General features: G+C 37.3%; 1 protein-coding gene across 1 annotated transcript; it reads right to left on the reverse strand.

The window, feature by feature from the left end:
- Positions 1–18,197: 18,197 nt before the first annotated feature.
- PLEKHA5 (pleckstrin homology domain containing A5) lies at positions 18,198–84,931 on the reverse strand. Its single transcript, XM_082309231.1, has 26 exons — positions 84,811–84,931; positions 78,255–78,359; positions 75,979–76,051; positions 72,115–72,215; positions 71,071–71,186; positions 62,886–63,353; positions 58,045–58,513; positions 56,388–56,471; positions 53,537–53,656; positions 52,798–52,851; positions 46,104–46,184; positions 40,078–40,140; positions 38,740–38,820; positions 38,456–38,605; positions 36,940–37,041; positions 35,756–35,867; positions 35,452–35,498; positions 34,342–34,530; positions 33,660–33,777; positions 29,623–29,738; positions 28,082–28,291; positions 25,143–25,301; positions 23,756–23,883; positions 22,763–22,908; positions 21,514–21,618; positions 18,198–18,443 (listed from the first exon to the last, which is right to left on the reverse strand). Exons 1-25 carry the CDS (start codon positions 84,916–84,918, stop codon positions 21,524–21,526), a joined length of 3,495 nt encoding a protein of 1,164 aa, XP_082165357.1. The 5' UTR covers positions 84,919–84,931; the 3' UTR covers positions 18,198–18,443; positions 21,514–21,523.
- Between the last annotated feature and the right edge of the window lie 59,248 nt (positions 84,932–144,179).

Consider the following 144,179-nt stretch of genomic DNA (forward strand, 5'->3'; position numbering starts at 1 on the left):
AAACAGGGAGGGAAGCGGAATACAGAGCTTCCGAGAAAGGGAGAAACGAGGCTCCTCAGCAAAGAGAGCTACAGGGTGCAGGTCACGATGTGACATTACCCAGTGAGAACTGTCAAAAGACGAGCTGAACTGAGACACAAAGGAGCCAGGAAAAGGTTTTCAGCGATACTGACAAAAAAGAATGAAAAAGCAGTTGCGCTATGCAGTGAGGAGAGAGAGCAAAGAGAATAAACTAGATGTGGCCTTAAACCTCCATTTGCGGTAGAGAAGCATGTTGGCTACAGGGCAAAAGCAGTATGACTGAAGGGGAATGCAAAATATAGATTGCTGCATTTAAGTGGAAGTAAAACCAAAGAGTTTAATGTGCTAAAACTGGGGAGATTGGTTAATTTTTTTTTTCCTCATGAACGTAAATTCGGTTCTTGAAGGCATGGGGTTAGTAAACTTGTTGCGTTGGGAATTGTGCCATCTGAAAAAAAAACCCAGCTGTCTATGTTTGAAGGGGAAAGGTGAAAGATAGCTGAACACAACGATTGTCAATCATGTACAAGACTTAAGAACGAATTATGAAAATTAAAGTAATTTTAATATTAATGTAAAATGGGATAAAGTTTACTAAAGGTAGATCATGCCCGACTAACGTGACCGGCTTTTTGACAAGGGTCTTGTCTACATGGACATCAAGAAAGCGTTTGATAAATTGTCATGTGGAAGCGACTAGCAAAAGTTGATAGGATGGGCATTTGCAGTAGGACAGGAAGGTGGGTAGAATCTGAACACAGAGATGAAATCAGGTAGTTTGACAAATTATTGGAGGGAGGAAGAGGGTAATTGAAAGCATGAAATGTTATTCCACGTGAATTTTAAATGTCATTTATATATGTCAATCTTTACCCAACTCTCACAGAGCTTGCCACATTTAAAAAAAAATAATCGTGAAGCAGTGGTAGTTTAGTTTAAAAACAAACTACAAAACACGGAACCACAACTCAGTCCAGAAAAACATCGTGCATTCGGCACAATAGGAAGAACATCACCAATTCAAGTTACAGCAGGCGTAGCTGGCATATCCGCAGAGATCCTAGATTCCAGGAGAAGTTAACCGCGTAGGATTAAAATCTGGAAAGGGTGCTCCTAAGACCTGCGTTAGCATAGCTGGAGATGGCGCCCAGCCCATCAGCAAATGTAGTTGTTAGCAGCAACACCGGCAACCCGTGGTGCAGCAGCAGCAAAACAGAATGCCACAGTGCTGAAACAGCAACGCAGTATTGGAGCAAAGGGACGTGACACTGGATTAATCTTTGAAAACAAACCAATGACATCTTTAACCTGCAGAGGAGCATAAGCAAACTTTGGGAACCGGCAACAGCAAAAAAGTTATGATAGTTTCCCAGGTTTCTAGAAACCAGGCTCAGCTAGAAAGTGGAAGTGGTAAGAATGCTTACAAAAAAAGAAAAAAGACAAGGACAGCTGTCATGCTGTTTCATCTGTGTAATGTATGGATCGTTGCTCTACTAACTCCCCCAAAATAGTCAGCAGACCCTGCGCTTCTACATCCTCGTTCTGCCTTGCCCCCTCCCTCCCGCGACCAACGTGCTCTGGACTTCACTCTTCCCTTAGGGAGGTGCGGCACCCCCGGGTGGGTGTTGCTGCCACTGGTCTTACCAAACACGAGGCGTGAGGTTTCAAAACCAACCGACACCCTTTGATTCAGTCGCCAGACGGCAGGAGCTGAAGTAATTCCTATGCCTCTTCTACCCATTGATTCCCGTCTGGAGTTCTCTGCTGCAGCGAGCGTCAGAATCAGAGAGGTATCAAATCATGAGAAACCAAAAATATATAAAGGACCTAGGTAAAAGGCACCTTTCACAAGCTAAGAATATGGGAGGGAAAAAAAAAATCTCAGAGAACTCCATGTACCCTAACGTAAATTGTCCAAATCCACTCCGCTCTGTGTTCACAAGCCCTTTCCCCCCCCCCCCCCCCCAAGTCTCTCTGGGTTTCTTGGGGCCGTGTGTGCAGGCAGGGCTCCTTGTGTTTGTGTACCGAAAGCAAGCAGGGTGATTCAGACCTCCCACTTTCCACTTTCCTAAGTAGAGCGGTAGAGACGCCAGCTCATTAGGTAATTTGTGTATTCAAAGAGGGTCAGGGAAGGAAACCTCAGGACACAAATGAGTAGGAAGGACGGTGTGAACCTGCCTAATGGAAACCACTTAGCATTTAAGCAAGAGGTCCGTAGCAAAGGGGTCAGTACTGCAGCAGTCAGACATCAAAGAAACACTCTGTGGTCATCTCTTGGTGTCCTGCTTTCAGTTTGTCAGAACCACAAAATTCTGCGTCCAGGCTTGGTCCTTGAGCGCTATAATAAAGTCCTAATGGAGTGCAAGTAGCAACGATTACTTGAGTCTCTTGTTACTGAGCTTTCTCTGTACAAAAATATCCAGCTTAGCGAAGGCAAATCTCCTTTTTCTCCAGGGTTTTTGACCTTTCAAACCTCTTGAAAGAGGAGATCTGTCTGCGAACAGGTGAGCCTAGAACTTGCAAGGGCATCTAAATCACTTGCATTTGAATGGTCCGATAAAAGCTCAAAGCAGGAGACACGCTGTTAGGAAATCCTTTGGACAAAAGAACTTGCACATCCATTTACGCTCTGAGAGTGGATGTTACTCTGTCGTTCACACAAAGGGCTTTTGGTGCACTCAGTCCCGCTTGGTTCGACCATGTTACAACAGGCACAAGGCTTTACAGCTGAGATATTTATGTTGAGGCGCACTGAGCTGTGGTACTTGGAAGACATTCTCCACAAAGTACAAAATAAAAAAAAAAAAAAACGTCAGTAGACAAACTAGGAGAAGCTTGTTCACGGGCAAAGAGTCCAAGCAGCACCGTTCTCCACGAGTGCAAGAACAAACAACGTTGCAGACACAGCAGAGCAAGGAGAAGACAGTAAGATTTTTTTCTCTTACCTCAGGAACACCAGGGTGCGGGGCATTCACACTGACAGCAGAATCAATAATGAGCACACTCCAAAGAAGTAAGTTCTTCTTTTTTTTCTTGCGTCACAACAATTTTGCTGTTTTGTGGGGGTTTTTTTTTGAAGGGCAGTTAGGTGAAATCGTCAGACGATTGCGTACATGTAAGGCAGGTTTTTTGAGCTTTTTTTCCTGACGTTGATCAGCATCATAATGCTATGACGTATAGTATGTAAGCAAAACACTTCAGAACAGTAAGAAGGGCCTGTGAAGAGAGAGAAAAAATGCCATAGGCTTCAGATACAGGAGAAGTGGCACCCCGCCTTGCACTTGTTAGGATACCAGGGGAGGTTCTGCAAAACAAAACATTCGGTCACTGAGCTCCCTTCTCCTGCCCCTGCCTCCGCACGCACGTCTTGTGCACTGCAGGAAATTCCTGCTGCCTGAACCTCATGACTCACCTTGCTCACAATATTCTGCCTGCTCAGCAGCCTCTGGAAGCTGCACCCTTCCCTTCTTTCTGCCCCACCCTTCCCCATCCAGAGGCAAGGTCTGGAGGAAGAGGCCGCCATCTCCCATTGCTTCAAGTAAGCATCCAGCACCCGGTTCTCACCCTTCCCCTCAGACCGGACTGAAACTGCCTCCTTCTGCAATTCTGACCCCACCCTCTCCTGCAGCACCCAGCTAATTCTCCCTTTCAACTCGGCTTCCACGCTGTGTCGTTTTTAAAGCTGCCTTTAATCTTTCCCCAAATTGTTTGCTTAGAAACCATGACTGTAGGAAACTTCAAGCCTTGCTTAGGCTGGGTCAACCCAAGGAAGGCTGCTGGGAATGCAGGGTGGGCTGGGGTCCCTCTTCTCTTCCCGTTGGCGGTGAGCCCTCGCTGGCTTTGCAAAACACTTTACAGCAGTATGAGTTCTCGCGTCCTTCTTGCCCCTCTTCCCTGGCCGTGCTGGGTTACAGCTCTCACGGTGACACACTGCTGCTTCTGTTGTGCCAGCACAGCTGTCTCTGAAATTCATGCCGTGAGCTAGGCCAAGGATCTGCTTTTAGTGGTAACTAGGAGAAAAAAAAATAAAATGGCATTCTGCTGCTGTTAGGTCATGAAACTTCAGAAAACTCCAGACAGCTCAGTTAAATGTCACTGTGCCCACTTTGGGGATGGAGAAAAAAAGGAACAGAAAAATTAAGAAATTATTAAGGTGACACAAAGGACCAGGAGTTAATTCAGGAATGGAAAACCCGTTTCTGTCATTCTGGAGCTTATCCAAAAGCACATCCTAACATTCATTGTATTTGCATTTGTGTTATTGTAACAACTTGCAAGGCCAGTGGAGATGAGGGCATCTTTGCGTTAAGCCATCTATAAACACAAACAGCAAGAGGAAGCCCATGTTCCGTTGATGCTCTGATATAATTGAAAGGAATCGGATATTTTACGTGTGCATAAAACCTCTTCTCTAAAATGCATGCTAATTGATGTTAAATTTGCTGTCAAATGATACCGAAGGAAAACAGAAAAAGCAAAACAAGCAAGCATGAAGATTTCTTGTAAGTGAAAGATCTAAAGCTTTGAGTTCAAGGTATTAGAAGGCCTCATAATATGGTTCATTTATGAGCTTTACAGCTTGTTACAAAAAGGGAAGCGTAAGCACAGAATTTCAAATAGATACTATTTAGCGATGATAAGCTGTTAGTTATTATAGATACCACTGAGAACCAACTCAGAATTTGCTTCAAAAGCAGAAGCTACTTGCAATACTTCTGCACTGGTACATCTGTCTGAATATTAATCTTGTCACCCCATGTCTCTAAATTTTTGTGAGTTCCAGGGACTTGCATAAGTATATGCTAAAAATGTGTTGTGCTTTTCTTTGAAACTATTCAGAAAGTTTTCCAAATGCCACACTGAAAAATTTAAATAGCTGATGCAATACATCATATGAACAGGTAAACCAATAATATATGCAGCACTGTACAAGCAAATAGAGCATCTTTTCTCTGTCATGAATATTGTTAATGTTTTTATATTATGATTCAAAAAATATATAAATTATCAGAGACATTTTCTTTTCCTTCCAAAGTATCCTATACCTCCTTGTGTACATTTTTTACTTGGCACAGTTTGCTCTTTTTCAATAAAAGGCAGCCAAAATTCTTAAGTCTCAGAAGAATCAACATTCTTAAAGGGTGCAATTTAGATTAGTTTTAACCAGAGATAATTAACATATTTGCTTCCAGATTAAAGACTCTTTACACGCTGTTAATTTGGGGAATGCGTGTTTTCTACATTCTTATGCAAAACAGAGCTGGATTGAAGCTTTAAATGAAGGTGTGCGCCCGACCACAAATACAGGGTTGCCACCAGTCTGTCCGTGTATTTTCTGCAGGTCAGTTACTACAGAGCATTACAATAAAACCAGGGGGAGGTCATCCCAACAGAGGGGGCAATTCTGCACAAGCATGCTAGGCAGTAAATCCCCGCAGCTTTTTCCTAAAAATGTAGATGTGAAGTCAAAAGCAGAGTCTTTCTTTGCACACATGGTGATTCTTTTCAAAACCATAAAAGTAATCAAGATCTTGCATGTTGCAAAACCGGTGTGTAACCATTACAACCAAACAGAAATGCATAATGAATTGAATGCTAATTAAATACAAATCACAGCTTGGAAGGAGTACAAGTTTACAGCAGCTTTTCCATGTTCTTCTAGGATTAGTTTAAAACTCCTCTTCTTCAATTTGTGGTCATAACTAGAACATGCGTTTTTCATAGAACAGTCTTAAATTTTTTAAAAATTAATGTTTCATAAAATTTAAATGAAAATTCCCTTGCAGAAATCTAGTTATAATGTTTGTGCTTTTTTTTTTCCACCTTCTTTTTTTTTCTTGAAAGAGTCTCTTGCCTTTCCAAGATCAAGCTCTTGTGAACACATGTCCTTCCAACCACGGTTCTCAGCTTCCCAGAACATGCTGCGGTGGGCCCAGCAAGGGGCCCTGAAGATAATTAAGGGAGTGGAACATGTCAGATGAGGAGAGGCTGAGAGAGCTGGGACTGTTCAGCCCGGAGAAGTGAAGGCTCAGGGGGATCTTATCAAGGTGTATAAATATCTGAGGGAGGAAGTAAAGAAGATGGAGCCAGACTCTTCTCAGTGGTATCTGGTGAAGGGCAAGAGGCAATGGCCACAAACTGAGATACAGAAAATTCTATTTAAACATACAAAAAACCTGTTTCATAGCGAGGGCTGTCAAGCAGTGGAAGAGGTTGCCCGGATAGGTTGTGGCGTCACCATTCCTGAAGATATTCAAAACACACCTGGACAGGGTCCTGAGCAGCCTGTTCTAGCTGACGCTGCTTTGAGCAGGGTGGTTGGACTTGATGATCTCCAGAGGTGCCTTCCATCCTCAACTATTCTGTGATTCTGTAAAGTTGAGATATTATTCCCACGTTACACAAAGACACAGGCGTCGTCAAATCTGCAAACACAGTAAATATTTTTCTGAGTTCCCAGATATAACCATATACCCTGGCTTTGCCCCAGCTTCACATGGGGATAAAAACCATGTTCACACCGGTCATGCCTTGCGCCATGATTTCTGAAGATGGGAAGGGAGGCCTAGTCAGGAGCCACAGCAGCTGAGCTGAGCTGCATGACTGAGACCAAGCAGTGAGTCCCTGCAGGCAGGTTTAGATGCAGCCTGAAAGACTAATGACTGCAGTCAGAATTCCCGTGATAGCAAGTATGACAAATTTAGGGTCCTGCTAAATCCTGTGAGATAAAAAGTGACAAGAAACTAAGAGCGCATATTTTCCACGCTTGCCAGATCTTGGCATGCTAGAGAGTTAAGGGAGAGAGGTTATCCTTAAGAGAAGCATTTATCACACAGTCTGGTCAGCCTTGGGCAAGATACTGTCATGGAGAAGGTGTCAAAGTCCAGATTTCCCAAAACCTTAACAGCTGGATGATTCCTCTTCTCTCCCCACTGCTCTACTTACATTACAAGAAAAATGCAGGTCATGGAATGTTTATCAAACAGCTAGAGATATACAGAGATACAGAGATTAATGTATTTAAATAGAAATTATTATTTGGTAGGCTTGAGCATGAGCAAACACCTGACTTTCAGGAAAGCTCAGATTTGCATCCAGAAACTAGCCTTTCCATTATTATGGTATTCACTGAACAGCAGAAGTCATACTCAAACTAATCAAAACTAATTTAACAGTTACAAAACCAGCAGGAGGACTTTATTGTCATTTGCCACTAACGACAAATATTTATTACGGATAGTGTATTTGTCTTCTGAGCTATTAAAATGATGCTTCTAATTCATAACTTTTCAAACCTTCCCTGTAACATCAAGGATCCGTCATGCTCATGGAAAATAAACCAAGTCCGTAGAAGTACAGCGTCCCTCCCTATTCTCAATCAATCAAATCTAAGAGAGAGGGAGATTGTTGAGAACAACCTACTTTTCTCTGCATGGCATTCACTGAATGTGAAAAGGGGTTTCAGCAGGACCTAGAAAGTAGCTGTTGTCATGACAGCACTGGGAAGCCCAGGGACTGAAAAGATCTTCATCAGCTCACTGCAGCAATTCTGTGCCAAAGGAACTACGCTGCCTGTCTGCGTGCTGCCAACCAAGCCAGGGGAATGCCTGCTTGTCAAATCTCCCTGGTTTTCCTCTGCAAACTTCCCCACTCTCACCCTCTGAAGCTGGAATATAGTTGCAGTCTGGCACAAATGGACTCTCCCGCCCCCCTCCTCCCCCTTCAGTACCCCACACCCCTTCTGTTCATCTATCTGGTTTAATAGGGGCAGCACCCAGCCTTCCTGTACTCCCTTTTGCCCCTCCCTGGCAACGGAAGTGCCATGTAGAAGGCAGCAGCAACCTGTAGAAAACCTGTACAAATACCAGCACATTCTGCAATCCAACTCCATCGACGTAACAGCTGCCACCCCTGTTATCTCAGCGCTACGGGCCGGCATGTCTGTATGCTGTGATGTTTCCCTGGCAGCTCTGGGGCAAGAGGCTGAGAGGATTTCTGTGGCGGCATCAGCTGCTTGGGGTCATACTCTTGACAGCGGTGGGTTCTTATCTGGTCAACTCTGGCCATTCCATTTCAAGTAAATGCGTTGTCCTTCACGCTGCAGTTAGGCAACCTGCTGTCTGTGCCAACTGCCCCACTGTCATCACCACAAGCACCAGTTTTGGGGGACCTATGGGACTATTCCATTCACAGTGAAGCTTTTATTTTACCAAAATGACTGAAACTGGTTGCTGCATGGCTGAGATCCTCATAATGTAAAGAAGAAAGGAGAAAGTAAGGTCTTTTTGACTATCCACCTGTTGATCAAGTTCCAATATTGTTTATTTGAAGCACTGGGAAATATAAACATGAATATTTTGAAACTTGTATTATGCTCCTGCTGATGATCACTAATGGAACGGAAATGGAGATCGAGCGCTTTACACCCGATCTTGCGACAGCCACCTTTATTGCAAATTAAATGATCAGAGATGCGTGCTCTCAGATGAACTCTACAAGCCTTGTCTGAAACTTTGGCCTCTCTGGTATTGATTGCAAAATTCCTGTTGACCTCAGTGGGCCAGAATGCCAAACTCAGCCTGACAGCTGGGGAACTAAGGGGTTTTGAGGAACTCATAGCAAATCCTGATATTATTGGCCTGTGGAGGATGGCTGCTAGGAGGTGGGGACTCAGGAGAGGCTAACTTGCACCGTGACCCTTCCATAATTCAGAATTTAAATAGCTCAGAGGGTCCCTCTCTCAGGAAGCCTGGAACACGTTGCAGAATTGGGAGACCTAAATCCTAAATTAGCTTAATGCCCCAATGACGTGCCCTACAGATGCGCTGCATGTCTTCTAACAGGCAAAGCAGCGATTCCCCTCTCCTGAAGTCTATTCCCAGCTCAGTTGCTCACAGACTCTCCAAAGCAGCTGACTGTATAGGAGCGGGGAAACCGTTTCATCATTTCGTTATGCAGCAATTTAACCATGGTTAGGGTGTGCATAATAGAGTCTCTTTCCCAGGATTGCTCTGAGGTGTAGTCGTCTGTCTTTGAAGCCTTCCAGTGAAAGCTGTTGTTATACATGCACACGGAGTGTTCTCAATAGAGGTGGGCCTAGTTTTTAATCACATAACGCTTTTGATTCTATTTCAGTTCTTTTTTCAGTGAAGATGAACATTTATTATGTGCTTAATGATTTTTGCCTAGTGACACATTTAAACTGTGTTCAAGAAACAAATACTGTCCAGTAGTTTTCCTAGGCAGTTCAGTGCCCCAAAACAACCTACTATACTACCTAAAATATAGTAGGAAAATGCGGCACTATAGATTCTTAGCAAGCTGGTGCTATAGAGGCCCACTATCAGGACAAGTGGCAGCAGTTTGGCTTTATATTACATTTAACTAGATAATTTATCTGAACCATCATCTTTACGGTTGAATTTCTGGCTCGGTTTGGCAATGCTAAGTATATGTTTCATCTTGGTGAAAAGTGGATCCAGTCATTTAAAGCCTGGAAAAGATAGGAAACATTAGTATAACACTTTAGGGCAAGGTGAAAAAGATCTAATTTTAAATGTGGTGCATCTCAGAACAATTCATGACTACATGTCTTCACATAAAACTGGGGACTCTAAGTAGAGAAAACTATTTGATTTAGGTTGTGCTAGTGCATGAGAGGTACAACAGAGAGGCATGTATTCTAGAAGTGTAACTCAGGCACTGAAAAGTGTTAAGGTGTCAGCTCTGTAGAGAGCGATGACCTACTTCTGCCTTGTTTCTTCCAAGGAAAATCCTTTGGCACCACTTCAGGCCATGGTTTCTGTGCTCCCTGCTACCTTGAGGACTGATCTGAGACAAAGGTTCCTCAGGCACGTTCCCTTCCCAGTTTCACAACCACAAGTTCCATGTAAAGAGGTAGCAAAGCAGCCAGTTTAAAATGGACTTTACAGAAAACAAATATTGCCCCCACCATCCTTGATTATTTTCACATAAATTAAGTGCTGGGCCAACGGCCACGAACCACTTCTCTTTCAGTTTTGTTATACTAGCACGCATTTTGGAGGTCTTTTTCATACTAAAACAGTCGGATTTTGGACCTTTCTTTTATTGCACTAGGTGAGCTCAGTCCACCACCTGCACTGTACTGTGGCAACTTCCTTTGGCATATTGCATGTACATTCATTTCCACTATGTGCGACATGTTATCATCGGCTTATGCTCTACAGTAAAATATACGTGCAAACCTCAACAACCCAGTTTATATCATGCTTAACAAAGTATGACAAAATAAATGCTGGTTTAAAAGCTATACAAATATTAAAACATGAAATATTTGAGAGTTACTCCCCTCCTCCCTTATCTAATTATAGTATTAATAAGCAACACGCTGAATTTCGGCTGGGATGTAGTAACCACAAGAGATCAGACTCTGGCACAGATTCTCTCTCACATCGCAACGTTTGCAGTATGAGCGCATTTAACTTTTAAGCATAGAAGCTGCCCACCTGAAGCCAAAAGGGCTGCTCCCATCTGGGCTCAGGTCTGCTGCATGAACATGAACTCTGTTGCCCTGGTTGTATGCGACTCCAGGTTAGGCCAAGAACATACTTTCTCTGTTTTGCAGTAATTTGTCCTGTAGTTCCAGTTTAATATGATTGTCCATTTTTTATCTTTAATTGTTCCTGTGCATGACTAAGCAGCAATACCATGACACTTAAAAGACACTTTGTCTGTATGGCTGGTGAAGCAACCCCACTTTACGGGCAAAGGAAGGCTCTGAGATGTGGCTACAACCTTGCAAAGAAACCTATTTATGCAAAGTCACATCAAGAACTTCTTCCGTTTAGGTTAAAGGCTCAAGTCCTTCATCTCTGGAAAATACACAATAAACATACAACACCGGATCATTGAGCATGAAGGTTAATAAAAAAAGCAGCCTGGTATTAACATTACAAAGGCTCTAATTTTTTTTTCACAGGTAATTAGTTCACACAATGAAATAATCTCCTTTCTTATCCTGGAAACACATGCATAAAACCAGCTCAGATAACATCATTTACATACGGGCTGCTGCATCCGCATGTTAATGTCTGGCAGAGAAAAGTTCAGACAAGTTTGTAATCCCTGATTTCCTGCGCGTGCTCAGCACCCGGATTCCCAGAAAGTCAGAAGAGAACGGGATACTAAATATTACTAAGATGACAGGTCAGCTGCGGTCTGCGCCGCATCTGGACAGCTTGCAAGTTACCCAGCTTCCCAGACCACGGGATCTTCGGCAGTTCTGGCCATTTTAACATCAGGGGCTTTTTGAAGCACGTATCGGTATTTGTATATCGCAGTTTCTTTTGTCAGTCACTTATGGTTATGGCGATCACTCTAAGCCTATTGTGCTGCCGCCACTTGCTTTGTCCGCGTTACTATATTGCTTGGTATTGGAACCAAGCTGCATTCCCATTTAAAGCGCTATCATGTCACCCATCAGCAATCATTTGCTTTCATCCCTTAAAACTACTCTACAATGGCAGCCGCGCCACGCGGACAAAAGCACAGGCAGAGAGGAAAAAGGAGGAAAGCTAAAGTGGGAAAGCGGCGGCGGCAGCTGCAGCGAGGCTAACTTCGCTCTCCCAGGGTCCTTCCGGGTGAGCACTTGAACTTGGACTGATAACGTACGTGCCCTTCATCTTCTGCCTCCCCTGTTAGCACAACTTATCTTCCCCGCGCAGATGCTGGAAGGAAGCTTAGATTGGCTGCTTGTGCATCAAGGCCAACAGGTAACAACGCTTTTTACAGCACAAGCCAGTGAGCCTCTGCCTACTGACAGCTGCAGGGAAAAGGGAGGGCTGTGGGAGGGAAAGCCTCCTCTTGCAGGAATATTGATTGCTAGCAGCGCTTTTCAAAACACAAATCCAGCTTGCTGGGCATCTTTAAAATCAACAGCTCCTCAATGGTTGTTGGAGGCGGCCGTCTGACGAACTGAATAAAAATCCGGTTTGCTGCATTCACACAAAGACGCAGTTACAACATCCAAGGGTTTGGGAATCGCCTAGAAAATCCCAGTTAAAGCCCTAGCACTCGTCTGGAGTGCTTGGGCTTTAACTGGGATTCGCTCCTGTACGCAGTCATCCTCCTAATAGTTTAGAGCCATCAGCTGTAAAGAGATCTTGGACTTCACAGACTGCCTATGATTAATTGCCTGAAAACGTTGTAAAAGTTAGGGATTCTGTTCAAAGGTGAAATAACTGAAGTTAACCCGACAGACAGGGAAAGATGTTTGGTAATTCATGCAGAGCACTTCTCTGAAATAGGCATGGCTCAAAGCAAGGCTTTAGACTCCTGTCTTTTACAAACACGACCTAACTGTGCTCCTTGGGGTCCACAAGATTTTAATGAGGCAAAAATGATCAAAACGTCATGACCTCTGTTCTTCCTTGTCCTAAATTCTGGATAATAGAAATGAAGAGGAGCTTAGCTAGGTTATATTTAGCTGATCACAGAGAATGGAATAGCTTTAAGATCATGGAATAAAAGTTTTAAAATAAAATGCTGGGAGTTCAGAGTAGTTATCCCCCCCTATTCCAAAAAATGAGATTATATAAGCACGCATGGTTTTCCCAATGTTGCAATTCATTTGAGTATTAACCAATTCCTCTTCACTAACACAATCTCCTAAGTGGCTGAGAGGCTGGTTCTCTAATTAGTAACTGCTACCTCGTAAATAGCGATCAGGATCTCACACGTTATCCAGGCACTTTGTCTTTATTAAAAATATTTGTAGGCGCAATATACTAGAAACAGTAGTTACAAAATATTATAGGTATGTTGGCACAGGCTAAGAAAACAGTCAGAAATGTTATTCGAAGGTGCTTCAGATCAAACAATCCCTGGTTTCCAGGCCATCTCCTAGCTCACGAAGTGACACCTTCGGCGAGCCCGCACTCCCACACAAGCTGGCTTCCGGGCAGTACCAGCCCTCGCCGTGTAAACTCTCCGAGACCGTCTCCAGGCAGCCCGAAATCAAACGTGGAATAGCAGCAGTCACAAACACCACAAAACATTAATCGGAAAGTTCAGTTGGTTTTTTTTCTCTCTCTCTAGATATGACCATTTCAGCATATAAAAGGAATAAATGCAATAGCCACTAACGGCTGTTTCCAAGACTGGTGGATGAGCATGAGAATATTAAAAATAAAAATCATTCATCTTTAAAGCTAAAACATCTGAAACAGCCTCCGCGTTTTTGCTGACTTGGGATTTTACCAACAACAAAGCTGCACAATGCAGAGCAGTCGACTACACGTGTAATCAGTGTCAAGACTCAGCAGAAATGAATATTGTGAAGAGGTGATTTTTATGAGTTGAGAGTTGCTGAATTTTGCAGCTTTTTCTTCAGTCGCTTTGCAATGTACTCTTGTCAATTAATGACAACTTTCTCGAATTCTTATCTATTTGTTTGTACCTACTAATTATTTGATTTCTAGCAAGGTGACTAGTACTTTGAAAGAAAAAAATCTTTTTTCTTCTCAATAGAATCTACTGCTGAAAATAAGGGAGATTCATATGCAAGTTACTTGGAAATGTTGGGTGCCTCACATGATATGCACTGAGCTTCATCTTTCAAGATGCTAAGGGCCTGCAGGGTTTTGCGATTTCAAGCAAGAAACTGGTGGCCGGGACTCAGCTGCCTACGTAGGGACAGCTAGCTGTTGTATGCGTGAGGCATTTTTTCTCCATACAAGGAATGCAGAATATTTTACACATTGGGCTGGAGTGGATTTGAAGTTGCAGAAGAGAGTCTGGACAGTGCCAGTCACTGCCCTGGGGTTCAGGAAAACTACCGCATGACAACAGATGCGGATCAGGTATTTTTCTGACAGTTTTCGTTGACCAAACCTCTAGGCCGTCAGTAAGTCTTACTGCTTCTACGTACAAAGTTAAACCTGCGGGGTCGGCCTTTTTTTTTTTTTTTTTTTTTTTTTTTTTTTTTTTAACCAGTACTCATTTCACCTTCAAAAGAGGAAGCGGGTGTTTCCATTTTTAGTCTGAAATTCTTTGAAGTATTCCTGTGCCATAGAGCAGAGATCTGGATAGAATTTGACAAAAAATTAATTCCTTATTTTAGGTTTGGTTTCAGCAATAAAGAAGTTAATGAGATCACATCTGTTTTTGTCCTGCTATACTCTACAGCAGTCCACTGGAAACAGCACCATTTGCTCACAGCTTTTTCTTTTATTCCAAACAGAACCTAACCCAGCCTCGAGACGCGTTCTTAAACACATCCACAGGAAGGCTGCCGCGTGAGGCAATCAGCAACCACCGTGGCGATGTTACTTACCCATAGCTACAATGAAGAGTTGCCTGCAGTTTCACAACAGCAGCTAGATCATATTTAGACAGACCTTAAAAACATTTTCTTTGGCATACGACAGAATGAAGAAACATCACAAAAAAATACCAAGAACTTCATTCCACAAGGAACATTTGAATACTGACACATCTGGAGCAGCTGGGTAACAAGTTGTGTGTGTCAAGTTCAGAAAGCAGCTGCTTTTAGCCTCCATTTTGGGCCAGACGTTTGCTTTCAGTCACCGGTATATTCCATTTTATTTTGTAGCAGCTTCTTCAGTGTTCCCATATGGACAAGCTAAACAGCTCCGAGGATATAACAGCAAGTATATATAATGTTCTTTAGAAGAAATGAAGGCCAGATGTTGCTTTGTTATCTTCACGTGCATCCTTAAAAAAGTTAAATTAAGTCGTTTCAGATATGTTATTAATGCCAGGTATAGACAATTTGTTCATTGGCCGTTTAAATGTCAACTTTCCAAAGGATGGAAAATAACATTTTAACTGAGGATTCAAACTGAAATAAGATTAAACTACCCTAGAATAACTTAAGAAAATAAGTATAGCAAAATCCAGGATCACAGGGACAAAAAAGCATTGTGCAAAAAAGACATGATGGTCCACTTCTGAGATCTGAACGAGTACTATTTATGGTTTGTTTTATTTGAAAAGAAAAAAAAACCCACCTTCTTGTTACAATATAATGAAAAGTTTGGGGTAAGAGTTATCCAGCACCACCACTGATTAAAGATCTTCCACTCTGCTGCTTTACTCAACCCAGGATATAATTTAAGCCACCAGTCCAAGTACTAGAGAATTTAGTAGGTCTATTACTAACAGTGTAATCTATTAATGTTTTTCATGTACGTACTCCTGGTTACTACATCTAGTGGATCCAATAGGGTGGGTAATAATTCTTTCCCAGACTGTCCAATTAAAGTGACTTAGATAGAAATGAACTGTTGAAAATTTTTCTGATTTCCTGAAAGTAGAACCTTATTGGATTAATTTTATGACAGATATATTTATGAGGAAATATTAACTGAAGACCTCTTTTTCCCCCCTCAGTAATAATATAAACAAGGTTTAGGTTTCAACTGCCTGGTGAGGTCTTTCTCTTTGAGCCAGTCCACAACATACAAAAACTGCCAAGACACCAACTATAACTTTTTGAGTAATGTCACTTTATTAAGGGACTTAAAAGAATCACATTCTCTAGTAGTCTTGGAACAATGCAAATGGTGAACAAAAGACAAAAATAGATGTAATTGGTTCTGAAAAGCATGAACATCTGTAGAGAATGTGTTGCATTATTCCTAAGGACTCTTGCTTTTGAAAAAAAGCACATGTTCCGTATATACAAGTGTCAGTGCAATAGCCAATAAAGCAATCAGTCAGAAATATAAAAATATCCTACATACAAACTTAAAGTAGATGTTTGAAGGCTGACAATATCAGTATTCCGAGATTTCTGTGTCTCAGGCGTACGATCACTGGGATGAGTTATTCTGATGAGGTAAGAGACAGTAGATGCTCTGTGGTAACACAAAGCCGTACGTTTTTTTCCATAGGACACAAACAAATAGAGCACCCAAAGAAACGGCAAGTCTTTGCTGCAAGTGCCCACCGGAAGTGAAACTACAGCCTATGAGCATTAATACATTCCTGCATCATTGACGTTTGCTGGCCTTGCCAACGGTTATACCAGCAAAAAGGTGCTGATTCTCCCACCCTCCCCCAGCTTCAGTATGAACTGCACGTACTTCGCAGATACACCAAACTGACAACTGCTTTAAACACAGACAAAATCTATAAATGTCCAAAAACCACTTAGTCATTCTTTCCTTTATTGGTTGCAATTCTTTTCTTGGCAGCAAGGACGGAAAGAGACTGCAACGCTCGGCAGCTGAACAGCTCTCTCTCGAAGGGTTAGGGAGAGAACAGGGTGTGTCATGTTTGCTTTGCCCCAGGTGTTCCAGTGATGCCACTGAACTTAAACCTCAGATGGCTGAGCAATAAAAATCACGTTCCTCTTGTTCGCTCTGTGTTTTGGATGGGAGGATGTGCTAATTGGGGGCTACTGTTCCAAAAAAAGGAGGGCTATTTGGCCAAACTTTCGTCTGGATGCTGTCTGCCTGCATCATGATTCAGCCTCTTTCCTTCAGCCATCTCTTTCACTATGACCCTCCATGCTCTGCTGCTAAATTCTGCTTCCTATTTCTTCACTTTTCAAAGAAAACGGCAAAACGACAGGTAGACAGACAGCGTGCTCCATGTCTTTGTGGCAAAGAGCCCCAGCAAGAACTGGCAGCAGAGCTGGGAGTGGCAGAAGATTACAACGAACACAAACTCCTACTTAGGGGGGCAATGACAAAGTTAATTTCAAACTGTGTGTCAATCTCAGGCACTCCTCTATGGAAAAGCACAATGAATTATACAGTCTCTAGTACAGCAATATTAACTTGAACAGGATATGATTTGTATGATGAAAACGCACAACAGGAGCTGGCAGTCGTCTTCTTACGAAACTCGCCTTACCACTTATGGCACGCACATGCACTGAGGCACACAGCAGCTGCCTGAACCTTTAAAAGATTTCTTAGCTTTACATCCTAGATTCAAAAGCTTTCCCTTCAATCTTTCATCATTCTTTTCTAAACCTCTTTTGTCTCAGGCAAATTCAGACAGCTGTGTGAGATGGAATAGCGAAGCTAGTAACATCTGTAGTATCATGACACTTGACAAATTATTTCAGGTTTTCTTTCAGTTTCTGGAAGATGCTTTGCAGATGTCAAAGCCTCAAGGAATGACCATACTTCTCTCCTTAACCCCACTGAGCGTAGCATTCAACATTTGCAAATATTGAATTACTACTCACCACACCCCAGCAAGACAGGCTATTACCTCTCAAGTAAACAGGCAGGGAAAGGAGGCACAGAATGACTAAGTGATTATTCCAACATCACGATACAAGTCTGGGAGAGTCAGGAGCCGAAACTGCATTTCTTGCGTCTCAGTCTCAGGTTGTGTTTTTGTTCTGTCTTGCAGCCTTATTCTTTCCCGTAGAGGAAGACTGGAATCTCTTAAGAGTCTGTCACTGCTACTCTGGTTGACAGGTGATGTCGCCAACGAGATAAGAATTGTTGCATTCCCCACAGCAAAAGGTGGAACACAGTGTGACATCTGTTTGCTGGAAGAAATACTAACCATACAAGTCCTTAAGAACATCAACATTTATTTAATATGATATAAAAGAAATGGGATATGAACATTTGTATTTGAACAATAATAAGTGGCTTCTTATACTTACATCGTATGTGCTCATTGTATAATATATACACAATGAACATAATTACATTTGTACACAAACTAAGTACTGGATTGAAAACCTGCTTATTGCTGTACACACCCTAACCCAACGAAGGAAAAGCCCAGTACCTCAAAATACCTACACTCCATTTTATTTAAGAAAAAGTAACCACTAACATTAATGTATATGTTGACAGAAGTGTGGCAGTAACTGCTGACATTGCAACCTGACCGAGAAATAATTACAGCAGAAACAGGACATATTTTACTAAGCAATAATAAAAATGGCACATTTTAAATATATCTATATGCATATATATATAAAAAATTTACAAATAAAATGTTAAACCAATAAATTGTAGTGTTTAAAAAGTGTAAAACAAGGTTTAGTGGTGATATGTAAAATTAACCGAGTTATGCATCTAAAACAAGCAAAAAAGTAAACTTATATGATCCATAATTAAAAGAACATTAAATTCTGGAGAATATCAAAGTTCTGACTGTAGGTTGCACATGAAAAAGAGCCTTTATTTTATGTGCACAGAAATCATAGCAGCAAGCTGGTATCAGGAGAACAATCTGAAGGTTGTTGAGTGTACATGTGGGCCATTTAAAGCTCTCTTGGAATAAACATTTTCCAGGAAGTGATAAAATGATGCTCTGTGGCCAAAAGCATCAGAACTATGAATTTCATAGATTTAAAATATACTGTACAATATCTTCTCATCTTTTGATAGGTCAGGTCCATACATCTCAGCCATGAATTGTTTCAACAGAAGCCATTAGTGCTGAAAGACAGACATAGATTAAGTTACTCTACTTTAGCAACAACAGAATATTGTATAAAGCAACTCCTGGGATTAAACACAGCAAGGAATTTCTGACCTCATCCTAGCAGTAGTTATCAGTGGTGTAGAACATAAAGTATTTTAGAAATCAGTTGTTTCCAAAATCGATTTTCCTGATGAATAATACTGCTGTCAAGACACTTTGACAGCAAGAAGCAAAAGCAAGCTTTTTTCAAATTTACCCTTCGTATGAAAGCCTGTTTATTCTGAGCGTTTCATCCTGTTGTACACTGCCTTCTCCAAATGTTCTTCATATAAAACTGGTAAGAATAGCAAAGACCCTCATTGCTCTTACAAGTGACAGGCACAGTTTGAAGAGGGATGCAGTATTATTCAGCTGCTGCACCGTAATGGCAGCGTGGCTGTAAGGTGTTCTGAAGTTCAAGTGCTCCACCCAGAGCTCGCTGCATTTTGGTAATTGCTGAAAGGACTTTTATAAATAGCTTTTAACAGTTCGTTAGTAAAAATGTTTCTGAGCTTTGGATCCAGGTGCTGTATAAAATTTCATTATCCCTCCATTACTCAGTGTAAATGTAATGCTTAAAACATAACAGTGTTAGTGGTACACATCCAGATTTGTCTCTGCAAAGCAAGAGCCGTGACAAAGAAAGTAGCTTTGTGTTAATGGGTTTTTCCTTAGTCCTACAATACCCTGTGCCACCAATTTCCTATGCCAAATTCCCCTGGCACCGTGCCAAGAGTATCATTTTACTAATTGACCGTAAAAGCCAAATCTAGGTATTACCTCATTATTCTCTGAAATCTACCATACATTTTCCAGATGCTGCCTGAAAAATTTGGTTGCGTATGACCAGGGCTGATCCCACAGCTCTGAAGTTCCCTCTGCCACATAGGATTTCCTGCACCTGAGAGACACCGAGTTCTCGCACGCTAAAAGCCCTGTCTTTCCACAAAGCGCAAAACACTGGAACACCGGAACGGCAGCCCCAGAAGGCAAGGGGCAGTAAATACCGCAGGCAAGCAGACCATGCTTTATACATCTCCTACGTATACTAGGCCCAGCTCATGGCATGAATTTGTTTTGGAGCTCCTAGGAAACAACCAACGGAGGTATTAAGCGCAGCAAAGAAGTGTGGAATGTATATGCACATAGCTGAATACTTTTTCCAACTCAATTCAAATACTAAACAGCCAAAAGGGGTGTACTTTCAGTTCTGGAATCCTTGCTTCATTATAGCGAGGCATGTGTAAGCAGAGCATTAGTTTTACAAGTGCCACCCCAGATGCTCCATTTTATCATAAGCAATTAAGGCCTATTTGTAAAATTGTACTTAACACGGAAAAGTTACAGCTACAGTATTACTTAGGAGGATACACCACGCTGTGGGATGCCAAGGTTTAGGCATTAACTTACAAAGCAGATCGCTATACAAGTGCTTCACTTTCACTAATCTCACATTTGGCATAAATACTTAAAAAAAATGAATTTGCTGATCTGATCACTGGAGCTGATGACAAGAGCTGAAAGCAACTTAATGCAATTGGTAAAAAATTTCCGGTGAAGTTGAAGGTTGCTTCCCCTTTCAAGAGAGGCGTGCTGTAGTTACGGACAGAATTCAGCAGTGCAGTTTCAGTTTCACTACTGACCTGAAACTGAGTTGAGGGGGTAATGTTTGTCTTCTTTAAAAAGAAGATGCATGATAAATACATGTGTATTTATACAGTGAAACTGAAAAGCATTGACAGAAATCAGTATTTCCAGAAAAACTGATTAGTCCCACTCATCTTTTTTAAATAGTTCTCTAATAAAACTTCAATAAAAGTACAAAACTCCAGGCTAAATCTGATCATGACAGACCACATCCATCCAGAAGCCAGCAACACAGGTGTCAGTACTGAATATGAGGCATGCATTTTCCACTCTCTCAAAACAAGAAAAAGATGAAAATAATTTCCTTTTTTTTTTTTTTTAAAAAAGATTATAAATAGTCTTCTGGATGTAGTTCATACAACAAAGGTGTCTGTGATGAATAAGTCTAATTTTGCTAAGATTAAAGCTTGGCAATATGGACTGGGACAGCAAACAAACAAACAAAAAAGGCATTTTCAGATCTCATGCTGAATGACTGAAAACCTCTCAATTTTAATGTTTTCTTGATTTTAAAGTTTTCTTAAGTTACATTAGCTATGGCATTTAACATTACTATTGAAACAAAGTCCATTCTTTTAGTAGAAAGCTTATTTAAACAGGTACTGCCTGACAACAAAGAAATGTGGATTGGTTTAAATGCTGGTAAAGTGCTGACGCATTCACATTGGCATCCTATTAATTTCTTTAAACACTTGTATAAGCAAATATGCTTACTTACATTTCCATTCATTAAGTAGGTAACACTACAGGTAGGAGCATGTACATATAGCCTAACTCATGCTTTCTAACTTGATTCCTAGAAGAAATCACCTACTATAACAAGGGAAGAGAAGCTGTGTGGGGCTATCTCCATAGAAAAAAAAAAAAAAAGTTTTGTAATTGCTACATTTCTTCCACCCTCATTTTTTCCCTTCCTCTTTGTCATGCCTCAGTCATCTATGTCTTAAGGCACAGACTCTTTGGGCCATTAGACCATTCCCTCCTACGCATCACTAAGAGATCTAGCTCTAGTTGCCTATTACCACAACTGAAGCATCAAGATTCATTTGCACCTGAGTACTGACGCTCATTCATACCTTAACTGGCTATCCGTTTTGTAACGTTTTGTAACGGCTTAGGTCTCATGTAATTCAAAGGGCTATTATCTTGCCAGTTGTGGAGAATGTGCTTGATAAGCCAATTAGTCCTTTCTCTTTGTATGTGGATAGAGAATAAATTACTTGCAAGCAAATCAATACATGTATTTGTTTTGTGTTCTGGTTAGTTTATATTCACCATTGCAGACAACTTTGTCTTGCCAAGTATTGTCTACAGATGTTTCTCGGAAAAGTAACTAGAATACATATCCTTAGAAAAATATTAGGAAAATGGCAGGAGGGGTGGGAAAAAAAGACGTACTTCTCTGTAACTATACACACATGAAATGTGATCCTTCTGTGAGCTGTGCCTGTGTAGATGGAGCTGGTGACAATGACGATTCTGGTGAAGAAGGCAAACTTTTCACTGCGAGTCATACAGCAAGACAAATAAGAATACAAGTTACAGAAGGCATGATTTCAAGCCATAATAAATATAAGCAGAACCAAATGAAAGTTACATAAGTCAAGACTTAAAATCTGATCAGCACAATGAGCACGAGTTCAGGGGAGAGCATAGCTGTTCTCAAGAAAGATCATTACTCAGGCCTGTAAATGACAAGTAGTACACCTAAGGAACAAACAACAGACACATGAATGCTGATGTGTTATTTATGTTGCAAAGAGAGAGAGAAAAAAAAAAAGTAAAATTTAACTGGGCATACGCCCAGACCCACCTTTATACCCCAGCTCAGATTAACTAAGCATTTTTTATTCTGCTGAGCGCTACAAAATGTATTTACAAGTTCTGGTTTTGATTATCAAGTCACAGGAAGGATTGCTGACTGCACTACAAAGGCCCAGGTCACCTTTTATATCCATAAATTGAACCACTTGGCTTACTTAACTATTCCCATCACCAAATATCCTAATAATGTCTTAAATTTTATCGTCTTCCTTCCTCTTCCCCTACACACTCCCCCCTCCTTCTTTCTCTTTGCAAACAATTTTGCTTTACTCCAGCCTTTTCTTCTTGCAAAGTAGTACACCACCAGTCAGCTAGTGGTTTTTGTTTCTTCGTCTTTTCTTACTCCTGAAAACATGACCAAACTGGGGTCTTTCACTTGCTAGTTCAAAATCTACTAGATACATTTGAAACTCTCAAGGATCCCTCAGTCTTGGGCATACCTGAGGCCATCCATCAGCAAGGAGGTAAGGGTAAATAATCTATACATATCCAGGATTGAGATGCTGTTCTACAAGATGAATAGGGAAGGATTTGCTCCAAGCAACAACTATAGCATGACTTCATTTCTAGCAATAGTTATTTAAGTCCCTGAATTAAATGCAAGCATAAGACCTACATTAAAATCTCAGAAAAATGGAATTTCTGTAGTTGTCCACTGGGAAACTATTTTTCTCTACGTTATAAAACCATACACTTGACATCTAGACTAGCCCAGCACTTTCAATTCACAAGGATTTCAGAGCATCAAAAGACATGGTCAAAATAAAAGAGTTTTAACATATGTACTATGTAAGCTATGCTTCAGTCAGACTCTTTTCCATACCTGCTGTTGCTTGATTTCCTTTTGAAGACTGTGCTGCTAATTCAAATGAAGAAATAATTCCTCCTTGTTCTTGAACACTAACTGCTTCACTTTCTTTTGAGCTGGTTTTGGGTTTGTGGTTTGTAACTGTGGTCACACTCTGCAAGCTGGTTAAAAAAAGCACAGCGTTTAGAACTCACTCTAACTTAATTTCAGGTGCTAACCACTAAGTATAGGAGTTACAATTTAATTTTTTTCTGTTAATAGAAAAAAGTTGCAACTTGCAAGTTTGTGTAATATAAATTAAGCACATATTTTGAAACCCTTCTACCTTGTAAAGTTAAGACTTAAAAAAAAAAAAAAAGGCACTGGAAACTGAATTCCTTTCCTCTACATACTCATGCAGTTTCCTTCTGCGTGACACCTATTTTGCTGAAGGGTGCTGTAAGTTATGACCTAAAGTAAGAACTCACTTAGGATCTACATAACTTACAATAAAGTTATGAATCCTTAAAGAGGAATACCCAAGACACAATATTCCTCTAATTCTGCAATACTCCAAAATAGTGAAGAAACCATTAAAGCATATATATCTCCATATAGAATAAGCTGTTTAGTCAGCTCCTGAATGTGACGTTTTCCTAAGTATCAGTGGTAAAGAGCTTGCTATGGAAGCCCTGGCTGAAGCTTTCATAATAAACGGATAGAAAGCTTGAACTGACATTACTAAATACATTTTGTATCCCAAAGCAAGGATTATGAACATATTCTGTTTATAACTGGGGCAATACTTGAAAATAAACATTGCTCCTCCCACCAACTCATCACCTCTTACTGAACCCCTACAGTGGTTAGGTTTCTTACTAGATTTCTCTATATGTAAACCACTCAAAAACATATAAATATACCTTATAAGTATTTATGACAGTATTTCATTAGTTGCTTCATCCGTTCGGCTAATAAGTACAATCTGTAAGTTTAGAATGGCCTCTGAACATCTTGTTTTATTTTTACCTTATATCACCATCATGTGTTTCTTCCAATTTATTTTTCTTTTCCTTTTCTGCTTTCTCTTCATTACTCACGTCTTTTGAGTCAGATACAACATGTGCATCTGATAAAAGATCATCAGTTTTTGTCAGCTATAAAAAAATTGAAATCATGAAACAAAAAGCTGTAACACATACTAAGTGTTAGATAAGAAATACAGTTTCAGGAAACAGTTTTATTAACAGACAAATTTTGCCATCATGTATACTTAGTAACTCAGAATTACATAACTTAAGAAATTTTTATCAATACCATTCAGGTTAATAGAGTTATCCTGAAACTTATACCAGAGCCAATGGGCAGGGCTTGGCTTAATAACTTCCAGAAGTTATCTGAACTCTTTGGATTGCAGCCTGCCTATTTTTTCATGCTATCCCTTCTCTTCACAATGCCAACAGAGATTCCAGCTACTGGAATGTATTGCTGATGAGCCTGAACACTGCTCTTAAAGGTCTGATAAGATAGATATAACCAATATAAGTGTATCACATAGTTTTCCTTTAAAAGATTTGCATAACTTAACAAAGCAACAGACTCTCCATACAAAGTGTCTTTAAAGAATAACAACGGATGTTAATTATTTGATTTTATACCATTCTCCATCAGACATATGTTTAAAAAAGCAAAATATAAAATAGGAAAACAAAAGGAAAAATGAGTGAGGAAAAAAATATTCAACTATAAGTAGGATATTATTATGTAGAAATAACTCCAGTAATCTGTTCTTCACAGTCGGTCTGCTTCTGCTGAGTGTTCAGGGCACTATAGTACCAGAAACACCAAGGTAACTCACTGCCAAGTGAGTTTGAGACTATTTCAAGACAAATTAAATCCGATGACCAAATAGCACAAACTACAGTTACTGCCTACTTCCACGTATAAATTGTCATGTCAGCTTTATTCTGCTTCCTATAAACTATTTGCTGCACTAAAGCCAACCAAACAAAAAAGTCAGGTGTATTAAATGATTGTCAAAAACGAAACTGGGACATTCTAAGCAATGAACAGATCAATGATTATTATTTAAAGATACATTAGTATTGGTTTTGTTTCAAAAGAAGTAAAGACCATAATTTTGTAATTTTCCAATCAATCAAGATAGTAACAGATGAAGTTAAGTAAAATGAAATTTAGGAAGACTATATACAAGAAAATTCAATTTCCCGACTATAGACAGATCTGATTCAATTTTGCACTTCTCTATAGAATATTTGTTATGTCCAAAATGATATCTTAATCTTTCAAGCAAAAGGAACTGGCTCAATTTCCCATACTCTGCTGTCTGTGGCTCAAAATATTTTTCTACTGCAAGACAGGCTGATGAACAGTTCACTAAAGGATAGTTTAGTACCTCTTTCATAAAACCTGAATTATGTTCTTGTTCTCCATCATGTTTTAGTTCCGCTATTTCTTCTCCAGGACTTTCATTATTTTGTTTCAAATTATTTTCTTTACTGGTGCTCTCTAATTCCTTCATGTTACCAGATACAGTATCATCCTTTTTTCGATTCTGTGGAACAAAATTGATATATAGACATATTCTTAAAAAAGTTATCACAGTCTCAGTTCTGATTCTTCTGCTGTCCTCTGACTGTGATAATAAAAAACTAACTTAAAAACTTTAAGCACGCCACATTGCAATAAGAAAAATGGAAATCGTTAAGGACTTAGAATTTTCTCATTTTTGTACCTTTCAAAACAGTTCAGCCTGTCTAATAATTTTTTTCTTTGTAAGATTACTGTACTTTCTGCACCACCTCCCCCCCCAAATCTCCAGCATTTCTATTAGTCACCTTTACCTTCTGAAATTCCATTCATATTTAGCTCAGTCACACACAGGCTTAGAGGCATTCTTTTTAAAAATAGCTTTTCCTGATTAAAAAAAAAATTATGGATAAAAATCTGCTCTCAATACAAAATTCACACTGCACCTGCGTGTACTTTCTCCAATTATCTTGGGTATCTTCCAAGCATATGTTGTTAACTGATTTAACAGAGGACAACATAGCATCTGATAATGGCAGAGGATATTACTTATTCCTTAAAAAAATATCCATTGCACAGACAATAATCTGATTTAAAAATTCTGAGGAAGGATGGTAGAGGTGTCTTAAGATTGTGAACTGTGAATGTTATGTAGGCAGAGTAGCAAACTGAACTGAAGTGCGGTTCATCTAAGTCTTATCAAGCTAAGTACTAGGGCTGAGAAAAATAGCAGCCACGATAGTAGTAGATCTTGTGGCTGAATTCCTGTGATTTAGCACATGCACTCTGTTAAGAGGAAATTCCATGTAAGTCAGTTCACAAATAAATCTCTTTACTTTCCTAACTAAAGTATGCACCCATATCACACGCTTGTCCCAAACAATAACAATTGTGAAGCAACTTCCTTTTGTATTTTGGTAATCACTTAAAAATTGTACAGTAGGCTGTTTATAAAATTCTTTTTTTCCTCCAATTCTTAAATAACCAAACCCCAGCTGAAAAGACTTCCAGCAGTTAATGCCATTGCACCATTTTTCTGTTTAAAAATAAATAGGCATAGAAACTATGCTTTTAAAAATAAGAGCTATTACTACAGTGTAATACCTCATCTTAGGGCTTTTTGCCAAATAGCATTCTGGAAGAATTAAAAGTTGTGATAGAAAAGGTGATTTTGTAGCACTAACTACTAGCTAACTGTTCAATTCAGACATGTTCTCACTTATTCTATAAATTTCTTATCGCATCCACGTAGCACTGATTTCACACAGAAGACCGAAGAACATGCTGACATGAACAAAATTCTCTTGAGTTCTGTATAGCAAGTAGTGCTGGCACAGAGGATTTGGCTACTTTCCCCACCCTGCTCCCAGTGTGCTGGCTAACCAGGTATGACGCATACACGACTGCAGTTTCCTCACCTCGAGGTATGAAATGATATCATCGGGAAGCGGTAAAGCTCAAACACCTCTGTACAAACTACAAAAAGAAACATCTGCAAAGCTTTGCATGTGTTCTTCTTGAGAAAGGCAGCGTTAATCACAGAAATATTTGTAGGAGCCCCCATCATATATAGCATTCATGATGTCATCCCAAATACAGATGCTCTAGTGCAAAGGCAAAACTTGAATTCAGAGTCTTCTGGGGATCCAATGTTGTTGAAGGGAAAAATAACTTTTGTATAGCTCTGAAGGCAGTTTAGAATGCTGAGAGGAAAAAAAAAAACCAAACCAACCTAAAACTTATTTGGAAATACGTATGTGACTTATTAACAGTGCAATGCATTTAATCTGGTTTTGGAAAAATCAGATGTTAAAATGTGTACAAAACATGAAAGAAGGCATTTCCATGTCAGGGTGAAAAAAAAAAAAAAAAAGAAGAAGAAAAAAATCAAACCCAGTGTGGTCTGAGGAAAAAACTATGCCAGAAGACTGGGGGGGGGGGGGAGGAAAGATAACTCCATTAAGCTATTAAAAAAGAAAACTAATTCTTAACAGTTAGAAAGTAGTAGGCTAACATCCACTACCCTATTAATCTATTTGATATTTTTGTCCTGAAGCAGTGTGAGGTTTTTTGTTTGTTAGTTGGGTTTTGCATGGGTTTTGGTGGTTGTTTTTTTTGTTTGTTTGGTTTTTTTTTTTTTCCTGTGGGTTTTTTTTGTTTGTTTGTTTTTTTGATGTATATTCAGGATAGTATTTCCTGGTTAACGACAAGTTGTTATATCTTCCTTCTCTTTCCCCACCCTTAACTATTTCATAAACTCACTTCTTAACTGTTTAAGAATGAGTGAAAACAAAAGTGAGGGTTCTATTTTTATGTATTTATGGGCTCAAAAAGCACAGCGAAAGAGCACCAGTTAAGAGCTATCATCATAAATATACATTCCTACCTAAAAATGTTACAGATGTCTGAATGTATTACATGCCAGAAAAATATTCATAATTTATATATCAACTGAATCGTGATTCTCTCTGACACAGCTTTTAGTCACAAAGCTTGCAATTTCATGTTGTTTGCTAAATTTGACAAAAAAATGTTAAACATCACAATGCATAATCAAACATATGTAGATTTGAACTATTTATTTTCTAAAAAAAGACAAAGACATGACCTCTACTATCATTAGGTATAAGCACGAAGATTGTCTTCTCCCTTTCTCTTGTGTATGGCACAGAATTGTGACTATTACTCTATACAAGCAGTCTCAGACAAACACCTATGGTATCATGTGCTTTTGGAAAGAAGAATTTTGTAACTTTTTTTTTTTTAATTGGACACATTAAAGTTTTTTAGTAACATGGGACCCACCTGTGCCAATTTGAATGGATTATCTCTGACAAACGACAGACTCTGTGAAGGAGACTGGTCTGAAACACCAATAATATTGAGTCCTTTTCTCTTCTCTCTCAGGCAAGCTTGTTGGTGTCTCTTTATTCTTTCCATCTGTTCCTCCACAGTCATTCGAGGCCGTGTGCTTTCTGCAAGACACAGCTGCTCCACTGCACTTCTTGGTCTTTCCTTAAATGGAAGAATATATATATATTTTTTTGTTTGTTTGTTTGTTTGTTTGTTTGAAAAAAGCAAGATTCTAAATGGTTTAGCTTATCAGAAAAGATTACCTAATGATTTACTAAAAAGCAGAAAAATAGTGGGCAAGATCTCCTATGTATGTGAAGAAAGTACAAGAACCAATTATTAATAAATGAACACCAAAATTCAAAATAATTTGCTTTTTTAAACAGTGACATTACCACCATCAATGATAAACATTAAGAGAATGGGTAGATGCGCTCTTAAAGCCATTCTATCAAGTTGAAACAATTTACCAGACATTAAATGACAGGCAAACTCAAGTTACTTGACTGAGACAGAAACATAGTCCAAATTTAATGATCCAGGACATTTATACCAGTTGATCTAATAGTGATTTCTGCCCCCGCCCCCCCCCCCCCCCCCCCCCCCAACCTACAGCTGGCCATCATTTAACAGCAAGCGCAGGCTGAAACAAAGTGAATTTATCACCACTTAAAAATCTGTAATTCTAAGCATTGTGTTATTCCCAAAATAACAACGATCACCTTACCTACTCCGTTCTTGAAATTCACTGATTTTCAGATAGATCTCTACTTTGTATGACAGAAAAAAAATTTACTTCAGGCTAATCAGCTGCATTCAGTACATTCACAGTAACTGATTTCACTTCTGAAGTGGTATTCTTTCTCCAGTCAAAATCCTGTGAGTTTCTCTCTCCTCTCTCATTCTTCCTACAACTTCTCTTCTATTCGTGCTGTAACTATGGTAAAAATTTTCCTCCCTTTTGCATGAACTACATGTAAATGTCTGTCTTCAACCCAGAGACTACAGGACTCTCTAATCTGAAATTCCAGGCTTATTACCCACATATTGCTTACTGTATCCTTATTTTCTGTCTGCTTTAAGTATTTCTCAGATCATTTTAGTAATGAAATAAATAAAAGCCAGTATTTGTTATACAAGGGCTGTTAAATTGCCCCAGAAGCGAAATACAAGTCCTTCAAAGCTTTAACCTAAGATGCTTCATGTCCTTTCAGCTCAAGCCTGAACTTCATTAGCTTAGTAGATTTATCATTACCATTTAGTTCTTGCCCTGTTTGAGTGTCTCTATGCAGTTTAACATACATGACCTTTATAATTTTGTCATTCTTTCTACAGCTGTCTCCGTCAACTTAGTATATTGTATTTTTATAACAGTGAATCTTTTTGTAAAGAAAATTAAAAAGATAACTACAGCTTTTGACGTCAGTACAGAAATTGAACTTAGAAATGAACACATCACTATCCATCAATGCTCGAAGGTTATTTTTAAGTACCGTTCTTAGATCTATCTTCTTATTCTTCCTCAAAGTGACATACGATGCTATTGTTGAAGACTCTGGCGTTGGTGATTTGGTTCTGGGTGGTACAACTCCCACAGGAAAATGTGAGCCTGCGAAACAGCAAAGCAATATACTAAGTGCTATGCAAAACATTGCCAAAACAGCTTACTGTTTTCTAGAAAATACATATTGTCAGCCTTGGAAACTATTTTTCGAAAGACAGCAAAGATCTTAATGCCTAACTATCACGCCTGTTAAGGTAGGCAGGCAGATGACTTTCCCCATGGGAAACTACTGCACATGGCACAAGAAAATGCTGGACATAAAAATATAAACAAAAATTTTGTCTGTGAGAAACAGACACAAGTTAGATAGCATTGTGTGGAATGGCTAGATTTCACAGATAGTTAAGGGGGAATTACGTGAAAGATGGCCAAACCTCACAGGCGATCGGATGTCAGTACTGGGAATTTTTTGTGGAACAGCGCTTGCAAGGCCAGCAGAGTGCCTAGGTAACCATATCAGTGCTACCACTTAAGGCCAAGCTTACCTAGATAATGGTGTCAAAGATACAAAATTTAGCAAAAGTGGGACCAAGAAACAAAAAGTAGTTATGCGTGGGTTGTTTATTTGGGAGGAAACAAAGGCTGTGAAAGGCATGGGGCAAGGCAGATGGGAAAGAACAGGCGTGGAATAATGGTGAGCAGGGGGAATAAAAGGGGCCAGCTTTGCACAAACAAGCCGTTTGTCAGTATGCTTGTCTGACGAAGCCCTGTGCCTTAGCATTGCCATCTGTCCTATCTTCTTATTAAACTTTATTCTGAAGTATTTTCCATGTGAGTATGCTTTCCCTTCTGCATGTGAGAGCATGAGATATGCTACTGATCTTCAAGGCAGGCTAGGGGACAGCTTGCCAGTACGGGACATCTACAGAGAGATCATACATAGGTCTGAGGGACAAAGAGGAGGAAAGACTGCAGGTCTGTGGGTTGGCTACCAGAAGGACTGTAAGTCTGGTCCTGCCACCGGGGGAACCTTTTGTCTGCAAGATGCTAGCAAACTGAAGACAAGACTAGATGGCAAGCAGAATATAAGGTGTGGGAGCCAGCTGTCCAAGGGACCTTAGGTCTTGGATTCAGATACTGGGGAGGCCAGAAGTACTGAGGGTTGACTGATGGAGACACCATAGGTCCGGTCAGCTCTTGGAAGGACTCATTTATGTGTATGTGCACACATGTGTGGTCATGTCTATATGTGTATGAGACCAGCCAGCAAGCTTTGAGCCTGGTTAGCTGGTGAGCGAGAACAGGATCATGCTATTTGTGGTGTTCCACCTTCATGTGAGTGCTGCTCTTGTTTATGCGGTGCCTGCAACAGCACTGATCTCAACCCTGTTTGCACTATCTGTTGTGGTTAGCTGTGGCTGTGCTTGTGACAGCGGGACTATGTCCTCAGCCTCGCAGCTTGCGGTACTTAGAGAGCCTGCAGCAGCCGGGCTCTGTCTGGTCGGGAGCTGACGATATTCTGTGTCCTGATGTCCGCTACATTCAACTTCTCGTAACAATATCCACCGCTATTTTTTCTACTTAGAGAAGCCCTGCCAAAATACAATTAAGCTGGTAGGAAACTGAAGTAAGTTAAAACTTACCAAAATATACAGATATAATTAAATAATGCATGCTTCATTTTTGTGTCTTGATACATGCAGGAAATCAAACTATTAAAAATATTGTTTCCTCACTGATTTTGCCTAAAAATAGATATAATGTCTTCTTTGATAGCCAAGTTATTTCTCCCTGTTTTTCCTGAACCTGCACAGATTTCAGAGGATATATGGATTTGGTGAAGGCTCAACTCTTTCTCTAAATTGTTTGACAGGCTGACAAAATAGTCTGGAGCTATTTGAATACCAAATCCATCATTCAAAACAAAAACTATAAAGCAACAGTTTGGGTCTCCTTTAGATGTAAAAAGGATAAAACACAGCAGAAGTCCATTTTCCTTTTGTGTCACCTTTATGCACCACTCAGGTCATAAATATTCCTCTGCGTGCAGACAGCTGTAAGGGTTACTTTACATAGTCCCATTAAAATGTTTCTCTTTGTTGACATTTGAAGAGAGAGGGAAATGGCTGACAGAAGAAACATGAGGAGTGTCTAGTACAGTAACGTGCACAATGAACTAGAAAGACATTTTTAAAATTTCCTCTGACATTTACTAATTTTTAGAACTGCCCTCAACAGGAAACTATGTCATTTAAGTATGACTTCTTAAAACAGCAAGAAAGAAAAATTGCAGAGATGAGCTGCTTTTGAGTTTGTTTCCTTTTCAGCTTATAAACTGTTAAGATAGAATGGCATAAAAATGTTTGTTTGAAACAGCATATAGTTGTAATTGCATAAGCACTATAAAAAAACCACAGGAATGGTTATATTTTTTCCTACTGCATGGGGATTGTTGTTATAAGTAAATACATAGAACAAGAAATATCTGTTAGAAAATCTGCATGCTCAAAAGCGTGGACCAGATGATAAAACACAGCTATGACAAATCCACTTCACACTGTTGTTTTAAGAAGATAAAAAGCCTCTTGCCACTTGCTGCCACTGCAGCTATTCTCTCCCCCAACCCCAAATATTATTTATATTAGAAGAATTTGTATTATTGCTTTCCCTTACTGAGGACTGTTTTTCTACAAATGGACATAATAAAATTACTTCTGTCTTTACAGAAAATGATAGAAAGCAGATTAGGGTGCTCAAAAAGTATTGGTTTGCTTTATATAATCAGTGCAGGCTTTCTTATATTGTCTTGACAATTACTTTCCCTCTTGTCATAAATTACCTGGAATCTGGAACAACACGGGTCAACAAAATCTAGGTATGTTGTCAGAAAGGCAGCTTCCTCAATTTAGGTGGCTGATGATTTGCAAATCTCAGGCTAAACCTTGCACTTTTCACCACCAAGTTGTAAGAGAATTAATATCTATCTTAAGTGAACATTATACCTCAGCAAATACCACAGTCAATATGAACTGACTAATTGTCTGGTAAGTGCAAGCTTCATTATATCATATATCATAGGGCCATTCACATTGTTTATGCCCAAACTGTATGCTAGCCTTAGTTTTAAAAGAGCTCCATTACTGTTCTGAGGAAAATAATATCCTTATATGATCATAGTTCTTGGTCAAATTCTGGTACTGTTGCACATGCTTAGTCAAACTACCGTAACAGAAGGCAGTGATCTTGCTGGCACTGGAAACATCACCTGTTACAGTAAAAAAAAATGGATAAGTTTAGTTACTTTTTCTAAAAGCTCTTAATATGGGTTTGGGGAGGTGCTTAAACTGTTTTTCCTGAAGTCACCTTTAACAAACTATTCTGTGTGTTTTAACAAACAGAATTGAGAAGCACTTCCTGGTAAAAGACTCTACCAAGCAATTAGTAGCTTTTATAGAAGCTAGATGAAGAGAAGAATCTAAAGCATTTAGCAATTGCAAAGACCTTTATTGTCTGTACACTCCAAGGTCATGATCATTATTTCTATTATATCGGAGGACAGAAGGCAATTCAACAATTACAAGATTAAAAAAAGAAAAAGACATTGTTTCCCTGCCTTATGAGAGCCTGAAAATTCTGTGGTGCTGCCTTTTTGGACGTTCCAGTGACATAACATCAGGAGCTTGATTCAAAAACTGAATAATTGTTCAAGGGCAAGAACACAAAATGGGTAATTGTTCAAGGGAATGGTGTGTGGGGAATGTGAGTGATGTGATTAGACATGGTGTCAATAAGGATTTCAGGGTTGTTGGTGAGTGTAATGTTTGATTTTTCTGCGGTGTAATTGACTGAAATCTTTCCCATCATATAATTAAATAATTATTTTATCGTGGAAGCTGTTTCATCATATTAAGAAATGGATGGGCTACAAAAATACGAAGGATGATATAGCTTCTGTAACACAGTTAAAGCTTTGTATTCCTTGTGAAAAAGGCTGAAAGGTTGTAAACACCACGCCTGGGGACAAACCTTTAGTTGTAGATTCTGATTCTGAAATTTGTTCTGTTTTTTCTTCACCATTAGACTCATCCACTTCTGCTACTGTAGTTAACTCCGGTTCACTCTTATAAAGCCTATAGTCAGGACCCTGAGGAACGACAAGTTATGAGGTAAATAAACAGGCATTTTTGTACAAGTATTTATGTCTTAAGACTCAAAAGAGTTACGTTGTGATGACTCTGCTCTTACTTTAAGACAATGTTTCATTGTTCAAGTGCTATCGCAGCAGTACTTTCCTGTAGTTAATTTGAGTAACAACATTTGCAGACTTTCAGAAATTACTGAAAAAAATTGCCATAAAAATGCAGAGTGTTTTTTTTTTTTTTCTTTTAAATGATCTTCAGGAAAAAAAGTTGTATAAGGCTTCAGCAAAAATTGATTCTGAGCCTAGAGTTTTTTAAGAACTTGTGAGTAGAAGAATTTAATTTTCTGAAATTTACTCAGATGCAGGCATTTAAGTCTTAAGACATTTTATATATGCACAGAATATATGACAGGAAAATGTGCAGAGCAAAAGATGGAGCTATAAATAAAAGTAAGTAGCCCAAAGTAAAAACATAACACAAAAGTAGCCAGATGACAAAATAAAAATTGTGACTGTGCAAAGGAAGGGGGATGCTTCAAGAACAATGTGGCAGTTTAAGCCACTTACACAGTAAGATCCATTTCTCTGATATCCTTGAACTTGGTGAATCTTCTTTTCTTCTGGCAGATGTACTGGGCCCCTGCTATAACAGAGCAAGGAGCTGCTATCACTGGGCAGAGGGGGGATTATGGGAGGATGCTCTGTAAAGTCATAGGACCGAGGGAGTGGAGGACGAGGTGGGACTACTTCCTCTTCCTAAAGATTGTAGAATAGTCACCTTATTTAGATGTGCACACCTGTTACAATTATTTATAACTTAAAAAGAAAAATAGATTACCATAGCTACACCAGCTATAGAATTTGGAATTAAAGGGACAATGTCACACTAAAAAAAAAAAAAAAAAAAAGGCCAAGACAGCTTTATTTTCGTTGGGTTTCTTTGGGTTATTTTTTGTTCTTTTGTTTGTTTTTTGTTTTATTACTACCACCTAGACTGAAATTCTTCAATAGTTTCATTATTCCGCTTACCATGATTTTCAATTCTAACAAACACCTGCACTTTGTTGTGGACATGTATGAACTCTCTGAATCATCCTTTTAAAAATTAAATTCAATATCTTTTTAAAGAATTGTATATAAATTAGACTTTCAGAGAGTTCTGTAAGCCAGATGTACATTGCATAAACTTTAGACACCCATGACAATGTCCCTTTAAAACTGCAACTTCTAGCCAGATTTTCAGAGGAACTGAACATTTGGGAGCTCCCACAGTTTCAGCTGTTCTTGTGGGTGCTCTGGCCATCTGAGAACCAGGCTCAATATGTGAACAGACATATAAAGCAATGTATTTCTTCCCATGAAAAGTGTGGTGGGTAGAAAACAAATCCATAAATCAGGGTTTATAATTTCTAGGGTAAGAGCCTAGGGAGAGGAAAAGGTGAGAAATGGAAAAGAGAAACATACCAGTGAGAATATAAAGACACAGAACAAATGAAAGTGTTAGAATTACTAGTGGAGACATCAGTCTTTAAAACTAGTTCATAATGCAGTATTTTCACAGAAACATACTGAATACATACTTCAGACATCCTTAAACAATTGTAATAATGCTCATTTTTATCATATGTATATTAGAAATTCAGTGATGCTGAAATGGTTAATATACTAAAACCATACCTCATTTTTATATTTAATAGCTGAAAATGTCCTTGATCCCATGATGCCTGTTTGGGGTGAGGGGGAAAGGCATAGAAAGAAAGAGAAAAAATGTTTTCAATAAATAGCTTTTAAAATATGAACTATAACCTGTTGCTATCAAATACACAAAGCATCAACTTAAAATAGATGATTGCTTTCTTCTTTTCTTAGCAATTGTACTTTTTTTTTTTTTTCAAACATACAAAAGCAACTATGGAGCTTATCCTTTAAAAATATATATGATCCAATCTCACTTCCTACAAGATAAAACCAATCAGTTTACCTGCCTCTGAAGAGCTTCTTTGCTGTTTATGTTTACTTAAACCCTCCATGACATCTTGAATTCTCCACAGTTCCTTCTGAATCTGAGCACGCTGTATCCCTGCTGACTCAGTCTGCCAGTAAATAAACAGCATGTATAGGTGATAAATTAGAAAACATTGCAAGCAGAAAAAAACAGAAAACCTTTTTCTTTCTTGAGACTACACTGTGTACCCTTTCCTAATGAAAGAGAATCAAATGCAGTAATGACAGACACTCTCCTTTCCCATAAAAATGCAACATTCAAATATTGTCAGAAACAAAATGTATAAGATTAAGTAGTTTCATAATGTGTCAGTTAATTTGATAACAATTTGCTAGTTCAAACTCCACTTAAGAACAGAATTGTATCTATTGTCTCCAAAGAAGATCCAAACAAACTTTGCACAGGAGACTTACATACAACGAAAGCAAAGGAATCATCAGCTCCAACTCTAAAATAGGTGGAGATGAACATGGTGTTTGCATACCAGCATATAAACTGTGGGCCTATTTGCATTCATGGCCATGCATGCTTTGGACTGCATAACACAAATTTCTCAGCTCTTGGACTTCCTTGTAATCTCCCTTTCATAGCTGCATAGAAAATCAATCCCTGGAGCAAATAGCCTTTAATGCCTCCCAGCATGGACCACACCCATCTGCCTATTCCAGATAATGTATGCACATCTGTGCATGTGTGCGTCTCACAGAAAGATCGCTGAAATTCAGAACTTACACTAACTGTCCAATCTTCCACAGCACAGCAAGCTAATAAGATACACGTCAGAACTCTTCATATATAAGACCTGAAGCAATGCTTAGAATATTTTTTATTATAATTTATTTTGATAGAATGATTTAATTACATTGTAAAATATTCAGTTAAATGGAAGGTTTTGTGTGAAGATTTACTATGACTGTCATAGCAATTAAGGTCTGAGAAAACTACCCTGTTTTGGACACCATCACTGCAACAGAAAAAGGAGCCCGTGCTGTAGCTTCAAAAAAATAGGAAAAGCTGAAGACCTCCTCAGAACTTACAAACTTTCTTTTTATACTTTGTAAGCTAATGCACCATGTCCCCCTTTTTTCATTTGTGTAGTTTTTAAACAAAATCATAGAAAATGAAAGTGACTTAAATGTCCTTTTAGATGTATGCCACACCTGAATTTCTCCAAGCCGATCGAGTTGCTCCTGCATATGGTTCCTTGTTACAGTTACATCATACTCCAATTTATCATATTCTCTCCAAGCTCTTTCCAGTTCCTAAATATATAACAAAAGAATTACAGCTGCACATTCAAGTTTAAAAAAAAAAAAAAGTATATTTATTTTTCTTTATTCAGTGGCACGAAACTTCAGGAAGTAATGCATAAATCGATATCAGCAATAAATAAATACGTATTTTAGAGAATGCAATGTATAAACAGATTTTTGATTTTCTAATGATACTGAATGGAATTAAAACAAAACAGCATTTTGTCTTTTCACAAACAAAAAAGATAGGCAAGGGCAAAATCTTCAGAAGATGTCTTTATAGTCAGCAGGCATGTGGGTCTTCAGCTGTCCTTCCACCGAGGCAGAAACCCCACAAAAATGCATGCAAATTTGTCTCTTTTATCACATAGAATACATACGTGTGAGCGCACAGTCTGTGTGTGCATATGCAATGTATTATGCAAGACAAATATAAGTCATCCAACCCTGCCTGTAAGGTTACCAGTGAATGCCCCAGGCCTGCTAATACACCATTATTTTACGTATGTGAAACTCCGAACAGCAGAAGGGAGAAGGTGCAAAAAGAAAACCTTCTTTGAGGTCAGCTCTACCATCTCACTTTTTAAGCCTACATCAAGCAATTTACTCAATTTAGCATAAATTTAAAAGTTAATGAGGGAAACTATATCTTGAGGATTTCCTTCCCCTGATTCTCTTTTGCTTGTCCAACCAATTCCTTTTACAACAGTCTAACCTTCAGACTAAAACCAGTATTTCAGGGCCTACTTCCTATCAATTTCACCACAGTAAACCACTGGAACTTGACACTGAAATACCTTTTTGGATATATATGTAACTACGCAAAAATGATTCTTTACTTTGTCATTTCAGTGTAGAAACCATCATGAAGTGGAAAAGGACAGTAAACAGCAATTCCCTTCCTTTTCTTTTTATTTTTTTAAAGGTTTTTGAAAGTGCATAACTTGAAACATCTTTAAATATAATGGCCCACTATTAAGAGAGACCATGACAGTACAGTCTTTTCTTCTTTTCATCCTGCAGCTGCTTTTGCTTAAAGTAAGTCACCTATCTGATCGAATATCCGATAAAGTTTGTGCTTGCTACTGTTTTGCCATCACAAATCATAAAATAGCTTATTTGCATTATTTTCTTCCTCTATAATAAATTTTTCAAACTATAAAGATGAAAATTACCGCACCAATTAAAGTCAGTATGCACTCATTGCTGGCCAAAAAAAATAAAAGTAAAGAAAGACTACTCGATGAATACAGTGAAAAGATCACTTTCCAGCTGCCTTTGACAAAAATACAAGCAAGTAAGACAACTGAGTTTTGATAGAACGTAATGAAAAATAACCAAAGACAACCCAATTAACAACATGAACATGAAGATAATTGTTTAACACTTCATTGAGTTTTACTGGCAAGAATGTATTACTTACTGCAGTAGCTCGCGATACTTCTCGACAAGTGCTAAGTAGTCCGTTCTGCAAGTCATCTCTCTGTAAGACTACATTTTGTATGGCTGCGGGATTATCTGCATTCATTTCTATCTCCTGACTTGCTGATAGCAAAGCTTGCTCAAGCGTGTACTATTATAATAAAAAGAATTATTTTTAATGTTCTGCATCATTGGGCTGATTTTCATTTTATTTCAGTTACCAATGTTCTGATAATAAGCATGTAAAATAACATCCACTTTAAGTAATAAATACAATTGTCCTACTTTCTCCTTGTGTAGCTGTTGAAGCTTCTCTTCCAGCGCTTGTACAGCTTTATCTTGTTCACATAAACGGCTAAGCTTAGCCTAGTATGTAACAGAAAATTATCGTAATTAGGATTTCATTTTTTAACGTCTTCAGCAATCAAAATATAACCTGATCAAATCATTACAAGAATCTATATAAAATTTGATTACCATGAAATATTCTGAAAATTCTAAATTCTAAAACTCTGAAGGCATCAGTGTTGTATTTTCAAATTAACCTTAAGAAACTCTCTTAAGATACTATGAAATAAGTGTTATAACAACTTCGAACAGCATGGCTCAAAACATGTAATTTATGATTCTACAACTAAATCTTTACAATTTAATAATAGGTATTAAATACCATTTTAATTTACATATTCCTTACTATTATAAAGACCACTGCATACATTCACAGTCTTTCCCATGGCTTATTTCAGGTTTTTAATAGTTAGTTACTAATACTATCCGTGTTCTGCTCTGTTTTACCTCCGATCGAGGGTTGGCTATGACTAAAACTGTTCCAGTCCAGCTCCACTTTGAGCAAATAACTGTTCAGTGCACTCTAACCAATTTGAACCAGTTTACTTTTCTATTTGAAGAACTTTTTTTGGTTCATTTTGCGCTGCTCTGACTTTTTAACTCTAAGATAACTCTGGAAGTCTGCTTTCTTTTTTACTCTTAAAAGAACATCCCCTAAATCAGTATCTCTACTCTTAGTTGCATTGTGCAAGAATGACTACTCTGGAAGTCTGCTTTCTTTTTTACTCTTAAAAGAACATCCCCTAAATCAGTATCTCTACTCTTAGTTGCATTGTGCAAGAATGACTAGACATGCATATGTTTGCATATACAGTATGACTACATGTGTGTATTTTTTGCCACCAATTTGAAAACTGACTTTAAACATCAAGCCCCTTTTCTTTAGTAACTAGCAACCCAATACTTTGAATGGTAACTACCCATGCCAAATTTCAGTTTTGGAACATGGGTCACGTCTCCTGAGAAATTACATCTCTCATGCTTATAACTGAACTACAGCTACAGAGCTTTTCCCTTCTAAAGCAGTTAATTCCTTTCTAGAAGCAATTCACCTTTGAACAGATTTTGAAATTTCAGCCTAAAATATAATACTTCCTGCAAGTTAGAAGCTTATTACAAAAAGAATCTTATGCCCTTCAATTTCACAAAGCAATTTCTCTTGGCAATCACCTGTATGAACTGCATTTCAAACCCAAAAGTCAAGAGGGGAATTATTATCAAAATAAAGAGACAAATACCAACATTTCCAAGGTAGAAGAAATACAAATGACTTACATCAATATCCAGCTCTTCAGTTCTATATTTGTATAGTGTACCCCTACATTCTTCTTGTGTTAACTATAAGGAAGAATAATATTGCCATAAAACAACTTAATTGGAGTATGAAAATGAAACTACTGTTCAGCTTAAGAGTTTTAATACAGAAATCAGCTTTCGCTTGAAAGTCAAACATACCACATTGAACAATATCTTTTCAGCCAATATATATTAATGAAGATAAGTAAATGGAATGTCAAGCAGACTGTCAGTAGAAAGTTGTATTAACTTAACAGGCTGGGTTTCTAATCCAAACTGGATTTTTAAAGATGTACAACTAACTCAATCAAAACACGGATTATGTAGGAAGATGAAACTGCCAGAGTACACCTAGACACAGTTATGCATCATTATGCACGTTTTCTTATGTGCATTCTAAATAAAGGGGCTCATTCTACTTGGAATTAACCATTCTAGGCCCACTAAAGTCAAGTGTATTCACAAGGAGGATATTCTGATGTGAATCTGAAATCAGAACAGAATGACCTGAGTATACAAAATACGCGTAAAATATCTCATTACAGACATATGCCCAGTAAGTGCTGCCAAACACCTTTCTGCCTACTTTTTCATATGGATTCCCTCCCCTCCAACAGAGTATTACCAGAAATGCCATAAATGGAGGCCCTTCTATTTTATCTTTGGGCCTAGGCAAACTTGTCTCCTCATGCTGGTCAGCATCTAAGGCATCCTCAAATTACTTTCATACAGCTCCTCACATTAAGTTCTTAACTCTTTCAGTCTCTGAACTGACCAGTAATGAGATCTAAAAATATTTTACATGAAAAAAGGTGGTTCCCCATTTTAGAATGGACTGTCACATACAGTAACTACTTTAATGTCCTATACAGCAAGTATTGGCATAACACTATCAACCTTCATATTCTATTTAATTAAAAATGTGTGCATTGAGTCCCAACATAGATGCTTTCCTTTCATGTATCTGTCATAATTAGGTCATCGTGACTTAATAGTGCAAGAAAGACTATAAAAACACAAGTCCATGTTAAAGGACACTTATAAATAAAAGGACTAGGGAAGGGTTAATCAGACAAGCATTCCAAACATACAATAAATCTTCAACACACTTAAGTGTTTCATTTCAAGACATTATGTCCACATACCTCATGCAAATGCACCTGGTGACAATTTAAAAGTACGTATAGTGTATTAAAACCACACAGTAACTTTCTTTGAAATGGACATTTTATGAAAATGAGCGTTGGAATATGAAAAAAGCCACAGCACTTTTGCACCCCATGAATGTCACAAAAATTAAGATATCTTTTTAAACTCCTACTATTGTAGAGTAGTGGTTTTTAACTGTTTATTTTATCACAATGAGAGAAAAATGAGGAATGGAAATATTTAAAAAAAACTCATAAACATGGCCAAATGTCTTTAACTTACAGAGAAAACCTAGTTATATTTCACAACAGAAAGATTTTACAAAAGAAAGATTATCCCCTATTAGATAAATACATCTTCCCAAGACAATGCTCAGCATTTATATGGCTTGCCTGGAAAAATGTAATGCTATATTTTCAAGCCAGTATTTTTTACACTTTTTTTATTTTTTTAAAAAAAGAGAGACATTTATTTTTTTGGCATTTCAACCTTAATTACAGCTGAGTTTAAAATAACTTGCCAATTCAGCATCCTTACCCCTGCCTACCTCCTAAAAGGAATCTATTTTAAATATTCAGAGAAAAAAACCACATTTTCAAAGAATCCTCTACACGTGCTAATTCTTCTTATTAAAATCCTATCACACTTTTAAAATTGCTGCCAACTTCTTGCTTTTGTCAGCTGTACTGGTTTCCTACAATAGGTACTGCTGGAGAGCCACTTCATTTCAACAGTTCTACGCAACATTTTACGTAGACTTAACACAAAAACTCTAAAAATAGTATGAAACACTTAATCCATCTCTGACAAAACAGCACCTCCTCTTTCCACAGTTTATCTATAAATCAGCTTGAGGCAAAAAGTGCAGAATGCTAGTGCATCCTACTGGAATTATGAGAGGAATTGCAGCAGTCAAAATGCAATTACACATTACGAGCAAGGTTAACAACCTCATAACCCTGGAAAATGCATTATAAGAGCTCCAGCGATCAAGTTATCAAAATGTATTTTATGTCACGTTCAACAAACGTCTCTCTTACCAAATCATTCCTAGAAATACTTTACCCGGACAGTAATTTCAGAGAAAGAGTGCCACCTACTGAACCACTGACATGACTTGCTGCTGACTTCTACACTTTTCCTCGACATTTGCCTACTTAAATATAAAGAAGTCTATTCTTCTTAACATGGTGAAATACACTGCACAGATCCCAAACATTAAGGAGCAGCACCCTGAATACCTACAAACAGAACTTACCATTTTTGAAAGGCAAACTGCACACGCAGAGTTTGGCCAAACATGTATCTTACACGTGAAAAGGTAAAGTGAACTTAATTGAACCTCCATCTTACGTTAGAAATAATTTGTCATCTACTTTACAGCCCCACTGTACAGTCCCCATCTCTGTCAAACACCAGTACCAGGTGAATCACAGAAGTGGATAAATCCACCACAATGGGCACAATATAAGATGTCCTTAGAGGGAAATTTCTTCCCAAATAAATCCAGATTAGGCAAATCTCTCTTGAGACATGAGGGGTTAAACCTATTTAAGCAGTCAATATTAAAAACATTTAAGTGACTGTATTATTTCATTACCTTATAAGCTATTTTCAGATTCTGCTAACCATTTTGATTCAATAAATATATGGGAGGAAATTTCACATTCTGAGAGTACACTAAGCATCTCTGCAAGATACTGCACTTAGGAAATTAAAACAGGACAATCTAGGACATTTTGTGGGGAGCATGAGGTTAAAGTCAGACTTCCAGGTGGCTTTTTTATTCTTTTCCCCCTCCTTTTTCTTTTTTAAAGTACTTCCTACTATCAGGAAGCAGGGCAAATGCACATTTACCACACAGTAAGCAAGATTCTCCTCTAATTTTGCATAATGCGACAGATAACTTATCAAATACAAATTGGAAATACAAGATTTTTAGCTCAAATACAATAATCTCGTGTTCATAACAAAACCTGAAAAATGTTTCTACCTACAAATCTCAAAATCTAACATGCATAACAGTTTAAATGTACGCAGCTGCTATAATAATACTAATAGTAATAATAAATGCCACAAACAAGATCTCCCTATCCTTATAGGAGCAAAAAGTCAAGGACTATTTTTATACATTTTTAATGTATTAAGAACAATTATCCAAGCAAAGACCTGGATGTTAGCCTGTTGCACTCAGATTTTCATTTTTCCCACTTCAGGGAACTCACAGACATAAGAGGAACTGAGGGTAATTCTACTTTTTAAAATCAGCATATACTGCTTTAGAAAACAAGATTAACACTCCTCACCTAGTATTAGAAAGAAACAAAAAAGACCAAGGTAGAAATGGGTCCAGGCTGTAGAAAGCCTCTGTTTTTCTTATCTGTACATATGGAATCATTGCCCTGGCTTATACATGTAAGTTTACAGTACAGTCTGTAGAGCAGACTGATGTAAGTCAAAGTGATTTAAAAAGCTGTGGAGATGTAACAAGTCACAAACAAAAATGTCTTAACTAACACATTTGAAATAGTATGTATTTTAGCTATTTTACTAAAGAACCATTAATCATTACAAACAAACAGGAAGCAAGACACCTTAATTTTTAATTAAATACAAGCTTTTCTTGCTTTCCTTTGCTTAACTCTAAATGAGCTCAGTCACAAAACTGAACTGAATAAACTGAAGCAAAGAAAGATCCTTTTCTCTACCCGCAGGAATGGTTACCGTCATCAGAAACTAGTTTATCATCTTGAAAACAAAACAGGTTTCAGTCGCTTACACAGAGGCTTCTCCCAATTGTTTACATTTCTTTAAAACTGCAGTGGGAAATACGGTTGGTAAAACCAATTTATTTTATTTGAATAAAAAATTAGATATTGTTTAAACTTTAAATAAGTTGCCAGAATTTTAAACAGGTTAGTTTTGCATTACAAAAATTTAGAAGACTATTTAGGCAATGAAATTTTGAGTGTATTTTAATCCTTTCTTGGAAGTTAGTTAATACAATATTTCCTATAGGAAACTTCACCCGTGAAAGCAGAAGGTCCTGCTATCCTCCAGTTTATGCAACACACGGGTTGTTCTGCACAAGCCTGCCAACATGTTGCAAACACTCTGACCTGAAGAGACCACATCTCTAGTGACAAAAGGTTATTCAATCTTCGTGACCTGTTAGATTCACTGTTTATTTTACAAGAATGTCAAAAAAGGTGCTTATTCAGTGTCAAATACGAAGCAGTAGGCATGTCTACAAGGTGAAGGCAGTGCTGCGTAGTGATACCTTAGCTGACAGGAGAGCTTCATCAAGACAGCACTTTGAAATTTAGCGGTATCCCTAAAGAAGTGGGCCGACTAGCCCAAGCACAGCTTTACCTCAAATGTGGCTATATTAATATTAGAAGCTGAGCTAGTTTACCCTGACACATCCAAAGCATGTCTGTTCATTATATGCATGCTGACTTACTTGTCTTACATACCCTACTACAGAAAATTGATTTGCTTTACAAAAATCATAACAGCTAGGCTTCTTTAAAAAAAAGAAAACAAACAAAAAAACCAAACAAACAACAAAAAAAAACCAAACCACCACCAAAACCCAATTTCATTTAGGGCTTGAGGGCACCTTACTTCTCCCATTCCTCTCCCAAATAGTTCATTCAGGTTCCATGCTAAAGCTCCTATTTTGCACATAGTAGGACAAATTGGATGATCCTGAAATCAAAGTCAATCACAACCCAACTTCCTTTGGAAAGCTGAGATTTTTCTTGCAACTTTTCTGGATCACAAGCAAATTTACAATGTGGAGTTAACTTCAAAAAAAATGAAACATGAAATTAAGCTGCAGAATTTTTTTGAAACATGGCAAAGTATTAATCACTAATAAATGACTTTTTTACATGGCAGAATATCTCCTTTTCTTCAAACTATGCAACCTTTATATGCCATTTTGGTTCACAAAGGGATAAATGCAAGTGTAAGGGACCTGGTCAGATATTCCCTTCTGACTGGCAGCCAGAATTGCACACCTCAGCTGCTGCAAAATATCATAGTCATTTAAGTAAGAACAACATCTTTGTTACAGTTAAGACTAGAAACTTCTTAAACATTCCCTGACATGACAGGAGCTATTCAGCTAAGCCCCAGTATCCTGAAGACACTGCAGTGCCAACAGATACGTATTGGCCATGCTCATAAGTTAATGCAGGTCTCAACTCACAAACAATATTTCCATTCACATTTCTGATTCTTCTTCCATCTTACCATTTACTACCATCACTAGATACTCTGTAAGTGTGCACGGTTAAGTCTGCTGTGACTTTATGAACAGACACTGCCTTTTGGATTTACAGTCCCCAGATCAAAGTAATTTTGATCCTTCCTTTCTTCAGTGGCTAAAGGCTTGGTGGGTGCAAACAAAAACTTGTAAATCCACTTCCTAGAACAAAACAAAATTGCCAGAAATGACCAGGTAAACACCACTCACATGCTTTTGTAGTGGTCAAAAGAAAGAAGCACCTTTGAACACTAATTGCAGAGAATCATGCTAAGACAAATGTTGGAAGCTTATTGGAAGTTTCATGAATTTACTGGACACCTGCATAAAACATCAACTAATTAAATTGTCTAGACAGAAAGAGTTATTCAAAAGGGTACATTTAATACTTAACAACAAAAACGCAGCAAAAGCCATGCTAACGATATCGCAGCATTTTATAAAGCATGGATGACTTGTGGTTTTCCAAAGCAAATAAGAGAAACACCAATGTTATGAATAAATCTGAGGAACAACCAAAACTGTCACTAAGGAAAATTTTCGCAGATGATAAAGCAATTTCATTCACTATCCAAGACCTTACTTGCTGGTACAGTTGCGGTCTTAGCGCCGAGTTCTCAATCATAGTGTGAACCATGGTGATTAAAGGTTCATTCTCTTTCATCTATTTCAAATCAGGAGGAGCATACAGCAAACATCAGTTTACAGCATGGCTAGATTTGAAAGACGACACTGTAAAATATAGCCTCTACTTTAATTTTTTCTAATAATGCAGTAGATTACATTTTTATCCCATGCTTTTTATATATTCCATCATTCAGTAATATCAACATCTGAAAAGTTTATTAATGTCAAACAAATGTAGCAAAACCACATAAATGCTCAAAACTAATGTAATATTTATTCACCAACACTCTCCCTTTTTCAAAATAAAAATGCTTAAAATAAGCCCGGCTTTGCATGATATTGAAATGAAAAGTATTATCAGATTATGCAATAGGAACACTCAAAACTTTATCAGAAAACCTTTTAAATTATAGATATACTAATTCGGTGTACATTAAAAAGATATAAGCATTCCCAGCCTCTGAATATTAAGTGAGGTTTAGACTTATTTTCATGTATCACAAAATGCCTTTATATACTGCACTGATTTATATACTTCAGAACTTTGAATCCTTACTCATTGTATTTATCAACCCCCATATACAGGTGTGAAACTATTTCAGAACTGGTCAGACATTTTCTAGAATGATTAGTATTTATTGATGTGTGTGCAAATGTCAAAACTAGATACTTTGATTATTACAGTAAAAATTGCATACGTTTAGGATTTCTGAAAAGTATGCAACACAGACAATAGTATGGGATCTTTGGTTTTAAAAAGGAGACTTTGGTAACAGTAAGGGAAAAATTATGAAAACAGATCGTTTTCCTCTCCAAAACAAACTGAAAAGTCACTTAATGCACAATCCCCCTCCTATTTTTGTTGGAAACTTTAGGACCTCTTCAGCAATACCTGTTTCAAGTATGGTTAGAGAGGAAGGAAGTGTGTGTATGAATACTTGTGATCTTTCGCTCTGTCTTTATGTATATAGATGCACTCACCATGAACTTGCACGGCAAGGTTTTATTTCATAGACTGAAATGCAACAGAAAGCCTGAGTTTCTGATGCCTTTTGGAATTTCTTGCCCCTGATTACTTCGGAAAAAAACTAACGTACATTTGGAGCAGTATTTTTTCTTTCTCCTTATGGGAAACACATTTTTCTCATTATAGATAGAGGACCTTTTTGTTGTTGTTGTTGTTTTTTTTATACATAGTAAAGTCTGCTCAGCTGATAAGTTAATCACCCAATAAAGAGTACCTTATCTTAAGAAGGCAAGCTTATGATGCTCTGTTCAAGGCAGGAAAAAACCCAAACAAGAAACCCCTCCCATTTGCTCCACCATCTACAGTATACATAAACAGAAAACTAGAACTGACACAAGAAGTTGTTCTCCCTTTACGTTCAAATTTTGTCCAGAGAGTGGGTGCACCAGGTGATACCAAAAGATTTCTCAATAGTAAGATCAACAATAAGGTCCAAAGCCAAGCAATCAAACTACAACCAACTGAAATATCTGTAAAGGAAAAATTGCTCTGAGGCTGAAATATTTTATTAGGAGTATACTGGTTTGGATGCATTTTTATTAGGAGGATTTCAACAGCTTCAGGCTCTTGGCTAATTCTTTTTTACAATATTTCAAATTTTTCCTTTCTGACCGATAACAGACAATGCCAGAATTAATTTCTGTGGAACTGTTCAAAGATTATTTTCATCCAGATCAGAAAAGAAGCAAAGTGGATTTGCTCAAAAGAGGTTCTGAAGTAATGCTTTGTCCTCCAGCCAGCTCCAGCTTTGATTTATAGGACTTCTTCCAATATTTCTACTACCATTGGGGCTTATCTAACACTGTTTGCAGAGGCCAGTTATTTCCAGAAAAGCTCCAGTTCCTTAAGCCCTTATGGAACAAAGATCAAAACACAGATAATTGGTAAAGTAATGCCAAGCCTTTGTAGCCGTCAAATATAGCAAGCTTTTTTCCTCTTCAGGAAATAAGGTTTCCAAAAAATACTGACATTTAACTATTGAGAAGTTAAGTTCTTGAGGGAGTATGTATCCATCACAAACCTGTTAACTAAAGCTAGCGCGCACACAAGGCAATGCGTACTGAAGAACTGGCAAAGTAAACCAGAGTTATGCAGGACACAACGCCAAGTCCCATGCTCTAAAAGGCGAAGAGGTACCTATTCTGTGCTCTTAAAGCATTATCACAAGGCTACTCCCAAACCGAAGTTGCATGCTATTCACATTGAATAAATAGCTCTGGGAAAAATATCTGCTTGTTCATAACAGAAATAAACATTGATTTTCTCTCACTTCGGAAAAAAAAAATTATTTTGTACAGTAAAGGACACCTTTTATATCCTATGTCTAATACTAATAGTATTATACTCATACAGTTTCTCCAATTAAAGACGACACAAAAATCGGAATTAAGATTTTCATAAGCAAACTGAAGTGCGAACTGCCAGATGCCACACAGGAACACAGCAGTAAAACCAAGCAAAATCCAGCAGCTTTGGCTTTATCACTTTCTGCTTCTAGTAAATAACTCTTTCTTCCCAGAAGTGATGCTTCATCTTTGCTTTTATCTTTACTGATGTAATATATAAAAGCATTTTCCGGTTGGAAACAATGAAAAAAACACCTCCTTGACATATGATCTATATGAACAGCTACATTATTCATGAGTGAGCATCTGAGTGGGTATTTTGTGTTTTAAACTGTAAAGCCAAGCTATTGACAATTTTTCTCTTCCTTCCTTTCCCTATATTCTCTTCTGTGTTTGATAATGCCCTACGCAGATGACATTTCAGTATGTGCTGTTCTGGTGGCAGTGATCAGCTGGAATAGTGGCTCCCTACCAGGACAGCTGACCTCACTGATATGATAAGACCATATGTTATCGGTGACAAAAGACTGAGATCAGATTGGCAGTTTTATCTATTTCCTTTCAAGCTTCCTGAAGGTAAAAGCAGTGGCAATAGGACTTGGCCAAGCTTTTCTCCCACCTTTCCTCTGCTCTTTAATCTTCTGTCCAGAAACAGAGGGAAAAAGCACTTTTTCTTCCTGCATTCTTTTTACAGCAACTCTGCCTCCAGCACATTCTTTTTTTTCACCCTACAGAGCCCCAGTCCTTGAGCCTCCCTTCTTCCTCTAGGGAGGGAAAAGTTAAAAAAGCAGCAGCAGAAAGAACAACAGCGATAGCTGGGTGAGCTCACTCTACCTTTTCCAGATAACCTGACAAATACAAGTAAGAGTAGTATCCTATATGTTGCTAACATAGGACATAGAATTTTAGGCTGAAACACAAGATATCAGATATAATACAGGATATGTCAGCTGTATCCAAACCCCCTTGTACTATTCCAGCCTCCCTTAATATACCTTTTCCCAGAACCACCATCAGCATCTCAGACAGAGGGTGGTGAAGAGAAGAAAACAGAAGGAAAACACCAAGACAGTATGGAGTTGGCTGGGGGACCTTCACTCTATTTGACAACTTCTTGTTCAAGTTCTGTTTATTTTTATGCACCCCTTGAAAACTGAAAGAAACTAAAAATGAAAGTACCAGCAGAAGTATATGAACAATTTAACACCTAAATTATTCACATAAATAGCCATTTCAAAAAACGGGGTGGGGGGGAAGACTGAATGAGATTTAGCAGAGCTTCTAACAAACCAACCTGGGATATGCTGAGATCAATATGACAACACGCATGGAGAATTTTAGTACATAGATAGCTTGAGCTCAGTAGAAAAAGGATTTTCAGCCAAAGAAAAGTTTTATTATCAACATAAAATTAAGCAGCATACTAAAAGACTGGTTTGCTGGAATTCTCCATTGTAACAGAAAGATTCAAGTGGGACCTCCTGCCATGGCTTTATTTACAAAGGAGAAAAAAAAAGCATGTCTAGCTTTTATCTGAAAAAAACTACGTTCCAACTTTTCATTACTGTTATAGTAATTACTGGATACAAATACAATAAGGAGACTGCTGGCTTGGATTTAGTAATACACAATAAGTGATCCTTTAAAATTTAATAAGGCAGAAGACTGAAATTATATGTGCCCTCATAACATGTCCCACATTGGCAAACAAATCATCATTGCCTAGGGTTACTAGCTATGTCCAAAGAACTACTTCTTAAAAGGCAAATGAGTCTCTCTCTCTCCTGCCTCTCTATGAACCTTGAGCCAGCAGAGTGGTTCACAACCTCACTTCAAAAAAAAAAAAAAGGATGATTGACAATCATTCTTTTGGCCATAAGACATCAAAGAAGTCATATGGCTGGATATATGCGTCAGTCTCTTCAATGTTTTTTTCCTCTATCTCTGAACTCCAACAACAACAACAAAAATTCTGAAAGCATAATACAAAACCATCAAAAAGCATAACAGAAGAATTTCTAAGCATCTCAAAAGGAAACAGCGGTACAAAAAAGAAGCATGACTTAAAAAAGGCTATGGGATATTCTTAAGCCTTGATAAGAAAGTCATCTAACCATTAGACAACAACTTAATGCGACACCATAAAAGTTACCCTCCCTACATATGAACTTTAGTCTGCCTGAAAATTCACCTGTGCAACCTCGGTACAAACTTACTAATTATTGTTATGTACAGTACTGAATTCTTTGTGGCCAAAAAGGTGAGAGCTGAAGATAACAGGACTGGAGTTCCACTACATGCTCAAGGCAAAGCAGGTTTTGACACTATTTTTATTAATATTAATAGATTAAATATTTTTATTTATATTTTTATTTATATTTTTAATTTATTAATATTAATAGATTAAATATGTGTGGAAATACCTAATTTAAGTACACTGGACATTTATAATTCAAAGAGGGCAAGTGATTATGCAAGCTGGTTACAGATGCGGATAATGAGGAGGAAAGGCCTCAATTAGACTAGAAGAAATTTTGACTTTTTTTTCCCCAACATAAAGGAAAACTGATAATGGACAAAGTAGCATAAAGATATAAATGAGATACCACTCCTAGAAGCAGTGGTACTCAAAGCAAAAAGACTCTCCGGGGGATTTATTTCATACAGGTAAGTGGCAGTATTATATTAAAACAAGGGGAAAAAAAAGAAAAACTGATCAGAAACTGGGACAAGCATTCCAACTGCTCCTCCATGATTTTGTGATTAAGGTAATACATTTTAGACTTGATAATGATTTCTTACTGTAAGAAGTGCAGTGATTTCTTGCATCTCTGGTAGGGGTAATTATGGCACATTTATAAGATTTAGACACTTCCCTAAACTAATGTTTATCACATCACATTACATTTTTAAATTTTAGCTGATGCAAGTAAAAAGAAAAATCCTTTTTACCAATTTGCATGTTAAACATAGGCAATTCTCTGCGTTTAATCTTGTCTATTATACTGACAAGCTTGGCTAATCAAGCAACAGCATGGTACATAGTTTTACACTTCACATGGACAGTTGTCCTTTCTTGGCAATGAGCTACATTGTTGATGACAGAATTATTCCCTTATTCCAAAACATTATAAACTGGAAATATTTGAGTTGGATGAAATATTTTGGCCTAATTTAGCTAGCAGTTTTTCCCTACTGTTTTGGACCTCCTGCAGCCCCTTAAGACAAGACAGAGATGTTTAGAAATGCATTGCCATCTAACTGAATTGGTCACAATTAACACCTTGTTTCCAAGAGATAACAGGAAAATAAAGTCACTGGGTGAACCAAGCCCGGGTGCGGGCATGCGCGGGCACGTGTGTGCGTGTGGTTTTTAGTAACTCATTGAAATCCTATCACAGGAACATGTAGGACAAAAGTTCTAAGAACAGTTGGTTTTAAGTGTAAGGCTGAAAAATTTAATTAGAAGAAAGAATAGTAGAAAAAGCTCTAGTGGTTTTTATATTTTTAACTAACAGACACCTAGTTGCTTACATTTATTCTAGGCACTTATGACTGTCCTTTATAAGTGCTAGCAAAATTTCCCCTTTAAAAACTTCTCACTCACAACTTGTACAGAAGTCCCATTTGATCATGCAACAAAGCCATAAAAAGAGGTATGTGACATCACAATTCTTCACTTGGCAATCAATTATGTTAGTGAAGACAGAATTGTACCCTCACTCCATAAGTTATCAGAAGTTGTAAAGAAGTAAAACCTTATTCTTATATAAATCTTTAAGAAATAACTGAGTAAAAGGAGAAAAAGTAATGAGCCATGCTATGATTTGTTTAAAACATTTTTTCACGTTTGATGTCCCTTTCATTTAATATCCTGTAGAAACATCTAACTCAATTTGGAAAACTAAAATTATGAGAAGTACTAATTTTCTATAAATTGCATGTGTGTCATATGAGCTTGGAAATATATTATGACTTTGGTTAAAGATGATAAAATGCTACAGTTAGTGTTATTATAAGAAGGGAATGAAGAACAGAACAATTAATTGGCGACTGGCTGCTGTATTCTGACGAATTTTAAACTGAGGGGTTTTTTTCCATTACCTGTCAAATTTGTAATCGATTAAGATAGTCTGTGCTACTTAAAAAGGGCACATATTGGGTATTCAACTTCATAAAAAGCACTGAAAATCCTTCTCCCCAAATATTTCCAGCTTGATAAGAGCAGGCAAAAAGCATTAAGAAATGTAAACGCACAAGAAAATTGCAAATCCCACCTGATGATCCAAATATATGGCATTCCTTTGAAGGTGATGTGAAAGAATCTCATTCTAGCAGGCAGCAGTCAGGGGGGAAAAAGGAAAGGGACAGAAGGTGCAGAATGCATGAAAAGAGCTTTGAAAGATGTAAACTAGACAATGATCTTTCTGTTTTACGTAGAAATATAATGCTGTTTCTATTTGCTTTTTTTTGGTGAACTGTTAACAAGTTTTGATCCCGAAACAGAAGTGATGGAAGTTTGCCATGAATCAGACTACGAACTACTACATTACATTTTGGTTTTACATATAAAATACAGTAAGCTTATGTAAATGTCTACTACACAGACAACTATAAACCCTTTGATAAATCTGTTTTAAACATCTCCTAATTTTTGTACACAGATTACAAATAGGATTGTATCAGATATGAGGCAGTATAAACAATAAATTAATCTCATGATTGATCACTACTAATTTTGATTATAAAAACAATAGGTTAAAAACCTTTAAACTTAACTACAATATATTTTAAAACATTCCTATGTAATTTTGACCCAGCTAATATCAAAAAGCTGTAAGTAAAGCCTCAAAGGGTTAATAGCAGAACATCACATACACAAAGAACCAATGTTACTCTATTCTACTCCCATAGTAGTCAGACGATTTTGTACTAATGGTACAATGTAAACTTTGATTAATAAATGACTACAAGTTAGTGAGAATGGTACATGACACACATTGCTTTATAGCTGACCTTTGGGCTGCTGGCCTCAAGTTTTAGTTGCATGAGCTGTGCTAGTGTGTGTTCCCGGATACTACTCAGTTCTGCTTGCTGCCGTCTCAGCTTTATTAGCAGCAGTGTGAGCTCCTCTGGCTGAAGGAGTGCAGTGTGAGAAGCCAAAGAGTAGAGAAAAGGTTAATTGGTATCCTAAACAACACTTAATTAAAATAAGGGTTCTTAGTATCTCTCTTTCTTACAAAAAACTTTCTATAGGGATACAACAAAAGATACACCATTTTTCCCCAAATTGACCACTTCGAAATATATAACGAAGGGTTAACTTAACTACTCAATACGATTGATACTGCAAATGCTGTAAAAGTGGAACATTCTGTATAAAGGACAAAAATAAGTGAGGATTTTGCAGTAGGAAGTCTGTGCAGCCCTCAAATTTTTTCTGACATGCATATCAAATTGCTGATATTGACTTAAGGGAAGGGGGAGATAATTTTAGCCCTTAGGATATCATTACCTGGACATGGACATGGACAGCCATTTGAGCTTGGTGAAAGAATCAAAAAGGCCCTCAAGAAAATTTAGTTTCTAAAATATTTCTTCAAATGTATGCATCAAATTAAGAATAAAAATAATAAAGAACCCACGATAACTGAACTACATCAGAAACAATCACCTTTCACAAAATAAAACTGCACAAGCATGACAACAATAATTTTCCATCCCACGTTCCTCAGGTCTGAGGCTACCAGTTAATTTATTGCTTTACTTTTATGACTAAGATGTACAATACAGCCCTAGGAAAGGATGAAGAATAGTATTTAAAACCCAAGATTATATATATAATGGAAATAAAGTCCCACTCAAATGGGTATTTGTCAGGTAATTCCACATAGATCAGTTTAGGTCAGTTTGGGAAACTCTACCTGAACCATTCCTGGGAACCACTTCTATTAGCAATACTTCAAAGAAAACAAAACACTTAACATCACAAGTTATTTTTGTTATGTTCCTGTTTGCTTCTGTTTCTTACACTTCTCCAGAAGTCAATCTTATAAGAGGTTAAATATTCACCCAGCATTTTGATTTTCTCACAAGTTCTGTGAGTTAAAAAATAAAACCAAACTCAAACACAAAAAACCCTAAACCCCTGCTTGCTCTCTCCCACAGTCACAGAATTTCCCCAAAGCAAAGAAGTACAGAAAAAAGCTCCAGAGAACCACATATTAAATTACCGAAAAACGAATACCAGGTTCTTGGAATAAAGAAGGAAAATCCCTGAGAACAAGCGTGGTACAGGCACCGTTGTGAGCTCGTACCGAAGTAGCCCACAAGAGGGAGCAAGGGATTTCCACATAGCTTCAGTTGTCAAAACCATTTGCTTTGAGGGAAAACCAACACCAAAGCCAAGTTGTCTAGTGGCCAATCTTCCTCTTATAGTACTCTTTAAATACCTGGATTTAAAATACTTGATTTCAGAGACTAAGCATAAGAATCTAGACTGCTATACAAGACATTTCCAAGTTCTCTCCAAAAATCAGTGACAATGCTTTCAGTCTGAAAATTAACATAATTTTGAAGTACAAGAAAAGTTATTTTTGGAAATAAGAGAATTGAAAGTAGGATCTTCAAACAAAAGGAACAGTAAATCACTTTTTCAAGATCAAAACTTTTCTTGGTATGTTCTGCAAAAAGCCCAATTTTAGAGCATTAGGAATAAACTATTTAATGGTACTTAAATCCAATGTTTGCAAGCAAACTTTTTTCCATAGAGAAGCCCATCGAACAGTAATTCCTACTTCTCTCTAGACATAATGTTGCAAACATTTTTGACTAAGTGCTGTGCTTTTGATACAGCTCTCAGGACTCTTGCAACAACCATGACACAGAATTTTGTTTAAAGAGCTACCTACAGGTTGCCTCCTCTGGCCCCTGCAACACTTGTGCTGGGGGCGGGACTTCTGGTTTCTACAGAGAGAAGCTTGAACCTCCTTGCCCCCAACCTGGCTCATCGGCCCGGCTCCAGCAGCAGAGCCCAGGAGAGCTGATGGGGCCATGAACCGAAAGAAACGTCTGCGGAAGACAAGGCGCAGAGATAAGGCGCCAGCTGCCAAAGGCCAACCCGTAAGTTGCTGAAGGTGCCAGGGATTTGTGCTGGGAAGTGCAAGAAAGAGGGGTCAAGGCAGTGGAAGGATTGACTGGGGAGCTGTTGCCCACATTATGATTCAAAATCTGTATTCTCAACTGATAACTGTCTCAAATAGTAATTTCAGATGGACTGATTACAGAATTAAAAGATTACAGAAAGGAGACAAAAACTTGTAAATATATGTGGTAAATTTAAGACAATTTCTTAGCTTTTGGCTAAGAGTCATGTTTCAATTAGGAAGGTGGACAGTATTCACCAGTATTACTTTGATGAGATACCTTCAATAAGAGTTTCAAGTCTATCACAGAAAAATGGGAGATGTCAGAAAGGACATCACTTTACCAAATGCAGTTTTAGTATCCTTAAGATTTCCAGAAAAGGTAAACTTTACTTCTAGGATTTTCTAAACACTTAGTAGAGAAATAAGTGTTCTGTGATGTATTCTACCCTCTCCCAGGAATTTCTATAATATATCAAAGATGATTTTTTTTAAAAAAGTCTGTATTTCTCAAAGAAAATCTGGAATCAGCTACACAATATTCTCAGAATTCCATGTAACCACAGAGTACTACTTTATTTGCTCTAAAAATCCCTGATAATTAAAGTAAAGGCTACATTTAATGCAAGCTTTGAATAGAATAAGACTTCAGTGTTACCTCTTCATACTTAAAGAATTATTCATAAGAAAAAACTCATGTACCAAATAAAAATCCAACTCACTGTTTTGCCTTGGAGGCTCTGAGGAGTAACAGGCTGTAAACTCAGACCTGCTGGCATTGACCTCCTGTCGGGCACAAAGACATGCTGTACAAAAACAAAATAGCACAGTATGATCCATAGTTATCTAAAGACTCAACAACTATTAAATGCTAAAAAAAAAAAAAAAGTCAAGCCAACTTCACACTCATGACAAATTTGCTATGATTTGTGCCAGCTTTGGCCAGTCATACTCCCTGCTGATCTACCATCTAGGGCACTTGAGTAGCCTACATCTAACTTCTCGAAATAACCCAGCTTTCATCATTCATTTAATTAACAGTCCTCCCTCACAGCTGTTGCCCTAATCATAGCCCATGTAAACAACAACAATTTTAGTTTTTCACCCATCACTGAAAGCTGTTTAAAAACCTAAGATCTCTATATAAAGTTTAAATCTTAAATTTACCCCACCGATTTTAAACAGTCTTCTAATTACCCATCTCTTAAAAACAGGTTTGTGTTTCTAAGTTAATGGAAAAAGCTAATTGTGTAACTAAAAAAACCACAAACCAAATAGCATGAAAAACTGAAGGTAAATGAGAATCTTTTATACAAGATGCTAAATATGAAATGAAATACTAGTATAAAGTGTTCCACAATGAAAAAAATATGAGAAAGCAACCCATGGCTGAAAGGACAAGTAAGCACATGCTCTATAGCACTGACCCTAGTGGTATTTCTCAGATTTGTGAGAAGCACTGATTACTAAATTTCCAGTACAGCTGAGACATAAAGGATGTCAAAACAAAAGTACTCCTTTGTTGATGGAGACCTAAAAACTTCCAAAACCAAGACTTGGTAATCAACTGTAAGTTGTTCAAACCGCTTTAAGATGTAACTAAAGATTTTTTTCCTGCATCAAGAAACATAAAGACACCCGAAATAAAGATTTGGAAAAAGTGCTCAGGAGCATTTTATACAAACTCTAGTTTTACATCCAACTGAAAGAGTAATTTTTATGTAATTATCACCAATTTATTAAAAAACATGCATAACAAGCATGATGGATATAGCAGAGCCAGATACGGCACCCACATTTACAATTCTTCCTGTCTCCCTCTCACTGATGAAGACCAGCGAAATTACACTAGTCAAGCACTAAGGTTGTGTGCAAATAGGCTCTGATCTTTAGTGATCTCCCTAATAACTCAAAGGCATCAAAACAAACAACTACACTCAGCTTTCTGCTGGAACCCAAGGCAGCTAAACTTGCAGCTGAAGATTAGAAAACAGCACGTGGAAAGAAATCTGGGATTTTCAGTCCTCTTAGAGTTCCAACTAAAAAAGCTGGAAAGGAGAAAGTTTTCTGTAGATAAACCAAACTATTCTGAATAATTTGCCTATTGAGTCTTTTTCCTTTAGAGAAACATAATATCATGGACAGTAATATGAGGACAACATGTTTTCACCTAGTGTATTAGAAAAATATCTTTTTACAACTTTTAGATTGTTAAATGCTTTTTAAAAGCAAACCTTTCTTCATGAAAACAGTGATGTAACTTAATCTTCATTATAATAAAACATACTACAGTGCAAAGTGAGTTTTACAGTAACCGTATATTTTCTACTAAAAATCCTTTTAAATAAGACTTTTAACTATTAAAATAAGCATTTTTACCTTAGTATGATGCGTCCTGTGTCTGCGATCAATAGTTACATCTCCCCTTTGCACTGGTGAAGACACTTCTGATCTGTAGGTCCGCTGTGGGGAATATCCTTGGAAACCAGTGATTGAACCATGAGAAGGTGAGGTGGGAATTGAATGCATCGTCTGATCGGAAATATTAATCATAGTTTTTGGGCTACTTAAAGTACTGTGTCTAGTAAGAGTTGTTTGCTTATTGTAAAACTGACGTTGCTGCCATTCATAGAGCTGCCACATTGTGTCATCACGCATTGACCTCCGTTTTTCTTCAGCTGTTACTGGTCCTATGGCTCTGTCATAAGCTGATGGTGTTACGCTGCACAGGCTCTCCGGCCGTGCTTTACTGTTTCTTGGCAGTGTTCTGTAGCCTTCTGGGTACCGGGGTAAAACTTGAGGTCGATGGCTTGGCATGTTTCTTGGTAATGTCTGATATGAGATTATGCTGAAAAATAAATTTTCTTTTTATTAGTGGACAGCCTTAATATTACAGCAATATAAAGTTTTTCAATATTGGTTAGGTTTATCTAGCTAACGCTTACCTTTTTTTTCAATACTACAAGTGTCATTTTAAAAACATGCAAGAAAATCAAGACAACAATTAAAGAATCAACTATACTGATTGAATGCACCGTAGCAGCCAAAACTGGATCCTCTCTCTGATTCGCTGCTTGATTGAATAAGGCTAAGTGCCAGGTCCTGCACTTGGGTCACAACAACCCCATGAAACACTACAAGCTTGGGGAAGAGGGGTTGGAAAGCTGCCCAGTGGAAAAGGACCTGGGGGTGCTGGTCGACAGCCAGCTGAATATGAGCCAGCAGTGTGCCCAGGTGGCCAAGAAGGCCAATAGCATCCTGGCTTGCATAAGAAATAGTGTAGCCAGCAGGACTAGGGAAGTGATTGTCCCCCTGTACTCGGCACTGGTGGGCTGCACCTTGAATACTGGGCCCCTCACTACAAGACGGACATTGAGGTGCTGGAGCGTGTCCAAAGAAGGGCAACGAAGCTGGTGAAGGGCCTAGAGCACAACTCATATGAGGAGCGGCTGAGGGAGCTGGGGTTGTTTAGTCTGGAGAAGAGGAGGCTGAGGGGAGACCTTATCACCCTCTACAACTACCTGAAAGGAGGTTGTAGCGAGGTGGGGGTCGGTCTCTTCTCCCAGGTAACAAGCGACAGGACGAGAGGAAACGGCCTGAAGTTGCACCAGGGAGGTTTAGGTTGGATATTAGGAAAAACTTTTTCACCAAAAGGGTAGCCAGGCACTGGAACAGGCTGCCCAGGGAAGTGGTTGAGTCCCCGTCCCTGGAGGTATTTAGAAGACAGGTAGACATGGTGCTTAGGGACATGGTTTAGTGGTGGACTTGGCAGTGCTAGGTTAACGGTTGGACTTGATGATCTTAAAGGTCTTTTCCAACCTAAATGTTTCTATGATTCTATGATTATATAATCCACATTTCATCTTTTTACCAGTTTAACAGTCTAGTAGTGTCAAGTTTAGATCAAATCTTGTAACTTGTCTATATGCTGGATAGGTCAAAGTTTGGAAAGATTTGAAGTCCTATACTGTTTTCATATGAGTCCATTTTAAATGTTCTCTTTTTCAAAAGTGAAAAAGTCTCCTGTTGTTTCCCTAAGAAAATCTTGAGCAATTACCACGGACATAAAAGAAATTACGATTTTTTTTTTTTTTTTTAACAGCAGACCAAGGAAAAATAGCAGTAATTGCCTAATGAAATTATATTTTGCAATTGTCAAGGACAAGCTGTTCCATATCAGCTACTCAAGCAAAACAAATAGCAAAATATTTCTTTGTTTGATAATAATGTTGTATCGCTTTTCAACTCGGATATGAATTCAAAGGCTTATTCTTTAATTTGTTGCCACATTAAAATTCCGGAGTGCTACAGTCATTTAGCAACTTTCAGCATTAGTTGAAATGCAAAATTTTCCATAGCGAGTATCGATGCATGCCTAAGTATGACAAAGCATTTCTTGATTTTTTCAGAGGACAAAATCTAGGTCATAAACATTGATTCATTCAACCCTTATCTAAAATTCAGATTGAGCACCTCTTAAAGCCTTTTGCTACTGATGACATCTATGATAGATGCTTGCCCAGAGACAACAAAACTGATCTCAAATTGGACATGATTCAGCCATCAGAGGGCAGCACCTTCTAGCTACACCCCAGATTAATTCAAACTAAAATCCCTGCCACCACGAGGCACCAGAATCTGAAGACAGTTTGGAATGACTTCAGTGCCACAAAAACATTAAAGAAATTATGTAGGGCAAATGGTAAGGTAAACCAGCATTATGCATATTTGATCCTTATGGAATAACTATGAAGGAAATTGATGGTGGTAAACCCCACTTTTCACTGAAAATAGTTAAGCTGAGTATTTATGATCACCTGTAACATTTTGGAGATGAAAACTGCTATAAAGAGCTTTACATACAAAATCTGCTACAGTTTCTGAAGCTTTCCAAGAATTAATGAAGTATTATCCCCATTTTGTAGATTGGACAGCTTTCCATTCTGACAAAAAAAATTATAAAAAAGGGAAATGGATTCTAAATCCTATTATTTTGCTGAAAAACCTGCTGAAATACCTCTAAAAAAATAAATACCTTTAAAAAAAAGGTTTGTCTTCCTCAAGGCATCAGTTGTCTTTATTTGTGTAGCTCTTGCAAAGCTAGATGTCGAGATCCATGATGGAAATGGCAGATAACAGCTTCAAGAATTAAAAACTGCATTGCCGTCATTCTCATTAATTTCACAGGAAATCTAACTAAGGGGTCAGCGTGTTCCTCTAAAAAATTAGTAGTTTTACAGTAAACCCTTTTCATTCCATACTGAGGACAGCCAACAGCTCCTATTTTATATATAGTTATTTAACAGAACCTGTTTGTTAACATTTTAGTATTCTTAAAGTCCTAATTTTTTTTTCAGTCTGACACACCAGAGATACTCAGTTTGGTCCTCCATGATTTCTCTAACACATTGGAGAGACAGATGCAATGGAAAGCATCCTTGTTAAAAGTCAGAAACTTTTCCCCATTAAGTGAAGATTACTTGTCTCAAAAATTCAAGTTATGACTTGAACAGGTCTTACTACAAACAGCCTTATTAGCCCCTCACCCCAACCTTAAGCTTTAACATACACTGGAGCTTCTTTCTACTCATTCACCAACTTCAATTCTAGTTAAAATTCTGTCTCCAGCCACAAACTGGCAATCTGAACGAAAATAAAATTTAAAATTTAAATGAAACCACATTCTAAAGACATCACTATACATTAGAAACTTGGATCATTATTCAAGGCCATTGTGAAATGGACATTATTCCACACAAAGGAAAAAAATAGCTCAAGGCCAATTCTTTTTCTGTTTGCTACCTTTATGTAGAACTGCAGTTGAAAGCATACCGTTTATGCTATCAGTGTCACCGTTATTTAAGCAACAAGTGGCCTCTATAGTCAAGAATAAAATATTGTTAATTAGTAATGTAATTAGTACTTCCCTCTACCTGATTCCCACAATGAGATCAGTTTTAGGGTTTATATACTTGTTCACAACTGAAAAATTGCACAGCTATTCAAATTTCTCCTGTTTGGTTGCAAGTTTTACAGTCCAATTTAAAAAAAAAAAAAAAAAATCTAATTGCATCAAAGAGCCTTCTCAGTTCTCATTACACAAGCATGTATAATAAAATAAATGTCAGAGTGTGCAAGTTGCTCTCTGTACTGGAAGTTCAAACTTGATCAAACTACTTATGTTGAATACTTCATGAAACAACACATTAACAATTCCTAATTATATTTAATAAAGGATTAAAGGCAATGAGGAAATGTTTAACCAATTTTGGCAAGTGTAAGTCAAACTAACATGAAGTTATCAAATTTTTGAAAAAAACTGAAAAGCCCTCAACCGCCATATTTTGAAATTTGCAGAAAACACATTTTCTGAACTTGGTTCTGTTTTAAGCTCTGCTCTGCCATCCATCTATATGCAAACCCCCTGATTTCCAACTCTTCAAAATATCTCCTGTGATAGCATCTCCGTTACTTCCTATCTAATATAATATTAAAAACTTTTATATTTTACTGCTAGAGCTGCTTGTCTGTAATCCAGCCTGGAAGCAATGTCCCTACACTTCTGTCAGACAAAAATTGCTATCGGCACAAGATTCAATATCATTCACACATAATTTTAAAGCTTCATGAGTAAGCACTGGAACTCAATATTAGAACTGGGAGATGTTTAATTTCATGAGAACAGAAGCTTTAAGCACCAAGTTAGTTGGATTTCTATGACTTACTCTTAGGTAAAACTTCTCTCTCTCTCTCTCTCTCTCTTCAATTAAAGATTGTTTAAAGTTTAAAGGTTCCCCGGAGTATTTTTGAAGAATTTTAAATAAAATACTATTACGAGAATTTGTGAACAAAAATGCAGAAGACAGGGCAATTTCAAGAACAGATTTTAAGAGGAAAAAGAACTATGATTGATGACACCTTCTCTCTGCTAGGATAGAGAAATTTCTAACAAACACCCAAAAAGGGTTTCTGGACATTTTTATTTATTAAGTTATTAATATAGTTTGATTTATTAATAATCACTCAAATGTTAATGAAAAAGAAACATTAATAAATCTGTTCTGAACAGTCATCCAGGCACTTCGTAGAGAACAATGAATTATATATTTATGTAACACAGACCAAAACCTAAAGAATCTAACCAGGATACAAGTCTAAGTATTATTTGGTAGAAAGCCTAGCACAAAAAAAAAAAAAAAAAAAATTTACATAGTACTTACCCTCTTGTTTCCTCTTCTTGCCCTTTTCCTCTTTGTATTTTAATCCACTGTTCCAATTGCAGCATTGAATTAGTTCTCTGCATAACTCGTTCAGACTCCATATATGACTGAACCACATTGTGCTGACCTCCATCTCCAGTGTCTGCCAGGACAACACCAACAGCTTTATTCTCAGACCCATTTAAATGAACTGGTCTGAAGTGTCCAGCCTGAATCGTGGTTATGGGTAAAGTCCTGTATTCGGATCCCAAAGGATTTAGCTTTACACTGTTAATTTTCGTTAATGGTTTATCTTGCCCAACTTTCTGGAATCCATATTTTTCGGCTTCCAAAGCTTTCTTCTCCTCGTTTTTGTTCACTTCTTTGTTTTTCTGGTTATTTTGTGCCTCTGGCTTAATTAGCACCCGATGGTTTGAGATATTATTTGCCTCTCGAGGTGGTGTATGTTCAGTGGTTAACTTCTCTACTCTGGAAAGGAATATATGACAAGCTATAATATCAACAAAACATTCATTAAAAAATAGTAATAAAAAATGAAAAGTGAATATATTTGTGTTTATCAGGGTTCTTTCAGTGAATGCCTGTCCAGGTATTTTACACAAATATCTTGTCTTTGAGATAAAAATCCAGGACATAGTTTTACAATAATCCAGGACAGGCTGTTTTTTTGTTGTTGTGGGTTTTTTTTTTTGGCTTTTTTGTTTGTTTGTTTGTTTGTTTTGTTTTGTTTTTTGGTGTGTGTTTGTTTTGATTTGGGGATGGTGGTGGAGTTTGATTTGTGGGGTATTTTTGGTTTTTGTTTGTTTGGGTTTTGGGGGTTTTATTTTTTTTATTGGAGAGCGTGTTTTTTCTTCCATGCTTCTCTACCTCTTTGCTATTTTAAAATAATTTATAACATGGGGTAAGTTTTTTAAGCCAACTTCAAATTACCCCCCTAGAAAAAATGTGCACAAGAGGAAATAAAGCCAGAGTCTGAAAAAGTGGATGTTCAGTTCCTGGAGGCCTGGACATTCAAACAGTAAAAATACTCAGTGACTCTCCAAGAGCTAAAGCTTCCAGATGTCAACAGCCTGAAATTCAGATGATTTTTAAAGCCATCTTTAAAAATGGTAGCAGATTACATTGCTGACCAGCTTGTGATTCACAATACTGCTGAATTTAACGTATAATGAGCTCCTTTAAAGAAAGCAAACAACTTTTCATGGTCACTGGCATCAATTAGGTTTCTCTGGTATGTTATCACTTTGGCTGGCATACATTTTGTGGAAAATAACTGTGGTCTCCCTAATTTTAAGGGGGAAAATAGCTGCTGACTTAGGGAACTGTACCACAAAAATAATGATATTTTTAGAACAGTTACTGCTTTACAGTACTTACACAAGTACTCAATGTATGCAGTTCTATTAGCTATCTTCTTTTTAAAATTTCAAAATGTCAAGAAGCTGTATCTTTTTCCGTACTGCGACATGAACTGAACATCCAGCTCAGATAGTGACATTTTTTTTTCCAGTTTACTAGAAAAAAAACCCACAAAAACCTTAAAATGTTTTGATCAACATTTTTTGGTATAGGAGGAAAGAAGAGGAAGAAATATAATTCTTTTAGATTACATCTCTGCATAAAACCAAACCAAGAACAAAACTTTATTTTAAGATGATGTCAAATTAACCTTTCACAGTTTTGCATCTTTTTTGCAAATGCATTATTCATCTTTATAACTGTATCCAGTTCAAGTGCCTAATCCGTGTGTAAAAAGGCCATCACATACACAACCGACCAAGAGCACAAGTATGACCGCTCATCTGAAAAGTGCTCTAGTTCCAAGCAGAGTAACTACATACATAGCTGCAATTATTTTTGCTTACCCCACCTTTAACATGAGGATTAATGTGCAACAAGTCTACACTTCCCCAACGGATTATTTAAGCCATGAATTCCAAACAAGCCAACAACTATCTGGGACAGAACTCCAGCAAATACATAAAGGACTGAAAACCGTATGGTCCTTATAAAATACTACCTACTGCTAATAATATTGGACACTCAATTTTAAATGCACCTCCCATTACCATCCTTCTCTTGCTCTGAATTCTCCATGACACGAAAGGAATCAAGAGACTCCTGCCTTGACAGGTACACCATTTCAAATGTTTCAGTCAGAAATAGCAAGACATCAATGTCCTCTGCATACTGAACATGAGTTAGAATGAAATGCTCATGCAGTTTGCATGTTAACAAAGGGTGTGATTTTTCTTCCCCATGCCTCTTCCTGACAGAGCTGTGATGATCCCAGTCTCTGCTTGATACTTCATAATGTTATAAAAGTCCTCCAAAATTCACTCTATTAATAAGTAGCTCAAAACAGTCCTTTTCTTTCAGTGATTATTCCTGAGCTGCCAACGTGAAAGCATACACACACGTCAAATATATTACAAATGAAAGCATTTATACCAATAATCTAACATAAATATCTCTTTGGCTATATGAGTCAGCATTATTTTTAAACAGAGTGGTTTTTTCTCATACATCACCATTAAATGCAGAGGTTAGATACATCTGATGTTTTCTGCTAGCAGGAAGGAGAGGGTAATATTTCTGCCAACGAAAACTTTTACAGAAAAAAAACCTCAATGTAGAATGAGCATTTATGTAGACTTTTGTAGGGGAGGACACATGTGGTGGAATTGCTTTTCTGTAATTTCCAAGTATCAGCAAAGAAATGCTATGCTAATCTCCTACTGCAATTTAAAAGTGAGGTGTTTTCTTTGTATTTTTTTTCCCCCAAAACTTTAAACTGTTCCCAAAACCAAACATTTCTGCCTAGGTTCCTTCTCAAGATTATGGAAAAAAACTGGATCACCTCTTCCCTCCCACCTCAAAACTGTACTACCCAGTGTTCTACCACAAACTAAAGGAATTCCCCAAACAGGAAAGTGAATGAACAACTCCATTTCCCACAATTATCAAGTCAAAAAAAGTGAGTTAAAATTTCAGTTTTCAGCAAGCGCTCAAGAGTTTACAAATAAACGTAAGGACTACCTTGCAAATAATCATAAACACAGGCATTAATACGTGCAACATGCCTTAACAGTACCACCTACCCCCTTATATAGCACTTTATATCAATCTTTCTCAACGTGCTTTACAGCAGAGAAGCAGTTGCCATTTTACAGATGGAAAATCTGTGGTGCAGAGGGAGAGTGGCATCTCTAGGGACATTCATCAGATAGGTGGCAAAGCCAAGACTTGGCACAGTGTTCTATTCACCCTATCATAGTAATTTCCACTGAGATCTTAATTAAAAAACAAACCCTAAAATCACAGAATTGTTTTTCCATGCAATCTCTATGCTGTATCAGTTGTTACTATGGTTATACGCAGCAGAGCCAAGCATTTATATTTGACATTCTTTGCGATGGTGCAGAGGCTGAATGACTGACATTCAAATAGACTTTTGGGCTCTCCTTTAACTTGGTGCATCAAATCAGTCAACTCGATGTGAGCAAGAGATCTCTTTCCACAGCAAAGGATCCAAATGGGAAAGAATTATAAGAAACGAATAGGTGAATGTAAGAAACATAAATCCATATTTATATATTTGGCTCCGTATTTATATCTGTCTCTCAAAGATGTTCAACAAGACCTGCAGGGTATTTTGAGGAGGGGAGAGGGAGAAAACAAAAGAGAATGAGCATTGAACATATGTATTTCAGCATATACTGAATGCACTTTGGAGGTTTCTACAACAAAACAGGGTAATACAGGAAAAGTACTATTTTCTGCTCTTTTATATAAGTAAATAATTCTGAAAGAAGAAGGAGCATAATCAAGCATCAGACAGACATGAAGATTGATTTAACAAAGCCAGGCAGAGGCATTTGAAAAGAAAAAGCCATCTTTTCCAAACACAATGACGGTAAACCCCCACTGTGGATGTTGTTATGCTAACAAGTGCTTTTTTGGCAGCTTAGCTTATGCTGTTCAGGGAGAGTAACTACACTAAGAGAAGAAAAAAAAAAACCCCAAACCCAAAACACACTTTTCTTAACTCTTTTCTTAGTACATGCTACATCACTCAGAAGAAACAAAAGCTCTGGCACACACAGTCGACAGTGAAAGGATAGAAAAACGATGCTCTTAAATATGGGAGAGTAGATGAATCAGCATTTAGGGTAAAAATGATAAATCGTTATGTTGGTGGACATTAGCATCTACAAACACAAGCAAGCAATCAGTACTCATAGATAAAACTTTACTGTGGTGTGCAGTGCTTCAACATGGAATGAGTAAGTTGTTTTGCTAATCCAGAGAGGTTGTTTGAGATTATATTTTGAGTCATAAGCTTAAACAGTTTCTCACTGACTGAAGTATTGTATTTAATTATTTTGATTATTAAACTTGAATTTACTATCTAGGTTAAATTAAAACAAGTGTTTAGAAAGGAGTAATTACAGTTAAGTCAATAGGACCAAATAATATTTGTCCTTCCCTGCAGTTATACATCAAAAGGGAGTTTTTCTGCTGTGACTGCAGATCAATTCTAAAAGAAATGGCTATATTTTCATTTTCTCACCTCAGTATATCATTTCTGTATTATGTGGCTAACTATATGTGGAAAGTAAGAGTATTTTATGGAAAACCAGGCAAAATCCCCACAACTTAATGTTTTAAATAGTCCTTTTATCTTTTTTTCTCTCCAAAGAACTCACATCCTCAGAAAAATAAAGATACAGATTGCGGCTCTGAAATTATTTAAAGCTGAAACATTCAATTTGACAGACTGTTGGGTTTGGATTTCCAGAGTATCATAAGCAGTGAAGTACCTTGACTTCTAGATTTAAGGAACTATACTGTAAAAACTCTGACTTATCATTAGGCAGTTTTTATTAACAAGCAGTTAAGAGTGGCTCAACATCAGCTTGCATAAATGTTTAAGGAAGTAAGTTCTCAGTAACTCTAGCTACTGTAAGTATCTATCTAGTCTGTTAGAAAACTGTTTTCAGTACAATGTTAGAACCTCTCAAAAAAACAGAATCAAGAAACAAAGGCACTGGCTGGATTTGACTGAACCAAAATCATGTATGCTTAGAGCTATGTACACGCCAAACTTTAGGTTACTTACAGATGAGGTAATACAATACTTAATACTTAACAGATTTTTACAGGGAAGAAAGAGTATCTCTTCTGGATAAGATCATATCCTGCTACATGGTTCATTTTAAGAACCAGTTTGACAGCCAAAAGATGGATTCTTCAGAAAACAGATGTCTGGAGGATTTTCTTCCTTACTATAGCTAACAGACATGCAAGTCTTTGAGAGTTCACTGGGCTGGAAATGTATTTTCTCTGAAGTAACTATTTCAAGACTACTAACAAACTTTTCAAAGAGGTCACATCTACTTCTGTTTCATTCTAGGGTTTCTTGCCTGAATTAAAACAACACAATGGTGTTACCTAAGTTGCTTTTCTTGTTGCTTTTCTGACCCTCGTTTTGGCTGTTGGCAAGCCCGTTCTGCCCATGGTATCCAGGCAGAAAACTACTGATTTTGTTGCTGAGTGCTTTTTTACTCATTTACTCCACACTGATACAGCAAGGAGTAAGATAAGCACTCAAAGCAAGGCAAGGCAGATTGCAGGAGCACATATAGCTGGATGAAAAGCGTTAGAAAAGCTCAGCTGTACTGGGAATCCCCACTGTTTGCCTATAGTCTGCCAAACACCTGGAATAGGCAGACGTCAGTGCTGGAACAGGCACTGCGGCTGAAAGAAGGGGGTAGGAGTGCATGGCCAAGCATTTTGGGAGGCTGGAACACCCTTCACGGCGGCGGACTACAAGTCCGTCTTGTCAGAGCAGCCATGGCACTGCAGCCTAGGAAGGACGGCTAGTCTGCAAAGCTGTGCTGGGAGCCAGGGTGAGCTCACTACGAGTCTTGCTAGACTGAGGCAGCAAACATGACTGTACAACTATATTAGTGAACTGCACGGGCAAGTGGGTATTTACATTACCATTGTGGATTGCTTCTTATGTTAAAAGAAATGTCACAAGTAATAATGGAACATCTGTCTATATAATTAGGTGTATGAAGTATCTTCTATAGAGAATTGACTATTATGGGAGAGACCATGAAGACGATGCTTATTAAGGAGGCTCTGTCAGATGGAGATGTACTTCTTTCACATATAATTTTTTTCTACTACAAAGATGTCCTCTTCAAACATTCAATCTTCACAGTATTGCAAACACCGAAAGAAGGTCATTTCACTGGTTCAAAGAGATTCACAATGGCCCACTTCAGTATTATTCCCCCTACGAAGTGCTTATACAATCAATACCTGGGTTTCGTTTGAACTTAAGTGGGTCTGATTTGGCTTAATCATTTCTCCATCTATAAGCTACCACTGCTATCTGCAATAGACTTACAATGTGAATCAAACCTGATTTCTCAGATTAAGTTTATTACTCACTAAGCTAAATGAGATATTTTGTCAAGGTAACACCATTCTTTTAAATGCAATCTCTCAAAAACTCTGAATGAAGAAATTAAAAGGTGAAAATGCTATTAAGTATCTACTTGCTTATGCTCTATCTCACTCCGCTCATCCCTTCCCCATATCATCTATTGTTCCCAAAGAGGAGGAGGGTTACAGGAGACAAAGAACATAACATCTTCATACATAATATGAAATAATACATAATCAGATCAAATTTCATTGTGGTAATTGGACCTACCACTCCTCCTTTCTACAAGCTGAAATCTTTTATTTTCAGTAATTTGGGGAAAAACAAACACAACAGCTGAGAGCTTGAAGCACGTATGTTATTTTTCCATGGTAGAGAACAATGCATTTTTCTATGAAGGTACTTCACTATGCTGTCCAATGCAAAGAATTAAATACTTCATATATTATCTATGTATTTAAAGGATATTAGAGATGAAAGCTAAGATTTCAACCTTTTGTTTAAGATTAGTGACTAAACGGTGGCACAGGTACAAATTTAAAAGTGTTCTGAGTTTACAGTTATCCTTCTGAATATCCCACAGATTGGTGCAAGTAAAAGTTCCACTACATTTGACTGAGAAGCTCACAAAATATTAAAACATGTAAGACTAAAAGTGTCTAAACATTCTGCATTCCATTTTATGCTTCTGCCAGCATCATACTGGAACGTGGGATATAGAAAAGTCAGGAACAAGTTAACAGGAATGACTTGCACTAGTGATGCAAAATTCAGAAAGACTGCTTCTATTTTGACAAGAAGTTCAATGTGCTCACTCTTCCACAAAAATTGTACCTTTTCCTTCTTTGGTATCTGTGTCTATGGAATTTTTTACCTTTTTTTTTTCTCCCCCTTTTTTTTAAAAAAACCCTTAAGATTTCTCAGCATTGCTGCCATTCATCTGGCTCCAGTGTAGCAGGAACTAACAGAGTGCAGAAGTAGATCAAATGACAGCAGCCATCAGCAATAATTTCTGTGCCATCAATAACAAGAAGCTTTTAAGTTTTCCATTGGTGGGGTTTCCATTATAGATGACACGGAGCCAACCCAAAGGACAACATTCAGAGAGAAAATGACTCTTACTGGATAGACAGCAACAGACAATATTCAGTTTCCGAGAACATAAGGCTTCCAGTGATAACTTGCTTTTCATTGTCAACATATGGATACATAAAGGATAAGGCTCCTGATCAGGTAAGTATAAATTTGATGACAGCTTAATGACAAACAAGAATGGCTCCCCACAGGTTGCCCATAGCTGCAACTGTTTAATTTAGCCAGAAACTATGGCTGTGAATTTGAGACTTATGACAAGTTTAAGCCAAAGACTACCACCAGTTGAGCTGCTATTGCTGTTCGGTCAGGAGGGCAGGGGAAGTCAAACATGCCTGCACATAGTATTTGCCATTGCACTTCTTTTGATGCAGCTGGCTAAAGCAAATAGTCAGGTTTTTGTCCTCTAGACCTTTACTCTCATGGCATCCGTATTCAGAACACAACTTAGATTATTTTTACTACTTCAATATTTTATCCGACACTGATAAATTAGTAAGGGTTCTTCAATATAAGGAGATACTACTTCAGTCAATTTACATTCTATTTTAATGTATGCCCTTTCATTTAAATAAATCAATTTAAATATGAGGAAGAAATACACTGTGCCACTGTTTTGAAAATTCACATTACCTTTTCACAGGCTCTGTCTGCACAAGTGCTGCATCTGTCATGGCTTTCATCCACAACTCCATTTCCTTCCCTGTATCTGTGCAGAAATAATACGTCCTCATGTTTGGATGAGCTGCCTGATTGGAAATGACATGGTCATTGCAATAAAAATGTAAGATTCTGTAAAAAGAAAAGAGGCAAATAATGTTACTGTATACTTGCTCTAATGTTTTCTATAATCAGATTTCTGCAAATAATAGTATCAGAAAAAATATCAGAAGGAATACTTCAATGTTTCTCTGTCACTGCATTCATATTTTCAAAATAACTGCCTATAATTTTCAATTATAGCTGCCTCTTCATTAATACTCTCAATAAAATGCCCTTAAATTTCCTCGATCTATTAAAAACTGTCTTGACTATCCATTAATGTAAATTAATATAATTATTATAAATAAGATTTTGGCATAGATTTTTGCAGTCTGAATGATACGGTAAGTTTTAATTTGTACTTACCATAGTAAAGAAATGATGTGTTGCTTAGGAGGCCAAAAGAAGAGCGAAAAGGAGCTCATAAAACAAACAAAAAAAAAGGTCAAGAGAAAATATTTAGTAGAGTGATTTATATAATGATTAAAAAGATTAGCTGTGAAACACTCCTAACAATGATTCATGTAATATTGTGATTTAAGTGATAATAAACCCTTGTTTTTATTTATATGTAAAGATACTTCATATCTAAATAACTAAAGAACTTTTATTAGTGGGATAAGTCTAGCTGCGGATACAGTTTACAATTCTAAACCACCACACAGTATTTAAGATCCATGAACTAAAAATAAAAGACTAATAATAAGTGATATTCATCCATTTTCTTATTCTAGCAATTATGTCTATATTTACATCAGGCTAAATACTTGAATCCTCTGCTACCGTATCATGCAAAAGTCAGTCTCAGAAGCTGTTTGTCAATCCTGTTTTGCATAACAACTCAGTAAAGAGTTCTGTTCGCTAGGCTATTGTGCTTTCAGATATAAAATTAAACTGAAAATTTGATTCCCTTACCTTAAAGGCATATTTGCGGTTAATATGGTCCTCAGGAGAAAGCACAGATATCTGAAAACTAGGTAGAAGTATGCTACCTAGTATTCCTTCTTCTTTCTCATCTGTGAATGTATAGTCTTTGATTAGAGAAACAAAGTGTTTTGACACATACTTCTTGTATTCAGACCCTTCAGTGAAACTCTGTACTTAACAACACAAGACCAGTAACAAGACATTTACCTCGGAAGCAAATGCATTAGAGAATCAGAAAGCCAGACTGATTTGCTACGTAGGTGCCTGTATACAGTCTCAGAAGTGTGCAGTCCACAAGAGCAGCTGTGCGGTCCTTCTTTGCCAACACATGCCACAGAACCCACACCACACAAGTTTGCGATCCCAAAAACCCGCTAAGCACTGTGAAATCCAGGCCTTTCGAATATGGCCACCCTCAACTTCTTCCCCGAGATGGACAAGCATAAAAAACCCTCCTGAGAGTGCCAGCTCTGCAAGTTAAAGTACATGGTCTACCTTATGGAAAACACCACAAATAGCTTCACCTAGAGTTTTCCGGGGAGCAGTGCTTACCTGCATATGACTTCAGAGCTGAAAAGTAGATGGAAGTCAAGCCTCTAATTCAGTGACAAGAATAATACCTGCTATCTATTGCCTGCTCAGTAAAAATTGCAAATACCCATGAGAGCAGAAGTATTTTAAAATACTGCTTATGACTGTTGGTCTTTGAGAAAATTTGCACGTTCCTCTTCTGGTATTGGGCATATTAAGCTACGAGACTGTTATGATTCCCATGAACAGTTTACACTCAATTAAATTCTATTTGTAAGAATGCATATGTTTCAGATCATTTGTAAAAAGCAAACAAAAATTCCCCAAACCAAACACCCTTTTTGAGAATATTGTTTTTCCGTATAATTTCAGAACAATACATTACAATAATAAATCGACATTTTAATTGGAAGGAACAACCAGCTCTTAAATCCAATTATACTTCAATAAAGGAATAATTGGATGCAATTCACAAAGTCAATCTTAACTGTATGTCAGATACAGAACTTCTGTTTACAACCAGTATCTTTGGAGACTGTCCCCCATAACACTATACTTAGTTGAGGATACTGTGCACAACAAATGACTACGTATCTACGAAAATAAGATGAAAACCTAGATACTCCAAAGTTTCAAGCACAGAAAATTTATACTGTTACAATTAAAATACATGTAAACAGCACAAAAGGACTACCTCTTATATCCAGATTTAAAAACCCTGGTTCTTGTTTACTCACTAAATTCTGAAAAGCCACAACTTTCATTTAAGTTATTCATATGGGGAAAGCTCTGCCCAGCCATATTAGCATTACACAACATGTTAGATGTAAAAATTATGCTTTCTTGAATGGTTATTTAATTGGAGAACTGAGCATAAAATTATTCTGATTAAAAGGTAGAAAAGAAATGAAGAGAGTAGATTTACTTTCAGGTACTCAACTGTACTCATAAGTATGCCTGAAACCATCCCATCTCTCCCTCTCAAATATTCACTCCTTGCTATCCACACACACACACACAGACACACACACTTCTGCCTTTTCCCCTGTGCCAGAATGCATGGCAAATGTTGATGTTTACTTTATTTGGATTGATGTTTTGGGGAAAAATTCCCTTCTGCTAGATTATACTCTGACTTATGACTAAGTCACACCCACTAGTGCATTAAGCATTTTTGTTCCACTGAACAGCTGCATGTCTGGAGGACTTTGGTCTTTGTTAAAGACATACCGCTACATTCCATTTCCAGATTTTTAACAATCTGTTTCCCATCAGACTAGCTTTTATCTACACATTACCCTGCCCCATGCCCATCTTTACTTGTATGCTGTGTATGAATAATACAACAGAAAAATAGCAGATCTTCTGTCCATTTCTAAGATCTTTTATTTGTTGCAACAATAGCCTTCCAATATGAAAGCGGGCAGTCTTTTATCCCTCCGTGAAATAGAAAGAGTATTCTCTAAGCTCTGAAAAAATAAAATGAAATAATTTTTCTTTTCATCTATAAATTAGATTTAAGCATTAGCTGCTACTACTGTAACACAATTGTAAAAGTTCAGTAAGATTTACTAACAAAACCAAAACACAAAACCAAAAAACCCCCAGCAAGCACAGCCGCATAACCAGAAACACTGTTCACGATCTGGGAGTAAGTGCCTGGCTGACCCCTTTCAATTTTTTCAATATCTGAGACAGAATTAACAAAAAAAGAAAAGCACAGGGTTTAGAGTGCAAGTTTTGTGTATTTTAGTAGCCATTTCTAATACCTTTAAGACTATCATTATACACGTTTTATTACAGTTTATCAGCTTTAACTGCTTTCTAGTAAGTGAATGATAGCTAAAAGCTAAGTTTATCATCTAAACAATTCAGACTATTCTGCTTTTATTTCAGCTTATTTGGCACACTAACATGTAGAAAAAATAAGATTATAGAGCTGTTTGGATTTATTTTATTTGTTGTTGGTTTTGCTTATTGCCTTTCTTGTTTTATTTTGAGATACTTCATGTGCAGTGCTTTAAGTCAATTTAATCTGTTCTTAAGGCAGCTAAAAGCAGCACTTTCTTTAGAACCTTTGGAAGAGAGAGCCTGAAGACTTGCTTAAAATAAGAAAATAAGAAAACCCTATAAGAAAGCACAGAGTATATAATGACCACTTAACTAAATACAGTGTAATCGTATCACAATCGATGCCTCCGTGACTGAAATCATAGCCTAATTTTGACTCAGCAGTGATTTATCCAACTATGTACACTTCTTGGGGTAAAGAAACAAAGTCTAATGATTATATTTCAATAATTCAGAATTCGTTAACTAAAACAGTTACAAAGACAAAGCTTTTGTGTTTCATGACCTGATTTGTCTTGATTAGAATAGAATCATGCTGCACTTTAACAGAGCAGCATTTAAATTCATCTGTCACTGCTTTCAACATCACCAGCATCAACACCACTTCTACCAATTCTAAAGTCTTATTCTAAGCTGAAACCCTTTCTTACCCTTCACAAGGCTGCAGATGGCCCTAACTGTTCATTTTCCTCTATTTTGTCATGCTTTACATCCTCTTTGCTCTTAGCCTCCTTTAAACTTTTATGGTTGTACACCTTATTTCAGGATTGAATATGTTTCCATATGCACAAGTCCCATTTGTTTATCCCCTCAGGAGCACTACAGTTAATAATCTGTAATGGTGAAGGAATCAGTTTTCTAACATGCATATCTCCAGACTAGAATTATAAGCAGCTAATTTTTCCCGTGTAAAATAAATCTCATGTAGCTATATAAGGGTGCTAACAGATTTCTTTCTTCCAAATACAGCAGAGACTTCTACTCATATGGAATTGGACAATGTTTCACTTTATACGTATTCATGAACACTGATTAGATTCCCAAAAGGCATATATAACCTCTTTATCATTCCAAAGGCAGAGTTTCAGCTCCCCTGCACTACCCCTTTCCTATCCCCATTTCAGATACTTCATTTGCATGAAAAATCAGATTTAACCTGGCATATTTAGTTCCTAACAACAGAAGCAGTGAGAAAACTGCAATCCAGAATTTAATAAAAGAGGTGGCTGTGAATGGGTTTGCTCTTTGAGCGTACCTTACAGGCAGGAAGCAATTATGCGAAATTGGTAATTAAGAAAGAAGGGAGAAAAAAAAAAAAAAAAATAGAAGTAGCAGGCCTGGATATTGACAGCCATACAACTATTTTACCCGTTAAGTTAAGTAGCAGCTTCATTTTTCTTACATTTGAGTGTCAAAATTTATCTGCTTCCAGTAAAATTAGCAAACAAATCTTTCCTGAGTGGAACTTACCTCTGTAGTAGAAGAGACACAGATCCGAGAGCACAAACCACCGTTTCTTCCACAACTTCATTCCAGTACTATCCTGTATTAATCAAAGTGATCAAGTAAGAACTTTCAGACTGTTAATAGTAACAGTTCATAAAGGAAACCGGGTACCACATAAATGTGGTGGTGTGCTAGCAGTTCATTTTCTTGGCAAAGACAATTTAAGTATCTTTGACTTCTCATCACAGAGCTGACACTGCAAACAAAGATCAGAACCCAGGAAGCCTGAAGCCAACATGATTCAAGAATCAATGAAATGAGAGCCCATTATTTTCGCATGCTAGAGACTACAATCTACAGTTAACTGAAAAAAATGTATACTTTCTTTTAAAAAAAGGAAAAGATAAAGGTAATATTTGGGGTACATCCTCTGTTTTCTGAAGAAACTCTCACTGAACTTTGTCTTCTACTACCACTCATATTTCTTCCCCAAATAAAATTTCTTTCCCAAATAAAGTTTATTCCTAAAGTAATTTCATTTTCTTCTATGCTTATAACTAATTTACACTGCACAACTCAGAATGAAAGACTGCCACCACTACTGCAGTGTAAATAAGCCAGAGCATTGCAGCATGCACATCCTAGTAGAATCAGATTTAATAGATATGTTAATTTGTTCCAAGAAGAAAGGTACGCGTGAATTATCAATATTCTTGTAGTATAAAGGTTTTGTGACAATCAAGAGGAGGGATTCTATAATGAAAAACTGTGGGGTGGTGTGGGTTTTGTTTTGGGGTTGTTTTGGTTTTTTTTTTTGAGAAAAGTCAACATAATTTTTAGCCTCATATTTCAAGCTCTACTCTTTTTTGGGGTGGGGGAAATGAGCTGAAGGAGGCAGAAGAAAGGGTAAAGCAAGCATTAGCTAGGAAATGTTATTCAGAAAAAGTTAAAAAATCCTTTGCCACAAACATTTTCATAAATCAAATAACTAAACACTTCATAGCACTGTCCTTCTGAGGACTTCAAAGTGGTTTAACAAACACTAATGAAGTCTGGAAGCACTGTCCATAGCAGTCAGCTCCTATTTCACAGCTGGAAAGGCAGACACAAGGAGGGGAGACTGCCTTCCTTACCTCACTGACAAGGTCACTGACTCAGTAGCGGATTAGGATGCCAGACCCCTGGCCCAAAGGACACTGGCCATAATAATCAACTGTATGACGTGAAAATACCCAAACTTCTTCAGTATAAAGGATTATCACAAATCCTCAGACAGACTTTCTGAAGAGGCTGTTATGCAACGCCACATTTATTCCATCACTCAAAAACACCAACAGGTTTCTACATGGCCACCTATAAAATTCTGCCAGCAATGAGACATGCTAGGAATGATCTTCCGGCCTTCTTCAGACATAGCAGAGTGGCACACAAAACCATTGTGTGGTTCTCATATTTTAAATTCTTTCCTACTTTAAAGTACATCCTTTTTGTATCAGTGGATTTACTAATTATTGTTCCCTCTTGATTGTGATTATGTCCTAATATGGTAACAGTTATGTTCACAGTAAACACCTTCCAAAAAAAGAGTTGACTCTCGACTTAAAAATTAGTAGAAAAGTGACAGAAGAATGGCATTACATGCAATGAAACAGCACACCGAGTCAAACAAAACTTGCTGTTCTCTGTGATTACATAAACATGTTAAGAAAGTTATCTTACTATCAAAAAGAAACCTGCACAAGCGTTCACTGTAAGTTTCTGAAGATAGCAATCTGTTGGTAAAACTCTTGACTAAATTGGCTTTCAATTACTACTACAACATGGAAACATACAGCAACTCCTTTTCTTACAAAAACCAACCATCACAGCATTTAAATCATTTTACACATAAACCCTGTCTAATGGTATGCACCAACATCATCATTAACAGCATCCAGAAAGCTATGTGGGTCATATCAGTCTATCGGAGTAGGGACACTAAATGACACTATAGATCCAAAATTACATATACACATTTGCCTCAGATGAGTTTAAATGACAGGTTCTTACAGGGTTCTTGGTGGATTTATAAAATATATTCCTAATATGGTGTAATCAGTTTTGCTGTTCAATTTTTTGATCCAATAAGTAGCTAATTAATTAGAACACCATGTGTCAGTTCCTCATGGTTTATAGCTTCACTCTGGTATTGCTATCATTGTATTTTATGCAAATGATTGTCTTTTGTACATTATACACCTTGCCAAAAAAAAAAAAAAACAAACAAACAAACAAGAAGAGGGTGAAAAGGGGCAGAGTACCTGTTTGTAGAGCCAGCCACGTCTGACAACTGGTGCATTAGGATTTCTCTTTATTGAGTTTGATCTCTTTCCGAAATTATGAACTTTCTTTGAAGAGCGTGATGTCTAAATTGAATTGAACAGGTTAAAGAAAACATGACATTATTATCTGTTGAAAAATCATAACACATTTTCTTTTCTTTAAGATCTTTTTCTTATACATGTTCCTCTGGGGGACTGCAGAATACAAACTGTATTCCTTTTTTAGATAGATAATTATTATGATGGTTCTGCTGGCTTCAGCATTTTTTTTTTCCTCTGCAGAAAATTTAAAGACAAATCCCAAGACAAGTACTTAATTATTTTTTTTTTTTTTTAACAAGGAAAAACAACCAAATACATATCTGATCTTCTTATAAGGTATGTAAGAAAGCCTACCAAGCTGGAGAAAGAGAAGTAAAATTAGCAGAACTATCATTAATTATGAAAAATTAAATCACCTGGGCAAGAAAATTCTACTCTTTCCTGCTTCCAACACTGGCCTAATAAATAAAAACGTGTTCAGATTTCAACAAGATATAATTCAAAGGCTTCTCATTGAGTCTCCCCCTTTCCTAACATATATTAACTTTTTAAAATTCCTTCTTCCCCCCTCAAGAGCCCTTTGCTCTGTGATCTCTTGGCTGGTTTGAATATTCATTATTTTACCTGCTTGCACTAAGGCCTACTTTGAATCTTTTGCCCATAAACTCTAGTGCTTATATCTGCTGTTGTTTAAACCTTTTACATCCCTACAGCTATGCAATGATCACAGATGATTACGAGAAGTAGCATAAATAACCGTTTTTAGATCTTATTCTTCTTCTACTTGAGTAACTGAAAGAAATTGGAAAAGGCATAAAGAAACGTGCAGCGCTTTGCCAATTCACGCTTCATTCTTTTCAGCCTACATTTAGAAAGTTTGTTCTGCAACTGAGTTGAACGTTTACTTGTGTTTTAAATTCTGCAAGAATTGGTGCCTCACAGACCACGCGATGTGGTATAGCAAAGTATCCTATTCCGCAAAAGAAGTAGAGTTCAAATTAGTTTTTTTTAAGCTGTGTTCATGGCTCTGCTCCAAATCCACCATTTGAACGGAGACAATATAATCCTGTGCTTCAGCTTCCCCATCTCTACTATTGAGACTAATCATAAGGTTATACAAAGTTCCTAAAGGAGGAAGGCTAACAATTGGTTTTTGTTGCAAATTAGGGTATGGGGTTTCTCCATGGAAATTCTCTCAACACGCATCACAACTGAGTTGGGTTTTATACATGCTTCAGAGAGAATTCCACAGTAGGTTACAAATCATAAACTGAAAATTGCAATTTAAAATAATGTGCAGCTTTTGTCAACGATGCCATTAACTGAAGAATAGAACATAGCTTAGCCAAAAAGAATAACATTACAAGAACTATGTGTGTTTGTCTTAAGCCTACAACACAATGAAACAAGGTCATTTTGTATTTCTTTTTTGAAAGAATCAGAAGGGAATATAAAAACAAACAGAGTGCTTTTAATTTCCCTTAGAGATATGGAAATTTGACTCAACTCTGTTTGGAAAGCAAGATAGAGCAAGCAATTGGAAACCTAATTAAAAATAAAAGTAAAAATCTTTCACATTTTCATCTGAAAAATTTCACCAGTGCAAAATGGGCAAAGGTTTGTAAGAAGGCAAGAGAATGAATGATGACATCCTGCTGTAAAAAAGGAATATAGAGAGAACATGTAACAATCCAGAGCACATTATAAAATTAACTCTACATCTACCTCAGTTAACCTACATGGCTACTATATTGGCATATCACACAAGAGCTGTGCCAAGATTTTGATCAGAAGTAATTTATAACACACATACCTGCTCTAATATTAGGTATTAAAGGTTCAAAACCTCTCAAGAGTGTTCCAGACTTCCTATGCTTGGACAATGTCTAGCACATTAAGGATGCTTCTGAAAACACAACCAACCACAAGTACTACGCTAATGTCAAGTCTATTAACAAATTCAGATAAAATAGAGAGATACCTCTTAGGTTTGATAACAAACCATACTGACTCCAATTTCACAAAGTTTTAATGGGTTAATTATACATGTTACCAACTGTGAATACAAAGGTCCATTAATTAAACAGAGCATCACAAGTGCTTTCTAATTTTAGTTAATACGGAGAACACTTTAGATGACTCGTGATTATTTTACCACACACTGCATAGAAGAGAATAACTCTTCACAACGAATTCTGAGCCTCGAGACAATGAGTATTTTAGGATATTGAAATATCATAGGTGTATATATAAACTAATTATGAGTTCTCAAACTTTTTAGATCACCTCCTCCTCTTGTTATGTCTGGGATCCCTGACTATCCCATGTTCTCTCACACACATATCTAATATCTCAAACTGGGGAAACAGGAAGAAAGGAAAAAAAATAAGAACTGAAGGGTTCAAATACTTTTTACCCCACAGCACTAAAAATACAGGACACATTGCACGGCTCCAGCTTCTGGAGAAAGCAAAGAGAAAAGGAGAATAGTGAATGAAGGGTCCAACTACTAATCACTTGCTGGAAGGTGTAGAAGGTAACAGAGCTGGCAAACTTTTAGCCAAATCTGGTACCACCTGACCCGTTCTAAGGAATGGTCCCAGCAACTGTGATGCCTCTGAAAACAGAACCTATGGGAGGGACCCTTTACAGCTCTGGTACTGAGGAAGAAGCCAGGAAGTCCAGCCAGGGATATTCACTCTTTCCCAAACCTGAAGAAAACAAACACTGCCAGGGTTTTGAACTCTGGGCAACAGATCAGTCAGTAGTTGGGGCTGCACACTTCATCACTCTGCAAGCTGCTCTTCTCTCTGCTTAGCTGGTAGAGGGGACAGAATTTCTGTGAGGCCTCTTCCCCAGTTTCAGAACTAGCACAAAAGTACTTAATTCACACTAAACTTATTGCATCTATATTTGAAAAACATGGGTTGAGAACCTTGCTGATAAGGAAATTTTCTGCATGTGAACTCAAAGAATGGAAACCTAAATCTTTGTTACTTTCAACTTCCGTTTAAAAATATGTTTCCAGTCTTCAAGGCTTACATTATCTTCCAAACCACAAACCAACATGTTGCTGCCTTCTGGATTTTGTAGGCAATTTCAGTGCCTTCCAATGTTGCAGTTTTCCATGAGCTGAGTGGGTTTCTGCCTCAGCATTTTAACTTGGACCAGGAGGTTGCTCTTGAAGTAAATCACCCCAAAGCTCACTCTTACTGTGCTTTGGTTTGCATAGTAGAGCAAATTGGATTTATTTTGGATAAGACTACAATGTAAGATGCACAAGGAACACTGCTGGACTAGTGTGAATATAAATCATGAAAACACAGTACAGATGTTTGGTCATGAGCACCAATACTGCCCTTCACAATGCTCCTCTTTACTATGCTGTCTGCTACTGTATCTCATGACTATTACTCCAAAATTTCTGGCTAACCTGAATCCTGAGAAGACATGCATGGCTACACCTGAACTAGCCATTTAAAGCTGGACTGGCTTAAGCACTGTACCAAATATCTATAAACAAACTGATGAATGTTTATAAACAATTTGATGCATTCTAGCTGTAATGGAAACACGGGAAGCTCTGCAGCAGCTGTCCTGGGCTAACAGTCCATTCCACTTACTGCAAGAAAATTGTTAGCGTTATTCTGCTGATAATCAGGACAGCAATGAAGAGCAGGGGAGATGAACTGTGGAGGGTGACTGGTAATATGACTGATTTTACACACTAAAAAAGCTGATTCCCTGAATGCATTTCAGGACATATAATCATATATATTTGTCTAGGTAGTGATTTTAACATCAGGGGAAAAAAAAAAAAAAACAAACATAAAAAGGAAGACAACTACAAAAACAACTTCTTTATTTTAAAAAGAGAGGTGGAAATATATACCTCTGTAGCAATCTCAAGCCTATGCAGATCTTTTTCACAGTCAGACATCTGTGCTAGTTAGCTTCAAGTTTAGAAATACACTTCAAGCTAATAGGGAAGAATCAGTACTTAACAGAGCTGTAGTGTGTTATTTGTCCAGCATCATACATATAGTGGGAAGGGAGGATTAGAAATAAGACTTTTACTGTGGAGAGATTGATTTTTGCCTCACCTCATATTAGCCTATAGATAGCAGCAGCATTAGACTCCAATGAGTCCTTCTGCCACAAAATAGACTTATCCAAGTTCCATACCTATTTGGGATCAATTAACATTAATGAAAGGGAGAACTTCTTTCTATGCCCCTCAACTGTCTGAAACTTTAGTTGTACCACAAACTTTCCTTCCATTCCTCATTACCTTCCAATATTAGGTGTATTCATGAATTATCTCTGAAAACAGAAACACCTAAAATATAGATGTGGCAACCACATGAAGCATTCTTCTGCTCTGTAATTTACTTTCCTCACCAATATTTTACTTCTCTTTTATTGTGCAGCAATACACAGAGCCTGTACATATTATATCCAAAGGCTGATAAGGCAGCTAAGAATTTCAGGTTCTAATGCTGGGAAATATGAACAATAAAAACATAGAAGAAAGTTAGTTGTTGTTTTATCCAGGTACAATCAGTGGGCGATTTCTATATAGTTACCTTTAAAAACAATTCAACTCATTAGCCTTAAATAACCACCAGAAAATGCTGACTAATGTTAGCTGTGGTTCTACTTTGCGAGCATTCATCTCCCTAAAACACAACTTTTAAAATGGTGTTGCAGCAATTCAGACAAATTTATGTCTGAAAACTGATGGACAGTAATTGCACATACAGTCACATTAATCATATTAATATTTTAAGTGCACTTGAATAACTGGAACAGACAGGAGGAATGAAAAGTAGAAAAGTCTATTTCTTCAAAATATAACAACTTCCACAGGAAGTTAAAGTGTCATTAATCAATAAAAGTAAAGAAATTGCAATAACTGGGCCACAGCAATCTCAATTTCCTTCCAGAACACTATGAAACAATCAGCATAAAGGGCATGAAACTTCTCTTTTGAAAGAGGTGTGTGACAAATATGTTTGTAAAACACATGCCCCTAAATTGTAATTCATTTCCTACATTTAACCTGGGAGCACTTCCTGGCTAGTTCTGTTGTAGCTATTGAAATCTACATCACTATTACAGCTCTAACAATAAGTTATCTTGGGTTTTTTGCTTGCTTGGTTTAGGGCTTAGCTGGTTTGGGGTTTGGGTTTTTCTGGTTGTTGTTGGTGGGGTTGTTTTGTTTTGTTTTAAATTGGCTTTCCTGCATGGACTTAAACATGATCATATGAAAGTTGTAATTATGGATTTTGTTACTGTTTATAATTCATCTGTGACTCCTCTTTTTTTTTCCCCAGCAACACAGATAGATTAAGACACTTTTCTCATTAAATAATAGTTTTCTAATGTAGGTCAAGGATTCTGCCTGTCTAATGAGACATTTAAAACAACAAAAAAAGGTTTCCAAAATGCACTTAAAGAAACCTTACAATGTTTCCTACCACATGGAAAATAAATTATTTCAATCCAAGTTTCTGAAATTAAGGAATTTGCTCAGTTAGAACACATTCCAAAGTTTATTTTTCTCTCACGGGCTGGATTAATCTACCAAAAAGCACTTCTCAGGGTTAAAGTTTTCAATGACTAGCAAACGTATGGTGCTTTTTTTTTTTTTTTACTCGTTTAAATGTTAACTGCTGGGTAGAAGAGATTACAGGGCTCTTGTCTGTCATCATTGATCAAAGTTGTTATCTTGGTGTCCTAGCAAACTTAAGGAAATTTTAAATTTTGTAGCAAGTGCACTTTCCTTTCAAGAAAGCTGTCCAGAATATGGAAAAAAATGCATGCCATAGCCTCATCAGCTTTATCCAATAAATGTAAAGTTGATATAATTGAACCATCACCTTGATAAACATCTGGGCATTTACCTTAACCTTCTGAGAAGCCGGGTGAATGGAGGAAATGGGACACAAATTAAGATGACGTGGAAATCTCCAGGACTTTTCCCAGGAATTTTCCTAGGAAACCAGGACTTCTACTTCTGGTCCAATGACAACAAATCATGTCATCTGCCCTTTAATTTTACCACAGGGTCACGTTCCAGCTCTCTTGTAATTACTTCTTACACATAGTTACAACTCTCTCAGTTTTACCTGGAGAAATACAGTCAGTTGTACGGGATTGAGCAATTTCTATAACAATGCTTACCCAGATGTCTGATCAGTCACTCAAGATTTTGCTAGTTCACACTGATTAGATAGGTCATATTCTGTAAACAATTTAAGTATGTGCAAGTCATAAGATCTGAGATACTTGAAAAAAATTACAGCTTCAGTGATAATTTGTTTCAGACACCTCAGTTTCCAAATTAAACATGAAAGGAGCCAAGCGCCCTGAAAAAGATACGTGCTTTGTTTCTCTTTTTCAATGGAATACTAATATATAGCACTGTCTAGTACCTTGTGGAATAACTGAATGATTTTAATTTTAATTTAATTTGGACATAAAGACTTACTCTGCCCACAGGGCTCATTGGATGAGCAGCATAATCTGATGTCAGATTATAGTTAGTTGCTTCACATATCATGCTTACTGGTCGCTCCTTCTTTTCTTCAGATGTCATTGCTGCAGCAGTCCTGAAAATAGAATATGTAATAGCACTAGAACATGCTGTGTGTGCAGAGTGCTATTAAAAAGCACCCCTAGATGTAACCTAATACAGCCCGTGTCCTACTTCTCCAATTTGAAAGCAATTCACACTTCATTGTAAAGTTACCTGCATTGTGTTTTAAACTTAAATCTCTTATAGATGAATTTTAAGACGTTGTTTTAAAATAGGATTTCTCTATTAGCTTAAGGTGTTGATGGGAGGGAAAAAGACAGGTATGAACATGAGATGGAAATGGGAAGAAATGCTGTCCAAAGACCCCATATGGCTTTGTCCTACTTCAGTGAGAACATGCATGGTTGTGAAATTTCACATATTGCAGTCCTGACGGTTTTCACTTTAGCCACCACATAACGTGTTGCAGCAATGGTGGTAAGTAGGACACCCAATACCCAGCCACATATGAAATCTTGAGGTCAGGTATGACTTCCATGCATACCTTCTCATATTATTGTGTATTCTACAAAACTAATACAAAGATAGCAAAACCAAGTTATTATCCACTGATTCAGATATTGTCTCAACTGCCCAAGAAAATAACCAATTGAGGGGAAACTATCAGGCAAAACATGATAGATTAAATGCACGTGATTGTCCCTAAGTGATTAAAAAACTTATTCCTTTTTGGAAGTTTATTGGATTATTATATAATATATAGGTCATTTGCTGACACTACAGAATAACTCAAGTGACAAGTGGAAATTCACACAGTGCATAAACATGGTGCATTTCTATCATATAGCAAATTTGGGCTATGGTTTTTGTCTTAAAAAGTAGTATTAAATATTTTACTTCAAATAATTTAAACAAGTAAAACATTATACATGCTAACCTGACTTGGAAATAAGAAATTAAACACTGCAATCAGCAAACCCTGAATCTTACTTCAGTATTAACAAGTTTTAAAACACGTATTTTATAGACTGAAACAGATGCCACTTACTGTTCATTCACAACAAAAATACAGTTGTCCTGTGATGGCTGTCCTGTTACTGGATGCTTGCAGGTTACTTTTCGTTCATTATGACTGTAGAAGAGAGATAAGGAAAATTATTAGGCAATAATTTTTTGATTTTCCAACTCAAGTATATAAATCCAGTATATCGAGTATATCAGCCCAATGAAAATGATTATCAATATTTCATTACAACATATAACAAAGTATGTGTATACACACTCATATACATATATATGCAAACAAAAAGAATAATAAGTATTCAAGAATTTTCTTGAATATTCTGGAAATAGATGGAAAACATTTGTACTGGGTTGGTAATGGTTTTGAATTTAACTAGACCGGTAAGAGTGTTACCAGTTCATATATGATCACCAATAATTCACTTCTCATAAGTCTTTATATATTCATAAATAGGATTTCAGCTATACAGGGACAAGTTAAACGTAAGACAAACAACTGTTCCGTAGGGATAAAATAACAATACAGTAAACGCAATTGTCTCCTAGCTTAGAACATGAAGTTACTCGTTTAAAATTTTCTGATAACACATATAAATATTCAGTGATTGAAACCGAGTGATGCGTCACAATCACAGTTCTACTTTTGCTGGTGACTTTTTAATTCAGAGTGCTACTCCCCTGCAGCATTGTTCTTGGGAGGATCTTCAAGTGGCAGGGAGCCTGCCGGCTGAGGGCTTCACCCTCATCAGCACAAAACACTCACTTTGCAGTATCTCATTCCCCTGAACTGCAGGTGTTGCTAGATCATAGCAGCTCCCACAATTTGGAAGAAATTGCCAAAATTTAACAACTATCAGCTGCTGCCACTCAAGGAGGAAATGTTCTGACTTGAGCCCTCCAGCCCTAGAGGGGAAGGAAGAGAAGGGGAGGAATTGCCTTTACTGCCTAGCAGCCATGTCAATCAACTGACAGTTGTAACTTGTGCCTGCTGCAGACTGGGGCTTTTCTACCCCCGGCCTCCATGCAAGCAGCAAGGTCCCAGCCGCAGTTATGCTACGAGCACACCTGAGAGCATGGAGCTGCCAGCTGGCACAGCAGCAAGGCTACGCCACTACGAGAGGCAAGGGCGGCTGAACTGCAATAACCCCCTCTGAACTCTCTGGCCCCAAAATGTAGGAAAGAGAGCAGGAATGGTGCACTGACGAAATTTAAACCTGGGTCAGTGATTAAAAAGCATACAAGCAGAAATTGGACTAAGAATGTTATAAGTATATAATGCAGATGCGTTATTTGGATATAACTCACATGCTTTAAAACAAACTCACCTCTTCTTTTTTTAACACTTTAAATAATATTTATACCCAAAGAAGTATATAATGCAAAAAACCCAGTACCTGAAATCAGCATGGTAAATCACAAAGAAAGTGATTTCATTTGATAGTATTTACTTTTTCAAAGAATATGTGATGCTAATCTTTTTCATGTGAGGTATCTTATGTAATACTATGCCTTTCTTATCACAAGTTCACCCCTGAAACATATTCTTGGACAGAGAACAAACCTGGACAAAAAAGAAGTGCTTGAGTTGCAAGATAGCAGAAGAGGTGCAGAACAACAAAAGCTTTGAATGGCATTTCATCCTTAACACCTACTTCTTTTATTGCCTATTCATTTAGCCTTCTTAGCTTTCAAAACTATGTAGCACAACTCATCTTGCAAATGTTATACTCTCTACCCTTCTTTTCTTAAAACAACCTAGACTTAACAAGCCTATCTTAACATTCCCCAGGTTTCTTGAAAATTCCTTTGGATCATAACATTTTGCAATTATGGAGCATTACTAATTAAAAGCACCTCCAAACAAAAGCCTAATAAAATATTTACACTACTTTCATGGTCAATGGCTAGTTGGATAGATCTGCATAAACCTAAAGCACAAGATTAGAAAGAAAGCCCAATTTTTTGCACTTTCTTTACTGGGATTTTAAAAACCTACTAATACCTAAATGAATAGACATGTTATGGAGCTTAACTAATGAGCTAGCAAACACCGGTACTTTATCTTCACACTAAATTCAGCAGAATTCTAAATTTAGCTGCTAAAGAAGCTTCTGTTGCAGAAATGCATCCATTACAATGAGGGGACAGAAAAGAGATGACCTGAGTATGTCTGTGCCATTCCTAATTGCTATGGTCTACAGCGCGTTTCAAGCGAAAATGGCCCAGATTGAAGAGAATTAAAATTCAAAACATTCCTGCGGAAGCATCCAGGTTTTTTTGAGATTCCTCCTTTTCTTCACTTCCAAAAACTTCCTTTTTGTTCCCTCTGACATTTCAGAAACTCTCACACCAAACCGAAAAAAAAGAATTATGGACATGAGCTGGCAACTCTGCAAGCTTTGCTTGTTGCAGTCTTGGTCATGTTAAACCTTGACAGCTGGCTACCAGCTGATATTCAGAGATGTAGAAATAAATGGATCAGGACTTCTGCTCAAGGACCATCAATACTCAGGACCGCTACAGAGGAGGCACATCCCATGTTTTGTATGAGTGCACCCGGCTCACACTGACACAGGAGGAGGCCACACTCAAAGACTGGAAAGGGGAGGTCATACAAAACCAGGAGGGAAAGCAGGAGAGGGGAGGAAAAGGAAAGAGAGGGGAGAGGAAGCACTGACACAAACCTGTTCAAGAATGTTTTGTTTCAGGCTTGAGTCATATATCAAGCCAGTATTCCAAAAATATCAAAACGTTTTTGGACAAAATACAGTTTTCCTTACTACTCACACTGATGTCGAGATGTATAGAGGTGTAGCTGACATTACATAAAAAGGCAAAAAAAAAAACCTATCGTAGACATGAAACGCTCTCCTGCGAGATATACAATACTTTCTAGCATTTGAGAGACCTTCACAGTCACTTCCTTCTAAGAAGGCAAGGCAAAGGAAGAACCACCTTTTCTTTCTCTTCAGCTTAGATGCAAGTGAAGTCTCATGAGTGAAGACTGGAAATTCAGCTTGTACAACTAAGAAATGTGATGACTGTAAATATGTCTAACTGGATGGATAGATTTTAAATACTTCCATTTGAAAACTTTTTTATTGCTCATCTGAATTATTGCATTTTTGGCATTAATTTAGCTGATATTTTGACAAGACTCCTCAAAATACTTGCGTAAGGTGTAGAGCAGCTTGATAATTATTGTCATAACCCTCCCACATAACAGTAGGTTAAGGCATTTGTTTTAAACTCGATCTTGCAGACTACAGAGAATTTCACCAAACTACAATTTGATATTCACAATCTTCAACATCTGATTTAGGCAATTGTTCAGTTACCCATGAATTTCTGGGTCCACACACATGCTTAATATTTCATAAATTACACTATAATAATACATACCTCAACAATATGGGGAAATAAAGCAAAAATTAGGGTTTTTACTGAGACCTCTAATTTAAATTTTATACAAACTCCAGTGTGTAATCCAGAGTTTCAACTGTGCATATTTATGCGTCTGTACTTCTATTATGTGGTAAAGAGTGATCCACTTTGACACAGGCAGCTAGAAGCCAGTGTGTTAACTTTTTGCTTATGCAGAGACAGCCTCCAAGAGGTATATGGAAACAACACTCCTCTTCCTTCTCTCCAACCAATTTTTCATATCAACATGTTTTGAGGACACAGGGTAACTATACACACACACTGTTGCACTTATACTGAAGGATACAACTGAGCCTAACTTTTTTAGCATCCATAGTTAGGTTGTATTAATGGCATGCTAAACACTAGAGCCAAAGACGGAAAAAATTTCCCATGTATTTCATTAGTATTCATGAGCACACTTTCCAGACTCAGTATGTGGCACAAACTAGTCCTCATGTGGAAGATGTGTTGGGCTACTCAAGCTACGGGGATGTGTTGGGCTCCAGAAATCAACACCGCTGACTAAGATGACATGAGAGAGAAGCATTTCAATGCAAAATAAAGCACAGTTCTTGCAGGTATCAAGATAATATTCTGTTCTTGATTCCAGTAGTGGCATGGGACAATGACCTGCTATAAAAGGATCAAAACCAAACCAAACCAACAGCAAATACATAAAAACCCCACAACACAAAATCCTAACCACACCACAATAGCTCACACAGGGACGAGTTCCATTTTTAGCTATCTCAGTGCAAGAGAACTGATACCAACTTAACAGCACCAACTTAACTTGACCTCTTTTCTCCAGAATTTTTAAATGTCTCCTTCCCGATCCTTTCCTCTGAACACTTCAAGCTTTGGCATCATTTAGCAGGTAGCTTAGCTTTGGCACATGGACAAGCCCTCAGAGCAAAAGGATTTATCTTGCTCAGGTTAGAAGTCGACAGTAACCTTGAATTTGACTCATGTTATTTGCCTTCTTATCTACTCTCTTTCTCCTTTCCATCCCTTGAGACCCTTAATCTCTTTAGAAGACAGGATTATTTCACTTATTTTCTAGACATGTTCAGAAAACTTTGTTGTGTATTTTTAATCTATTCACTAACTGTACAGTCAACAGAAATCTTTTTGACGGCCAAATGTGATCCAAGGACTACTAAAAAAAAAGCCCTCAAATACATCATTCAAATATATTATTCTATTTGTAAGTAGCAACAGAACGCATAATCTCAGGAGCAGGACTTGCCAACAGAAGTCCTACACAAGCAGGATTGTTTGTTTGTTTTCATTCTACCTTGTGTTTTACAGGACTGTTGACCCGAAAATGCTGTGTACCAATATTTTGTTCTAACATGCACCACTGCAAAATCAGCAAATTCAAAATTCTGTCCGTTTTTGCCATTTAAAAATTGCTATCATCTTTAACAGTACCAGGATTTTTTGGATAGGCAATGAACTCAGATAACAGCAGTTAGAATGGAAAAAAGGTATGTAAACCAGTCGTATAGGAGGATGCACACAATTAAAAATGAAGGGTTAGACCACCTTTCCTCTGGAACAGAGCAGTTCGCTCAGAAGTGGCAAGAAAGATCAAAGTATAGGGTGGGGACAGTTGGTTTGGGGTCTCTCAGTTGTATGATTTGGTTAAGTTCCCTGTACTTCCCCCCCCCCCCCCCCCCCCCAAAAAAAAAAAAAAGAGCCGGGCCAGAAGTCCCAAAGACACATCTGGTTTTCTCCCACTAAAATTAAAACTAGATGCCACTTCAAAGCTTCTCTCATGCCCTTTCTTTGTAGACTTTATTTATGTGTTCCTAAATGCTAAGGCCTTCTCATTTGCTCATTCTCAACGTGACCATCAAAGCAAAGGCTGAGTTCTACTTCACTGAAAGAACACAAACAAAATCATAAACCAGGACACAACTTTCAACAGGCCTCCATGTCTTCAATTTAGAAAGACTGTTCCTTTTGACAAGTGAACACCGAAGAACACATTTCAGAGGAATGCTACACCAAGTATCTGCCTCCTAGCATTTATCCTATATCTTAGATAGGGATTAGATTGTCAGACTGTGAATCTTATTATGCAAACATGTAATCCTTATATATCACAAATATACTCAGAGTACATAGAGGTAATTCTTATCAGAAGCAGTTTTATGCCCTTTTCATACCTGCTTCATGACAAAATACAGATAAGGTAAGAAGACCAAAATTACCAGAGCAATAAAGTCATTCTCTCCACATGAATGCTAAATTTTTGCACTGACGTTTAAAGGTAAGGTTCAACTGGAGACAAACATAAGAGAAGTCTAGGCCAGCTTTATTCTGCTTCTGTGAAGCATTTCATTCCTGAAGTAAGGGGCGGGGCGGGGGGGTAAAGGTGGAAATCACATCAGCAATTTTTACCTTGTGTGCTTGCTTCCTAGTGTAAGAATGTCTCATTTCTAATTGAAATAAATGCAGTAACTTACAGTTATCTAACAAAAAGTTGCCTGAATTTGGAAAAAATTTAAGTAAATGCAGTCCCTACAAAACTGTTAGCAAGGATGTGGTCTGTGGCTGTACCAACTCTTCTATTTTACTAAATCTGTAATGCCACATTGTACAGTAAATAGCAAATGCAAGCACTTTTTTGTCAGTGCTATCATACCCTAGAATTACGAGCCTTTTTTCAATTAAGCTTTTTAAACAACTTTGGAAACCAGGCTGCATGGCTCTACTGGAAAACATGTGAGTATGGTAACTTAACATCAGGGAGTCTGAACAAAAGAGGGTGTAAAGAGAGCAAGTTTCAAAGCAAAGTGCTGACAGACCTGTATAACATCACATATGCAGCTAAGAGCAACGTGTTTCCAATCCTTCGTGTGTGCATACGCTTGGGAAGGTGCACACAAAATTCTACTAATTTTCTTGGCAAACAATGCAACACCTAAACTTTAGTTGTTGCTGCCACCATTTTTTGGGTCTACTATGAGTTTATTTTTTCAGGCAACGTGTCAATTCTGTAGACTTTCCTTTTAAGCCCTCCTTAGTTACGGTTATGGGAGTTTTGGCACCCTTGCTGCTGCTGTAATAAAAAAGCACCTGGACATTTCTATACAACTGACTACTCCAGCTTTTCATTTATTGTTGATATTTATTTTCCAAAAGATTAAGCACTACTGCCTTGAAATTGTAAATCTTTCTTTCAATAGGACCATTCTAAAACCAGATTTATATTCCAATGAAAATATTTATGTAAAAACAAAGCCTTTTCTCATTTGAGCAGATATGATTAACATGCTCTCATGACATACTTCCAATGTAAAACCCTAAGTTTATATAATTAAGTGCAAATATTAAAAACTTTCAAAATGCTAGGATCAAATACTCCCTAAAACAGTGTATACTGTATTACGACTGAGAAGCTTCTAATAAGTAACTAACTGTTCTTTCTAATCAAGCACTGCATTTTCAGAAAAAGAAAGAGTTATTGTCTTCAGTTTTCCCAAAACTTTGTGGGAGGCTGTCTTTCACTCTGTAAATAAGATACTTGGGAATTTGTAAGATACTGAGACTTGGGAAAGGCCACAAAAGCCACACACCTTTAAACAGAAGTGTGGCAATTTGTGAGATGTACTTGCCATGTGTCATCAATTTATATAACATTTCACTACATACATTTTAAGCCCTGGGCACAGTGTCTAATATAGTCCCTTGATAATAGCACTGCAGATGAAGAAAATTTTCAATTCTCTAAGTATTAGTCTGTAGTAAAAATGACTAATACATCACTTGCTGTTTGAGAGAAGTTTGAGAAAATAGTGAGGAGGGTGTTAGAAGGCAGAAGTATCCGTAAGCCTCAGATCTGATAGCTGAAATCCAAGCATCCCTTAATGGTTAACTACCTGGAAAGCTTCCAAGAACTAGAGTAACATAACAATTCTGCAGTGAAAACCCACAATCTGTTTTCTAAAGAAAAATGGGATTTGGGGTAGCATGGTTCACCAGGTGGCTTGTGGACCAGAAGCAGCACTGGATGCTCCAAGCTGGCTGCTCCTGTCTCTTCCTGTTGAAGACTGACAGCAGATGTCTGACCAGCTAATGCTGCCCAAAAGCTTTCTTCCCTGATGCAGGAAGGACGCTGCAGCCTCTCCTGAAGAGGTAGAGAGGATGAAAGAAGTAAAAGATAACTTGTTGAGAGGGCAACAAAAAGCCACAGTCAACAGCTGTTCTGATACAAAGAACAAGCTTTCTTTGCTGCTGCTGAAGCTAGACCACTCAGATTAGTAGACTAATAAATTGCTGCGTTTTATTAAGATGAGTTAATTAGAAACCATTAATTGATATTTTCTTACACATATGATGTTAAACGTTTTCAGAACCAGAAACAAACCTGACTTGAATTTGCAATGGCCAAATGCACTTAGGCTGTGTAACTGAATGATCACGATTGTACCACGCTACCTGGAGCAATTCCTCACACCAAGTAAATCAGAGAGAATTCAGTTGTCTTTGTCACCCTCCACAACTCTAAGCATCAATTTCAGTAAAAACTTTTAGCAAATGCTTTGATAGCTGCAAACCAACTTTAAATGTTTTCAAAGCTCACTAGACAGAAAATTATCTCCAACGTATATCACTAAGCTCAGTTCTGCAAGCCTTGGCCTTCGTGATTTATTACAGTGTTAGAAGCGTAAGTGAAATGTGCTCTTAAGCAAGTGTTAGAAACAGAAGCATGAACTCAAAAGTCAATTTTGACTTATGCTTCCATTTCACTGTATGAAATCTAGAGACATTTTGCAAGAGAAACCTACTCTAACAGCCGTTCCTTTTACTGATTTTTACATGTTTGTCAATAATTATGTTTTGAAAAAGAATTGCTAAAGATAATTGTAAGAAAAGTGAATGCAGACAAATTAAGCAGCTTAATACCTACATATGTATATATATATTTTAAAATACATTAATATATGGCCTATGTAAAAAACCAATCTTTGTCAAAAGTATTTCCAACTGAAGTCTGACCCAAGTCAGACTTCTCTGCAAGATCACATGGTTGAGCTCAAGATGTCTCCAATCAGCATACCCTGAAACAAGTCAAAGCTGTGTGCTGCCATGTCTTAATTTCCATTCGGCTTGAAGAGCCTGCATCACTGTCGCTTCTCTGCACCTCTCAAGCACTGACAACCTTGACTATCCTGTCACTCGATCCAGTCCCTTCTCCACTTTAAGTTCAAAAGGGATCTCACTGGATTCGGTAATCAGAGGGCACAGAAAAAAAAAGAAAGAAAACATTGAGTTTCATTCAGAAACAGTTGTGCATTTGCTAACAAGAACAACAAATCCTACAAGCGCTTACTCACCTCAGTTTTTTCAACCAGTCTGGAGCACTTTCTGATACAGAAGCAGCATTTCAGAACAGCCAGCAATTCCCCTTCGCAAAATCTAGGTATTTAGTAAATTGCTATAGTTGGCCCCTATTTATAGTTCTCTTACTAACGGTCTGTTTTGCCCCACATACATTACGTATCAAATTTTTCATCCCAGTTTTCAGCCTATTGTGTGGGGTTTGGGTGTTGTTTTGGTTTTTTTTTGTTTGTTTGTTTGGTTGGTTGGTTTTTTTGTTAAGCTGTAGACAAAAGAGCACACTGTGTGTTCATCATCTACTGCATGACTCTTCCATTGTCAATATTTAGCGCTTAAAAGCCTTGTCTCTGCCTCTCCCTCTCTCAGTTAACAAACCAGAGGACCATGAAATGATTAATTGTGCATGTAGTTCCTTCCTCAACTTTCCACACTTTTTGTGCAACGATTTCAATGCTTTCACTATCATGCCTTCTTCTTCTCCCTACTTTCCACTCTTCAATAATGGCATACAATTACCTATTACTGAAATAACCCCAATTTTGTGGATTCTCCTTCTCTCAAAACTCACATTCCACTTTGCTTCCATTGTTGGTCTCCTTAGATCTCAGCCATCAATTGTCTTCGCTCAAGACTGCTTGGTGGTTTGTTAAAAGACATGACTTGCTTAGTGTTTTTTTTTTTTTTACTCTTGTACCATATAACTCAGAATCTTGTTTAGTTTAGTCTCAAACTACGTACAGCAGTGACAGCCTTTAAAGTATAATTGCAGGAGTTACAGCACGAGTCAATTGTTCAATTGAACTCTTGCTGTAGAACTGCAAAGAAGTAAAGCTACTTAATTTTACTGAGTTACAAATGCAACACATATATAAAAAACATAAAAAAAAAATTTCAATAAATTACTACCTCAAATTCAACAGCAGGCTTTCAAGAGGCATTTGGTGAAATCACACTGTGTTGCTTTGCAAATCTAGCTAAGCACATCAGGATCAAGATCTGATATGCATTAACAGAAGTAGTTAAATACCTTATTTCTCTTAAAAGTTTTCCACCTTCGGCCGGATTTCTAGGGATATCTTTCCCTTATCCCATCTGCTATTATTTATGATTACTCTGGTTTCTTTGTTTGTTTGTTTTTTAAGATTATGTGAATCACAATATTAGCTGTCTATGAAGCAAATCCCTTTTTTATCTTAGCCAAGTTTACACAGAAGCCTAACAACATAACACTGTCTTCAGATAGCTACATGAGTTCCATGATTTCTTGATCACTTTCCCAATGCCTTAGGAGTTGGCATACTTCCACAATCACATCTATAGTAAACAGCCATTTTTATTAAATAACAACACACTTCTATTAATAACCTAGTAGACCTTTTAAAAGAAAGCCATGCTTATCAAGCATTTATATCAGAATATACTAGGTCATAACTAGAGACTTCCTCAGTCTGCTGAGAGAGAAAAATGGTCTGGCAACCTTCTGCAAAGTAAATACATTATCAGCTGGGAAATGCTTAGAAATATTTCTTTTAACAATCTGACAGAAGAAAGCAGCTGAAATGTTGGTGCATCCACTTGTGTACCAGCTTTAATTGTGGTACCAATTCAGACACATCCTGCATTTCAGGCTTTCCCTCACAATAGATCTTATTTTGCAAGAAACAAGGGTAGACACTGAAATTCATAAAAATAATTATTTTCTAAATGAACAGTCATCACCAACGCTTTAATCACTGGCCTTCTTAAAGCCATTGTAAGGATTTAATTGAATAATCTTGGTGGTCCACTGCTAGAGCATATGCAAATATGTGCACCAGACCCCAGAGGATAATTAATTGAAGCTTACACCATGTGTGGGCCTGCATTCATCTCAGACAAAAGAGTACAAACTCTATTAAAAATATTCATTGCTTATGACGTAAAGTTCAAGTACAGAGACACATGGGGTATAAAGCGTGGCACTGAACTGGAACGCTGAACGTGTCAGCTGTCATCTCCAAGGTCCGAGGGCACAGCTCAGCCTCGCTCAGTTCTCTTGTTTCTTTCAGTCCATTCAGGTTCAGCATCAGGAGCCAATCATTTCAGAAAAATAATAATATTGTTGCCTTAGAAGAATAGCAGCAAGTTGTTTTAGAAGGTTCCAAAAGACTGAAACATTAGCAACAAATAAAATTGGTTTGAGATTTACTTGAAATCACAAGTAGATCAGAAATTATCTCAGGCTTTACCCTGCACGCTCACATACTTTAAAAAAACCTACATTGTTTTCTCGAAACGTCCACAGTTAATGTTCATGTTTGCACTTAATGTTCATTTGCTCCTATTTCAGATTAAAAGTCCTGGTGGAGATAAAACATATTTTAATCTAGAGGTGTTGTTGTCTAGAGCCTGTTAATCAGGCTTGTGGGAAACTTTGAGAACTGATCTAACTGCAGAGAGGCCACGTTTCCCCTCTTTTCTCTGGTTTTAAATTCATCGTTCCCTACTATTCATCTTGCTAGCTTCAAGTATTTCTAAAAATTAGGCAGACCTCAACACTTCAGCAAATACTACTTTTCAGAAAAAAACACCATTATAATATTATCCCCCAAAAAAGCACCAAAGAGTATCACACTTTGGCATGGTGTTAATTCCTCTCACACTTTTGTCTTAAACATCGGCACAAGTCCTTACCACGGAAAGGAATGCCAGGCCAGATGGACCCACCGTCTCATCTACGGCGACAGCTCTTATGCTCCTATGGTGAGTTTAACTCTGATTGTCAGAGTTAAGTGACTGTCTGCGCCTAATTGTTGGTGCTAAGAATACTTGTCAGCAATTAGCAAAAACAGCCCTTTACAGCATTGAATCTATCTACCATGCTATTTAATGCTATTAGTCTACAGCATTAATTCCTTGCTTTGATGCATATGATCAAAAAGCAATGGAAGCCCACAGTTTTATGCAACAAGAAAAGGGCTGAGAAATATGCCATGGAAACAGGCAGAGCAAAATTACGGCTGGGAACTGGAGATCGGCGCCCTCCCTCTGGGCGTGTGGGAAGTGTGGGAGCATTTAGAGGCAGTGGTCTAAAGGAAAACGTCCAAAGTTAGGTAACAGGTGGTTAGTCAGATTCATATTAAAAAATGCAAAACAAATGAACCCTCTTTCAAATACAGTTTTGGTTTGCTTTCTCTTGATCTGTTTTATATGCATCATCACAACTGGCAGGAGCCCCAGACACTGGAGTATCTTTGTGTTAGTTCAAAATGCACACAGAAAAAGTTAGTAACATTATGGTAGTGTTATCAAATGTCATCATCTGATACTTAAGATTCCTAGCTGTGCAGAATCTTTTACACCATCCAAACATCTTCCCCCAAATGATCTCAAAAATGCCAACTTAGTTAAAAAAAGAATACTAAGAAAGAAAAAGCAGTTAAAACGATACTTCCATATAAGGATTATTCACAGTAAAAATTATTATGATAAAATCCATTGATTTTAGAACCAGCCTACCTACAAAGAGCAAAAAAAGCATGTCAACCTGAACACAAGATTAAATACTATTTCCTTTACGTAGTGTTTTAGCTACTTTTTCCCACCTCAATGCAAAGTTTCTTACAAAACAAATGACCATCGCAATTTAGACAGACTGCTGAAGTAGTAGCAACAATTTATGACAACTTCAGCAACACTGTTACTCATTGTTAGGTAAGGAAGTGGCACAGATGAAAAGTAACTACAATTCACTTTCTCTGTAGATTAAAGCAATTTGGCCTTTTTAAATAAAGAAAGAAAAATTCTGTATGACGGGTAAACACAGATGAACTATTTAAGGTATTTTCTTTAAGAAAATGGCTGCACTACATAGAAAGAAAGATTTACTTTTTTGAATGTGTTTTAATGCATACAGTCAGGTATTTTAAAAGGTGAATTGGCCAAAATAAGTACCATAAGAACAAGGTCATTTAGGTAGTAGGCTATATCATTATTCAATTTACCAGATGAAATTTTAGCACCCCATCTGATCAAGAGTTTACATCTACCACGCAGTGCTTATACGCAGATTGTCAATCACTTTGATGCCTGTTGGTCTCATATAACCAAACCATTGGCTCTAGAAGTTTGGAAATTTCCATTTGACAAAAGTATTTCTTGGCTGCCTTCCCTTATATTTTCACATCTTCAGTTTCAACACCTACACAGATTGTTCTGCATTATCCATTTCTTTCATAAATGCAAGGAACAACTACATTTTTTTTAGAAAATGAACTGTCAGCAGATTTGATGGCTATGCAGGAAACACACAGCAAAATAATATTATAATTCAGTCTCTTAGTTTTGCATCCTGACCTTCACAACTGTATCCTTATCCCACAATACAACTGAAATAACAATTTTTATTAAAAACTATTGCTGACCAAGCAACACGTACCCCTTCAGAAAACAGCACACCAGGTTGTCTCTTCCAATTACAGTCACAGGTTAACTGCAGCAGTAGAAAAAACTGCAGGACAATACCTCCTCTTGAACAGACATGAAGCCTCTGATGACCTTGCCAGCATTTTCTTGCATTAAATTCATACCTTAGTGAGAGTCAGAAGCTGGCAGCTGTTTTCTTTCACAGGTGTTTTTTTCAAGCTGTTGTGAGACTCCAAGCTGCTGGAATTGTGGCATGGCATTCAAAGTCTACACACAAGCCATCTTTGGCCAAGTCTGGTAGGCTGCTCTCTCACATATTGAGTAATTAAATGCTAACAGCATTGGTGATGACTTCTTGAGTTTGAATCCCAACAGCTAGACTTTTCTGATGTGAAGTGCGCACACTCACACACCTGCCACAGACCACTGAAATTAACGTAATGCAGGGGCAGCTCTAACACTGAAGTATTTTGATGTTGCGTACAAAATACAGCCCACAACCTGCAGCCAGGAGGGAAGCAGCACAGGCTTCAGCTTCAGTGCCACAGTAAGGCAGGTACATACGTGGCTGCTGCATTGGAAGTGCATATGCCCAGCCCACCTGAACAGCTGAGACAGCTGTCCTCTGTGCAGGTATGCTCTGCGTGCAGGTCCACGACTTCTGCTTCAAGCCAGGTCTTGGGGCTACATTCTTACAACTGCTTTGAGAAAATGGCTAGCTGCTCTAGAATGACAAGCCCACTCCACACTTTGCTCTTGTGGTGGCACCAGTGCTCAAGCAGTCACGCAGTGATCCAGTTCACGCAACTGAAAATGTATCGTTTTTCATGGCACTAACCCTCCTGCAGGCTCACAGCACAGGGTGCAGCGAGGGGAGATGGAACCGGCCTTCTTGACAACAGCTGCCTATTGCATTGGTGTAACTACATCCTCAGCCTCAAGCTAGCAAAAATGATGTTTAATGTCAGAGCAGTTCATCTGTACTAGACATTTCTAAGAGTGTAACTACATAGCAATGAAAAAAAGTCCTGGTGAAGGCTCATTTCATAAGGAAACACCCTACGTAAAAATGACAAATCAGTTTGTTTCATTTGCGTGAGAGCGAGAGGTCAGGGACGAAGGGACGCTGGGATGGCAGACATCACACACAATGTCAAAGTAATTTCAATGGAATTTTTAAACGACAAAAAATCCAATACCACTCTTTGTATTGGGTGGGAACACTATCTTCTATCAACTTCTTTAGGAACTTGTTTAAGTTTTTCTTATGTTGAATCTGGCTTTAGAAAGAATTTTAAAGGACTAGTAAAATCATATCCAAGAAGATAAATTAACTGCAGTTTACCATATGGAGTATTACTCATTTCTCCTTTTACCACTAGAAAACATGAACATAAGGAAGAGATTTGTGAGGCAGTGAATTTTCATACGAAACCCAGAAATGAAAACTCCTTCCCTCATTTTTTTTTTTTTTTCTTTCTGGATCACACATTCTATCAGAAAAGCAGATTTTAGGCTACATTTCAAGACTATAAAACAGAGTATTTGTAAAAAAAGATGTTTTTACAGTATCTCTCACCTTATAGAACATTTCCAGAATCAGCAATTTTAGAGATATTCCAGATCTATAAAGTAACTATGCTATGCAGAATTTTTACACATCTCCAGCTACTCAATACTGTGCCACATGTTGTGTACCTTCTGACATTAAATTGTTTCAAAATGGTTTTCTTCTGGTATCCACAATTTCCTAGCATTCTTTATGGGTATCCAGCCTCTATATGGGTGTACCCTCTCGCCTAGCTACAAAGTGCGGGGATTTGGTAATACATTTACAGCCAGCACATTTATAGTAGCACAATACTTTATCATTGTTACAATAGGGGGAAAACAAAACAAAACAAACAAACCACAAAAAAACCAACCTAGATATTCCACTAAAAAAACCCCGGGTCCTTCCCGGTAGAAAAGAGCATCGCTCACCTCTTTCTTTGCTTTAAACCCAGATTCCTGGTGTCCACTAAAGATTCAGCCAGTGTAGATCACAGAACAGGTATCACAGAGCAGCTCTAACTCCTTATCAGCCTTTTACTGTGTATGCCTGCCCTGATCAACATAGTAATGAAATCTCTAAAACAGGCTACTATCTAGAGCTGTATGCACAATAATGTTACTCCTTAATGGTGGACATTGCAATAGAAAAGTCATTTGAAGACACAGCCTTTCAAAACCTTTCTGTATCATCATGTTTAGGACTGACCATTCAGTAAAAACAGAGAAATCACAAAGCATCACCAACTTCAAAGACAGCAACTCCATAACCCAGGTCTTCACTGGGTAGAATTAACTACAATTTGTGAATATTATTAATTCTCCTTCTATCCCACTTGAGTGGATAAAGCAAGGGTCAGGAACTTTAACGGTGGAAGGCTGGGGAAGTGGGGGTGAAGACAATTCACCAGCAATTTCTCATTCCACATGAAAAATGGGCACAAAAGTAAGCCTTGCATGTTGAAAGCAAAATGCCACTTCAATAACTCTTCCAAGGAGTACGAATGTAGGGAGTTTGGCTGTATTATTGCCTTAGGCTGAGAAGTTTCCAGATGTCCACTGACTGCAGGGTGTGCTAACACTCCTGGTCCCTGGCTGCCTTGGGCAGGGAGTCTGAAAATGCTCTGCCAATGACAAGTCAGCAAAAAAGCTTGCCATCGTCTCCTCCCTCTTCATGCCCTTTCCCTGGTGATAACTGAGGCAAAAACATCCAAATGAAACAATTCAACCTACTTTATGCATTTTAAAGGAGCAGAAAATGCACAAGCCAAAATATATATTGGTAGATCAATGTCAAATAAAATTTATTTTCTCTTTTACTTGGATAGTTCCAACCCTGAAAATGATTGGCATTGCTACAAAACTAAGTTTTTAATGATTTAATGCTAAGCTAAAAGCTTGATCCCATAGTATGTCTTTTATAGAAGCAAACACGGTCTTCACAAACTAAGCGTTTTCAGTATTTTGAAAAAAAAGAACATTCTAGAAGATGAAAACAGATCAATGTATGATGATCAAATAAAATGTTAAGGCCAAGAAATAAATTCATCAGCTTCACCAAAAGCAAGTGTGAACAAGTAGTAATGCATTGCCATGAATGTTGTTCATACTTTTCCTCATTAGGCAGAAGGTATTTTGAGGTAAAGAATTTGTTCAAGGATCATTGCTCTAAACTATTTCACTGCTCAGGTGAAATCAGAAATTTGCCCCTTCCTCTCTCCACCCCCCCAAAATAAACACCACACTTTAAGCTTTTGAAAATTTCTGGCAGAATGATAGCTTTCACTCTTTTCATGAAGGAAATTTGTGTCTAAAGCCAGATGAGGGAAAATACAGACCACACTGAATGTTCACAGTTTGTGTTCCTGTAGGGATCATACTATTTAGATAAAATAGGAGTTTCAATACTAGAAGAAACATATTTAATCCCCCTCCCCGCCCTCCTCTCCCCCAGTAAAATAGGCAGACTGATACAACTGGCTCAGCTTAGAAGCAAAGCCACAAGTTTCTTTCAATCACTTGGCTTGGTGATATACACCTTTAAAATACATCAATATATTCCTCTTTTAGCTTCTATTAGGTAGCCACACATTTCAATCAAGATCTACTTTAAGGTTTAAAAAACACTTGCTCATATTTAAACTGTACCCTTTTCTCCTTTAAAAAACCTCATCCTGCAAGAGAATGGGAAACTTAGGAACAAGACTGTTACTCCTATAGGTAGGAAAAAGTAACTGGAAAATTCCAGCCATGACCACACTAACTCAAACTAACTATGGCTCTATTCAGTTAACCAACAAAACCAGAAAGTTTTGTATTAACAATGATGTGATAAAGCTAACTGATGCCTAGGTCTCTAGACCTATAATTAAGAAAGGCCTCTCTCATTCCACGCTTTTTTTTTTTTTCCTGGAAAGGATTTAAGCAAGTTATCCTGATTAATTTAGAAGTATAGTTGCATATTTTCCTTTGGTACAGAAAAGCAGCAAATTGAAAGTTTATGCACAATCCTAAATTCCAGTCAACAGAATAGGAAAAGAGCTGTTTGTGTCATTCAACTTATATGACTCCTAATCTAAAATGCTACCAGCACCTCATTTTTGTGTATGACGTCTCTATTCTTTTCCATTTAATAGTACATTCAATAGGGTTTACATATATCAAAAAGCACAACACACTTTAAACATCTTTGAAGACAGTCTGATATAACCGCCTATAAAAACCTATTTTGGCTAGGCCCAAATTACACTAAAAGAAACAGCAATAAAACTGGTAATAAAATTTAACTTTTCAAGCTTAAAAAAAAACCAAGTAGGTATGATAAACATCTCACTAAAATGAAACATTAAAATTTTTCTAAATTCAACATGAAAATTTATTTGGAAACTATAATGACATAGAAAATAGTTCTATTTGTGACAATATAATTTAAAAAGCACTTCCCACAGCTCATTGCTTTTAGTTCTGGGTTGGAAGCCAACCACCTACATGAAGAGTCAGAGCTACAAAGGAACTTTTATGCTAATAATAATCTGCCAAATCACATAAATCACAAATATGATATCAATTCTGTATCTGCAATATAGCATCATCACACTACTGTATCATAAAAATTGTCAGTTGATACATTAATGAAATTATCTTAAGCACAGGCTTCTGAAAGCTAACATATTACATCCACGTAGCTACCTAGAGCTCTGATTCAGACCATCTAAATTCAGTCTGGAAATGATTTCCTCCTGGAAATCAATATCTAACTTCTATCAAGATGAGTTTCACTACTCCCCAGAATTTTCAAACAGATGAATAAGATATTTTTACATATATTCATCCATCAAGACTTGTCATCCTTAAAGAAAACAACAAAAGAAACCAAAACCAAAGTGACACAGCAAAACCCTGGGCTTCCCTTGCAAAATACCTCAGTGTAGATAGATGTGCTGTAATTTTCTAGCTATAATATGGAAGATTATCAGCATATTAAAATAAAAACCCTTTCAAAATTGGAATATGCCAAGATTTCCGAATGTCATAGTATTGCAGCACTTTTACAATGAGACCTTTAAGTGCTAGGGAGGAGAAAAGAAGGCATATATTTTATATTTCTTCTGCGATGAGAAAACAAGTTACCACGAAGTAGAAACTAAAGCGCATTTCAGTTATTTAAAACTTAAGCTACAACCAGATACAGTTTTGTGATTTTTTTTCCCCCCCTAAATAATTTTTATGCTGACAGATTTTGCAGCTCAATATGTGACATTCATATAGAAATAAACATACAGCTTGGCAGATGATATACATACAGATACATACACTGACTGGAAATGCATCTGGTTTTCCATTTGATCCCCGCCTACCCGCATATACAACCCTCAAAATAACATCTGAAAGATGGTCATCTATTACCATTGCCGTATGAGCTGTATGTTAAAATAAGGTAACTTGTAAGTGTCTACTTGGAGAGTACTTCCCATTCAGTGTTGCAAGCTAATTAAAAAAGCTCAAATTCCTGCTACATTCAATCTATTAGACATGTGATCTAATAGACAAGCATGTCTGAATAAAAATCTTGAAAGTTATACACAGTTACAGTAAGTAATAAATCAGTAAACACTTAATTTCTACCTAAAATTAGGTTTCTATTTGAAATCTTAACTTGAATGCCATAAAAGTCGTGTGCTACTTTGCATATATTGTGAATTATTGAATGCTGGATTAAAAAAAAAAGTGTTTTCCCAAAGAAGGAGGAAATGCTCTACATCTAAAGAAAAACAGTTGTTCAAATGTGTATGTAAGAATTACTCACCAGTCTCCGGGGAAATTCATTCTTTACCAAAAGCTTGACACACAAACAACAGAAAAAGCACATAAGGATGTGAGGTACAACCCTTTTCTCTGGGAAACTGCTCCCCAATGAGTACTGCACAAACCGGACCCAGAGAAAAAGCAACTTAGCTGTCAGGATTGCTAGCCTCCGAGAAAGCTGATACCAGAGTGATGTCACATACTTCTGAAATGCTACTGCAGCTCCAAATTATCGACTCTCTTCTACCAATAAAATCTCTACCTCTAGACGATGGAAGACAAAACATTTAACAATAGGATTACATTTCAACAGGAGCTAATAGTAAAGATTTTTAAGAGCTTATCAGGGGGTTAGATAAAACTTTACAGTCAGGAAGAAGTGAAAAAGAACAGATGCTGACTATATTATCTAGATACCCTCTTCTAATTTACCTTCAACCTGCAAAGTTTTTAGTTGTTGCAGCAATATTCATAAAACACTTCCTGAGCTGGAGGGGAAGAGCAAAGACTAGCACAGACCACCACAGCACTGGGCATCTCTCTACAAGGCTCCAGCTAATCCAGCCGAGAAGTTCTTGACTCCGCATGGCGGCCCTCAGCCGGGCCACCTTTCTCACTCTCTTGACCTCCTTCTGCCCCAGCATTTGCCCCACTACCCTTTCTCTCATCCTGCGTGCCTTGTCCCAGTCGCAGGGAGTACCTGGAAGCACGATGGACTCTAAGATCCTCAGAAAGCACTTGCCTAATTCCCTTGGGAAACAAAAGACTAGGAAAGTGGATGAAAAGAAAAAAAATAATCAGCAAAAATGTAATCCTTGTGTGCTAAGATCAGGAACTCTGATACCGAAATGGATGTATCCAAACTACTAGTGCAGGATGTGAAGCTATACACACTGTAAAGAATACCACAGAAAGGAAAGGGATGATGACAACAGAGGTGCTGAAGGAAATTTCTATACAGGAGAGAAAAAACACGGACTAACGTTCTACTTTAAAAGTGTAAAGCAAAAAGGAGATGAACAGTATGAATAAATTCTGTGGTACGTAAAATTCACTTTTGCAAAAGTAAAAACTAGAGTAGCAGCTGCAGGGACAGCTGGGGTCTTCTACAAATCCCAAAATTTAGACTGCAGTATGGACAGAGGTGTTTCATATTAAAATCATAAACATCAAAGATTATCTTTATGAATATTTTCAAATTAATGTCACACATCTTTAAATATGACAGCCCACAGATTTTCAACAGTCCTGAACCAACATTATGCTAATTTAGAGCTGGTGAGTAATCAACGGGGGCACTGTATGGGAAAGTACTGCCTTCAGTCAACTAGACTGAGGGCAGTGCAAGCCCTTCAGTACAGAAGAGGCCTGAATTTTTTTGATGTTACGATTAGTGAAATTATCTGCAACCTATAAAGAGAAGACTCCTGCAGCAAAAGGTCCCAAATTCACAAGAAAAATCACTGCTTTTAAAAAATGATTCAGCATGAGTAAGATGAGAAATTCTAAGGAAAGGATAAAGGAACAAACCAGAAAGAACACACAGGCCTTCAAAGTAAAGAAATGGCAACGCAAGTTAGACACTAAAAAACACCCTTCTGATAGAAAGAATAAGGACTGGAAAAAAAAAAAAAACACAAAACAAACCAAACTGGTATGCAGTCAGAAATGGGTTAAAATGGGAGTTAGCCAAGATGGCGACAAAAACCTGAGTAATATTCTTCCTCAGTTTTCAATGTGAACAGTATCAACCACGGGAGCTGGGAGGCAGAATGAACTAGCAGAAATAAATGCATGGGAACAGGCTGCCATTGGGGCAGGGAAGAAACTGGTTAAAGAGAAGCAACCAACTGCAAAACCAGGAACCAGCTGATGCACAGAAGACTACTGACAGGATTCAATCCTGTTCAGAGGACTCACTTAAAATTAGCGTTTTCATTAGTAACTAAAAAGAAAGGCATATGTAATGAAGTCTGCTGGTGACAAAGCCAAGGGGCATCATCAGACATGAGAGCTATATTTGACAAAATATGACAAATAGATGAGTTTCATACAGAAAGAAATGGATAACCCAAGAGGAAGGAGCAATGATGGTGGAAAAAAAAATTCAGGAGTACAAATGTAAGGTGATACCCCTAACTAACAAAATATCTGTTAAAAAATAGACAAGAATGTGAATGGCATTCTGTATGCATGCAGATGGTTCCAACCTGAAGATCTCTGCCTCTGCGTCCTGTGGCTCCTTCTATGGTAAAATATGGAGAAGTCTGCACTTCCTACTGACTTTTTTTGTCCTTTTGCTAATGAGTCCATAACCTGAGACAGGCTGAAAGATAGCAGAATCAGAATATGATTAAGTAATGTACCTTTGTCAATTAATTATACCTATTACTTTAAACTAGAACAAAAATAAAAGTTTACCAATATGACCATTCACTCTAAGAGAGAAGATTATAGGAATAAGCCTCACCTGGCCAAGCAGTATGAAGTAGGACAGGATGACACTACATGAAGATGATTCTAAGTTGTATAGATAAAACACTAGGAAAGGTAAATAACGCTAGAACAAGCAGATAAAAGTTGTCCAAGATATGTAAACTGGAAATAAAGACTTTTAAAATGAGGCTTGCCTTGTTAACAGGTGAGATCATGTAACATTTCTGTGAAAGAAAGAGGTTGGCTTCAAAACCCACAAGTGCTAACCCTTAAGGCAAGAGACCTATTTTGAAACAATTTGACCTGTCACACTTAGAATGGCAGAAGTCTGGAGTGCAAAACCTGAGCAGAGGTGCTTGCATAAAGATCTGGAATATGAGACTTGAAGCCAAAAATTAACAATCCAGAAATCAGTTGGAAAATTGAAGAGTTTTACCATCAGTCACGTCTTAAGTGGTCAGTAACTGAGACTATGCTTCCCTTTCTCACTCGCTTGCATGTTTCATGTACAAAATTGATCCACTGCTTGAAATTAAATTGGCAATCTTTTCCTCCTTTTTTGTTAGCATATGATAAGCTTCATAGAAGTAATTAATCTCCTGTTAGTTCCATGACATTAATGCCTCTTTTTGTAAGAGCTGTGCTATTTCCAGAAGAATCTAAGTTTCATTAATAGCCTCCAGTCCTGATTTCAAAGTTAAGATTTGATAAAACATTCGCACATGATGTTTGAAGACAGAGACAAGCAGGACCAAGGCAGCTGGAAGAGAGAAGAATTACCAGGTTCGAGACATGGTAGCTTACCATCAGGGAACTCAGTCTGAATGAGAGAAAAACTTAGTATTAAATCACACCAACTTTCTGCTATTATCCAGTTTTTGATTTCAGTAAAAAACAAAAACAGTTCATAGCAAAAAGCTAACTCCCCACTTCTGAATGGCCTGCAAACTGAGATAGCACCCCGTGCTGAAGCTTTATAGTTTTAAGCAAATAGTTTAATTACATAAAAATGTAAGATAGCAGAGATTAATCCTGAAAATCTAAATCACAGTAGGACAACTGGTCACAATTTGTCACTGTTGAGCGTACTATCCTGGAGAGTTCTGGACTGTTCCAGTAAACCTAATTTGCTGTTTTCAGGTAAGAAGAAAAATTATTTTATTTTTCAGTCAAGCCAATATAAAGACAAAACAATATAGCTGGGTCAAAGGAGCAGGGGAAAATAAAATTGCTCTGGGCACATATGTACAGACAACCACATGGCAACCCTACCTATATTTTCCACAGAATTTAGGCTTTTATGTTCATGTCTAAGATCATTAGACATCTGGTTTAGGGAATGTGCTTCTGATGAATGCAACAGGCTGCCTTATGGACAGTCTCAGGATAAGTGCTATGCTATATAAAAACCTTAAGTCAAAAAGATTTTCCATAGAAATGAGACTCATACAAAAATGTAAGTTGGACAAGATCGCTGGTGGTCATCAAGTTCAACCTCATGCTCAGAGATAAACGTTGCAAAGGCCCTTGTCCAGTTGACTTTCAAAAATCTACAAGAATGATGATTCCATAGTCTCTCTGTGCTCAACAGCTTTGCGGTTTGGTTTTTTACTATTATTATTTATTTTTATTTTAACCTGTTAGAATGTACTTTATTGTAATTTATGACCATTGCCTCCTGCCCTTTCTTTGTGCACTTCTGAAGAGAGTCTGTCTCCTCTATAAAGCTCATGTAGGTAATGAAAGACTGCAATTATGTCCCTGCTTTTGCTTTCTCTTCTTCAGGCTAAACACACCAATCCCCTTCAGCCTCTTCTTGTACATCGTATGTCCTGGCCCCGTAACCATGCCAGTGCTGGACTCACTCATGTTTGTCTCTCTCTCTCCCCCCCATACTGATGTGACCAAAACTGGACATATTATTCCAGAGATGCTTCAAAAGGGATGAACTGAGGGGGATAATCACCACTCTTGCTAAGACAACTCAATATGTGGTTAGCCTTCATCACCCTAACACTAACATTCAGCTTGCTGTCCACCAGGACGCGCAGGCCGGTTTCCGGGATGCTGCTCCCCCACCTGCACATTTGCTTTTGCTGAACTTCAGCATGTTCCAGTCTGCTCACTCCAGTTTGCTGAGGTCCCTGTGAATGACCGCCCTGCCCTCCGGCATACCGATCCCTCCTCCCAAGGGTGGTGTTATCCAGGAACTTGCTGACAGTGCATTCTGCCTCACTGCCCAACTTGCTGATGAGTGTTAAAATAGTTTCAGCCCTAGCATCAACTCCAAGAAAGACTTCTTGTAAACAGCCACTTATTTAAAACTGCAAACTGTTGATTGCTACTCCTTAAGCCCCATGGTGCAATCAGTTTTTCACCCACCTTGCAGTCCATTCATCCAATCCATACCCCCTTGTTTGGATACAAGGGTACTACATGAAACTACATCAAAAGCCTTGCTAAAGGTAAGGGGCATCCACTGTTTTTCCCCCTCACTTGCAGAGGCAGTCATCATAGAAGGTAGTCAGATTGGTCAAGCAAGATTTTTCCTTGATATGTCCATGCTGGTTGTTTCCCATTACCTTCCATGAGCCTAGAAATAGTTTCTATGAGAATTTGCTACATAATATTCCCAGGGAAAGAGGCGAAGCTGACCAGTGTTTAGGTCCCTGGATTCTCTTTCTTGCTTTTGTTTTGAAAACAGTAATGTTTGCCTTTTTCCAGTCATCAAGGCTATCCACGCTTATAAAAACCAGTCTCACCCTGACATCTGCCAGCTCACTCAGTACCCTCAGATGGATATCCCCTGGTTCCACGGGCTTGCCTTCCTTGCAGAGAAAAAAGAAAACCACAAGCTGCTCATCTGCACCAGACCATGAAACTCTTTCAAAAAGAAGGGATTGTAACGATGCCCACCTAACACAGAACAGTCTCTCTACTTACTGAAGGAATTTCTTATAGAAGCAGACTGTTACAATGGATGAGTAACAGATGACATGGATTGCATTGCGCGGATACTAACAGACAAGTGTAAACATGCATGAGAGTTACTTATTATTTTTAAATGACAGTTAAGTTCAGCTGAACAACAGGCTCCCAATGCCTGGTTGTTCACAGCAATATGGGCAAGCTCTATTTAAATCTTGGACCTTCATGAAGTGCAACACTTGTTTTTTCAGTACATATGTGTAAAATAAGTAGAAAAATATTGCGTAGATTACAGGATTCTCAGAATAAAAGGCTAAAAGGCTATATGTTCTATAATAAGAATCTATAGCTATGTCAAACACCAGTCAGAAAATAACTTATATCTGAATGTCTTATTTAAAAAAAAAACACAACAAAACACAAGGGAGAGGGGACCTGAGGTAGCTTATGTCTATCAAAACAAGGAAGAAGAAAATGACCCCATAGAAAAGGCATCACTGGTCCTGGTTGCAACTGAACCCAGGTTGCTGGCGTGCTACAGGACCTACTGGCTGGTTTCTGCTATTTCTGCTACATCCATGAAATTGCTGTAAATCTATGACTGAAAGCACTGATGTGTTGTTCTAGCATTTCTTTAAGCTTGTTCTGCTTAGTTTAAGTTCTATACACCATAAACAACAATATTAATGAATTTTAAAGTAGGAATTTTGACTGCTTGCTGTTGACAGAACAGACAGAACAAGTTTTTCCAAAGGGAAAGCTCAATCTTGTCTTGAACTAGAACATCTTGTTCTGCCCCAAACATCAAACAGGTTAAACATATGTAGCAGAACCTGCATGCAGCATGAACACTACCAGTCCAGCAACCTTAGCAGGGATGGCAAAGCTGGAACAGCCTGTGAGACACTTTTTCTCAATTACAGTGACATATAAACACTGACAGAGAACCTTGAATAAGCTTGGGAATAAACAGTCAGCGTTTAGAGTTGCTAGTCTTTCTGGAGTAACATGTTTATAGTACCCTACATGTATACAGCCTTTGATTCTATGCATTTAACATGAAAGGAAACAGTGAAAATGAAATTGTTTCCTCCTCTCCAATGGTTTTAGAGGAAGGAAACAGTATTTTTAGATTTATCTCTGGAAGACCAGGATTAAAGCAAATGTCTGTTAAAGCAACAGCTATGCGCATATTAATTTTAAAATACATATACACTACTCAGCTACAGCATCTTCTGTTAAATAAAGCAAACTGCACCCCAATCCAAGTGATGCAGTCACTCACATTGCACTCTCATGCTGAGGGTGAGCTTGCCATTAGGCACAGCTGCAACAAAAAGTTTCTGAAAGGAATTTTAGCACTCTACTTAAGCAAACACCAGTCATAATCTACTCTTCATACTAATAATAACGTAGAGGCTATTTTCTGCCCTTCCTTTTCTAAAATATGCTTCATGTTTAATCCAGTCCAAATTCAGAGTGTAACTCTTCAGAAAAAAGCAATCATGAAACCTGATTATCTAGGAATTTTATTCACTGTAAAACAGATTTTCAAGCATGTGCCAGACAGGAAGGACCCACAGTCTCCCACAGCTCAGCACTAAGACCTGAATCTTCTGAAATAGAAGACAAATGCTCTTATTCCATTCCCTGAAGCCTGTGACAGCCTTCTGCTCCCTCCAGCGGCAAAAAAAATTAATCCAGAAGGAGGCTGTTAAAGAAGCATCACTTGCTCATACAATACTGTTCTTGAAGGCTCTTCAAACCAAAAATTTCTAGTACTTAAAGGAGATTTTTGTTCTACAAAAAATAAACAAACAGTCTGTATCAACATTCATCTTGAACCCATATTTATGAAAAAACTTTTAGGAACTGATAAAGTAGTTGATAATGAAAACACATTTTAAATTGATCTATAATCCTAAAGTTGACAGCCATTTTCTCAGGTTACGATAAAGAAAAAAGCCATCCTTAAAAATAAAAATACCTTTGATAGAAGTATTAGTAGTAATCTATTGTTTAAAAAAAAAAAAAAACTCACAGAAAGCTACTGCCACAGATGTCACTTGCCTACTCTTATCAGCATTCTGATGTATCCCTTCTCATAAGCTTAAAAAGGTTTTATTAAAAAGTGAGCATAGTAAGAATAGTATTTTCTGAAAGGTGAACCAAGTGAGTATTTAAAAAAATAATTCTGACATTTAGTGCAACTTTGAGGATATACTTTAGATACAGTAAACACTTATGTAAGTAGCAATCTTCAAAGACTGACTGCAAAATTATGTTATTTCAAATATTTTTGGCTCATATTAGAGGCATCTAATAAGAAATTTAGCCTTGTCTAACAACTAACTGCCCTGTATTTAAAATTTGTACACCACTTATGAAAAGTGACTTTTAATCTAAGAGTCTTAGAAATCTGAATTCAATGTGTGGAAGCCAATAGCCATGGAAAAGCATAATGGGTGTGATGTGTAAAGTCGAGGAACTGTTTAACAGAACTACAAAATTTAGCAATTGTGGAACAGAGAAGTGCAACAGCAGTATCCACTAACATTAACATTATAACATTTCAAAATTTCTGACAGGGATATTGACGTATTACTGAAAAGCTTGATGAAAAGTGTCATGTGTTATTTTCTAACTAAGCAAACATGTCCATGTTATCAGTTGTCAATAAGCAACACTGTAGACACTCTGCTGTGGCAGCCCTTCGACAAACTTCTTTTCAACTTAGTAATGGGGAAGGACTGTTGTTTCGGTCAAGACAGGGCATTGTTCAAACTACACACTCCAGCTCGGCAGCAAGCAAGCAGATGGCACAAACCCAGATAAATCACAGGGAATGACATCGAAGCCAATATCCAATGTGGTAACTAAAGATTTCACTGGAGACTGTGATCTGGCTGGAGTTGGCCAAGTAGTCTAGATGGGTTCAAGTATGCAATAGGTAGAAATCGAAGTTCAAATGGGGAACAGAAAGGAGGACAGGAGCCTTCAAGAAAATGACAAAAGTAGGTGGATTAGACCAAGTCTGCAGATGACACCAATCTGCAGGGTGGGGGCTGCCATCCAGAGGGACCCAGACAGGCTGAGGGAAGGGGCGACCCAGAGCCCAGTGACATTCAGCAGGGACGAAGGCAAAGCCCTGCCCCGGGGAGGACGAGCCCCAGCAGCCACACAGGCTGGGCCTGCCCGCCTGGGGAGCGGCTCTGCCGAAAGGCCCCAGGGCCTGGTGGGCAGCGAGCTGGGCAGGAGCCAGCAGTGCCCCGGCAGCAGAGATGGCCAGCGGCCTCCTGGGCCGTACCAATGGGGACACGGCCAGTAGCTCACGGGAAGGGAGGGATCGTCTCCTCTGCTCAGCACTTGTTAGACCATATCTGGAAGACTGTGTCCAGTTTTGTTGCCCCCCAATAGAAGAAAGAGATTGATAAACTGTCACAAGTTCAGCAGAGGGCCACCAAGACAGAAAGGGGCTTGAGCACCTGCCCTGTGAGGAGACGCTGAGGGAGCTGGGATGGTTCAGCCTGGAGAAGAGATGGCTCTGGGGGTCCTAACAGCAGCCTGCCCGTACCTACAAGGAGGGTTATCAAGAGAGTGAAGCCAAACTCCTCACAGTGAAGCATGGCCAGAGGTCGAGAGACAACAGACATGAGTGGAAACCAGAGAGGTTCAGACTGGACATAAGGAAAAGCTTCTTCATGCAGAACAGTCAGGAGGTGGGACAGGTTGCCCAGAGAGGTTGTGGAGTTTCCATCCTTGGGGGCTCTCAGGACCATACAGGACAAATCCCTCAGCAGCCTGGTCTGAGCTCAGAGTTGACCCTGCTTTGGGCAGGAGGTTGGACAAGTGACATCCCGTGTCACTTTCAAACTGAATAATCCTGTGATTACTTACCAGCCACCTTCAGAAACCTTAAGGAATGATAAGAGAGAACCCCAGGGCTTTTTTATTTCATGCACTGAATGAGGTGCGATACTGAACCCAAATTTGAAGGTCCAAAATATTAACACAAGACTTTAAGCACTGTGTTTAAGAAAATCAACTATCAAATCTCACTGGTCCAAACTGAAGCCATTGCAGGTAAGTACAACTTAAGAAAGTTAACTTAAAACTTAATTCTTAAATTTACCAGAGGTTTTAAGCAATCCAAAAATTCTCTAACATAGGTACTGAAAACTACCTATATGCTGCATTTCTTTTGAATATAATATACTTAAGTGTGCAATGTTTACACAAACTCGAAGCTATCTAGTAGGTTAGAGTAGCCCCAAAGGATGTTACAATAAATATGGTTTAAACTGCATCTAAGGAACTAGGTTGCACTTTTTCCACTTATTTTCAAGGATTCCTGTACCACCCCTTTACTTCTAACACAGAGAAATAATAACCTTCATTATTTTTGCATACTTCAAGGTTCTTATGTGTTATTAAGTCAAAGCCCTTAGACTGTCATAAAGTGGTTCTAGTCAGCCTTCACGTCCCTCATTTATTCTGAGGAGCAAAACAATGAACTGACCAGCCCATCTAGAAAGAGTATGCTCTGTCAGTAAAATGAGTGCTATCCTCACAGAGTAATCATGTCAAACGTTGATATTAGCATTACTACAAGCAGCACTGAAGCCAGCAAGGCAAGGTTTACACAAGGATCAGCATCTTTTGTTACATCTACTGACAACGCTGGAAACGAGTTACAAGCTTACAAAGCAAAAGCTATTGTTCAAGCTTGAAATAAAGGCAACAGTGTTCACCGATTCAGGAAAGCTGAAAACCATCACACTGAGTTGAAATTAGGCATGTTTATCAGACCAGCTGAGAAGAAAAGGAGTTAGAGCCCAGTAGAGGGGAGCGAGATTTGTTAAGAATCTTTTTTTTTTTTTTTTTTTTTTTTAAAGTATTCCTTTTTTTCCTCTCCCCCTAAAGGGAAAGGTACTAAAATGGTGGGACTAGCTGAAGTGGACAAGAAAATTACGTGGTATAAAGCCACTGAGTTAATTAGTTTTAAGATTTAATAGATTTCTGGATTTCGTTCCCATGCTTGTCTTTCAAATGCATTTTTACAGACTTTCCTTGAGGATTAGGACAATGGTGTGAGAAGTAGTTTTGTAAGAATTTTTCTCCCACTCTCTTTTAATAACTTTGAAACTTCATACTGGTGCACTGCAGTTGTTTAGCTTCACTGGCACAGCTTCCACGAGTGCATTCCACTGAAGTACATCAAACAAAATACTGTTAGGTCATTTTGATAGCTCAAAAATAATCAGGACATCAAATATTCAGTACTCAAGACTGAGAAGACACATTTTTTCCAATAATTATACGAAAATTCACATTCCGAACAGTTCAGCTCTTTGCAGAATAAATTCTGATGATCCACATCTATTGGCTACACAAATGAATACTGCCTATCAGAAAACATGAATTTAATGTTTTAACAGAAACAGAATTACTGGTAATTGTCTCCAGAGTCATAAAGGATTTGCCACACTCTGAAAAACTATCTATTTAAAAGTTATAAGCTTCTTTATTCTACATATTTGGGTTCTAACACAGATGACATGCTAGAGTTATTTGTCAATAACTTTAAACCATAACATCTGTAAATTATAATTTCTGCCTCCAGAGTAAGGACTGCTATGTCAACACAATCAGCAAAGGAATCTAGTGTCTTCAACTAATGTACTTTCTAGATCAAGAGCAGCAGGGTCTTACTGATTATTATTACTTGTTACTCTAATTCTTCAATTAAACTTCTATGTTCATTCCGTATGAGAAAGCTGTAAAGAACTGGAAGTATATTCACCTGTCGCAATGCCTAGATTTTTAGCAGCAGGAATACTACTGATGTGTGCAAGAGGTCCCACAAGTCAAAAAAAAGCTGAAGTGTACACTATTTGCAGACAGACTGAAATGCTTTTCACTGAAAAAAGGGTCCAATCTTCTAAATTGTAAACTTTTCCTCAATGCCACAGGGATATTAGAGCTTTCCAGAGAACCAGCTGGAAACATTTTAAAACTATTAAGAATATTTTTCTTCTAATGTCTTTCAAGGAAATGGCTCTACCATTTTCATTTAATCATAGAATGGTTTGGGTTGGAAGGGACCTTAAGCATCATTTGGTTCCATGGGCAGAGCCACCTTCCACTAGACCAGGTTGCTCAAAGCCCCATCCAACCTGGCCTTGAACACTTCCAGGGATGGGGCATCCACAAGTTCCCTGGGCAACCTGTTCCAGTGCCTCACCACCCTCATAGTGGAGAATTTCTTCCTTATATCTAAGGAAGATAATCTATAATCTTATAATCTTTTAAACAATCTATAATAACCTATAAATAAAATAATTAAATAATCTATAATCCTATCATCTTTTAAATAAAACTATGGAGGTAACAAGAGAAAAAAAACTCAGTCTGGGAAGCTAAAGTGCTTTCTGGACCAGAAAGTCTACAAGTGTTAGAGAAATTACAACATGGTGGTGGCTAATGTAAAGTACTGGTTAGATTTACTTATATACACATGTACACACCCCCATGCACTCACACTGCAGTGACTCCGACATTTCTTAGTGTTATTCCCTTGACTGCTGTGTTATTACTTTTTCATATAGTTCTCAGACTTTGTTGCAGCTTTACATAGGTGCAGTAGAAGTTTTCAGAAATGTTTATGTGAAAATGGAGGATGGGACTGCAGGCAGAATCTCTCAACAACACTTCAACACAGTTGTCAGAAGACACATTGCTGCTCTAATAGATGTGTCACTATAACAAAAAAAATGAAGAAATTAAATAAATCTGATTTTGTCGAAGTCCCACACTGATGAATATAATATTTCTGTTTAAACAAAATTTAAACTGTTCTTACTTGATTTCAACACAGACATGTTAATGAAATAAAAAACCGCATACAATGGATCAAATTATCAATCTGAATATATTCTGCAAATGAGAATCATTGCAGGAAACAACAGGGACAAGAATATCTTAGTGCTCAGGGTCCCAAGTTGATGATGTAAGGACCTTAAACTTACCATGTTATAGGGCAGTGCCATGTTAAGATACCCGAATGGGCTGTGAGAGATCTGGCATTTCTAGATGGGATAAGACACAGCTGGTAGCTAAAAATCTCAAAAACAGTCTGGCCTCATGAGCAAAGAATTTTTATGGGGCTGTTTGGCTTTTCTTCCTATGGGGCCAGGTGCAGCTTTGCACTAACATGCATTTCAGTACCTGAGGTATTTCACTGACAGTCACTCAGGGATTATAACATCAAGCCAATTACATCAGGGATATGTCCTTTAGCTTCACTTTCTGCTTCATTAGACTTTCTATGTGACCTTGGTTAAGTAAACCTCTGTTTGCATTTCCAATTTGTACTATCATGATATAAAATACTCCCCATCATTAAAGTAGCTAAATGCAACTGAAACTGTGAGATACTAATGCTGAAATGGAAGGTTGTGGGGAATGTTCTCAGCCTATTCTGATTATTGAAGCAGTTAGAAATTAAATTCCACCTAAACCTATCAAGTACCAGTTTTAAAAATCAAACTCACTAGGTCTAGAAAACATTTCAGAAAGGTCTCAACTGCTTAGCATCAGGAGCGCTCCAAAGGGCTCAAGTAGCTGGTTTTCCTTTTCCTCTTGACCAGTGCCCATCTGTAACCAGCTACATCTTACAGATGTTTCTGTAAGATACATTTTAGGATATAATTGTAAGGATCTGGTGAAATTCCATCACTCTTACAATTATTTCCTTTGATTCACGCCACCTCCTCTTTCCCTCACCCTCTGTGCAAATCCTGCCTCCCACTGGCATTGCTGTGATCCACTGAGCAGCAGTCAGACTTTACCAGACAGGTACCTGAAGCTGCCTCTGCAGGAAACACATGATGGCTGGAACCACGCTGTACTCTGAGATACTTTCAAAGGTGGCACTAAAGTACTTACTTTGACAGCCTCAACGTGAGGGCTACTAAAGATATCCGTCTTTTCTTTGCTCATAGAGAAAACGACTGTACTGGGCAGCGTGGGATGAAACAGATGGCATTACAGAAAGTGGCATTGTTTTAAGTCATGCCTTTTCGTTCTCTGTTAGGGTATGACAACCTTGATGTCTCAGGCTATTTTCTCCAGGAGAAAAAAAAAAAGTTGCATACTATTTCTCAGAACAGTGAAAAACAAAGAAAAGGCCTATTTTAGATTTCCCAGGTAAGATACAATGTCTTATATCAGACAAATTTCTATTTAGTAAAATTGTTCAAAATTGTACTGATCTCCTGTTTTTTAATGACAGTTCTGAAACCCTTTTCGCATTTCTTGATTCTCAGAACATGTTTCCCTCAGAAACCTCCATCATATGCTAAATACATCTTGTCAGAAAGAATTGGCACAATCTAAAAAAGTGCAATACAGCCATTTTGCTTTTTTGTTTTTAACTTAATCATGGGTCACACTTAATATGGCTTAAAAAACAAAAAAAAAAAAAGAGACCTCTGTAAAAAGACTCCATAGCAAATATTGTTCTATCAAAACCTTGAAGGTCATTCCGCTAACAGCATTACTTAGTTTTGTCACCAAATACCATATTTTCACTGATTAAAAAGTCTTTATTTAATTGCCCATACGTTAATTTTCATGTAAATGACAAATTATCTACCAGCATGGTTATGTTATGATGCCTATGTAATTCCCTGGAAAAAAAAACCCTGCACACATTATTATATATAAAGGCAAAAGATGCAAAAGAAGCATCTGAAACACAAATACAGACAGATTTGAGAATAAACTTTAAATACTGAAATACTGATTAAATTAATCATTTCTATATAAATGGGAACCTATAGAACCTGGAAACCTTTTGGTGTTTGAGGTTTTTGGATATGATGGTATCACAAGACAGAGTTGCATACAAGCCCCTTCAAGTGGCCTGAAGTACATAAAAATTAACTTTTCATTCTGTTTTCTCGATGGTCGTGCTTTGGAAGAGCATAAATTTGTGATTGGCCTAGAAACAAATAAGTCACTGTATGACACATATTTCCATTAAATTCCGATTAGTTTTAAGAACGCACAATGGGATTCTAGTTTTCTTAAAGCCACCGACATGTTTAAATATTAAACTGTTGTCTCCCTACCACAGTACTGAAGCGTGCATAAGACTGAAAATCTGAAAATATTACAAATATTAATGTTCTCTGGACCATAAAATAGTATTCCAGATTCTGTTAGAAAATATGGATGCATGTATATACATAAGGCAAGTGATGATGTACTGTGCTGAAAACACATGGAGAAAATCAAAACTTATGTACTATCTTGAGAAACATTTCTGTACTTTTTTTTTTTCTTTTTGTTTTTCCCCTTTTCTCTTCCCTGTGCTTTTTTGGGGGGCTGGAAATTCTGACCAACAAAAGGGAATATTTTACTTTTGGTCATCTTTTAGGAAATGTAAAGCTCCCAACACTCACTTTATACAAAACCGTATTCTAAATTTTTATTGATAGATATTCCCACTAAATACCTATTCATGATTGAATTGCAATGATCTAGTATATTCATGGCTAAAATCTGCCAAAATTCACAGGACTGTATCTAGTACCCATTTTAAAACTCAATGTACTGAAAAAGTAGAGATAATTCTCAGCTCATTCAGCCAGGACTTAGTTAACTCCTTATCATATCCACTCTCTTGGTACAAACATCCCAAAGATTTTTTAAAAATAAAACAATTTAAATAATTTTAGGTTTTTACTTTAGTAAACCTGTTTCTCAACTTATACTACATACATATAGAAAGAACTAATAATGCCTTCCTATTTTTCCATAAAATCTCAGACCCAATGCTGACATTACAGCCAATTATTTTAAATGAGTACTGGTGTGCAGTTTCTATTTCTATTTCATTTGGAAAGTAAACTCAGATCATGCTTGTGAAACACAGCTCCACTCCTAACTCAACTCTATAAAAAGAGAAAGTAAAAAAATGGCATTATTCTCTTGAAAGTATCAGATTGTAGCATTCTGTCTAAAATGGGTCAAGATTTGATGCAGAATGCTGACAAGGTTTTTAGACACAACCTTCAGTCTAAAATTGTCACAGGCTCTCCATCTGGCACATGAACTGAGTATGTGCAATTGTCAGCAGTAGTAAAATCTTTCATTTAGAAGACAATGTGAATGGAAAAAGACTGAGCCTTCACTGTCCGAAAGATTTTAATTGTTCAAAAAATAGTTGGCAGGTAGCTTAAGTGATGTATATACAAGAGGTTCCCCTTCACCCTACATCCCTAACTTCCACGTCCTTTTCTGATTTTTTTTTTCCTTAGTTCTGTACAAACATTTATATTTAAAAAATTCAAGCAGCACAAAGTTTATTTAAACATTATTTCAGCAGTGGTGCTTCCTCAAAATGACTAAAGTCACTACCACATTCTTGCGGGTATACCACTCTCCTAGTGAAAAAGCACCACACAAGTCAGTAACTTTTACTCCTGTGGAAAACAGAATACATTTTTTCATCCTCTTCAAAAAATAACTGAACAAGGTGAATTACATGCCCCTTATTGCCAGTGACATGAATTGGCATCTTGAAGATCCTTCCAGAGACCTACAGTCTCTGATAATCTGAAATGTAGGTCTACATCGAGTCATAAGAACTTAAACCTTACATTCTGGTATTTTATTGCAAGTTACAATATATTCATCCACAATAAAATAAAATAAAATAAAATAAAATAAAATAAAATCCTACTGATGACTGGCACGCGTAAAATGACTGAATCATAACATTCTTTGAAACTGAATAAAACTATCTTTTTTTCATTTTAGTTCTCAATTCAGTGCAATTTAAGTGCATTCTGAATAAGCTTACACAACCAGCAGCCCTTATTCACATTCACCGTCCCTCTCTGCATATTCTGTGTGTGTCTGTATATACACACACACATATAGATATATAAAGAAATTAACAAAACTAACACAGAGTAAAATTACAGCAAAACAATAGGTAATACATGGGTGTCAGGTTCTCTGAGATCTCAAATTCAACTATTTTTGCATAATCATCATTAAGATCATAAACACAAGGCAAATTTTTCTGCATGCTACCCATGACCAAAGGTGGACTGATTCCTAAATAAAATGGGTATAGACAAGAGTAGCACTGCAGAATAGACAGTATCTTGCCTGTAAAACTTCAGTTAACCTTTAAAACTATAAGAACTCCTCTTTTGGAGAGCTAACCAGAGTCAGCATGCACTTACTTCAAAGGAAAGGATAAACACTATTCTGAAAAGTAAAATAGACAAGAGCAAGGTTATAAAAATAACTTGATGTTTAACACTGGCAAATTTCTGCTTTCCTTGAGACTAACAATTGTTCCCTTCCAAAACCTATAACATACAACCTTTTATACTTTTAATCTTAGTTATTTCAAAGGGATATCTCAGTAGAATCATACTAAGTTCAAACTTCTTCAGCAATCCAAACTAGAAATCTCACATTTTTGCATGCTTACAGTGATAAAGGAGCACTGCCAAAACAGCTAAATGCTACTTTCTTTGCACGTTTTTACCTTTTGTAACTCTGTTCCTCTTATATTGCCATTCCCATTGCCTGCTCTACAGCCACTCATGCAAGTCTTTACCCTTCTCATCAATCTGTTCCCTTCCCTAAAAGGTCTTAAGTTTTCTAGGTTTGCTGTTCATCCAGAAACTGTCCTATGGCAAATCTGTACAGCTTTGTAGCATTTTCCAGATCTCTCAGACACACAGCTCATGGTACCCGAAGGCACCACCATTATGAAACGACATATTCTAGTCACAAGAGCAAAAACTTAGTATTAGAAATAACATGCTTTGAAGATAACAAGTCAGTATAGAAATATATTTTGCACAACACAGGTTTGCAGTTACCCCTCTCTGCCTCTCTTTCATCATTTGTCAGAGCTGCACACTAGAATCCTATTTTGGCAGCCAAAGTGCAGGTTTTCCGATGGGTTGTGACAGCCCTTTGCCACAGCAAAGCCTCAATTAAATGCATTATCCTCAGGCTTTAACAGAAATCTTAACTATTACACCCACTTAGATCGTTTTCCCCAAGAACCCTGTATCAGGGGGTCAAGCAAACTAACGTTCAAGTGCTCAAGATTCACACACACCGCTCTCCGTCCTCTCCCTTCTAACCGGGACTGTCAAGGCAATGATGAAGCTTACAGGTTTATTGATTTTTACTCCTGTGAATCAGGTCAATTGGAATCATAACAGGGTTATATTTAGCAAGAATCTCTTTTGTCAGGCTCAGTGGATTCACTGACAAGCAGTTTTTCCCATTGTAATTCAAATCTTTTATCCAGAAGACTATTGAAAGTATACATGCACAATCACAACGGCATAGAGTATCTGCTTGTAAAAACAAACAACCCTTCCAACCCAAAAATATATGTCAACATATTATAATTAAGACCTCCAATCTGAATCCAGTGATGAACTGTATTTTAGCAAGTAACTCTAGTATGTCCTTAAAACACACATGAAGTTCAATCATGATATTAAATCATCTTTATTCACTGGGAGATAAGTGCAATTAGGAACCAACATGGGGGGGGGGGGGGGGCGGAGGTGTCAGAGTTTTTCAGTTCACTCACTGCTTTTTACAACCCCAGTTTAGATGTTTTAAAAAATATATTGTCAACTGACTTTTTGCTACAAGTTAAACGCATTGCATTAATGAATTTAAAAGTCATATTTTGCAGATGCTCTTGGAGGAAAATAAGACTTTAAATCAAGTGCAAGAACTAAGCTTTGATAATAATTTCAATCATAAATCCTGCCTTGCCACAGTTAATTAAAAGTTACTTAAATGCTAAGCTGTATCAAACATTCACTTTAGTTACTATAAAGACTATACATTTGTTCAGAAATTCCTATTATATCCTACCAAAGTGCAAAATCTCAGTCATAACAAAGAACTAGGAGATGCCTTTTTCTATTTCTTAGCTGGTTAAAGAAGGAAATACATGCATAACTATCAGGAAAACTAACAGATGGCAACAGTTAACTTACCCTGTTTAGCAATTTGTGTTGAAATCAAGTACTGTAAATATCCTTCAGCATTGTCTTACATAAATAAAATTCTCTGTTGCAAGACTACTCAAAGTCCCTCTAAAAGATGAGATACACGAAACAACCTAGGTTTTAAAGCAATGTACTAACAACCTAAAGAAAATGAAAAATGACTGAGAAGTGACGGTTGAAGAACTGTTGCTATATTTAGAGTAGTTAGCTAATTTGAAGGCAGAAGAAAAAAGATACATGCTCAGTTTTTGAACTTCTGAGCGAAACAGCCTAGCATTCTTGTTAAAAAAGCAATTCTTCTCCAGTGAAGAAATTAATACATACGTACCAGAATTATTTTACTGAAGTGAGCAACGGCAGAGACATTTCAAATAGATACCATTATTAAAGAACAGAGACAGCTATGAAGCTGAGTTTTATCTGAGGTATCTAAAGGCATTAGAAAGGAAAGAGATGAATATCTACTCACCAAAAACACTGGCGATCTAACAGCAAGGCTTGTCTCACATCTCAAGTTTCCAGTTCCAAGAGAAATCATATGTGCACTGATAGAAAGATGACAAAAGGGCATGCTGTGCTCTCCTCTACTTCAGTTGAATGACAGCTCTACTAACAGGGAACCGAGACACACACTGCAAAATCTAAGAGTGGGTACTTGATATGAGCATGCTCAGGATCTAATTTAAAATGGCCTGATGCTTCATCTCAGCATGAGATGGCCTACTTCCAAACAATTTCAGAACTTTAAGTCAAATCTAAATCATAAATTGGAATATGCAAAACTCAGCCACTAAGCAGTATTGATTTTTTTTTTTTTTTTTAAAGCTGCACTGATGCACAGATAATTATTTGCACTACTTCTCTGAAAGGCATCCTGAGGCTTAAACACTATCATCATGTGCTTGAATGTAATTACATGATGCCACTGTAATAGACTGAAAACCTTTTCAGGATAGCATACGATTTGAACACTAAGCAGCACAATTCATAAATCAAAGACAACAAATCTGTTAAATATTCTCCAAATCAATTTAAGAATTATCCTACCTGGTGATTTCTGGGCAGCTTTTTTTTTTTTTTTAGGGGGTGGGAGGCAAGAAAGAAGGCAAGAGAACTGTCTAACAAGTGATTTATGTTCCAGAGCAGTTTACCTCCACTTAAAATCTGTTTATACATAAAGAAACCATTTAGCTTCTTAATGCAACAATTTCTTTTGATATCAAAAGCCAGGTTATTCACATGCAAAAATCCTATGTCAAAGAAAACAGATATTCAAACCCTTTCTCTTTACAGATTAAGATCTTTTAATTCACCCACAGACAGACACAAGTAGTATAGAAGTCTTCTATGTTTTGATTTGCTCTATCTCACAGGCCTCTTGCCATATTTATTGTATATTCATTTTTTAAATGAAACCACTATGTCTTTCCCCTCCTGTGGAAAGACAAAAGTTATGCCCTAGGCAATTTTGCTTTTTTTAAATGCTTTCCTGCTTATCATTCAAACTGAAAGCAAAGCCAGGCAGGCTACTTCATAAATGCTGTATTTTAAAAGATGCTATATAAAAACCAACATAGCCCACCTTCTGGTCTCTACCACAGCTGGGCATAGATGTCCTTAACTGAATTTGAAATAAACTCTATTACTTGGCAGGCATGTATCAAATCCTCTACTTTTAGTATGGTGGATAAAGGTTAATACAATATTTGATAGAGAAGCAAGACATTATTCTTAAGCTTCACTAATGTCTACAACTAACTTAAAAATGAGATTGTTTTCATATGTATGCAAAAATGCTTGCATTTAGTATGAGAATCTGCAGCTTCAGCCATAGTGATCCGAAGTCTAAGACTCACACACTGCACTCCTATGCTTTGAAAATCCTCTTGGCAAGAAAACAAAATATTTACTAAGGTAATTAATTTAACAAACATCCTTGCCCTTTGCCTTTGAACTCATACAAAACGACAGGAAGCACTTTTACTTCAGAAATTCCTTCTGGGCATAAACCCAGAAATCAAGATGCACAACAGCGCTATGGCACGGTTAAACCTGATTCACATGAACAAACTGAAAAATCCCATTTCATATTCCAAAGATAATACTACATCCCTATAAAAAGAAGTTCACGTAACACTAACTGCATTCATTTGATTTTTAATCACATAATACCTTGGTAGTTAGTTTTCTTACAACAATACATACAAAAAACAATCCTTGCTACAAGATCCGTCCAGGTTGCAAAATTCAAATGAATTCTACAGTCTACCATTAGGTGATGAAAAGTCTGCTTCTTTATAAGAATTTCAGTATTTTCTTGTCAGCTAATGAACTCTTTAAAGAAAAAGGAAATGAGTATTAAATCATATTTCACATTTTAATCTAATCTTATATTCTCTCATCACCTAACTTTTAATCATTTGCTCTGTTACTGTTTTCTGAACTTCTGCAGAGATTCAGACTGGTGAAATGCAACATATTTTTAAAATGCAAGGTATCATTAACATAAGAGTTGCCTCCTGAGTGAGAAACGTTTTCATCCAGGCAGGTTTGATCTAGCTTCATTCTTTTTTAAAAAAAAAAAAAAAAAAAAAAAAAGCCATTGAAGAAAGATCAATTGTACAAATCCATATCTACCTCATCAGTAGTTTGTAGTTTCCACATATAGAAGATAAAGGAGAAAAAAGTCACTAATGAGATCTGTTAAAATTGAAGTAAACACTGTTCTTTTGTTTCAGGTTTATTGGTCTTTGCTTCCCAAAATCCCATCAAGCTGAGCACAAATTATGAGAACTTTCTTTGAACTAGACAACAATTTACAAGTTCAAAAGGGCTGCTCTGAAGTTACATTTTTGTAGGTATGTTCTCCCCTAAAAGACACTTTTTCATGGAAGAAAAACCCTCTGCATTTCTTGGACATCTGCCCAACTTCTTAGAGGAGCTTAAGGAAATTCCAGGACAGTTTTTGTTCCTTCTTTTGATGAATCTGTATTTTATTATCTTAATGACCTACAAATTGTAGCTACAATAATGTAATGCAAAAAGGCTATGAATAGCACATAAAACCCAAGTAGTTTGATTCCACAACTAATGCAAAATGCTAATGGCAAAGAAGTCTCTCACTGAACTTGAAAGGGTTCCTTTACAGTGACATAAATTTGGGTTTCAAGATCTGTACATTTAATAAGAAAGTTTTAGAGCGAGTATAAATTTGCCAATTTGCAATCTAATAAACATCTCTTGAAGAAAAAAAATGAAATTAATACATAAGTAGGAAAATACACCCTGTACATAGGACTTCTAGAAAATAATTATTCTTCTGAACCTGACAAAGCTGGTATTAGATTAAAATCAAACTTCAGACCTGGAAGCTGAAACATTTTTCTAAAGTCTCTGAATTGATATCCAAACCAAAGCCTTGTTATCTCACAGCACACTAAAACTATGCCAGACTACCGTGTATTGCAATAAAGACTGAGTTCAATGAGCCCTAGGAGAGTATTACAGGAATAAGATTCATTTCAGTAAACTCAGAACACAGGTAGAAGACACGATAGAAAATGTTTAATGACTGAGGTGGTGGGGTTTTTTTCTATTAATATATTTATCAGGAAATCAGGTGGTGAATACTTAAGGCATCTTTGTTCCTTTATAACAGCTTCTTAGCAACAGTTCACACATGAACACCTTTGATCACCTGTTCTGACAGCAAAGCAGCTCATTTTAATAAGATTGGTGTTTTGCATTCTGTTTAGGTTCATTTTAAGTCTCATTATCAAACTCACCACTATTTCAGAATGAAGTATGATTCACTTTTAAGCTTATAACCAGGCTTTATATGGATTTTATTAAAAGCTTTGACTTATACAACTGATTTCTTAACTAAACATGATAAATTCTTCAGTAAATTATATACAGCTGAGTTTCACAAGACCTTCTGGCATCCTGAAAAGTATTCCACAATCATATGTCTCATACACAAGCTCTTTCAGCTCTCTTCTTGGCTTTGGCATGATCACACAAGCAGCTTTCCTGGATTTGGTCTACTATAAGTAATATCTCAAAATGCCTCTCTCAAATACTGCATCACAGATATCTAAAATTTCTTCCTTTTCTATATAGTTTAAAGCTACGTTCTCCAGAAACGTGTAGCAATTTAAAATGTTTGCCATTATGTTTTTACATCTTAACTATCAGCTGACTTCTTCAAGTGGAAAGAACATTTTTCAAACAAAACCAAGAAAAACTGTGTATCTGGGTCAGGACAACCATACAAGAAAAGCCACACATGCAAAGTTCAAAAGATGCGTCGTTTTTCTCTTATTTACATAATATCATTTACATTCTTGTTTTTATTAATAGTTTTGCCTGTGTCACACATTTCCCATGTGTCTGTTGTGTACTATTTAAGTCTTCCTATACTAATAAGTATATTTCTCTGGGTTTTTTTTCTTTTGTGATTATTCTTGCATCTAATTTGAAAATATTGTCTCGGTTTACAGCTTTCCTTTCCATCTCATGTGTTATTTTTGCCTTCTTCAACTTTCTTCTTTTATTTTTTCCCATGTTGTTCACCCATCTCCCAATGCCTTCAATACTGAAAGCAAATTAAATAGATGTTGAATATTACTCATAAATAGTAACTTCGAACAATTAGGAACAAAAATAGTTGAGAAAAAGGAACACGCAAATTTTCTGAACATTTATTAATGCACTTATCATATGGCTAAAGGCATCAGGAACCAAAATCAGGACTATGACATAAAAACACCATAGAAAAATAGTGTTTATCATCTGTGGTGTTTGTTTTACTTCTGTCACTATCAATATTTTCACAGTTTATCTGAATAGTTAACTCCAGACATTCAGAAAAACATCTTCTACTCCACCCAAGTTTAGCACTCTCAGTGCACCTGCAGCAAACCTAAAAAGAACAGATAGTCTTCAACTATCTTGTGGGGCTTGCACAACCCACCAAAAGGGCATTACCATTACTGACTTGAAGAACTTCTTTCTCTAAAGGATGTCCTCCTCACCTCATCTCTTCATCTGAAGGCTTCATGATGGAGGACTTGGCAATTACATGACACAGCATGAAAGGGCAAATGAGGCATCAAAGGATCGACAAAATACATTTATTACATCAGCTGAGAAGAGACCTGTATTCTAGTCCTTATTAAGTTATTGCAAGCCCCTAGTGAGTCTGTTTTTTTTGTAGTCTTTCACTCTTCATATGCCCACAATTAGATTGAATAGTAAACTATGAGTTTATGCATTACTATTTATATTGTTATTTCCTTCCTAAGTATAGGTATACTAAATGTTAGAGATAAAATAGTTTGTGCTTGTGCTCTTGAATAAGTATAATGGAAAAATAAGATTTGTATCTGCTGTTCACAGCTTATAAAAGCAAACTGCGGGTTGGTCTTTCATATATGACCATAGATGACTCATCTGGAAAACTGTATCAGACAATGTGCCAGAACATATAAAACTGCCATTGCTGCTCAGATCGTTACTGTTGTTTTCCAAGTTTATATATACATTTATCTTACAGGGTGTCTGAGACTAAGACTGGGTCTGAACCAAGCACCTTTCATAAATACAAGATACATATGTGCCTATCCTCATGACAAGCTCCAGCTACACAGAGACAGACAACCCACTACCTATCCTCAGAGGGACAGAATTCCCCCTCACCCATTATTCTCTTTAACAAATTTGCTTTTCTTTTAAAAATAGTCATTAGCTTTAGAAACACATTCAAGATGGGCAAGAGAACAACGGCCTGACAAAGGAACTGTACTTGGTAAGGCAAATTCTTGACTGTTTCTAAAATTCAACCCATTAGTGCCACTCCTTTTTATTTTGTGTCTATTCCCAGAATTGCCATTAAAAAAATCTAGTGATTCCATATATGAATATGTTTACTTCTGCTCAAACCTGACATTCTTAGGAATCCAATCTTAATACTTAATGTCCAAAGCAATTGATTTTTCTGCAGATGTCCTATAGTGCAAAAATTGTACAAGTCCAAGAAATTTTTTTAGGACAACATCACTACAAAGCTGGTTGGCTGATAACACATCCTTCAATTCTATTTAGCATCAACAAAAGCAGCATAAAATATTTTTCAGTTTGAGATGCAACACAGAACACAGCTGAAACAACCCATCAAATACAAGTTTCTGTGTAAGAAGCATTGAAGCTCAGCAGCCCTTTTGTGCTGCAAGACCTATAGTCATTTTCAAATCCATGTTCAATAACTGTCACATAGCACAAATCCCTTTTATTAACTGATAAAGTCAGAGTTAAAACTGCTGAGATCCCATCTGGAACATACCTGAATTCTCCTCTCAAAATAACTTACTAGCCGGCCAAAGCTCTTTGCAAGGTTCTTAAACTCAGTCTGAATCGCCCATTAACCTCCTTCATTATATTAATGGAAGGAATTCTAAAGTAAAAATATCCTTTTGTAGAGTTATCACCTAGTATTTATAAAACAATCATTTAATGAATTTAAAATTAACTATTTAGAAAAACATGCCACTCTGACAACTTGCTGTGTACCCGATACAGAATTACAGACACAAGCACTGGCTGAACCAATCTGAACGAGCACTAAGATCTCTGCCTCATCTCCCAAGTCTCTCAATATGCAAAAATTAAGTTGACAAAATACCTGCAGTGAAAGAGAAGACGACAAACTCTTCTGCTTTACAGAAAATGTAATATATTGCAAAGAAAATGTGTATCACTTATTTCAAAATTATTTAAAGCAAAAGACAGATCAGCATCACTAAATAGCAAGGTAAAAGAAGCTTACTGAAAGAAAGAAAAACACTGAAAGTGTTCCAATGGGAAAAAGAATACTAGGTTCAATGAAAACTCACAAACAGGCAACTTGAAAAATAAACACGTTGCAGGCTCTGAGGAATGACTTGCAAATGTGTAGAAGGTGAGAGCAGGAGAGACAGACTCTGTATGTCAAGCCTAATACAGCTCCTCTTTCAAACTTCATAATCAGGAGGCCTTTCAACCAAAAAAGAAATTAAAAAAATCAAGAGGAAAAAAACAAAAGGGCTGATAGAAGGTAAGGTCACTGCACAAAGCTCAGCTACATTATTTTTCTATATTTGTTTTCACAGCTGGAGAAGCCTCTATGGCACCCTTGTTCACCTCATTGACTCAAGGCAGATTGTTCAACAAATTAAAGTATTGGTTGAATAGGGTGAAGGAGCCAGATGGTGTTCTGTAACCACAGAGCTTATCTATTGTCCAAGGTATCCAAATTGCCTCAGTTCCACAGAATTGGAAGGTCCCTGACTTTGTCAAGTTTTACAGAGCTTCTAGGGTCAGCTAGAGGACTACAAACCAGGTAAACCCTGTGGTTTCTACCAGGCAAAGCAGTAAAAACTGTTCCAAATAAATGAATTAACAGGTATGAAATCTGTTGCAGCAGGGAAGAGTCACTAAAGCTTTCGAAAAGGAAAGCCATACCTCAGAGATCTATCAGACTTATTAGTAATAAATAAACAAACGAACAAAAACAAAAAAAAAAAACCAAGCAAACAAACAAAAAAAACCCAACAAGAAAAAAAGCAAACAGGCCTTTCAGCTCATAGAGAACCTGATTTTCCTAAAAGCATCCAATAAGGTCACTCATCAAAGCTGCTCAAAGAAACTAAGCTGCCAGAGGGTAAGAGGGAAGGTTGTCACATAGATGGTAACTGGTTCAAAAGAATGAAAGGATACAAATTAATAAGACCTGCAAGGGCTTGAGCTCACACATGCTCTTCATCCCGATTTCAAAAAGGAGATGAATACAGAAGTAAAACACTACCAGAGAGTATCTCCTACCAAGGATACTGTTTAGGATAACAACAACAAGGGCCCAATTGAAGAATTACACAGGAACTATATAAGATTAGGAATGCAAGCAGTAAAAGAGCAAGTGATATTTAATAGTGATAACGTAACATGATGCAAATGAAAAAAAACCACTGTATTTTACATTCAGTAATGGGCTCTGAGCTGACCATTTCTACTATGGAACAAAACCTTAGTATTGTAACAGATACCTTTTCATAGACTGGTCATCTCAGAGAATTCACAGAAAGTTCCGTGTAGATTAATCCTTACACACATACAAACGAAAAAAACCACAGAAGTTCCAAAAAATGGCAACATGGATGACTAAGGGTGTAGAGCACTTTCCACATGTAAGGAACAAAAATAGATTGATAGGCTTCAGACTGGGGATGTGATAAAGATCGCTTTATCACTCAGGCTTTTATGGTAAACAACGCACCACTGCAACTACATGAAAAGCAGGACACACCAAATGAAACTAGATGGTAGCAATTCAAAACTAAAAAGGTGATAGTCCTTCATACATGCAGTTGCAGCACGGAGCTCCATTTAGCCTCCGAAACAACTGCTGGTGGAGAGTTTGTGTGGGTTCAGGAATGAATAAAAAACCCCATCACGTGCAGCTAAATACAAAGATATCCCCTCTGCCTCTGGAAGTCACTGAAGCACAGACTGCTGTTGGCTGGGAATTCTTGTGTAGGTTCTCAAAGAACAAAACACAAATTGTCATCTCTGGCTATCTCAGTTTCTGGCAACGGCTGCAAAAAGTGCAAATACATTCTGTTAGAAACCCTGAAGACAAAAATGTATCAAACTACTAGATACAATTTCTCCTGTATTTGGCTGCTTTTCTCAGCTACTGTAAAGCCCAGTAGGAATGGTTTTATAGTATCAGTTTATTACAAATCTATGGTTTTTTAGTTTTGGTTGGTTTTTTTTTTTGTTTGTTTGTTTGTTTGTTTGTTTTTCCCCTCCCCCCAAAGTTTTTTCTATTCCTCTGGCTTCTCCAACGTCCTTTTCAACAAGACAGGGAACGATCCACCAACTTGTGGCATGACTTTCACTTCAAACTACACTAGCTTGCCAAATATAAAGATCTTCCTCCAGCAGGCCAGAACTTACGGACTGTTCCCTATTTCCCTGGAAATTGATATAAATGTAGCACGGATTATGGAAGGGAGAGGAGAGAAATTCTCAAGCCATAGACATTGAAAGATTATAAAACCAGTGAACAGGACAATTAAGCTCTGAATGATCCACAGCTAATTTGCAGTTGAACTTTACTACACAATACAGGTATGTAATTATAATTTTCAATCAGATACTTGATATAAGAGTCCTTGTTAGGGGGTTCCCACAGACAGATGCCTAAAACAGGGATACCGTTTAATATACTTGGACAACCAATTCACAAGCTAGTGTGTGTCTGTTTAATTTTATTCTCAACTGAATTACCAGATCCAGCACAGTACCGGATTAGCCGCTAATATCATAGGCTTTCCTTCTGTACAAGCTGCCACAAATTCAGCAGAGCTATCCTCACCAAGAACTCTTACTGTCAGATACCAACCACTTAAACCTGCTGAAAGCAAATCTAATCAAAGTGACAGTTAAAATAAAACCATCACAGATGAAAATCATCATATTACGGCTTTCACTTTTGTTAAAGCCAATTTAACTGATCTAATGAGCTTTATATTCCTCAATATGAAAAAGCCTACATGCTCCAATAAAAAACAGAGGGAGCAACACTTTAAATGCTTTTTTAATTGACTTTTGTTTTCAGGCCAACAGCCCGGGGATAAAGTTTCATTATTACTCCGATATTTCAAGTCCTTCAAAAAGTATACAATTTGTACTCAGGATACTATTCAAAGATGATTCACAGGAAATAAGCCAAAAACAAAAACACAAGAAAATCAACAATTAAATTGTGTTTACATGACTAATAAAAATCTCTTCAGTTTTGAATCCTACAGTCACATTTCAGTTAAGATAGCAAACACCAATAATATTTTGCAAGCTATTCATATTTTCTTAAAACACCCATCTTTAAAATTTAGATGTACTCACACTGACATGGGAATAATGTGTATTTACACTATCTTTAAGAACAGGAAGGTAAACACTGGAGATTTGTCTTCCTATAAAGTAAAGCCTCGCTCTCATCCAAAGCACTTAAAAAAAAAAATCACAGGAAATTTGAGTGGTAAAGAGTGTGGTACATTACAGGCTGAAACCAAATGCCAAAACCCAAATTAGTCCTGTGGTGGTTTTGGCTGGGATAGAGTTCATTTTCTTCATAGTAGCTAGTATGGGGCTATGTTTTGGATTTGTGCTCAAAAGTGTTGATAATACAGGGATGTTTTCATTACTGCTGAGCAGCACTTACACAGAGTCAAGGCCTTTTCTGCTTCTCACCCCACCCCAGCAGCGAGCAGGCTGGGGGTGCACAAGAAGCTGGGAGGGGACACAGCCGGGACAGCTGACCCCAACTGACCAAAGGGATATCCCGTACCATATGACGTCATGCTCAGCATACAAAGGTGGGGGAAGAAGGAGGAAAGGGGGGGCGTTCAGAGTGATGGCGTTTGTCTTCCCAAGTAACGGCTACCCGTGATGGAGCCCTGCTTTCCTGGTGATGGCTGAACACCTGCCTGCTGATGGCAAGTAGTGAATGAATTCCTTGTTTTGCTTTGCTTGCATGCGCAGCTTTTGCTGTACTTATTAAACTATCTTTATCTCAACCCACGAGTTTTCTCACTTTTCTCTTCTGATTCTCTCCAGCCTCCCACTGGCAGGGAGTGAGTGAGCGGCTGCGTGGTGCTTAGTTGCCAGCTGGGGTTAAACCACAACAGTCCAAAAAGGAAAAAGAAAAATTAATGGGCAAGATAGCCATGTGTGTGGCTTCAATGCAAGCTAGAGGAAATTCATTCACAGCTTCACATAAACTTTTCTTTCAAGCAGCCTCTGACAGGCTTTTTTTAAGCAACATTACTTAGGAAAAAAAAATACACACACACACACACACATTGATATGCAAACGGTCACAAAGCAGTATTGAACATGAAAATAGAAAAAGATTGCTTTGACACATTCTACCTGAAAAATAGAAAAATAAAAGAAAGGTTAAATGCTTCATTCTCCACAGATTACATGAGAACTTTATTACTTTAATCCACTGTTGAGGAGGTGAGAAGCAGCAGAAATTTGCTTGTGTTTAAAGACTGCTGCTGATTTTGCACCTTTTAAGCCATTTGTGACTCAAGATTTCAAAGCAAACTGCTAAAACAATTGCATAACTTTAAATAAAAAAAAAAAGAGATGACAAACTGTTGTTGGTCTTAACTCAAAATGAAGAAAGAAAAATATCTAAAAAAAGATTGAATTACTACAAGTAATTCAATGTTTGGAAAACAGAAACTTGGCACAGTATAGCGCAAGTCCAGGCACACTATCAGTGTGCAAACAGCATAAATGGACAAAACCTGAAATAGTGTTTATTTCAACTTGTCTACAAGTTTCTCTTCCCACTAGCAGCTCTGTCTACTACAACGTATTATACACAAAGAAGTTTATCATTGCAGTGTGCAGTTTTACAGTAAGTGATTTTGTAGACAAAACTCACAATGTTTGTTTGACCTGCAGAACTCAACCATGCACAGAGCAAACCCTACCAGACCATCCCTACAAAATTCTCAAGAAACCATCAGCAGAAGTTTAAGATTTTTATCACTTCAATTTCTCCATTAAAAAAAAAAAATTGGTGGTCTGAAGTGCTTTCAAAACAATTTACGTAGAGCTACAGATTTCCATACAATATCCTATGCTGTGCTTCAAACAAATTATATTATTTTTTTAAAACCCTTGAAACAATTATCTAGTTTACCCTGTATATACACATGTAATATTGTTACAATAATTATGAAACAACATTAATTATGGATTAATATTCTTTATTGGTAACTCCTTAGCTGCTAAGACTATAATGCTCAGATATTACAGTAGTACAAAAATGCATTACTGTGCTCTCAATTGTAGAGCAACGCCAGCCACACCGCAATAGGTTGGCAGTATTTTGTCACTAGTGAAAAATAAGACACTGTTGTATTTCTTTAGCAAAGAGTGTATTACAGGTGTTTACTTCTCGCAATATCTTGTATCTGCAAGGACTAATGAGACAGCAGTGTGAAATAAACTGCAAATATTAATTGAGGATTATTAATCAAGTATTAATGGCCTTTTAATTTTTCCACCTACAGGAGGGCAGCTCCCGAGGCATATACTTGCAGGTTCCATCTCATTGGGAGTCATAACACAGCTCAAGAAGTTGTTCTGGGATAGACATGATTGCACAGCAGTGCCTAGAGAAGATTCAGTGCCATCTTTCCCCCATTTTGAATAATTCATTCACTGTTAAAACAAACAAAACAACGCACATTCAAAACCCCACACATCTAAACACTCCCCATTCAAAAAAACAGAGTCTGAAATACAGTCACTTGTTTAGAACTTTCACAAAGAAAAAAGTGTTTTTCAAAAAGTAAGTTTCAATTAACGTGGTAACACGCTAAAATCCTGATCTTTGTTGGCAATCCCATCCTTCCCTCCCTCTCTCTGATGCAAGGTGTGTTCAGACTTGTGTTGTTTGTTTTTTTAAAACCTAAACTAGCCCAGGTAAGACACTCCCAGGGTTCCTATCAGACTGAAACATCAAAATATTATATGAGAAGTATTAAAAAAGTTAATTCTGCCATGAGTTTTAAAAAAATTGTTCTTAAATGAATGTATTTAGGACAAACATACATACTACCAATTCTTGAAAGTCAGTTTGTGTTACAGTAAGTATACTTACTGTGTTACTATTTGTGTTATTACTAAAGACTTGCTGTTAACAAAACACAGGAGTTGCAGGATTTGTGTGTGGGTTTGGTTTTTTTTTTTTGTTTAGTTTGTTTGTTTGGTATTTAAATAGCTTGCTATAAGGCTAATATTCAGTGAAATCCGTCACCCACCTGCCCCCAGATTTTAGAATTGCTATTTCCTTTAGGTTTTATAATGGGAGGTAAAAATCAATCTCCTTAACCAATAATCTAGCACTCCACTGCCAACCAATGTAAGTGAGAATCATGCAGAGAGCGCATACAGAAAGAAATGCTATCAAAAAATTGTTAGAAATACAAATATCCGAATTACATGCATACATATATTTTAGTGCCATTATTGTACCATCATTCAAAATTACTATTGCCGCTTCACATTTCAAACATGATATACTGAAGAACATAAACCCAAATTTGTTTTTCTTCAATACAGGCACATTTTGATTCTTTAACATTTCTTTGTGGTATATTACTTTTTTCCTTTTCTTTTTAATCTCTTTTGACAAACTGTTTCAGACTTTTATGAGCTTAAGAAGTGACTTGTGTCAGTTGACTGACAGGCGTTTGAATTTCCTGTTGAGTCTGAAGACAGAAGTTACCTTTGATGATTATCAAATTTATTCCTTCTGGATATGAATTTTAAAATGTCAATATTTATTTTAAAGACAAGATATAGCATCTCTGCTCTTTTTAAGCCTTGTAAGAGATACTGAAAAGTGTCAGCATTTATGTTTGCCTGTAATGTGCATTTACTCCAAAGCTTTTAATTTTATTAACACAAAAGCAGCATTAACCCTCAAATATTTTACCCTAATTTTAAAGTTTAGGAGCAACTTTAGAAAGCTTAACTGACTACTACACTGGTGTCCCTCCTGGCAACTTTCTGCTTTCAAACCATGTACAGATTGTCCATGCATCTTCATGTACGACTGCAGGTCAGTGTGGCAACAGGCCCCAATAACGTTCTAAAAATCACTTCCCAATTCCTCCTCGTTCTTGAAACCATCAAGAAATTCTACTCAGATGTCAACTTCCTTCCCCAGAATCCTTATCAGTAGCCCAGAACAATCCATATTTAAGTGGTTCATATAAGCATAACCTAAAGAGCCAGAAAAACCGACTGTTCACAAGTTTATTCCCAATGGTAAGTGTGACACAATAATTAATTGTAGGAAGTATATCTGAGAATAATTACGCATAAACTAGTCCTTTTCTTTGGCACTGCAGTACTTGGCATGGCTTTTGCAACCTCAAGTCACTTCACCTGGAAAAATCTTATTCCTGTGCCAAGGAGCCAAATATCTCCTCCATTAATATTTTAATGTGGAACATACATAACCTATTCACAGAAGTATCTGATAGAAGTAACTTGATCTGCAGTGTAAATTAATGTACAAATGCCACTTAAACCCCCCCCCCAACTAAATCCCATCCAAACCTTTAGCTTGTCCTGAAAAGACTGCAGTCCGCATTTCCACATACTTACAAACATACCTACATTTATCAATGCAATTGCACACATGATGCAAAATAGCCTACCATGAAGCCATTAAGGATTGAGATCAACTTTCCAGATTAGACAATTAAATACTGTCATCAAAGGAAAAAAAAAGTCACTAAGCATTTAGTCATTCCTAATTTCTGGGTTTCTCAAATCTCAACATATGGGTCCACTACTATAAATAGTCAAACACTGCTCTAACAAATAAAAGCAGCTTTCTAAAAAGCTCAACAAATCAGAGGGATGTATGTGTCAGGAAATAAACCACTTTTGGCAAGAAGATACTTGTTTAATTTAACTAATTAACAGTAGAGTCTAATCATGCATGTCACGTTTATAAAACATCAATACCTATTTCAGTTAATTCCTTGACATTGCTTTTGAAAAGGAATTAAAAGCTAGGAATGCTTTCCATATGTCATTTAAGAAGCTTATATAAGAAACACTGCTGCTGCCACTGCCAATTTGAAATGAGTTCCATCTTTAGCCATAAATTATAAAATAGACTCCAAGGTTCTTATTCACAAATTCTGTTTTGCAACAGGAATGGGAATATGATGATTTAAATCCAAGTAACATATCGTGATTTCTCCAGACTAAGAGTGTTACAATGAATTTGCCCATTACCATGTGCTTCCTGCTGGTCCTATCCTACCTTCTTAGAAAGAAAGTTTAATAGTTACTTCTGAATGTTTTACTCTGTGTCTAGAGCCATAATAAACTATCCAGACCTGTCAGGTGATAGTTTAAAAAAAACAAAAACAAAAACAAAAAACCCCAAAACAACACAACACACACACACACACACACACACAAAAACCCCAGAACAAAACCACCCCACAAAAAAAACCCACACCATTTTTCTTCTTCCCTCTGGTGTATTCTGGTTTGTGTCTTTGGCAATTTTCAGATGTGAAATAAGGGGATATACCCTATTCATGCCATTTTGTTGAGATCAATTTCAAAGACATTAAGAAGGAATAACAAGCATCACATGGTTTGGTTATCACCGAAATTCAACCCAGAATGATTTACCCAGTGACAATATTACAGAAAACAAAGAGACAACTTACTGGCAATAACCAGCTGTCAAAATAAATGATAGGTCATCAGTAAAACAAGTTCACAGTTTGTAAAATGACAGATCACTGCCAATTAAAAAAGTAATTTTAGGAACCAGCTTGACATTTGCTTTTCCATATATGTTCTGATAATTTTAAAGTGTCTTTGATATGATTGGCAAAAAATATCTAAATGTTTTTGTTAACAGGAAGAACATAATGAACATATTTTAATTGTATTTTCGTTACGTTCCTTGAATTGATTCGGAGACAAAAGTCAGCACTTCCATAATGCAATGAACTATTTTCATTCCCTCCCCTAACATTCAATCATTTCAAGGACATAAAAAGCAACAGTCAAAAATATTTTGCCAGTTTTTCCCCCTCATATATACTAACTGGTTTAAAGCATGGCTAGCCAACGAAGACAAGCATGCTTGTTTTTACAGGAAGGATGAAAACACTGAATATTACAATTCTCTTCACCCCTGACATACCTACTTTTCCCATGCCATCCTCATTTGTGTCCCATTAAATTTTACTCCACACCCTACTCCCACATTACTTTTTTGTCCTCATAGCCCACTTCTAAGCTTATACCAAAGTAAAATATTAGACTGGACATCAACTGTGTTCTTGTAACAGGTTTGCAAAGAGGAAAAAATACGGAGAGCTTGGAATAAAGACTGAAAATACCGCCTGCTTTAAACAGTCTGGATAATCTCTGCTATTAAAGCAAGGCAATATTAATGACAGATTTCTTTCTAGAAGAATCCTAGTCTTTATGTTCAAATTCAAGGCCTTGCCTGAGTTTAATTAATCCTAAATACATAGTATTTATACATACTGTATTTACAGTATATGTTTACTGCAGTCAGTATTTAGACTTGTGCAACAGACTACCATCACCTCTTACTCAGAGGCTGAGCTACTCGGTCTTCTCCAAGAGCTACCACCACACAAACCAGGATATGAAAAAGGAATATCACTCCTCTGCCGAGGTGCTCAGAGTAAGTGACGCTAATGCTTCTGAAAAGAGAAAAGCATTATTGCCACAGTCAGTATCGTGCCCCTGGCGGTGCTTGCTCCGAGTTAGAGAGAAAGCTGACAAATATTTCCCCCACCTCTTCCCCCTTGCTTCAACACGTTACTCCTATATGAGGATGTATTAACTGAAGCTAGCCATCCAGCTCCTCCAGCAAAGCACTGGGACAGGCAGGAGAACAGGCAGTAAATGCTGCCATCTACCAGAAAGTCGAGAATTTTCCATTTCAGCTGGCAGTAAGCAAGCGGGGAGGTGGGAGGGGGAGGTGGAGGAGTTGCTGGATAAACACAGCAGCCTAACTCTTATCGAGTTGTAATCTTTAAAATATAAAAGCCATTAAATGAAACCCACAAGAAAAAAGACCTTTCAAAAAGTGGAACTCACATCCAAGTACAGAAAGCAAAAACTTAAAGCTGCAATTTGGCAGGCCAAGAAAAATCACCTCTGGCATGTGGCACAAAAATCGAACAGAAGTTTTCTCCAAACAGACAAAAATCTTCCAGAATCTGAAGAATTGATTTGATCTGAAGATGCAAAAGGAGCACTCAAGACAGACAAAACCACAGCAAAAGAGCTAGCCACATTTTTCTAATTGGAGAAACCAAGTTCCCCTTAAAATTGCCAAAGTATTTCTTTATAGCAAGTTTGCTTTGAGACAAGTTTATAAATGTCAGTACAAGAGATTTATTTTATGGAGCTGATATAAGTGAACTGCAATAAAACTTCCAGGTCACATTAGTATTTACTCAATAATCCTAAGGAAATAAGGAAAAAAAATGAGTAGTATGACATAACAGCATAGCTTTCATAAACTGACTTTTGTATTGGAAGAATGAAGGTGCCAAATGGTGATCCTATGTGCTATAAAGTGCTCCACTTTTTTCAAGTTTAGCTTCTGTATTGGGTGAGTTACCAGGTATTATAATGAAGAACAGAATTAACAGATATTTCAACATATACAGTACACTGCAAAAGAGTCAACATCACCTTCATGGGGAAAGCCTTACCTTGTGCATTTACTGCAATGGAATCATACTAATCAGACCAATATGCTTATCTCAGAAAAATACCATTTTCACCAAGTCCTTCATTCAGACCCCTTAAAGAAGCCTAATTGCAATGAAATTAGCAAAACAAAACAGAATCCTCTCTATGTATGGGTAGGAAGATGCAAAATACAAGAACCCATTATACTCAAGATATTCATAAGCTATCTGAAAAAGCAAGTGAATAACACGGGAATAATTTGCAATTGATAGGAAATTATTCAGGACAGGCAAAATTAGATTGAAGAGAGTTGCCGAAAAAACCCATAATAGCCTGTGCCTGAGATACAAGATAGCAATTGAAACCGAGCGCATTAATTGCAAAGTGATTCTTACAGGAAAGAGAAGAACAGAGACAAAGATCAGGCTTGAATTAGGTGCCACCTCTCAGAAAAGGTCTGGAGGTCTACCCGCTGGTTTCAAGAAGTGTCAGCTCAGTGGCAGTCAAAAAGGCAAACGTGTTAGAGGAATTGACAACAGTAAACAACCATATAACCATGGAAGTCTATGGAGCACGGAGATCCAGTCTTGTCCCCCAACTCCGAACGCATACTGAAGGACTCCATGAGGGACAATCGGAAACACGGTATGGTCTAAAAGAGCAGAAGCTCAACTGAGCAGGACTCGAGCTTAGAGAGCGGGGAGGAGACACATGAAAAGCAGTGCAGATAAACTAGAAAGCTGAATTCACAAACAATACCAAAAAGCGATACTGAAAATTACTTCTACACGGGAAGCATTCATCATTTCAAGATGTAAGAAGCGGTAATGTTACTAGTAACTTTACTGAAAAGCAAGTTTTGTTTAACAAAAGAAACAAATGGAACTTTTAAAAATTCTGGATCTCCTTATTACAATCTATTCTGGAGAGCAAAAAAACCACATGCATATGAAGAATAAAGTACTAACAAATAACACAACACACTTTGGTGCAGTTTTTAGCTGCACCCACGCTCTTTATAGTTATCTGTCATCACACAGAGATCTCTTTAGTCTGCCTAGTACAGCCATTTTGAAGTTACACTCTGGATGACCATTGATTAAATAATAAAAAAAAAAACCAACCCAAAAAAACCAACCCAAACAAAAAACTCCCTCCATTTACTAGACAATTAAGATTGAGCTATAAAATAACACCACTTGGACCAAACGTCCCTAAGGCAGCCTTAATGTTTTTTCCACCATAGGAACATGGGTATCAGTGTAATAATAAAATAGAACATTTAGATTACAATAACATCCTACCCCTGAATATGCATTTAGGGAATGCACTAGCATTGTTTTGAAACTGGTATACAGTTCCTTATGAGAGCAAACTGATGCTTGTGGGGCTTTTCTCCCCTCCACCTATTAAAAAATATGTTAAATCGATACTCATGTCATAGCATAGAAGCTGCACTCCCAATTCACTAGTTTATTAACAAAAAACCAAATTCAAAAAGTCTATTATTCCCAACAGGAATATTTCCACACCCTAGCACAAAGTTTAATTACTAACAGCACTTCAGACTTCAAACCAAACTTTCAAAAAAAGCAAAGTTGTGATGCATCCTACAGAATATGATTTCAAACTGCATGGACTTAAATCCCTATATTACATCACAGCAAGGTTAATATTGTAATTCAGGTGAACTGACTGTGCTTTCCAATTTTGCCAACAACAATCACAGAAAGCAACATTTGGATAGGAAAGAGCACTAAAAGACTCTTTATTGTTTCACAGGCAGTCTAGTCAGTTGTTGCTACACATGTATTCATAAGAAAAACAGCATTAATTCCCAAAAGACTAAAATTAATTTCCCTGCAGAAGGAGCATTTACATATAAAAAACTGTGTAACCAGATGAGCAAAGGAAAATCAGAAATTCAGCTCCCCAAAGAATGCTGAAAACACTTACTCCAGCATGCAAAGCAAAGCAAAGCTGATTCCTAAATATGCCAGACAGTAAGTTACATTATACTAGTTCCAGTCTTTAATAACCACTGAATAGATACCATATAACACAGCTGCTTTCATACCCTGATATCATTACAAATGTATGCAGGCTACCAACTGTATGACAATTTTTACTTAGACGACCTCTTTCTTGCCCCAGAAACCAAGTGGTATTTTGAGTTGTACACTACACACGACACAGGAAAAGAAAGGATCTTAGTCAAGGACTAGTACCTTACCTTTCATATAAGCACAAAATAACACCCCTACTTCAAAGAGATTACATTCAGATACAGAAAGAGGAAAGAGAGACCAAAAATGCAGACAACATGCAACTGAATGCATCTGATGAATTTACTTAAGGAAAACAAACAAAAACCAAAAAAAATCCCTCCTGAAAGAAATATGCATTTATAAAGTCCTTCAAAGTGTAGATAACAACCTAAAACAAACAAACAAAAAACAGCTCAACAAACAATGATGTATTAAGTTTAACACAAGTCTGAAGTGACATATTAATTTGACAGTGGGAGCAATGGTGTTCATGTGCACTGTATTCTTAGCCAATAAATTTAAGATATAGCTAGATATTTTAATGCTTTCATCACGTGTTTAATAAAACAAAACAACAATTTTCAGGTATGTTAGCATCATGAATGTATACAAATAGCAATTGTCATTGTAGGCTGTCACTTCAAGGCTCATGAAACTCTCAGGGACATTCCTCCTTTTAGACCATTTTTCCCCACCTCCAGCTTAAGACCATTATTTCTTGTCTTAACTACCAGAGACACAGAAAACCAATCACTCCCACTTTGCTGTAGCTGTTAATGTATTTCCAGAGTTATGTTCCCTTTCAGCTTTCTCATCTGTAAGCTAAGTAACCTCTTCTTACAGGTTGTGTTTCCCTAACTGACTCTCCAATTGGTTTGCGCTGGTTTTGGTATCCCAGAAAGTCTGCACTCACTGGATGCAATTTCACATGTGCACCTGATTATTCTTGCTTAAATATAATACACACATGAACTTACAATCATTTCACTATTTTCTATAGTACATTTGAGGTGACTGGTGAAGAAAGCAGAAATTTGCATATTCTGAAATCCACTGCTGCCTTTAACAAGGGTCTAATTCACCCTGATCATGTTATGCAGGCTCCTGCTGTAATAAACTGGATTGGGGACAACTGGCTTTCACAATCCAAGATTCCCAGCGCTGATGAAATCACTGGCATGTCTCATCCTCAACAGGAACACTCCATGCTTTTTATATATTAGGGTTTTTTTCCACCACCCTCACACCCCTGCCCTCCCCCAGTTACAAATATACTTAGAAAACAAATCTTAAAGAGTTTTATAAGCCAGGCAAGATTTAAACAGTTATGACCCTCAGATACTACACAACTGACATACAAATACACGCATAAACACAGGTATCTAATAAATTCTGGAAAGAGAAGCTGACTAGCACTCAGGATTAG

This window comes from Platalea leucorodia, assembly GCF_965183815.1.
Source record: "Platalea leucorodia genome assembly, chromosome: 4".
NCBI classification, from domain to species: Eukaryota; Metazoa; Chordata; class Aves; order Pelecaniformes; family Threskiornithidae; genus Platalea; species Platalea leucorodia.

Excerpts from the sequence above, each read along its gene's own strand:
- PLEKHA5 (XM_082309231.1), bottom strand. The coding sequence starts at position 84,918 with ATGACATCTGAAGAAAAGAAGGAGCGACCAGTAAGCATGATATGTGAA. Across the intron at positions 72,216-75,978 it reads GTGTCTCTTCTACTACAGAG|ATGAGAAAGAAGAAGGAATA; the intron begins GTAAGTTCCACT and ends ATACATTCACAG. Across the intron at positions 52,852-53,536 it reads TTGAGGCCAGCAGCCCAAAG|AATGAGATTCTTTCACATCA; the intron begins GTCAGCTATAAA and ends GCTGCCTGCTAG.